Here is a 117791-nt window from a genome sequence, read left to right as displayed (position 1 = left end):
CCCAGAGATCAAACGAGGTCTCCTACACTGCAGGCAGATTCTTTATCATCTGAGCCACCGGGAAGCCCTCAAAACCAGAAGAGTAGTAGATTTTGCTAAAAGAACTAAAATGTGCTTCCTCTAATAATTCACAACTGCTTAAACAATCTTTACAAAGTTATCGAAAAGCACCACTTAGACAGTAGGTGCTTAACTCCTCGAAGCCATGAAATAGTAAGAGGAATAATAAGAAGTGCTGAGAGAAGAGCTACCTTCTGATTCTTTTAGAACAACTCAGTGTTTCCACAGGGCAGGACCCAGATCACTTGGTGGCATGTGATATGACTTTAGGCGATACACAACACAGAATTAAATAATGTTGAATCACAGTGTGAATGTCATTCCCTTTGTAATTTTCTTTTACATTTCTGATAATTCCACAGAGAGAGCCCATTTGGGGCTAGGTAACGTCTCTTACCTCAACAAGAAGGAGTAGGCTTCTTGGATTCAGAGCCTTGGCAGTCATCAGCATCCAGTTAGAATCTAACAACATCCTATTTTATTTTTAATTTATTCTGTAGTTCTCTTTTTTTTAATGGCAAACTGATGCTGATTTTTCACTTGGAGTAGAGATTAGTTTCTTTTTAAAATATTTTAAAATTTAAAAGATAAGTATTAAGTAAATAATAGCATATGTAATACTTAAGTGATAGAAGTTTGGCAAATAATGGCTATAGCCCAAATGACATATTTTTAAAAAGTGATTTCAAAAGAAGGTGTAAATGTGGTCTAGGAAAGAAACATGTTCACTGTGTTTTCAATACTTATGATGCTCCAGGGATGAGCTCACCACAGCCTTCTCCTACATCAGGTGATTTCCAGAGTTAACATTCAAGCAAAAATATAAAAGGAAAAAGAAACCATTCCACACCAATCTGGACTTCATAAACTCATGGTACAATGAATGTGCAAATGATCTAATATTTAGTAAGTCATTTGTTTTACACATAAGCTTTCCAATTCACTGCAGCATCTTTTATTTGGTCTATACTAATGCCTCACAAAGGCAAACTGGGGTTGTAGAGTTCCTGCTTGGTTCTCAGAGCAAGTCCCACACCTGCTTTTGGATTGAATTCTCCAGCCGTGATTCAGAGCTGTTGGCCCAGTCTTCCCATGGCATCTGACTGTTCTTCCACTGCCACTGCCCTGTAGAGAGGTGTCCTCATCTTCTGAATGATAATCATGGCCAACATTCTGCTGAGAGGAATTTGCCTACCAGGTATTGCATGCTCACAGGCATGCCACGCTGACTTAAAAAGGGCAGCTGGAGAGAAAGAAAGCAGAGCTTCTCATTTGTGGTGAGCAGTTTCTTCAGCACAGTGGTAGTGTCCTTCCTTTTCCTCTGTAAGGCAAGGCAGTATGTCTGAAGGATGGTGTCAGACATCATAATCAGGAGCTTTGCCCTGGGCTTGCCTTAGCCAGATCTGTAGTGTAACAAATGCTCCCACAGTCACGTGAAAAAAAAGCTGCCAGAGATTGCGCAGTTCATAGAGATACATGTTGCATAGACAGATTAAACCAAAAGTCAAAAAAGATTTGACATTCCGCCAGCTGGTATAGTAGACAAGTAAATAACACTGTTGAAAATACAAAAATGAATGATGATTAGGGTTATAGGAAGAAGAAATAGATGCTGCAACTATAAAACTTTAACAAGCCACAGGGTGAAATATGAAAGTGGAGTAAGGGGATTTTTCAACTACAGATAAGACAATGTAATATCTTTAAGACATTCAGCTATGAAAGCTCCAGCTTAAGAGGGAAATAGGTTTCTCCTTTTATGTTTTTCATTTTTCAAAAGGAAAAGCGTTTTGTATCATATTTAAAAGAGATAACTTCCATGCAAACAAGCTAAACAAATTCCTCAAGATGACAGGCAACTAAGAAGCAGTCTTAGGATCTTAAGGGTTCTTATCCCAGAAAAGTTAAAAAAACTCATACAAGTTATTCAGCAAAATGGGCTCATATAACCTGAATCTGTATATTAATGAAATCAGCAAATATTTACTTGAGTGCAAGGGGCTAAACTAGGACCTGAGAGAACACTTGAGGGAGAATTTATTCAATGGAAATTTATTTATCTGTTTAGCATTGTTCTTTGGTTTTAAGTAAACAAAGACCTCACTCAGATGGAGCTTACCTTCTACTAGAAGACAGATTATAAAGTTTATATATAAGTATATATATGTATTTATATATATACAATCAAGTAGTTATGTTCTAGAAAAGATTTTTAAAAATGGGACACAGGACGCAATGAGTGGTGATTTAGAAGATAAAGTATTCCCCTGCACCTAAACCCTGGCATTCACCTTTCTGCCTTTATTTTTCTCTATATTACATTTATTAACATACTTCAAAAATATGCTTATTTTATTTGTCATCTGTAGTCTTCCAATGAAATCCAAGTTTCATGAGGGAGAGGTTTTTAACTGCCTTATTCACTCACTTTTCTCCATTGCCCCAAACAGTGCCTGGTATGTATATAATAAGTGCACAATAAAAATCTGTTGAATCAATGAACTGCTTTCCAAGTCTGGGATATATAGGAATTACATATGATCCCAAAGTCTTAGGAAAGAGGTGCAGGTCTCTGTGTGACATTATATCCAGACTTCAGAACCAGAAGAACATTAGAGTGTTTGTGACAATACAGAAAGAATGTGATGTTCTGCTTAATGTGTTTAGTTCTTACACAAATCAGGACTGTGTTTGCTATCCAAGCAAAATTTAATTGGAAAAATTTATTTTATTGGAGTGTTTTGAATTTAAAAAGTTGAAAAACAAATATAAATTTTCTTTTGAAATAATTTTAAATGTCAGAAAAGTTGCAAAAGCTTTTTACCCCAACCAAATGTTATCGTCATATAACCACAGTATAATCATCAAAACAAGAAATTAACATTGGTTTTAATACTATTAAGTAACCTAAAGACTTCACTTGAGTTTTGCTAGCTGTCCCATAAGACCCTTTTCCTGGTCCAGAATCCAGCCCAGGACTCCATATTTCATTTAGTTGTCAGGTCTCCTTGAATCTTTAACAGCTCAAGTCTTTCTTTGTTTTCCATGACCTTAACAATTTAAAGAATACTGATAAGTTATTTTGTAAAATGGCCCTTAATTTTGGTTCACCTGATATTGTCTCAAAATTGAATAGAGGATATCCAATTTTGGAAAGAAGAATACCAAAGAGGTAATGTGTGATGTGTCAAATTACTTATTAACTCTGATCTTTTGGTAAGGTGGTATCCAACAGGTTTCTCCACTAGTTACTATTTTTCTCCTTGTAATCAGTATCCTGTAGGAGGATACTTTGAGATTATGTAGATTTCTATCCCATCATATTTTGCCCACTAATTTTAGTATCTATTGATGATTCCTGCCTGCCACAGGTGTTTGCCAAACAGTTGCTTTCAATTTCCATCATTCTCTACATTTATTAACTGGAAATTCTACTATGAAGAAGAGCTAGAGTACCTCGTATTTTTTTAAAATAAATATTTAATTTGTGGTTTTCAAAGGCTTTAAAGATAATGGTCTGTACCCCACAGATTACTTATTAATTACAAAGAGGAAAAAGATAATTTTGCAGTGGAGATATCTGTTAGGCATCACTTAATCAAATGATCAAATTTATTACATGCCTCTTGACTTATGAAATTAGAGGTATACAGAATACTATACTACATAGTATGGTCACCAAAATAACTAACCTGAATCTAATCACAAGAGACACATCTAGATTATGGGGCATTCTATAAGGTATTTGCCTGGACTGTTAAAAAATGTCAGGGTTATGAAAGACCAAAACAAAATAGAACAACAAAAAGGCCAGGAGATGGCATTGTAGGTTAAAAGATACACAACAACCAAACACACAATGCACAATTTGAAATCAGAGGAAAAGAGCTATAGAAAACATTTTGGAGACAACATAATCTGAATATGAATCCTATGTTAGGTAATATTGTATCAACGTTAAATTTCTTGGGTGTGATAAAGGTATCATGGCTATGTACAACAGAACGATGTCTCTGGTCTCAAAAGACACATGCTGAAGTTTCCAGAGGTGAAATATCTTGATGTTTGTAACTTACTTTAAAAAAAAAAAGCTGCAGGAACCTCTGCTTCTGGGAAGATGGAGTCGATGCACTTTCCTCTATTCTTTCCACTAGATATAACTAAAAACCCTGGACATGATATATCAAACAAGTATCAGATGACTCTGGATGATAAAGAGAAGAAGGAAGACAGGCTAAGGACCTTAAGTCTCAAGGAATGACACATTGGTAAATTACCTAAGTTTGTTTGTTTGTTTTGCCTCATATACCCCACACTTGGAGCTGAAGAAGCTGACAAGTAGAAAACCACTGGACGCACACCAACAAAACAAACAAAACTCAATAAAATTTTGCTTTCTCTAGCCAAAAGACCAAGAGTGACGCGATTTTCCACTACAGAAACTTGTACACAACAACTATTCTACTACAGCCAAATACCACCAGAACCAAACCAAAACAAACCAAAAAAGCCAAACATACACACACACAAACTGTGACCACCCACATTCACCCCATCAAAGCCTATGTGGGGAGCCTATCATGCTCTAAGGCTCTAATGCTAATGTTCTAATTCTCCAGGGCTTCAGAGAAGGCAAGTGGGAAGCCAGAACTTTGATTTCCACTGGATGGTAGGAGTCCCTCAACCCCACCCCATGGTGTATCACTAGAGACTAAGAAGGACTGCAGAAATTCACCTCCACTTGGCATTAAAAAGGCAATGGATTTCTCATCAGAAGCTATGAAGTTCAGATAAGAGTGGAACAACGTTTTTCAAGTGTTGAAAGAAAATTAGCTGTCAATCCAGAATCCTATATCCAACAAAAATATCCTTTAGGAATGAAGGAAAAATAAAGACATTCTCAGATGACAGAACCCACTCCAGTGTTCTTGTCTGGAGAATCCCAGGGATGGCGGAGCCTGGTGGGCTGCCGTCTATGGGGTCGCACAGAGTCGGACACAACTGAAGCAACTTAGCAGCAGCGGCAGCAGATGACAGAAGACGAAGAGAATTCATCACCTACAAATATACTCTAAAGGAATGGCTAAAGGAAGTTCTCTAGACAGAAAGGAAACCAAAAAAAAAGGAACCTTGGAACACTGGATAGAAAAGGAATACAGCAAAAATACATGTTAATGACTAGCTTTGCCTTTTTAAGAATTTTCTAAATTATGTTTGATGATTGAAGTAAAAATTGTAACAGGGTCTAATATGTTTCTAAATATATGTAGAGGAAATATTTAAGACAATTATAAATAGAGGAGGACAAAGAGATATAAAGAGTTACAATTTCTATGCTTCACCTGAACTAGTAAAATGATGACACCAGTAAACTGAGTAAGTAAAATGTAGTACCTTAGAGCAATATTTAAAAAGTCATCCAAAGAAATACATTCAAAAACATTATAGATAAAACAAAATGGAGTTCTAAAAAAAATGTTCAAGTAATCCACAGGAAGACACAAACAATAAAACATAAAAATGAAAAAGCTGAAAACAAAATATAAGAAGGCAGACAAAAGCCTTAACATGTCAATAGCTACATTGGATATAAATGGCTTAAATATAGCAATTAAAAGATCGAGATTGGCAGGATGTATTAAAAAAACATAACAAACTCTATGTTATCTACTAGAAACTCACTTCAAATGATACAGGCAAGTTTAAAGTAAAAGGATTGAAAAAGATGTAGCATGCAAACACTAACCAAAGGCAAGCATGAGTGGCTATCCTACTATTAGATAAATATAAAAATATTTTGGGACTTTCCGGGTGGTCCAGACTCCACGTTTCTACTGCAGGGTGCACAAGTTGCATCCCTGGTCGAGAAACTAAGAAACAGAAAGTGTGACCAAAAAATAAAAATGAATAAGCAAAAATATTTCAAAGAAAGCAAAAATAACCAGGGACAGAGAGGGATATAATGATAAACGGATCAATCAATTAAGAAGATGGAGCAATCCTAAATGTGTATGAACCAAACAACAGAGATGCAAAAACTGATAGAACTCAAATAAGAAATACACAAATACACAACTATAGTTGAAAATTTCAATACTCCTCTGAGTGTGCATGTATGCTAAGTCGCTTCAGGCATGTCCAGCTCTTTGTGACCCCATGGACCCCATGGATCCCATATAGCCCACCAGGCTCCTCTGTCCATGGGATTCTCTAGGCAAAGATACTGGAATGGGTTGCCATTTCCTCCTCCAGGGATCTTCTTGAACCAGGGATCAAATCCGCATCTCTTATGTCTCCTGCATTGGCAGGTGGATTCTTTACCACTGGTGCCACCTGGGAAGCCCAACAATTGATAGAACTAGCCAGAAAAATCAGCAAAGACATATAAAAACTGAGCAACACTATCAACCAACAGAAGCTAATCAACATTTACAGAACACTCACTTAACAACAACAGAATACACATTCTATTCAAGTGCCCATGAAATATATACCAAGACAAAACATATTCTGGGCCACAGAACAAACCTCAACAAATGTAAAATAACTGAAATCACACAGACTATGTTATCAAACTACAATGGAATCAAACTACAATAATGGAAAGAAAATGAAAATATCCAAACACTTGGAAACTAAGCAACACAATTCTAAATAATCCACAGGCCAAAGAGGAAACTGCAAGGAAAAAAATTTTAAATACACTGAATTAAATGAAAATACAACATCTCAAAGTATGGAATAGAACTAAAGAAGTACTAAGAGGGAAATCTGTAATATTAAATGTACACATTAAAAAAGAGAAAATTCTCAAATCAAATCATCTAAGCTCTCACCTCAAGAACCCTGGAAAAGAAGAGTCAAATAAACCCAGAGCAAACATGAGGAAAGAAACCACGGAGGTAGTGCAGAAATCAATAAAATAGAAAATAGGAAAAAAAACAATAAAACAAGGAACAGGCTCTGTGAGAAGATCAATGAAATTAATAAGAATGATCAAGAAAAGAGAAGATACAAATGATCAATATGAGGACTGAAATAAGAAATATCACTACATATCCTATAGATATCAAAAGGATAGTAAGGGAATACCACAACCATCCAACACACAAATTTGATAACTTAAGTGAAATGGACAATTTCCTCATAAAATGCAAACCATCCATTGTAAACAATTATGTGGATAGCTCTATAACTATTAAGAAAATTGTAAGACTTATTACGGTTTTCCTGGTGGTCCAGTGGTTAAGAATCCACCTTGCAATGCAGGGGACACTGGTTCAATCCCTGGCCCAGGAAGATCCCACATGCTCTGGAGCAACTAAGCCTGTGTGCCACGACTACTGAGCCCACATGCTACAGCTACTGAAGTCTGTACACCTAGAGCCTGTGCTCTGCAACAACAGAAGCCATCACAGTGAGAAGCCCACACACCAGTGAAGAGCAGCCCCTGCTCACGGTAACTAGAGAAAGCCCATGTGCAGCAACAAAGACCCACCACAGCCAAAAAATAAAAATAATCTTTTTTTTTTTTTAAAGACTTACTAATAGCAGAAGTAATCAAAACTGTATGGTACTGGCAGAGGAACAGACACATAGATCAACAGAACAGAATAGAGGCTCCAGAAACAGATCCACATAAACATGCCCAACAGATTTTTTCAATGCAAAAGCAATTCAGTAGAGGGAAAAAAAGGAAAAACTGATAAATTAAACTTCATAAAAATTTAAAATACTTGAACTACAAAAGACTCTTAAGAGGATAAAAAGATAAGCAAAGACTGGGAGAAGATATTTGCTACATATCTGACAAAGGACTAATATCTAAAATATATAAAGAACTCTCAAACTCAACAGTAAAAGACAAACAATCCCATTAGAAAATAGGCGAAAGACATGAACAGACATTTCACCCAAGATGATACACAGGTGGCAAACATGAAACTATTTTCAACATCATTAGCCCCTAGGAAAATGAAAATTAAAACCACAATGAGATTATCACTACATATTTATCAGAATGGCTTAAAAAAAAAAAATACAGACAACACCAAACGCTGACAAGGATGCAGAGAAACTAGGTCATTCACACAATGCCGAATGTAAAATGGTACACTACTCTGGAAAACTGTTTGTTTCTTAATAAGCATGCAACTACCACGGCCCAGTAATTGTCCTCCTGGGCACTGAGCTCAGAGAAATGAAGAATTTTTTCACACAAAATCCCAACCATGAAAGTTTATAGCACCTTTATTTATAATAGCCAAAAACTAGAAACAATTCAGATGTCCTTTAAATGAGTGAAAGATCAAACAAACTGTGGTACAGCCATACCATGGAATACAATTCAGCAATAAAAAGGAACAAACCACTGACACATGCATGGATAAGCCTTCAGAATATTATGCTGAATAAAAAATGCCAACCACAAAAGGTTATATATACTATGTGGGTCCATTCATATAACACATTCAAAATGAGAAAATTATATTAATGGAGAACACAGGAGTGGTTGCCAGAGATTAAAGAGGGGTTGGGGCTGGGGCAGGAGGGAACTATAAAGGGCAACATGAGGAGTCTTTATGGTAAGGACTGTTATATACTTGACAGCATCAATATGCACTGTGATGTTGTATTATAGCTTTCCAAGGTGGTTACATTGCGGGGAAATGGATAAATGTTACGTAAGCACGCTTTATGACTCCAGGTGAGTCTAATTATCTCAAAATAAAGAGTCTAATAAGAAAAACAACTTCACATATTCATTTTATCTGCAACTTACATTGTAAACAATGAGCATATACCCCATATACAAAAACATACAAAAAAAGAATGAGATTAAAGCAAATGTTGTGAAATGTTAACAACTGGTGATTCTAGGTGTACCAGCTTCTCAACTTTTCTATAAGTCTAAAGGTTTCCAAAATAAAACACAGAAGGAAAAGCACAATCTCTAGTTTCTTCTGATTTCCTACTTTATGTTTTTGGTCATGCAATGCAGCTTGCAGGATGTTAGTGCCCAGATCAGGAATTGAGTCCATGCCCTCTGCTGTGGAAGCATGGAGTTCTAACCACTGAACTGCCAGGGAATTCCCAGATTTCCTATTGTAAATGTTCCATATCAAGATGATCTCTATCTGACTGAACCCTGTGATTCTGTAAGTATCCAGAGCCTGGAGGAAAAGGCAACAAACCATGCAGTAGCAGTCTTTGAGGTCTGATCTAAAGGAGATTAAAAAATATCCTGAAATTGGAGATACAGCATATCACATGGTAAAAGCTACTTAATTCTTCCTATGGGGAAATTATAGGAATATGCTAATCATATTTGGAAAGCATTCAGTTTCAAGCCTGTCAATATGAAGGACATTGTTTTTTTAATTTTCTTTTTTAAAGTATTTATCTGTTTACTTCTCAAGTTAAAAGAAGACCTGGGTGACATTGCTCCATCATGAGGCTACTCTTAAAACTATCAATACTTTCATCTGTTCTGAGAAAGTTACAGAGGTATGCCTATCCTTGGCAAGAGCACTGGTTCTAAGATCACTTAGCTTCAAGTCACTGACTGACTGTAAGAACGGGTCTAGGCTGCTGTGAAAAATGGTGATAATAATAGGATTAGTGTGGGGCTTTCTTTGAGGATCAAATGGCGTAAGGAATGTAAAGGGCTTACCACAAAGGAAGAGCTCAACACATTTTTGCATTATTATTAGCATTTAAAATTATTTCATTAAGGTAAAACAGCTAAAAGTATATTTTATAAGGATAATCATTCATGAGACTATTTTAAAGTTAATATTTACCTCACATTGTTTTAGAATATGAAATAGTGCATATGTTATTAAGTTATACACTTACAGCATTATAAAAATTATGCAAATATAGGAATTTTGCTTAGAGATAGCATGATATAGTGGAATGAATATGACATTTAAAATCTGAAGACCCAGTTCAGTTCTGAATCTACCACTTGCTGGCTATGTGATCTCAGGATAGTATTGAAACTGCTTCAGATTTCTCTTTTTCAAAAAAGTGAGGATGATATACCCTCTGTGATAGCCTGTAGAGATTAAAGGACGAAATCTGCACAAGAATATTTCATAAAATTAAAATACGTGTGACATCAATGAAGACAAGCTTTCATATCTCCTGCATGAAATGTCATTCATTATAACTCAATCTGTCAAATTTGACAGAAAAACAATTTCTAAAGCTAATATAAATGATTAAGAAAAACTAGGGGAATTTAAAAAATGGGGCCACTGAAACTAAAATTTCTAATGTCTTCACATAAAAGTCAAATGCACATATTTAATATATTTCCCTAAAGATTTCTTCTGAGTTTTAGGTACCCTTTTATTTGCAGGACTGAATCTAACATTTTTCTATGCAAGACAGAGAAATGTGACACCTATAAGTGTTAAGTCAAAAGGCCTTGCTTGCTCTAACATGTTTCAACAAAAACACTTGAATCTGGGTAATCAGCATGGTTAAATCTCCCTTCTCTAACACATCTGTGCCTCCTCTGGTCTTGGAAATGAGAGTATGTATCTCCCTATGATTCAGGTACAAAACCTCCTCTCTCCTGAAGTCTCAGATCTACCTGGTCTTCGAATCTCAGGGAGTCTTCCTTCTCAGCGTCCTTTCTTTTCCTATCCCTACTGCCATTACCTAGAGAAGGGGTAGGCTACCCACTCCAGTATTCTGGCCTGGAGAATTCCATGGACTGTGCAGTCCATGTGGTTGCAAAGAGCTGGAAACAACTGAGCCACTTTCACTTTCACTGCCATTACCATAGTTTAGGCTTTCATTACCTTCTGCCTCAAAACTAGTATCATTACTTGTAGTCTCTCTGCTCTGACAATCTGCCCTATTCATCATTGCTAAATTAAATATCCTAAAATCCTGCTTTTGCTGTTCCCTCTTCACAGACCTCAAAAATACAAAATCCTCAACCTGGAGTAGAAGCAGAGGCTGCAAGTAGAATAATAAGTCACCAGAATATCTAGAAGTAGCCTTTACTGCCACAGGCTGATGACCTGCTGCCAATGAAGCCCCAGCACAGGAAGAGGGCTAACACTGAATTCACTGGGATCTATGTTCATTCAAAAGGGTCACAAAGCTAACAGAGGCTCAAACTGAAAAACGAGGCAAAGAACTCAGACATTATCTTATTTAAAGCGCCCAAGAAGTTAATTAGAAATGATACCTGAAATGAGCAATAACAGGAAGGTATTTCTTAAAAATGAGAGAGAACCTACCTGGTAAAGGCAGGCTGCTGTTCCAAGAAAAAATGCAACAATGTAATTTAAGTCCTCACCATCACTCTGCAAAAATAAAATAAAAAGTTATTCTTTCTGTGGAAGCCCATTTCCAAAAACAATCCATTGGGATAGGATATGACCTTTATGCACAAATGGTCAAAATTTTCAAAAGTGGAATATAAAAATACTCAAGAGTCCTAAAAGAGAAACATAAAACACATCATAAGAACCTGAGAGTGTGAGGTAGGGGAAGACTACCAGTGTTCTTCTAGGTCTGGGCTTCCCCATCAATTATATCTTACCCAAGAGAAGATGAAAGCCAATGGAAACAAGTTTCCGCGTAACGTTAAACGTGTCTCTACTTTCCACTAAAGAAACCATATGAAAATATACAATACCCCAGCAGCCTATAAAGCTAGGCCTGCTTATTGGGATTACTATTTGACTCAAATAAATACTGATAGTTTACATCTAGAACTAGCACATCACCAAACTGTCCAATGAAGTCATTTGACATGATTAAAATTTTTTAAAAAAGACAACTAAAATTGAAAAGCTACTGTCCACTAGAGTGTGCTAAATCCCAATGAGGAAATTCAGTGACATGTATTATGTTAAAATCACTCAGGAAAAACAGAGATAGATTATGCATAAGAGTATTTCTTTTAAAAGAAAACTAATAGAGACATGTAAAAACCCATTTTTTTCTACTCCTCTTTGGTTCCTTTTAAATATCTGTATTTCTCATGTCTTTTGATGGAGTAGAACATAAAGCCCACGCAGGAGCATCAAATTTCTTTTCTTCTAGGTAGAAACATTAAATTTGGCCCTTATTTTAGAAAAAAAAAAAAAAAATTCTCTCTATACAATAAAAATTTTCAGAAGACATGGGAGTGTCTCTCAGGACCATGAGTTCTTGAAATAACATAAAGCGAACAATTCCTTTTCCATTTGCTATTGGGCAACAGAAGTGCCTGTAAGGCAGAGAGAAAATGGCTTATCCTAGTGAGAGGATCTTAAAATAGAAACCATTAATCTGTCTGGGATGGTTAGACCAGTTCTATACCAGAGACAAGGAAGGTCAAGAAAAAGCCCTTCTACTTTAATAATTCTAAGACTTTTAAATAAGTTCTGCTTGATTGTTTTTTCTTCTGTCCTTTCAATGATCTTTTTTGATTATAAAAGTTCATGTTCATTGTAGAGAACCTGAAACAAAATGTTACAAAGAAGAAACTCACATAGTACATAATATCACAATTTTGGGAGAATTACTGCTAACCATTTACGTACTTCCTTCTAATCCTTTCTGTACAAAAATATATGTACTTTGAAAAAATGGAATCATACTTTTATGTATTTTTTAGTACTTCACACTATATCATAAAACATGTTCTTAAGATACTAAATATTTCTCAACCATTTAATTTGTAATGATTACATAACCTTTAACTGTTGGCCTATACAATAATTTCATTATTGTCTTAAAATCGAATATTATATTTTCCCTAAATTTACACTATCACTTTATAACTCTCTTAATTGCCTTTGGAACACTTAACAGCATGTTTCTGGAGTAGATCAGAACTGGGTTCAAATCTTTATTTGTTAGCTAGCTGTATGACCATGGACTATTATTAATATTTAACTCCAATTCCCTTTTTTGAAAATAAAAGTTGTACAGAGTCAATGAAATATCAATAATATTTGGAAACACAAAGAACAGTAACAGACACAGTAAGTATTCAAAAACATTCACTAATTTCTCCTTCTCAAAGGTTACTATATGCATCATTTATCAGATAATTAGGATTACCTTTCAATATTGTTTAAATCTCTAATGTGCTAGCCTTGTTTTCTCACTGAGATCCTAACCTTCCTTCAAGGAAGAAAATGAATCTTACTACTTGCAAGAAACTGTGCACAAAGTGGGAATTCAACAAATGAATGCCAAATTGAGTTGTGCTTTGGAAAATCTTTATTTCCACTTAGTAAAGAGAATATTTATAAACATATTCTTCTTTCAAAAAATAGTCATTCATTAAACACTGATGGCCCAAGTACTGTGTTATGCAACCAAGGACAGAAAACAAGTCAACACAAAATGAGGAAGCTCAACTCTAATCAGGAAGGCAGATATAGAAAGTAACAATTTACATCCAAAGTGGTAACTGATGGGATAGGTGTATGTATAGGGTACTAAGGGAGCCTACTGGAGACACATTTAATTCTGGAGAAAAAAAGGATCAGGGAAGGTTTGTCACAGAAAGTAAAGCTTAATTTGCATCTTGAAGGATAAACCAGTAGGCAAGGTAGGACAAGAATTCCAGGCAAACGGAGTAGCTTGTACAGTTTTAAGAGGATAGGATGACTCCAAGGTCTCCTATTTAGGCAACATTTGAATGATACCATACACTAAGTTGGCCTTTCCTGGTGGTTCAGGTGCTGCAGTGTGGGAGACCTGGGTTCGATTCCTGGGTTGGGAAGATCCCCTGGAGGAGGGCGTAGCAACCCACTCCAGTATTCTTGCCTGGAGAATCCCCATGGACAGAGGAGCCTGGCGGGCTACAGTCCATGGAGTCACAAAAAGTCGGACACGACTGAGAGACTAAGCATGCACAAACACTAAGTTGGGAATACAGGAGGAAAAATGGGCTTGAGGGAAGAAAAAATGAGTTCATTCTGGACTCAGGTATTTTGGAGTTGCTCATGAGATATTCAAAAAATAAGTTTAGTAGCCATTTAAGTCAGCTTCAGGGAAGAGTTTAACCTAGAGATCTAGTTTAGTAGTCAAATATTTAAATAGTAGTTAAATGAAATAAAGGAGTATGACAACGAAATGCAAAATATATTTTTGACTGGCTGATAGACTGTAGAGAGGAAAAAATATAAATATAAAGGATATTTGGGGTCAAATATGAATTGTGAAATCTAAAAATAGATTTTATTATTAGCTAATACTGCATTGGTCTTCTGGAGAAGGCAATGGCACCCCACTCCAGTACTCTGGCCTGGAAAATCCCATGGGCGGAGGAGACTGGTAGGCTGCAGTCCATGGGGTTGCGAAGAGTCAGACACGACTGAAGTGACTTAGCAGCAGCAGCAGCATTGGTCTTCAGTTTCTTTGGTTTAATAAAGGTATTGTGATTATGCAGGAGAATGTTCTAGTCCTAAAGACAGACATATTGAGTAATTTTGGAATACATCTGTCATAATACTGACAATTTTACTTTCCAATGATTCAGAAAAAAAGAAAATAAAGAGAGAAAGGAAGAAAGAGTGGCAGGTATGTAACAGTTCAGTTCAGTCACTCAGTCGTGTCTGAATCTTTGTAACCCCATGGACTGCAGCATGCCAGGCTTCCCTGTCCATCAACAACTTCCGGAGCTTACTCAAATTCATGTCCATCAAGTCGGTGATTCCATCCAACTACCTAATCCTCTGTCGTCCCCTTCTTCTCCCGCTTTCAATCTTTCACAGCATCAGGGACTTTTCCAACGAGTCAGTACTTCACATCAGGTAAAGTATTGGAGCCAAAGTGTTGGAGCTTCAGCTTTAGCACCAGTCCTTCCAATGAATATTCAGAACTGATTTCCTTTAGGATGGACTGGTTGGATCTGCTTGCTGTCCAAGGAAGGCTCAAGAGTCTTCAACACCACAGTTTAAAAGCATCAATTCTTCAGTGCTCAGCTTTCTATATAGTCCAACTCTCACATCCATACATGACTACTGGAAAAACCGTAGCTTTGACTAGATAGATCTTTGTTGGCAAAGTAATGTCTTTGCTTTTTAATATGCTGTCTAGGTTGATCATAGCTTTTCTTCCAAGGAGTAAGTGTCTTTTAATTTCATAGCTTTCCTTCCAAGGAGCAAGTGTCTTTTAATTTCATGACTGCAGTCACCATCTGCAGTGAGCCCCCCCAAATTTTTGGAGCCCCCAAAAATAAAGTCTCTCACTGTTTCAACTGTTTCCTCATCTATTTGCCATGAAGTGATGGGACCAGATGCCATGATCTTAGTTTTCTGAATGTTGAGCTTTAAGCCAACATTTTCACTCTCCTCTTTCACTTTCATCAAGAGGCTCTTTAGTTCTTCTTTGCTTTCTGCCATAAGGGTGGTGTCATCTGCATATCTGAGGTTATTGATATTTTTCACAGTAATCTTGATTCCAGCTTATGCTTCATCCAGCCTGGCATTTCTCATGATGTACTCTACATATAAGTTAAATAAGCAAGGTGACAATATGCAGCCTTGACATACTCCTTTCCTGATTTGGAACCAATCTGTTGTTCCATGTCCAGTTCTAACTGTTGCTTCTTGACTTGCATACAGATTTCTCAGGAGGCAGGTCAGGTGGTCTGATATTTCCATCCCTTTAAGAATTTTCCACAGTTTGTTGTGATCCACACAGTCAAAGGCTTTGGCAAAGTCAATAAAGCAGAAATAGATGTTTTTCTGGAACTCTCTGGCTTTTTCAATGATCCAACATATGTTGGCAATTACATCTCTGGTTCCTCTGCCTTTTCTAAAACCAGCTTGAACATCTGGAAGTTCATGGTTCACGTACTACTGAAGCCTGGCTTGGAGGATTTTGAGCATTACTTTGCTAGTGTGTGAGATGAGGGCAATTGTGGGGTAGCTTGAACATTCTTTGGCATTGCCTTTCTTTGGGATTGGAATGAAAACTGACCTTTTCCAGTCCTGGGGCCACTGCTGAGTTTTCCAAATTTGCTGGCATATTGAGTGCAGCACTTTCACAGCATCATCTTTTAGGATTTGAAATAGCTCAGCTGGAATTCCAACACCTCCACTAGCTTTGTTCGTAGTGATACTTCCTAAGGGCCACTTGACTTTGCATTCCAGGAAGTCTGGCTATAGGTGAGTGATCACACCATCGTGGTTATCTGGGTCATGAAGATCTTTTTTGTATAATTCTTCTGTGTATTCTTGCCACCTCTTCTTAATATCTTTTGCCTGTGTTAGGTCCGTAACATTTCTTTCCTTTATTGTGCCCTTCTTTGCATGAAAATTTTCCCTGGTATCTCTAATTTTCTTGAAGAAATCTCTAGTCTTTCCCATTCTATTGTTTTCCTCTATTTCTTTGCATTGATCACTTATCTCTCCTTGCTATTCATTGGAACTCCACATTCGAATGGGTATATCTTTCGTTTTCTCCTTTGCCTTTAGCTTCTCTTCTTTTCTCAGCTATTTGTAAGGCCTCCTCATGCAACCATTTTGCCTTTTTGCATTTCTTTTTCTTGGAGATGGTCTTGATCACTGCCTCTTGTACAATGTCATGAACCTCCGTCCATAGTTCTTCAGGCACTGTCTATCAGATCTAAACCCTTGAATCTATTTGTCACTTCCACTGTATAATTGTAAGGCATTTGATTTAGGTCATACCTGAATGGCCTAGTGGTTTTCCTTACTTTCTTCAATTTAAGTCTGAATTTGGCAATAAGAAGTTCATGATCTGAGCCACAGTCAGTTCCCGGTCTTGTTTTTGCTGACTGTATAGATTCTACATCTTTGGCTGAAAAGAATATAATCAATATGATTTCTATATTGACCATCTGCTGATGTCCATGGTAGTCTTCTCTTTCGCTGTTGGAAGAGGGTGTTTGCTATGACAAGTGCATTCTCTTGTCAAAACTCTGTTAGCCTTTGCCCTGCTTCATTCTGTATTCCAAGGCCAAATTTGCCTGTTACTCCAGGTGTTTCTTGACTTCCTACTTTTGCATTCCAGTCCCCTATAATGAAAAGGACATCTTTTCTGGGTGTTAGTTGTAGGTCTTTATAGAACCGTTCAACTCCAGCTTCGTCAGCATTACTGGTTGGGGCACAGACTTGGATTACTATGGCATTTAATGGTTTGGTAGCTGTTAATTGTATTGCTTTTTAAAACCTTTCTGTAAATCTGAATTCTTTCAAAATAAAATGGTGTGTGGTGGGGGAAACAGGGATACAAATGAAAAAAAAAATGCTTTTCAGTCACTAACAAGAATCTCTATATACTGCCATGAAATGATTTACATAGTTAGATGGAGAAAGATTCAAATCAATATGAATAATACACTGACATTTACAAAGGAATAATTTTAAAAGAATATATAAGTAAATCTATAAATACATACGTATTAACATATATGGGCTCCCCTGGTGGCTCACTGGTAAAGAATCCAGCTGCAATGCAGGAGACCTGGGTTCAATTCCTGGGTTGGGAAGATCCCCTGGAGAAGGGAACGGCTACCCACTCCAGTATTCTGGCCTAGAGAACTCCACGGACTGTATAGTCCATGGGGTTGCAAAGAGTCAGACACAACTGGGCAACTTTCACTTCATTTCACTAACATATGCACATAGTCTCTCTAGAAGGATACACCAGTGGTTGACTCTGGGGAGGAGAAATGGGAAGAGAATTGCCTATTATGAAAATTACAGGCTTTAAATTTACCATGTACATATTTTACTTGTGTATGCATGACTACTGATGTCTGTAGATATACACACATTAACTTTTTAAAAAGTCATTATGAAAATATCCAAGAAGATGTAGACTTAAAAGAATATAAAGCCAAGCACATGACACAAACCCTACAATTTAAAGGATAGGTGGAGGACAAAATTTACCAAATAAACTGAACAACAAGAAGAGAAAGGAAAAAAGATACAATAGGAAAAATTGTTTCATGGAAATGAAGGGATGAGATTATGTCAAGAATAAAGTAAACCATGAAACTATTAACAGTGATCTATTTTATTTGGTTCTAAGTTTTCTAAAATAAACATTATTTTTGAATTTAAACAATGAATTATTTTCAAAAGCAAGCACTGAACAACATGTGTGATAAGACAGGACACGTAAAACAAGACCTCTAGAGCGGCTGCAGTATCTGGTTACCCGAAGGACACAGGTGAACTTAATGGTCACTGAAAGAATTATAAGGGCAGAAAGGGATCATGGTCAACCAAGAGCACAGAGGTAAGGGAACAGGGGCACAGTGTAGTCTATGCTTTCAAAATATTAGAAGGGAACATACATCTAGAAGTTTTTTAGGGCTGTTTTGTTTGTTTTTTTTAAGATCAGCAGGCTATAACATACTTATGAGCTGAGAGAACAGAGCCAGTAGAGAGGAAGCATATGAAAAACAGATGAATAGCTACAGGCTGGGGAAACATGGGGCAGAGGTTTAGAGAGAGACAAAAGTGGGAATCAGTGGGGGCAGGGTGGACAGGAGATGGGATTAAGGGTGGGGCAGGGAAGAAAGGGCTGAAGTAAAGAGTTCAAATTTTTTAAAATCATATTCACCTTCAGAGGATGCTAGGATATCAATATACTGCTTGAGAAATAACTAATAAAAGGAAAGAATTTTTTAAAATGAGGATGTCAAGGTAAGCAGAAGCTTCCTATGATAGCCACAAAATGTATTAGAATGATACTATTTAAAGGTCTGTAATAATTGAGAAACATTCACTTTTTAAACTTCAGTGAAAAAAAGGACACAAAGTTACATAATGGTATGATATGTGTGTATATATATGGTAGATATGAATAAAATAAGAGAAAATTGGGAGATTTTTCTTTTCTTCTTTATACTTTTCCTTCCAACTCTTTATGCACAGAGCACATGAAAAATGCATTTATTTTTTTTAAGAAAGCAATCACTGCGTCTTAACATAGATATAATACTACTAAAGAAATAAAAACTTTCATTGAGCTTTAATAGGTACATAATTTGTTTAAAAGGTAGTAACAGATCTATGGGAAATAAAGAACTCCAGGAATAAAAGCAAGTTGACTTTTAGTTATAGTATCCATTACAAACAATTCGGGGTCGCAAAGAGTCGCACACGACTGAGCGACTGAACTGAACTGAACAAACAATTTTAGAATCAGAGCCGTAGTAATGAAGTGATCCTTGAGCCTATGTAGTCTAAAACTTTCCTCTAGCAAAATAGAAAAATGAGATCCAAGAAGGTAAAATAACCCATCCAAGGTCACAAAGTTTGCTATTGGCAAATGTGACCCAGGTATTCTGACTTCTAGGTCAGCATTTCCAATTCTGTATCAGAATACTCATTTTTTTTTCTAGTGCACCACATGTGAATTACTTCTGGTTGGCATCAGCCTAATTAAGATCATCGTTCCAAGGCTGATCCTTAAAAGCACACAGGAAAAGTAAGCCCAATGTGATAAAAGCTTATGCATTCGTGAGGTGTCAATTCACAATAACATGTCTAAACCCAGAACAAAGTATGGAAATGAGCGAAAATAATCTAATTTACACGTTACTGTGAACACCAAATCAAATTTACCAACTTGAAAAAGAGCTGTACTCATCCTAAACCTCCCCAGTCTGAACTTAGATACCAAAGAAAAACTTCAGTACTGGGCATTGTAATAAATCGCTTGTTATCACCCTAAGAATCAGTTATTAATCCAGAAGAAACAAACTTGTGCTGAACCTTCAAAGACATTAACTACACAGGAATGTTAATTCCTGTGGGTTCTCAAATTTAAATTGCCTCAGGCACCAAGTTACATACTAGAAGATAAATGTGGCAATCAGTTTTAATACTTAAGGAGAGTATTTAGAATTCACAGCCTTAAAAAATCAAATTTGAAATTAATATCAATATATTGTTCACACTCAGGACACACACTATACATTTTCAGCTAGATCTAAAAATATGGCCCCCAAATAAAACCTTTGCTTTTAAATCAAGTATTAAAGAAATGCTGAGGCCACTTAATCTAGGTACTGTCTTGGCACTTCCTCTGTTACTACTATGATCTGCTGCTGCTAAGTCGCTTCAGTCATGTCCAACTCTGTGCGACCCCATAGACGGCAGCCCACCAAGCTCCCTCGTCCTTGGGATTCTCCAGGCAAGAACACTGCAGTGGGTTGCCATTTCCTTCTCCAATGCATGAAAGTAAAAAGTGAAAGTGAAGTCACTCAGTTGTGTCCAACCCTCAGCGACCCCATGGACTGCAGCCTACCAGGCTCCTCTGTCCATGGGATTTCCCAGGCAAGAGTACTAGAGTGGGTTGCCATTTCCTTCTCCAACTAGCGTGTGAGATGAGTGCAATTGTGCTGTAGTTTGAGCATTCTCTGGCATTGCCTTTCTTAGGGATTGGAATGAAAACTATTTCCAGTTCTGTGATAGCTATGTCTTTTTTTTCTTTAGCATCCTTGCATTTTAACTGGGGGCATGGCTGCTGAGCTTCATGTCCAGCTTCTCTTACAGATAGGTGCGGCCATATGACTAAGTCTGTACCAGTGGGGTGTGATTAGATACAGGTAAGTTCAGAACAGATAAAGGTTTAAGACCCATGTTCGGGATTTTGCACTCAAGTCTACACAGTGGACCACCTCAAAAAGATCTACTTTATTGATCAAAAATAATCTACAGCAACTGTAGAGATTATTCTGAACACAAAGTACAGTGATGAAGGAGAAAAGGCTAAGAAGTATGTCTTAAGTTCAGTGGCTTTAATGAGAATAAAAAGAACATTTTAACCAACACAAGTCACAAACAATGATAAAAGAGATGCTGAGGGAAGAGTAAAAGAGAGAGAACTCAGGTCCCTAATTTTGTATATATTTTCTTTCAGGTTAATTCAAGCTATAAAGGATGTACTGTTGAAGTTAATCTAGTTTGCATGCCTAAACTCATCCTGCTAAGAGCTCTAAGTTTATCACAGTGCTCTCTGCAATCACATTTTTCTCCATTTGTTAGCCTATTGTCCATTCCATCTTTCAGGAATCCAACACTACATAGCACTCCTTCATTATTTTCATAACAAGACAAGGAAACATATCTCCAAGTTCCAGTCACTTACCAGAACATTCTCTCTATACAGATGTAAAAACCCCAATAATTGGAACAATGGGAATCTCTACTTTTGGTCCAGTGAATTTCCAAAAGCAGTAATTCTCATTTAGGTGAGAGGATCAAAATTTGCTGGAAAATACCTTAAAACTACCAACGAGTGACAAAGTACCTGTAGATTACATTCCCCCAACTTTGTACTCTTTTGTTTCCTCACTCCTCTCTTAAAGCATCACTGTTTTAGGAACCTCAACTGTTGATGAGTGTATTTGGGTTATGGCAGAACAAAGACTTAAAACAATGCTAAGAGAGTAACATAACCAGGTGTCCCTAGCCTCCAGATAGCTAAAAACCCTACATGGAACAATTTACAGTTCCCCGGGTCAAGTGAGAAAGCAATGTTGTTGGGGTGAATTTAGTCTAGGATGACAGTGAAAAAGAATTCCATATCAACCATCAGAAAGACACATCTTCAAAGATATAAGCATCCCAAACTATAAAAGACCACTGTAACTTCCCATTCATAATTCACCCCATGCTGCTTTCATACCCCACCACCACAGTTTTAAGGAACCGTTTAAAATAAAAAACCCTGAAGCTCCTAGGGAAACTGTAGACTCTAAGAGACAATAAGAAGCTTCAAAAATGTAGGGAAAATGCTCAGCTTCCTCTTACCCTCCATGAAAACATATACCTTTACTCTGCCTGAAATTTCTGTTTCTTGAAAATCTACCTATTAATTTGGATTAAGAAAAGTGTTTTCCAGATTACATAATAGGTGCTAATAAATATTAATTTTTAGCATTTAAAATCTAAATGTCATATATTTATATGGTTCAAAAAGTAAAAATTAAGAAGATACATGTTGTGAAGATTCCCAATCCTACTCTGCTTCCTATCTATCCAGTTCCCACTACATTTATTGGTTTCTTATCTTTCCAGACTTTCCTTGTGCAAATTAATGCAAATTACAGTTATTTCCCAGGACATCTTGATGAGGGGAGCTGGGGGCCAAGCTGAGAGAGACTGGTGGGTACAATTTCAGAGAACCTGCTCTGTCTCTCAGTGGCTTTCTCAAAATGGCCATAGTTCTCAGACAGCAAAAATTTGTATATCTGACTATGAAATACAAATCAGACTCCTGAACCCAGGCTCCATTCTGGCTAGGGCTCTGGTGTCCCTACCTGGCCCGTGTGAAGGGGAACACTCTGCCACTCTGTTAGAAAAGAAAGCCCCATCCACCATTTCTTAAGAGCTGGCCAAGTGTAACAAGCTGTACTTTAACTAAGTAGAGCCACACCTAATGAAATATCAAAGTTGGAGAATGTGCCTCCAGTCTTTGCTTTAATTTGGTGGTAGTGGGGAGGTGTGTGTACGGATGAACAGACTGCTATCTTTAGAGCAGTTTCAGGTTTACAGAAAATTTAAGCAGATGGTACAGCGAGTTCCCATATATCCACTCTTTCCCCTACTCACTTTCCTCTATCATTAACATCATGCACTAACATTGCAACTGATGAACCAATAGTGACATACTATTATTAACTGAAGTCCATGGTTTACATTAGGGCCCACTCTTTGTGTTGTACATTCTACTGGTTTTGACAAATGTATAATGACATTGGGCTTCCCTGGCGGCTCAGACAGTAAAGAATCTGCTTGCAATGCAGGAGACCCAGGTTCGATCCCAGGGTTGGGAAGATTCCCTGGAGAAAAGAATGGCTACCCACTCCAGTATTCTTGCCTGGAGAATTCCATGGACAGAGCAGCCTGGTGGGCTACAGTCCTTGGAGTCGCAAATGGGTCAGACACGACTGAGCAACTAACACTATATGTGCACTATAAGGACATAACCACCATTATAATAAGAACAGTTTCACTGCCCGAAAATCCTCATGCTCCCTTCCTCCATCCCTCCAAATCTTTTCACTTATTGTCTTTAGAGTTTTGCCTTTTTCAAAATGTCGTATAGTTAAAATCACTTAGTATATAGTTTTTTTTTTTTCAAACTGGCTTCTTTCATTAAGCAATATGAACTTAAGGTTTAGCCATGTCTTTTTGTAGCTTGATAGCTCACTTCTTTTTATTACTGAATAATATTCCACTGTATAGTTTGCTGAAATCTGTTTATCCATTCACCATTCACTTTTTTTTTTTTTAACATGATGGATTTATTTGGATGTATTTTGCCATTTTTTTTTTTTTTTGGTTGTGCTGCACACCATGTGGAAACCTTAATTCCCTTACTGGGGATTGAACCCATGTCCCCTGCATTGGAGAGGACAGGGGTTCAATCCCCGGTAAGGAGTCTTATTAACCACTGGACTACCAGGGAAGTCTCCTTCATTTTATAAGAAATGAAACTGAGGAACCAGAAAGTAAGGTGAACAATTCAAGGTCACAGAGCTAATCAGCTCAGCTGGAGTCAACTCTCTCTCTCACTCTTCCACAAACAAAAATCAGCTCTCACACTTCTATGTGACTGTTCTTTCCACTATATCAAGTTTTTTTTTTTTTTTTTAAAGGCAAGAGAAGATCTTATTTATTAGCTTTTTCCAGTCAGCAGTCTCCAAATTGCCTTTGTTTCTTTCTGGCAGGTTGTTTAAGTGGTTTGAAATTGATGCCTTACTAGAATAAAGCTAAACAGCTCAGCAACCAGGGCAGGAATGCCCAGAGACAGCAGCCAGCTGCCCTGTGCCTGAAAGGGAACAGGGGCTTTACCTACAGGCCCGGATGTTCAGGAGAGGAGCTGGGAAGTCATAAGAAGACCCCCAATCCCCCTGGAGGGATAGCTCTGCTGCCTGAAAGCTGTGATGTCCTCTGCTCTTGGCTTCATATGGCTGAGGACTTTCAGAGGGTACTCAAGATGCCACTCTCTTGCGTATTCCCCAAACTAACAGCAACTTTAAAACAGAATATAAAGTGCCTTGACTGGGTTCTTACAAATGATATTTTTAGCATAATACTGGCCAAAAAAAAAAAGAACTAATTTACAATGTGTAAGTGTCAAAAACTCTTCAGAGAATGTGAGTAAAAACAGGGAAAGGAAAAGGGGAGATGTGTGTAACTTCAAGAAAGGAAGTTTCAAAAGTTTACAAAAAGTAAGAGAAAAAGTATGTTCTGATAGCTATAGTCTCCAGAAGAAACTCCTCTGGAAAACAAAATAGTTGGCAATATCTGAAAAAATTAGCGATTTCAGAGGTAGCCATCAATAAAAAAGAAAAAAAGGAGATAACTAGGTAGGAAATCCAAAAGCAGGACGAAAACCTGCCTATGAGTGCTCTCCTCTTTCTTCTGCTTATCTCTGTCTACTCAGGTGCTTCCAGGTCCTGCTCACCACCCCCCTCAGAGCTTCCTGCTCGTATCCTGACTCCTCCTTCAAACTCTCTGTACTTGTCATTTATTTGTGGACTTCTCTGCCTCCCAATTCAATTCCAGGGCCTGAGACTGCAAGGCCCTTGTCACACATATCTTGGTTTCTCCAGAATACCTCTAAGCAGTGCCTCCTGCAGAGCAGATAATAAATAAATATTTGTTAGTTAAGTCGAAGAAGCCAACTAGAAAGTAGTGTTTTTAAGGGGAGAGGAAACTAGAGTAGTATAAAGGATACAAAATCTGAGCACATTAAGTTGTACTAATAACTAAATCTAAATCAATTGTGTAACAAGTGGAATCAAAAGGCACAGTCATCTGAAATTGCAAAAATAGCACAGTACCTGCAGGAGACTTTCTATGGCATGAAAGCCTCGAATTAAATTCAGAGCAGCACATAAAAGACTAAGGATAAATGCCACAATCCCTGAAAGAGTTGCTGGTTCCAGTCTCTGGTGAGCTGAAAAATAAAAAAAAAAGATCAGAAATGAACATCAATATCTCACATCAATACCTATACTTATATAAAATGAAATTCACTGCTTAATTTATATGGATCAAATATTGGTGAATCTTCAAAAAATTATTATGCCTTACAAATTACATATTTTTTAAATGCAAAATGTCTGACATGACAGCTTCATTCCCTTGAACTCAAGTTAACTTTTCTTCTACATTTTTAACAAAGACACCTAATTTGCATTTGAGGTACATAGCGCTAAGGAGTTCTCACATTCGCCAGTAAACCATATAGGAAAAAAATCTTATTGCCTAAATATGTCTACCATTTACAAGTAGCTGCAAATATGTATATTTTTTTAGCTGCAAATATTTGCGAAGGTGACTTTGCTCAGAAATTCACTGCATAATTCCTATTTTTTCTGAAAATGCTTAGGAAACATTTTAAAGGACAAACTTGGCTTGCTTTTAAGCAAAGCTCTTCCTTATTTGGGTCCCAGGGCTATAAATACCACAGGGTATATGCGAAAGCTCATCTATAACCACTGATTTGAACTCTGTAATAGAATGGACTCTTACAGTTATGAGGCTCCTGGTCTCTGAAGACCACTTGAAGATAAAACAACAGTTGATGAAGTGACCAGTTTATTTTACAGACACGTGCCCTATCCATCGGGACTTTACGGTATAACACATTTAGATATACAATAGCTTCCCTTCATCATTCTGCAGTTAACAAAATTAACTATAGAGTCTAAATGAAAACACAAAACTAAATACATAATCATCTAGACCTCAAAAGGGAGAGAGAGGGAAAAAGAGGACAACAGAACTATATTTAGATCATTTTATTTTAAATCACTGAAGTGTAAAAGCCCTAACAATGAAGTTAATGAGGTAGAACATTAATATAAAGGCTTAAATCTTTGCAACTTATATTCAACCATTACAGCAGAAAAACATCCCTAAATAATTCATAAAAACACAAAAACCCACATGTCACGAAAAAAAGTTATTCCTCAAATTCAGTAGGAATCCAAATATAGGATATATTTTCTTAAATTTCTTCTGTGCCAAAGCTAACTGCTTGTTCTCCCAGTTAATTTCCTTGAGATTAATATGAAAGCAAAAACTAAATGTCTTTGTAAAGTATTGGTACCAGATTTTCTATCACTAGAGAAAAAAATCGCACAACTTAAGAATCTATCCAATGGTCTAACAATTAGTCCTACTCTGCATCCCTCCTCCATCCTTCTCCACTCCCTCTGGGTAGTAAGGGGGAACTGACCTCCAAGTTAAAAAAAAATCCTTAGCAAGGACCTCAAGCACAAAGCTACTTGATAACTAAACAGGTTACAGAAATAACACTTCTAATGCCCATGGGATTTTCCAGGCAAGAGTACTGGAATGGTTGCCATTGCCTTCTCCGAAAGTATACAAGTTTATCTTACCAAAAAACCAAACAGTAATCTATACTGTAATTAAGAACCATAGCCTTTTGTGGTCAAGTAAGGAATGGCCGTGCTTGAATGAAAAAATATTACCATTTTAATGTGTTGATCAATACCTATTTAAGAAATAAATAATAATATTTACCAAGTTTCTAAGACTTGCCTCTTAGGCCCTTGGAACACTCTCTTTATAATGATAGTATATGACTTAAAAATTATTTCAAATAACCAGAAACATTTTTAAAGGCATTAAAGCAAATGACAAGCCTCCTTTAACAAGGACAAGGCACAAATTATGCTAAAGGACAGGCTGGAAAGGTGCCAAATCACAAGAAAGAATATTCTCAAGTGGAGATTCCCCCACTCCCACCCCATCCCCTTCCTAAGACCTGTGGGAATGCTTACTAAGAAAAACTCCACCTGCACAGAATGTGAGGCTGACACTTTGTAAGGATACTTTCTCATTTTAATGAATTGAACGAGATATTTAATCACATTTCAATGAATTATATTACATATTTTTTATTTTATAAAACAGATTTTAGATGAATTATTATCCACAAATGCTTACTTCACATTTTAATTTGGCACCATGATACGTACTATTAGGTATAAAGCAGGTTTAGAACAGTAAGAAACAAAGAAATGAGAGGTAATATAGAAAATAATAGTTTTGTTTAATTCAAAATAACACTACCAGGTCACTTTTTATTTGTTTAGCTATTATTGTCTTCTGCTATGATGCTTTTTTTTTAGTCTCCTTGAGCCCAATAACTGCATTTTCACATCAAAATTAAAATTTTAATGTACCAATGATTAAAGGAAAGTTTAAAAAAATTCCTAAAGAAGTAAGAGCAAATCCCTTGGAACAAAAGGGCTATTAGCAGACTCAGTGGAAGAAACCCAGGTTTGATTGAGAATGGAGACATTTTAAACATATCAAACTTGAAGTGATGGTGAGATATGAGATATGTTTAATAAGCAACTGAAGAATGCAAGAAAGGTGAGTTGGAAAAACAGATGAGGTCTGCATCTGATGGGAAGGGCTTGGATGAGATTATACTGAAGGAAGTGAGCCAACAGCAAACCCTTGGTAAACACTGCCTTCACAGAAAGGAAGAGGAGGCAGGGAAGACAGATGTAAAACAAACAGAAGAAGAGGGAGCAACAGAAGTTCAGGAAAGGGAGACCATCAAGAAGACATGGATTACAATGTCTGTAAACAGGCCAAAGACAATGTGAACTGAAAAAGAAAAAAGATTCGATTTACTGACTAAGATGGTTCTGACTCTTCAGAAAGTATTCAATGGTGAAGGCAAAATTCAGACTGCAAGAAGTTAAATAACTAGTAAAGGTAAGAGTCAGAAGCAGTAAGTGAACACTTCCGCAGTTACAGGAGAGGAAAACAGAACGACAGCCTGACAGATACAACAGGATTGAAAAATAATTATTTTTCCCCAGTAATGGGGTGGAAGAAAGAGACTTTAATAAATTTATAGGTGGAACAACAAATTCAGAGAAGAAGAAATAGAAGAATCAAGAGAAAAGAAAAATAATTGGTGAAACAGAGTACCAGAACAGTCATAGTGAGTATTCAAAAAGATGGTCCCATTCTAACCTCAAACCTCCTCATAATACTAGTGTCTATGCTGAGTCAAAGACAAAGTTCAGAAGTTGCAGTCATTCAATGATGTCCAAAACACCTGGAGACACAGGTTTTAAAATGCAGAGAAATTTCAAGTCAGTTCTATCTGAATAAGCATACCTTATTACTAAATTATGACTGAGACTAATTGTAAGGTACAAAAACACACTATTTTTTTCACTACAAGACCCTTTCTTATCATTACCACTTGTCAAAAATGTGCATGTCCTTCAAGTTCCCAAGGTCTAAAAGTGTTACTTCCTTTTTATCTTAGAGCATGTATCACATTCTACCTTGTATTTTATTTATTGACTTTTACTTGCTTTTCCCATCTTGAAACCAGACATGTGCTTATTGTCTTTATAAAATGCCCTACAATATTTAAGCATAATACTTTGGAGGGAAAAAAGCAATAAATATTTGTTAGATTATGAGGGTGAGGGTGTGTGTGTGTGTGTGTGTGTGTGTGTGTGTGTGTCTGTGTGTGTATCAGAAAGAGATTGGGAAATCTATATGCATTGTGGGACAACAGCCAAATACAGTCACATTTGTAGGCAACTAATAAATTGTCTAGAAAATTACATAGATTGACAAAATGCTGATTAACCAAGTATTTATGCTAAAAACAGAGGTATTAAAGAAACTGAGAAACGTGTATTAAATTTAGGGTTTCATATATTTGTTTTGAAGGATATAAAATTTAAAAGAATAACAACATTAAATGTTGGTGAGGATAGAGGGCAATCAAAACTCTCATACATTGCTTGTGGGAATGTAAAATGGCACAACTACTTCCAAAAACTGGCAGTTTCATAAAGAGTTAAACATGCACCTAACCCGTGACCTATCAACTTGACTCCTAACACTTACTTGAGAGAAATGAAAACACATAGCAACAAAAGATGAATGTTTATAACAGGTTTATCTACAATAACCAAAAACTGGAAACAAGCTAATGTCCAATGTTTACCCACCCTGGATAAACAAAGTGTGGTATGCCCACACAGTGACTGCTACTCAGCGATGGGAACAAACTACAGAGATGCAACATACACATATGACATTGGATTAAGCAAAAGAGGCTGAACACAAGAATTACACTACATAGTCTTGTTTATATAAAGCTCTAGAACAAATAAAACTAATTTAAAGCGAAAGAAATCTCAATAGTGGTTGTCTGGAGTGGGACAGAGATTGAGTGAGAAAGGTCATAAAGAAAACTTTCTAGGAAGATGGAAATGGTCCACACTGTGATAGGTGTATGTATTATCATGGTTTTTTACTCTGTATTTTTGATGCTTTGACATCTTGGGGCCTTGCAGACATCAAAGGACTGCCTCTCCCGGGACTATTTAATTCGTAGAGATGGCAAAAAACTCATCTGCAAGCACGTCTTCCATAAGCAAACCCCATATCCGGAGCCCACATTCCTAACTACAGGGTTCTCATACCGAAGGCCACTATTCCCCTGCCTGAAGCACCTCAGGGGCAGGTATCATACAAGTATTCAAACTAGCCAATCTTAAATGTACTTTCTGGGCCTCTCCCGTTCCTTCCTGGGGAAATCACAGCAAAGACTCTTAGCTCCTAATCTGTTGGCCGTGCCGTGCCATATGTAAATAAGAGTAAAGTCTATATTTTGAAACAGAGTGTGGTTTATACAACTGTATCCATTTGTTGAACCATACAACAAATATCTGTGCATTTTAGTATGTGCAAATTTCCCTTAAAAAAGAAAACTGTGGCAAACTATTGGGTATAAGATAGGCTCAGCAATGTGTTATACAACATGGGGAATATAGCCAATATTTTATAGTAACTGTAAATGGAAAATAACCTTTATAAATCGTATAAAAACTTAATTTAAAAAGAAAAAGAGAAAGAACTGTAGAAATTATCAAGTGGATAAGTGGGTAGTGAGGGGAGGTATAGATGAAACAAGAATGTCAAAATATTGATATAGTTGTAACAGTTGGATGATGGATACAAAAGTGTTAATTATAATATTCTATTTACTTGATATATGTTTAAATTTTTCTATAATAAAGTGTTTAAAAAAAAAAAAAGTAAAAGTAAGACATAGTATTTAACATATTGACCCCAGCAGAACATCTGTAGAAAAAAGATACCAAAAGCAAGAGAGACAAGGCCTGCAAAATAATGCTTATCAAATAACTATTAATCAGATTCTAAAATAAATTCATTTAGGAAAGACAACTGCAAAACAAGAAAGTATATTTAAACTGGGAGACTATACAGAAAATATTATGCAGGCCTGATCCAAATTAAAAACAAATTTAAAGTTAATATTATGATAATCTCCAACTGCCAATTACTTTAAAATTTTCTCTTTCTTATGATTTTTCTCTCCCTTTCTTAAAATAACAAATTCCAGATTTCTCCCTATTTTCCAAGTATCTCCTATTTGGTGATCCAAGATACCATTGCAATCTACACATCAGAGTAGAGACTTATGGAAGTCAAGTAATACAAGGAGTTTCTAATAAAGTCCTCCTCCTAGTAGGTCAAGTTGAACCCCTACCCCAAATTAAGGTAATTCTCCTGGATCCTGAGTGTATATTTTAATGAACATATATTCTTAGCAAGTGCCAGACCTATGGAATTAAAACTACTGGAGAAGGAAAGACCAATGGAAGTCTTAGAGCTCCCTCAATCCAAATATCATAAAAAAATTAATCCCTAGGCTAACGGCAAAGATTGGTGTGACCACCCGAGGCTTGCTTAAAAAGATGCATTGGTGATGATTCCTATTATACTCCTTTTTAACTTTCCAGTTTGTCTCCAAACTAGGTGCATCATAGAGGATAACAACAGATTACTGTAGGTTCCAACAGCACATGCTTTTCCAGATGCGGTCTCCATGTGGAACAAACCAATTAACTCCCTGGCACACAGGTACTAACTTTTGCATACTTTTTTTTATCTATCCTAAAACAGAAGACCAGAAGCATTTTGCTTTTACTTAATACAGATATCAGTAAATTTATCATATTGCCACTAGGTTTTATCAACTGTGTGCCACTGATTTGTCCATAGCAGGGGTTAGCAAACCATGACCCACGGACCAAATCCGGCCTAGCACCTATTTTTATAAATAAAGTTTCACTGCAAGACAGTGTCAGCTATTCTTTTACATACTGCATATAGCTGTTTTCATACTATACCAGCAGAGTTGAATAGTTAAGTTGAGTAGGTATAAGAGAGACCACATGGCCTGTAAAATATAAAATATTTACTACCTGGCCTTTTACAGAAAAAGTTTGCTAAATCTTGGCTTACAAGCACTTAACATCTTAACACCTCATAGAATATTATATTAATCTACTTCATTGAGGACCTCACGCTGACAGGACCTGAAGAACAGACAGTATATGCTTTGGGTTAGATACCTTGAGATGACATGTATGCCAGAGGGTAAAAAATAATCTCAAGATTAGGGGCGGGATAGTGGTAGGCAAATACAGGAGCTTCCGGCGACGAGTAGCCGTGATTGGTGAAAACCAATGGAGAGGGCGGGAAAAAATTTTTTAGAAAAAAAAAAAAAATCTCAAGATTTTAAAAGTCTACCACCTCAATCAAGTTTCTGGTGGTTAAAGGTCTAGAGAATATTGAAAGTAAAGACCAAATTACATCTTTCCACCCATACCACTAAGAAAACATATATTGCTTAATACGCCTTTCTAGATTTGTGTATGATGCTTCAACATGTTTACTAAATGACAATGGTTGAGGAGGGCCCAAAGCAACAGAAGGATCCAGACTTCAATACAGGACATTTTTCTACTCAGCACTTATGAGCCAGGGATCCAATGTTGCTAAAAATATCTCTGGGACTTCCCTAGTGGTACAGAGGATAAGAATCCTCCTGCTAATACAGGGGACACAGGTTCGACCTCTGGTCCAGGAAGATTCCATTTGCTGTGGAGTAACTAAGTCCACGTGCCACAACTATGGAAGCCCACGTGCTCTTGGGCTCTTGAGCCACAACAAGAGCCCCTGTGTCACAACTACTCAAGTCCACATGCCCTAGAGCCCCCATGTCATAAATGCTGAACCCCTGTGCTGAGCTACTGAAGTGTGTGTGCCTAGAGCCTGTGCTCTGCAACAATTTCAAGAAGCCAAAGCAATGAGAAGCCCATGCACCATGACTACAGAGTAGCCCCCACTCTCCACAACTAGAGAAAGCTCATGTGCAGCAGTGAAGATGCAGTGCAGCCAAAAATTAACTAATCAATTATGTAAAATCTGTGGATAAGAGGGATGATGTTTTGAGCCTGTAGTAAACCTGGAAAGAAAAATCATAAAAGAGGCTCCAGGTATTCTGAAGCAATGACACGCCCTTAGGCAAAAATTGTTTTCATTTTCAGAACTAGTTTTAGGCTTGCTTATTAGCTACCACAGGACCTAGTGTTCATACCACAAAATATCAGATATATATTAGTAATCTCTCTTCTCTTTTTTTGTCAAATAGGACAGTTAAGGCATGAGAAATTATATTTTCAATGACTGTCTTTTCTCAAGCAGAAGTTACCTTGTCAGCTTATCCATTGGAAAGAAAGACTATAAAACCCAAAAGAACCACAAAAACTGACAAATGAAATAAGGAGGTATAATAAGGCAACAAAGAATAGAAAATAGATCAAAAGTAATCAATACAAAAAGAGGCAGAAAAAGAGACGTGATCAAAATCCGAAAGAACAAAAACAAATAGCCAAGATGACAGGTTTAAACCCAAACATACCAATAAACACACTAAACATCAATGATCTGAATACATAGGTAAACAGGCAGATATTGTCAAATTGGATTTTTTTCCCAAAAGACCCAACTACATACCTAAAAAAAAAAAAAAACACTCTTTAAATATAAAAATACAACAGTCTCCCAAGGCAATATAAATAAAAGCAAAAATAAACAAATGGAATCTACTCAAACTTACAAGCTTTTGTACAGCAAAGGAAATAATAAACAAAACAAACAGCCTACAGAGGGAGAAAATATCTGCAAATGTTTTAACCGACAAAGGCTTAAACTCCAAAAATACACAAATAGTTCACACAACTTAATAATAAGAACAAGGAAAAAACCCAATCAAAAAATGAGCAGAAGATGTTCTCCAAAGAAGACACACAGATGGTCAACAGGCATGTGAAAAATGCTCAACATCATTAATTATTAGAGAAAAGCAAGTCAAAACTATAATGGGGTACCACCTCACACTGGTCAGAACAGCCATCATTAAAAAGTCTATAAATATCAAGTCCTGCAAAGGGTATGAAGAAAAGGGGACCCTTCTACACCTTGGTGGGAATGTAAGTTGGTACAGTCACTATGGAGAACAGTATAGAAGTTCCTCAGAAAACTAGAGTTGGCATATGGTCCAGCAATCCCACTTTGGGGCATATATCCGGACAAAACTATAATTCAAAAATGCTCATTGCAGCACTATTTACTAGACATGGAAGCAACATAAATGTCCATTGACAGATGAATGGATAAAGATGTGGCACATATATACAATGGCATACAACAGCATGGACTTTGAGATTATCATACTAGGTAAGTCAGAAAGAGAAAGACAAATACCATGCAATATCATTTATATGTGGAGTCTAAAATATGACATAAACATATCTATAAAACAGAAACAAACCCACAGACACAGAGAACAGACTTGTAGTGGCCAAGGCGCAAGCAGGGAGGGGAGATGGACTGGGAGCTTGGGATTAGCAGATGCAAACTATTGTATATAAAATGGAAAACAATGTCCTACTGTATAGCACATGGAACTACAGTCAACATCCTGTGATAAACCATAATGGAAAAGACCATGAAAGAGAATGTGTAATATAGATAGATATGTATAACTCAATCACTTTGCTGTAAATAGAAATTAACACAACATTGCAAATCAACTATATTTCATTTAAAAATATATAAGTAAATGTATATATTTTAAAATATATAAATGTATTTATTTAAATTAACTAATTTATTTAAATATTCAAATAAGTATTTTTAAAAATACATTTACCTATTTAAAAATATGTTAAAAACAAATGTTAAAAGAAAAAAGATGGTAAAATATACACTAATTTTAAAAAAGAAGATTATCATTGCTCTATTAATAAAGTAGACTGCAGAGCCAAGAATATTGCTGGATATAAAGAAAGTAATTTCAAAGGACAAAGGAGTACATAACACCAAGAGAACAATCCTAAATATTTAACAAGATTTAAAATACACAAGATAAAAACATAGACCTAAAAGGAAAAAAACATAAATTTGAAAATACAGTGAGAGATTTGAACACCCCTTTCTCAATAATTAACAGAAATAGACAGAAAACCAGAAAGGTATAAAAGACTTGAACACCATCAACTAGCTTGATCTAAATGATATTGATCACCAATATTGATATATTATCATCTAGCCAGTAACAGTAGAATACATATTCTTTTCAAATGAACACAGAAAAATTACTAAGATATACTATACTTGGAGAAAATAAAACAAGTTCAATAAATGTAAAAGGATTAAAATTATACAAAATTTGCTATCTGGCTACAATGAAATTAAATTTGAAATCAGTTACAGAAAGGCATCTGAAAAATCTCTATATTTTGAAACATGTAACATATTTCTAACAAATCCATGGATCATGAAAGAAATCAAAAGGGAAATTAAAAAGCATTCTGAGAATGAAAGCAAAAATGCAATAGATTATAATTTAAATTCACAAAATATAGCTAAAGCAATATTTAGTGGGAAATACACAGTACTAACTGTCTGTATTAAAAAAGAAAGTTCCGAAGTAAACTACCTCAACTTCTACCTTCAGATCAGACCTGATCAGATCAGTCGCTCAGTCGTGTCTGACTCTTTGCGACCCCATGAATCACAGCACGCCAGGCCTCCCTGTCCATCACCAACTCCTGGAGTTCACTCAGACTCACGTCCATCGAGTCAGTGATGTCATCCAGCCATCTCATCCTCTGTCGTCCCCTTCTCCTCTTGCCCCCAATCTCTCCCAGCACCAGAGTCTTTTCCAATGAGTCAACTCTTCACATGAGGTGGCCAAAGTACTGAAGTTTCAGCTTTAGCATCATTCCTTCCAAAGAAATCCCAGGGCTGATCTCCTTCAGAATGGACTGGTTGGATCTCCTTGCAGTCCAAGGGACTCTCAAGAGTCTTCTCCAACACCACAGTTCAAAAGCATCAATTCTTCAGCACTCAGCCTTCTTCACAGTCCAACTCTGACATCCATACATGACCACAGGAAAAACCATAGCCTTGACTAGATGAACCTTTGTTGGCAAAGTAATGTCTCTGCTCTTGAATATGCTATCTAGGTTGGTCATAACTTTCCTTCCAAGGAGTAAGCTTTTAATTTCATGGCTGCAGTCACCCAACTTCTACCTTAATAACCTACAAAAAGAAAACTCAACTAAACTCTGCTGCTGCTGCTGAGTCGCTTCAGTCGTGTCTGACCCTGTGCGACCCCATAGACGGCAGCCCACCAGGCTGCCCTGTCCCTGGGATTCTCAAGGCAAGAACACTGGAGTGGGCTGCCATTTCCTTCTCCAATGCATAAGAGTGAAAAGTGAAAGTGAAGTCGCTCAGTTGTGTCCGACTCTCAGCGACCCCATGGACTGTAACCCACCAGGCTCCTCCATCCATGGGATTTTCCAGGCAAGAGTACTGGAGTGGGGTGCCATTGCCTTCTCCGAACTAAACTCTAAGGAAGCAAAAGATAGGAAGTAATAAACACCAAAACATAAATCATGAAACAGAAAACAAAACAATAAAAAGTCAAAGTAAGCAAAAGCTAGTTTTTTAAGGAAATTGATAAAAATTATAAACTCTATGGGGGAGAATGGATACATGTATATGTGTGGTTGAGTCCCTTTGCTGTTCACCATGAAACAATCACAACATTGTTATCAGCTATACCCCAATACAAAATATATTCTTTTTTTAAAAAAAGAAAAATTATAAACTCTAAGAAGACTGATGTCAAACTTTATGCCCCAAAATTCAATAACTTAGGTGAAATGGACAGAATTCTTAAAAGGAACAAACTACTAAAACTCACTCAAGAAGATAACTCGAATAACTACATTCACTAAAGAAACTGATCTATAGATAAAAATCTTATCACAAAAACCAGAAGCTCGAAAGGCTTCACCTACTAAATGCTTAAAGAAATAACTTCTACAGAAACATTTCTCAAATTTTGAAGACGAGAGAATACCTTTCCATTTATTCTCTGAGGCCAGTTTTTTTGTGTTAGCAAAACCAGACAACCCCTCCCCCCCAAAAAAAAATCACAAAAGAGGAAAACTACAAACCAATTCCCTGATGAATACAAGTACAATATCTTAATAAAATTTTAGCAAATTGGATCTGAGTATATAAACAGGATAATACAGGATAAACCTCAGTGGGGTTTATCACAGAACCACCAGATTGATTTAACATTTGAAAAGCTACAATCATCTCAATAAATGCAGACAAAGCACTTGACAGAATACAACTTCAGTTCCTGATAAAAACTGGGAATATAAGGGAATTTTCTCAACCTGGTAAAAAGGCATAAAATATAAACCCTACGTTAATATCGTATTATAAGTATTTAACTGTTTAGACTGAGCTTTTCCTGGTAAGATCAAAATCAGGAACAAAGCTATTTTATTCTTTCAGGATATCTTTGGTAACCACAGAATTCTACATTTGCAGTTATCCTCTTTTTTAAAAGATATTATTAAGTTGCCTTCTGGCCTCCACGGTTTCTGTGAGAGGGACAGAGAGAGAGAGAGAGAGTGTGTGTGTGTGTGTCTAATGGTTTGCATTCACATAGTCTAGTCTCCTCAAGGAGTCTGGTTATTTTTGATTGCTTGCCAATCTATTTTCAAAATCGTATTGTAGACATTAAAACCTTGTGAGACTTTTTCTTAGGAAATTTGTTTGTTTCTGCCAGGATCTTTGGAGCAAAGCACAGTGTAATCAGCTCAATTCAGTTTTAGAGACCAATATGGTTCAAAACTAAGCTGCAGTCCTGATAAAGCCTATCTACTTCATACATAAAGCCTACCTACTTCATACTCCTTCCTGTCTATCCTTTTCTTAGAGTGCAGACATGCAAAATCCTAACCCAAAGCTGAAGAGTTGCTCATGAGGTTCACCACCTTGGTGGGTACTGCTCTCTAATCCCTGTCTCCCAAGTCTTGAGAGGTTATCAGTAGTTCCCTCCAGAACTGGAAAAAGCCTCCCCACCGAAAAAGTAGTTCCAAACATTGGGTTCATTTTCCTGAGCCTCCATTTTCCCCTGTAACCTAGTAATTCTTAGTAATCTTGTTGGGTCTCCAAAGACATCAGGAACATTATGTTTTAAAATAAATTCTATATTAAACCTATTATTCTATATAATATATACATTCCATTTAGCTTGTCCACATGTATTTCATGGGACTACTGGTCTGAATGTCTTCCCTGGGGGCTCAGATAGTAAAGAATCCACCAGCAATGCAGGAGACCCAGGTTCAATCCCTGGGTCAGGAAGATGCCCTGGAGAAGGAAATGGCAACCCACTCCATTATTCTTGCCTGGAGAATTCCATGGACAGAGGAGCCTGGCAGGCCATAGTTCATGGGGTCATAAAGAGCCAGACATGACTGAGCAACTCACACGATTGGTCTCAATTACCTATTCCATCATTACTGGAAGTCTTTAAAGTAATAACCCCTTCATTTATTACTGATTTTAATAATTGAATATAATCCAAATATAATAAAATTCATCATTTTAAAGTGTACAATTCAGAAATTTTAATATATTCACAGACTTGTATCATCATTATCAACTAATTCCACAACATTTTTATTACCTTAAAAAGAAACCTCATAACAATTAGTAGTTATTATGCCTATTTCCCTCCAGCTCCTATCAACGGCAAATATACTTTTCTATCTCTGTAGATCTGCCTACTCTGGACATATTGAATAAATGAATTATAAATATGTGACCTTTTGTACCTGGCTTCTCTCAATTATCATGTTTTAAAGTTCATATGGTACCATGTAACATCAATACTTCATTCTTTTTCTATTACTTAGTAATATTGCAGAAGCTCTATACAGTCAGCAAAAATAAGACCAGGAGCTGACTGTGGCTCAGATCATGAACTCCTTATTGCCAAATTCAGACTGAAATTGAAGAAAGTGGGGGAAAACCACCAGACCATTTAGATATGACCTAAATCAAATCCCTTATGATTATACAGTGGAAGTGAGAAATAGATTTAAGGGACTAGATCTGATAGAGTGACTGATGAACTATGGACGGAGGTTCATGACATTGTACAGGAGACAGGGATCAAGACCATCCCCAAGAAAAAGAAATGCAAAAAAGCAAAATGGCTGTCTGAGGAGGCCTTACAAATAGCTGTGAAAAGAAGAGAAGCGAAAAGCAAAGGAGAAAAGGAAAGATATACCCACTTGAATGCAGAGTTCCAAAGAATAGCAAGGAGAGATAAGAAAGCCTTCCTCAGCGATCAATGCAAAGAAATAGAGGAAAACAATAGAATAGGAAAGACTAGAGATCTCTTCAAGAAAATTAGAGATACCAAGGGAACATTTCATGCAAAGATGGGCTCGATAAAGGACAGAAATGCTATGGACCTAACAGAAGCAGAAGATATTAAGAAGAGGTGGCAAGAATACACAGAAAAACTATACAAAAAAGATCTTCATGACCCAGATAAACATGATGGTGTGATCACTCACCTAGAGCCAGATATCCTGGAATGCAAAGTCAAGTGGGCCTTAGGAAGTATCATTACGAACAAAGCTAGTGGAGATGATGGAATTCCAGTTGAACTATTTCAAATCCTAAAAGATGATGCTGTGAAAATGCTGCACTCGATATGTCAGCAAATTTGGAAAACTCAGCAGTGGCCCCAGGACTGGAAAAGGTCAGTTTTCATTCCAATCCCAAAGAAAGGCAATGCCAAAGAATGCTCAAACTACTACACGATTGCATTCATCTCACACGCTAGTCAAGTAATGTTCAAAATTCTTCAACCCAGGCTTCAGCAATATGAACAGTGAACCTCTAGATCTTCAAGCTGGTTTTAGAAAAGGCAGAGGAACCAGAGATCAAATTGCCAATATTCGCTGGATCATCAAAAAAGCAAGAGAGTTCCAGAAAAACAACTATTTTTGCTTTATTGATTATGCCAAAGCTTTTGTGTGGATCATAACAAACTGTGGAAAATTCTTAAAGAGATGGGAATACCAGACCACCTGATCTGCCTCTTGAGAAATCTGTATGCAGGTCAGGAAGCAACAGTTAGAACTGGACATGGAACAACAGACTGGTTCCAAATAGGAAAAGGAGTACGTCAAGGCTGTATATTGTCACCCTGCTTATTTAACTTATATGCAGAGTACATCATGAGAAACACTGGGCTGGAAGAAACACAAGCTGGAATCAAGATTGCTGGGAGAAAGATCAATAACCTCAGATATGCAGATGACACCACCTTTATGGCAGAAAGTGAAGAACTAAAGAGCCTCTTGATGAAAGTGAAAGAGGAGAGTGAAAAAGTTGGCTTAAAGCTCAACATTCAGAAAACGAAGATCATGGCATCCGGTCCCACCACTTCATGGGAAATAGATGGGGAAATAGTGGAAACAGTGGCTGACTTTATTTTTGGGGGGCTCCAAAATCACTGCAGATGGTGATTGCAGCCATGAAATTAAAAGACGCTTATTCCTTGGAAGCAAAGTTATGAGCAACCTAGACAGCATATTAAAAAGCAGAACCATTACTTTGTCAACAAAGGTCCATCTAGTCAAGGCTATGGTTTTTCCAGTAGTCATATATGGATGTGAGAGTTGGACTATAAAGAAAGCTGAACGCCGAAGAATTGATGCTTTTGAACAGTGGTGTTGGAGAAGACTTAAGAATCCCTTGGACTGCAAGGAGATCCAACCAGTCAATCCTAAAGGAAGTCAGTCCAGGGTGTTCATTGGAATGACTGATGTTGAGACTGAAACTCCAATATTTTGGCCACCTGATGTGAAGATCTGACTCATTTGAAAAGGCCCTAATGCTGGGAAAGATTGAAGGCAGGAGGAAAAGGGGACAACAGAGGATGAGAGGGTTAGATGGCATCACCAACTTAATGGACATGAGTTTGGGTAAACTCAGGGAGTTGGTGATGGACCGGGAGGCCTGGCATGCTACGGTTCATGGGGTCACAAAGAGTCGGACATGACTGAGAGACTGAACTGAACTGAATATTCTATTGCGTGAATATGCCATACTTTATTCATTCATTAATTGATGGACATTTGGGTTATTTCTACTTTTTAACTGGTATGCATATTCATGTACACATTTTTGTTTAGACATACACTTTCAATTTCTGCGGTTGTACCAAGAACTAGAATTGCTGGGTCATATGATAACTCTGTTTACTCTTCTGAGAACTTTCAAACTATTTTCCAAAGCAGCTGCACCATTTTACAATCCTATTAACAACATAAGAATGTTCCAAATTCTCCACATCCTTGCCAACACTTGTTATTGTCTATGTTGTTATAGTCATCCCAGTGGGTATGAAGTGGTATCTTAACACCTTGCTTTGCTTTTTTCTAATGACTAACAATGTAACAGTGAAAGAGGAGAGTGAAAAAGCTGGCTTGAAACTCAACATTCAAAAAACTAAGATCATGGCATCGGGCCCCATCAATTCATGGCAAATAGATGAGGAAACAATGGAATTTTCTTTAACAAACAATTTATTTTCTTGGGCTCCAAAATCACTGTAGATGGTGACTGCAGCCATGAAATCAAAAGATGCTTGCTCCTTGGAAGAAAAGCTATGACTAACCTGCTGCTGCTGCTAAGTTGCTTCAGTCATGTCCGACTCTGTGCGACCCCATAGATGGCAGCCCACCAGGCTCCCCTGTCCTTGGGATTCTCCAGGCAAGAATACTGGAGTGGGCTGCCATTTCCTTCTCCAGTCTAGACAGCATATTAAAAAGCAGAGACATTACTTTGTTGACAAAGGTTCATCCAGTCAAAGCTATGTTTCTTCCAGTAGTCATGTATGGATATGAGAGTTGGACCATAAAGAAAGTTGAGTGCTGAAGAATTGATGCTTTTGAACTGTGGTGTTGGAGAAGACTCTTGAGAGTCCCTTAGACTGCAAGATCAAACCAGTGAATCTTAAAGGAAATCAGTCCTAAATATTCATTGGAGGACTGATGCTGAAGTTCCAATACTTTGGCCACCTGATATGAAGAACTGACTCACTGGAAAAGATCCTGATGCTGGGAAAGCAGAAGGAGAAGGGGACCACAGAGGAGATGGTCGGATGGCATCACCAACTCGACAGACATGAGTTTGAGCAAGCTCCGGGAACTGGTGATGGACAAGGAAACCTGGAGTGCTGCAGTCCATGCGGTCACAAAGAGTTAGACATGACTGAGCAACTGAAGGATGTTCAGCACTTTTTTAAGTGCTAATTAGCCAGCTGCAGATTTTCTTTGTAGAACTGTAAGTTTTCTCCTAAGAATCTCACAGTTTTAGCTGTTAAATTTAGATCTTTGATTCATTCTGAGTCAGTTTCAACACATTTTATAAGGTAGAAGTCTAACTTCATTCTTTTGAAAGTTGGTATCCACTTGTCCCAGAATTATTTGTTGAAAAGACTATTCTTACACCATTGTCTTGGCATTTGTCTTAAAAATGAATTGACTATAAGGATTTCTTTCTGTACTCTCAATTCTAGTCTGTTGATCTGTACTTTACACCAGAACTACAGTCCTGACTATCTAGCCTGGTAGTAAGCTGGGAAGTGTGAGTCCCCCAACTTTATTCTTTTTCAAGATTATTTTGACTATTCTTAGTTCCTTGCATTTCCATACGAATTTTAGGATCAGTTTGTCAATTTCTGCACATACACACAAAAGCTGGAATTTTCATAGAGACTTCACTGAAGCTGTGTTTCAATTTAGGAGTATGAAATGAAAACGATACTGTCTTTGAATCCATGAATAAAGGACTACTTTATTTTCCATGAATTTAGGTCTTGTTTAATTTCTTCCTATGTTTGGTACTTTTCAGCATATGGGATTTTCTTTCTAACTGCAAACAGTAAAATACGTACGTGTCTGTCTTGTTTTGGCCAATAGTTGCTAGGATCTTCTTAATGTCCGTTTCAGACTGTCCATTGCTATTATTTAGAACACAAATGACTTTTCTATTTTGGTCTTGTACCCTACAACCTTGCTTGATGCATTAGTTTAACAGTTTTTTGGTGAATTCTTTAGGATTTTCTCTGTTGAGAAATGCATATGTATTTATAACTGTTATACCTTATATTGTTATAAGAATCAATAAAGTATATTGATTCTTTTATCATTATATAATGTCCTTTGTTTCTAGTAGCGGTTTCTATTTAAATTCCATTTTTATCAAAATAGCCATTCCAGCTCTCTTTTGGTTGTCGTTTGCAATATATTTTTTTTTCTTCCTTTTACTTTCAATCTACCTGTATCTTTGAATTTTGTTTTTTTAATTCAATTTTAAAATCTCTAACTTTTGAATGGAATGTTTCATCCATTCACATTAAAAAAAATGCATTCACATATGATGTGATTATTGAGACAGAAGATTTACACTTGCCATTTTTACTCATTTTGATATCCCTCATACTTTTTGCTCTGTTCCTTATTTACTGCTATACTTACAATAAGTGAATACTGCAGTGTTTTCTTCAATGATATTTCACTATTTGAGTTATTTGCTTAGTGTCTGCTCTAGAATTTACCATATACATCTTAATTTATCAGAAACAGCTTCAGATTTATACTAACCTAATTCAAATGAGCTACAGAAAACATTAGTCTTAATGGCATTATTCCCTTTCTCCTGTTTTTGTGGCATTGCTCTATGTGTATGTCTTTTAAAGACATTAAGAGGAAAAAGGACTGCAATTATATTTTTGCAGGTTTTTGTTAATATGAATTCTTATCATTTCTGGCTTTCTTCATTTACTCCTGTAGAATCAAATTACTACCTGGGGTATCAAATTATCATCTGGGGTCATTTCTTTAACCCAGTGGAGCTTTGCTACCATCTACCTTCTTTGTACTATAAAAACAGAAAATATATTACATTTCTATATGTCATAGGTAGCAAGATATATACATTGTTTTATTTTTTATTAATTTTTATTAGAGTACAGTTGATTTTCAAATTGAGGTACTGGAGAAGACTCTTGAAAGCCCCTTGGTCAGCAAGGAGATCAAACCAATCAATCCTAAAGGAAATTAACCCTGAATAATCATTGGAAAGACTGACACTGAAGCTGAAGCTCCAATACTTTGGCCACCCGATGCGAACAGCCAACTCATTGGAAAAGACCCTGATGCTTGGAAAGATTGAAGGCAAAAGGAGAACAGGGTGGCAGACAATAAGATGATTGGGCAGCATCACTGATTTGAAGGATATGAACCTGGGCAAACTCTACGAGATAGTGAGGGACAGGGAGGCCTGGGGTGCTGCAGTCCATGGGTTCGCAGAGTTTGACCCAGCTTAGCGACCGAGCAACAACTAGCTGCCTTACAATGTTGTGTTGGTTTCTTACTGTACAGCAAAGTTAATCAGCCATACATATACATATATCCACTCTTTTATAGATTTCCTTCCCATTTAAGTCACCACAGAGCACTGAGGAGAATTCCCTGTGCTCATTAACTATCTATTTTATATATAGTGGTGGTTTAGTGGCTAAGTCGTGTCCAACCCTTGCAAACCCATGGACTGTATGTAGCCTGCCAGGCTCTTCTGTCCATGGGATTATCCCGGCAAGAATACTAGAGTGGGTTGCCATTTCCTACTCCAGATTTTATACATAGTAGTGTACATACGTCAGTCCCAATCACCCAATTCTTCCCACTCTCTCTCTCTCCCATCCCTTGGTGGCCATACATTTGTTCTCTATGTCAGTGTCTTTATTTCTGTTTTGCAAACAGGTTCATCTCTACCATTTTTCTAAATCCACATATAAAGTGCTGGTTACTGCTCCTCTGTCCATGGAATTTTCCAGACAAGAATACTGGAGTGGGTTGCCATTTCCTTCTCCAGGAGATCTTCCCAACCTAGGGATCGAATCCAGGTCTCCTGCATTGCAGGCAGATTCTTTACCATCTGAACCACCAGGAAAGCTGCAATATTATACAATATCTTTTTCTGAGATACTTCACCTGTTATGATAATCTCTAGGTCCATCCACATCTCTGCAAATGGCATTGTTTCATTCCTTTTTATGACCAAGCAATATTCTACTGTGTATACGTACAGGAGCAAGAATAAAGAAGCTATTCTTTATCCGTTCCTCTGTCAATGGACATTTGCATTGCCCGCTGTGCTGCAATATGAACAATGGAGTACATGCATCCTTTAGAAATATGGTTTTCTCCAGATATACGCCCAGGAATGGGATTGCTAAGTCATATGATAGCTCTACTTTTAGTCTTTTAAGAAACCTCCATACTATTCTCCATAGTGGCTGTACCAATTTACACTCCTATCAACAGTGTAGGAAGGTTCCCTTTTCAGCATTTATTGTTTGTAGAATTTTTGATGATGGCCATGCTGACTGGTGTGAGGTGATACCTCATTGTAGTTTTAATTTGCATTTCTCTAATAATAATGTTGAGCATCCTTTTATGTGTCTGTTGGCCATCTGTATGTCTTCTTTGAAGAAATGTCTATTTAGGTCTTCCACACTTCTTTTGATTGGGTTGTTCATTTTCTTTCTATATTGATCTGCATGAGGTGTTTGTATATTTTGGAGAGTAATCCCTGCTGTTGCTTCATTGGCAAATATTTTCTCCCATGTGATGGTTGTCTTTTTGTTTTATGGTTTCCTTTGACGTGTAAAGCTTTTAAATTTAATTAGGTCCCATTTGTTTATTTTTGTCTTTTTTCCCATCACTCTAGGCAGCAGATCAAAAAATATCTTGCTGTGATTTATGTCAGAGAATATTCTGTCTAATTTTCCTCTAAGAGTTTTATGGTATCCAGCATTTAGGTCTTTAATCCATTTTGAGTTTTGTGTGTGTGTATGGTATTAGGGAATGTTCTAATTTCATTCTTTTACATGCAGTTGTTCAGTTTTACCAGCACCATTTATTGAAGAGACTGTCTTTTTTCCATTGTATATTCTTGCCTCCTTTTTCATAAACAGAAATATCTTGCTTTCCTATACACTAATAATGAAAGATCAGAAATAGAGATTAAGGAAATAATCCCATTTACCATTGCATCAAAAAGAATAAAATACCTAGGAATAAACTGATCTAAGAAAGTAAAAGACCTGTACTCAGAAAACTATAAGATACTGATGAAAGAAGTGCAAGATAACAAAAATAGATGGAAAGATATACTGTGTTCTTGGATTGGCCACAGGTGGCCACAGGTGCATGGGTTTACCTCTGGCCTTTCTATCCTGTTACACTGATCTATATTTCTGTTCTTGTGCCAGTACCATATTGTTTTGATTACTGCACATTTGTGGTATATTAGGAAGTCAGGGAGCCTGATTCCTCCAGCCCATTCTTCTTTCTCAAGATTGCTTTTGCTATTCAGAGTCTTTTTTGTTTCCATACAAATTGTAAAATTTTTTCTTTTAATTCTTTGAAAAATGCCCTTGAATAGCAATTGCACTAAATCTATAGATTGCTTTTGGGTAGTACAGTTATTTTGCCAATAGTGATTCTTCCAATCCAAGAACACGGTATATCTTTCCATCTATTTTTGTTTATCTTGAGTCTTTTCAAGTGAGTCAGTTCTTTGCATCAGGTGACCAAAGTATTGGAGTTTCAGCTTCAGCACCAGTCCTTCCAATGAATATTCAGGACTGATTTCCTTAAGGATGGACTGGTTGGATCTCCTTGATGGACTGGTTGGATCTCCTTGCAGTCCAAGGGACTCTCAAGAGTCTTCTCCAACACCACAGTTCAAAAGCATCAATTCTTCAGTGCTCAGCTGTCTTTACAGTCCAACTCTCACATCCATACATGACTACTGGAAAAACCATAGCCTTGACTAGATGGACCTTTATTGGCAAAGTAATGTCTCTGCTTTTTAATATGCTATCTAGGTTGGTCATAACTTTCCTTCCAAGGAGTAAGTGTCTTTTAATTTCATGGCTGCAATCACCATCTGCAATGATTTTGGAGCCCCAAAAAATAGTCTGTTGCTGTTTTCACAGTTTCCCCATCTATTTCCCATGAAGTGATGGGACCAGATGCCATGATCTTCATTTTCTGAATGTTGAGTTTTAAGCCAACTTTTTCACTCTCCTCTTTCACTTTCATCAAGAGGCTTTTTAGTTCCTCTTTGCTTTCTGCCATAAGGGTGGTGTCATCTGCATACCTGAGGTTATTGATATTTCTCCTGGCAATCTTGATGCCAGCTTGTGCTTCATCCAGCCCAGTGTTTCTCATGATGTACTCTGCATATAAGTTAAACAAGCAGGGGGACAATATACAGCCTTGACATATTCCTTTCCCTATTTGAAACCAGTCTGTTGTTCCATGTCCAGTTCTAACTGTTGCTTCCTGACCTGCATACAGATTTCTCAGGAGGCAGGTCAGGTGGTCTGGTATTCCTATCTCTTTAAGAATTTTCCACAGTTTGTTGTGATCCACACAGTCAAAGGCTTTGGCATCATCAATAAAGCAGAAATAGATGTTTTTCTGGAACTCTATTGCTTTTTCAATGAACCAACATATGTTGGCAATTTGATCTCTGGTTCCTCTGCCTCCAGTCCCAGGTTCGATGCACGATACTGAATGCTTGGGGCTGGTGCACTGGGATGACCCAGAGGGAGGGTATGGGGAGGGAGGAGTGAGGAGGGTTCAGGATGCGGAACACAGGTATACCTGTGGCGGATTCATTTCGATATTTGGCAAAACTAATACAATATTGTAAAGTTTAAAAATAAAATAAAATTAAAAAAAATAAATAAATAAAATAAAACCAGCTTGAACATCTAGAAGGTCACAGTTCAGGTACTACTGAAGCCTGGCTTGGAGAATTTTGAGCATTACTTTACTAGCGTGTGAGATGAATGCAATTGTGTGGTAGTGTGAGCATCCTTTGGCATTGCCTTTCTTTGGGATTGGAATGAAAACTGACGTTTTCCAGTCCTGTGGCCACTGCTGAGTTTTCCAAATTTGCTGACATATCGAGTGCAGCATTTTCACAGCATCATCTTTTAGGATTTGAAATAGTTCAACTGGAATTCCATCACCTCCACTAGCTTTGTTCGTAGTGATACTTCCTAAGGCCCACTTGACTTTGCATTCCAGGATGTCTGGCTCTAGGTGAGTGATCAAACCACTGTGATTATCTGGGTTGTGAAGATCTTTTTTGTACAGTTCTTTGGTGTATTCTTAACACCTCTTCTTACTATCTTCTGCTTGTGTTAGCTCCATACCATCTGTCCTTTATTGTGCCCATCTTTGCATGAATAAATGAAGAGATGGAGCCAAAGCAAAACCAACACCCAGTTGTGGATGTGACTGGCGATAGAAGCAAAGACTGATACTGTAAAGAGCAATATTGCGTAGGATCCTGGAATGTTAGTTCCATGAATCAAGGCAAATTGGAAGTGGTCAAACAGGAGACGGCAAGAGTGAATGTCGACATTTTAGGAATCAGTGAACTAAAATGGACTGGAATGGGTGAATTTAACTCAGATAACCATTTTATCTATTACTGTAGGCAAGAATCCCTTAGAAGAAATAGAGTAGCCATCATAGTCAACAAAAGATCCTGAAATGCAGTACTTGGATGCAATCTCAAAAACAACAGGATGATCTCTGTTCATTTCCAAGGCAAACCATTCAATATCACGGTAATCCAAGTCTATGCCCCAACCAGTAATGCTGAAGAAGCTGAAGTTGAATGGTTCTATGAAGACCTACAAGACCTTCTAGAACTAACACCCAAAAAAGATGTCCTTTTCATTATAGGGGCCTGGAATGCAAAAGTAGGAAGTCAAGAAACACCTGGAGTATCAGGCAAATTTGATCTTGGAGTACAGAATGAAGCAGGGCAAAGGCTAATGTAGTTTTGTCAAGAGAATGCACTTGTCATAGCAAACACCCTCTTCCAACAACACAAGAGGTTTGTCATATATGGTTTTTATTATGTTGAGGCAGGTTGCCTCTAAGCCTACTTTCTGGAGAGCTTTCATCACAAATGTTTGTTGAACTTTGTCAAAAGCTTTTTCCGCCATCTATTGAGATTATATATATATACATATATAGCTTTATAATATTGCTTTTAACTGACTTAGAAAGGAAGAAAATACATTTTATTGTCTAACTACCTTTATGATTGCTCTTTGCTTTTTTTTCTTTCAGTATGGATTCAAATTATTGTCTGGGTCTTGCTTTCAAATATGAAGAACTTGCATCAGTATTTCTTTAAGGTGAGTCCACCAGTAACAAATTCTCTCATCTTCTGCTTATCTGCAAATATCTTTATTTCACCTTCATTTTTGAAAGACAGCCTTGCTATATATAGGATTCTTGGTTGAGTTTTTGTTTCCCTTTGAGTTTTTTGAGCATATTATCCCATCACCTTCTTGTCCCCACTGTTTCTGTTGAGAAGGCAGTTGTTAATTTTGTTGTGGTTAACCCTGCAAATGACAAATTGTTTTTCTCTTGCTGTTTTAAAATTTTTTCCTTGTCTTTCAGCATTTTTAATGATTCATCTATTTGTGACTCTCTTGCATGTATCCTGTTTGGAATTCCTTGAGCTTCCTGGAGGAGCAGATTAACATATTTGACTAAGTGGAAACTTTTCAGCTTTTATTTCTTCAATGCTTCTTCTGCTCCCCTCTCCTTTCCTTCTGGTTCTCCCATCATGCATATGTTAGCGTGCTTAATAGGGCCCCATATTTTTCTGAAGTTCTGTTCATTTTTCTTCATTTTTCTCTCTGTTCTTTGGACTACATAATCTCTATTGATCTTTTTTCTGCCTGTTCAAATCTACTGTTGAGCCCAACTAGCAAGTTTTTTATTTCAGCTGTATTTGTCAATTCCAGAATTTCCACTTGGTTCCTTTACTTTAAAATTTCTTTCTTTTATTAATACTGTCTATTTGATGTGACATCACCATCATATTCTTTAATCATGGCCTCCTTTAGTTCTTTGAAGAAAATTATAATGGCTACTTTGAAGTCTTTGTCTGTTAAATCTGACATCAGATCATTCTCACAGGCAGTTTCTATTGCCTGCCTTCCCTACCATACCCCGTTTCCAGTGTATGAATTATACTTTCCTTTTCTTTTGAATGTCTTGTAATTGTTTTCATTGGAAACTAGGCATTTTAGAAACTATATTTTAACAACTCTGGGTACTGAGCCACCTCCTCTCCCCCAGGGTTTGTTACTATTATTTGTTTGTTTACTTGTTTTCTGACTAGCTGGATTATTTTAGTGAAATCTGCTTCCTCTCTCTCCCGTAATTTGTATTAATCAAACCAAACATGAAACGTTGTGTTCAACCTTGAATGCCACATCTGAAGAATACTAACAAACGTAAGCATATAAAGAGGAAGCTTCCAGGATGAGGAGGGTTTCAAAATACAATAGACAAAAAGGGTAAGGAAATTGGGGATATTTTACATGAAGTCAATCAGACTAACAGGATAAAAAGGACACAAAGCTGCTGATTTCAAAGTTGTGGTACAGCCGAAGCCAGGGAGGGAGAGGTCACAGAACTTAGACAAATGTAGGCATTATAGGAAACAGATTTTAGCTCAAAAATACAAGAAAGAATTTTTAAAATAAGCAATTCAACAGTGGCATATACTACCTTATAAAATAACAAGGGTTTTACTTTTAAGCAGAAATTTTCAACATGTCATAACTGTTGAGAATGACACTCCTTGTTTGAGAGGGACGTCTGAGTAGATGATCATATTTCCCATGACAGTCAAGAACCTTGACCTCAAATGTAGTCATTTTTACACAATGCAAAGCACTTTACATGCCTATAGGTATACATTGCAAATAAACATTTTCTTTTCAAGAAAAATGTGTAAAAAGAAACCTTCTTAAATGTTTCTCTAGCAAACAGTTCCTTTGAGATTGCTGTTTAAAAGTATTTTTCTGATCAGACATATATCTGAGAGATAACTATATAAAACATTGGGGGAAATGATTAATTACTTTGAGCTTCTACATTCTCTCATGTACTTGCTTTAAAATTTTAGAATAAATTAATTCATTTTTTAAGAGTCCCTCAGTTCTTAGAAAATACTTTTTTAATGAAGTAATTGAGATCCAGAACTCACCAGAAGAAATCTTACCAGCACCTTTATAGTCAACAGAAAATGCAGATGTGACTCCATTGGCTGACCCCAGCTCACCCATGGAAATTTGATAAGGGGGCCTCAGCTTGATTTCCATCTGCATGTCAGACAGATTTATCTTTGTTGAAAGAGACCTGGGATTATTATATCGCTGCTTGGTCCTCTGAATGAAGTTATCTATGTAAAATAAAAAATAAATTTCCTTGCAGTCATTTGTTAATTAAATCATTTGAAAGTGTGATGTTTACAGACAGTAAATTTGGTGATAAACAGTTTGTTAAATGTCCAACCTGTCATGGAATGCCCTAATATTATTTGTGTTTAATGGTTAATATATCCTGGCATCATCAGTTTTTCTCACTAGAAATTATACTCTAGAAACTAGTAATTATAAATAAACTAAGGATTTAATATCACATGGTTGTGAGAATACTTCTACAATTATATCCACTTCAAGGAATTACTCTGAACCTCTGAAAAAAAAAAAAAATGAAAACAGCTCCCTTTAAATTTAAACCAAAGCCTTAATTTGTACAGGGATTCAGATCTCATAAAGTATTGCCTGTAAGTATTACCAGTTGTAATTACATTAAAACATACACTGTAAATTGCATGTTCATATAAATCTATTTTCTTATTTATTGCTTATACCATTAGAACATATGCTTTAAAGAACACATTTAATGAAATCAATAAAAAACATTTCCTAAATTTCTCCCAATTTTATTTCCACTATTTGCATCTTGAATTTACCCTTTTTGCCCCTTCTGCACCAGGAGTCAAGCAAACTAATGTCCACAGGCCAAATCTAGCCTGTTGATTCTATTTGTGAATAAAATGTTACTGGAATATAAGTATACGCATTCATTTATGCATTGCCTATGGCTGTTTTCAAGCTATAATAGCAAGGGCTGAGACTGAGAAAATAATCCTTAAAGCCTAAATTTGTACTATCTGGTCCTTTACAATAAATGTTTGCCAACTTCTGTTCTACATTAAGCAGTCTAAAAATACTATCACATAAACACAAAGCTCTGAATCTCTAGCTTATAAATTTCTCACTGAGAAATTATCTTCTGGGATTAATTCTTTGAGCCAATAATCATGATCCTCTACAGGGTTCAAATAGAACCTTTACTAATTGGCATTCAAGTGAAGAAGTTGCCATAATTTATAGACTGTCAAACTATTCTGTCAAAAGCAAGTTAGTAGAATTTTCTGAGTTTTCTCTCTGTCCCTTAGTATTAGATGAAAAATCATTTATGACTGAATAGAGACAGGATAATGAAAAGGGAAAAAAAAAATCAGGCCCTTACCAAATTCAATGAAACAGTACGGTCTGACAGCAGTATTTGTCTTCATCATGTTATAAGTAGTAATGAACTCCTTCTGAAGCTCATCCAGGAAAGAGAAGGCCAGAACATTTGGGTAATTTTCAGTGCACAACATCATGTAGCTCACTCCCATAGAGCTAATAAAACTACAGTGTAAAAAACATCGGATTTAAAATTTCAAATTAAATCAAGGTAATTCGTTACTTCACAAGACTGGCTCTATATACCATACTCTGCTGCTACAGAGGCATTGATGTTACTAACACTTATTAAATATTTTAGCAAAAAATTAAAGGAATTGAAATATAATGCTAGTTTCAGTTGCGGTTTAAAAACAATAGACAAAAAAGTGAATGTATTCACTTTGCTGTATAGCAGAAACTAACACAACATTGTAAATCAACTATACTCAAATTAAGATTCATTTTTAAAAAGTGGAGAGGGACATATACTGTGATTCGAACACTTCAGTTACTTATCACTTGGGGTAGAAAGCAGGAAAGACTATGCAAATAAATAAGGGTCAAAGATAGTTTAACATTTCAATCGTTCAACCTAGAGGAATTTAACACTATTTGAATCAAGAACTTTTTAGAGGTTCTGATGAAAGTTATGGACACTCTTTGCAGAAACAACACAGAATTTGGCAGACAGTTTCAAGGTGATAACTGACCTCCTAAAGTTATCCACTGACTCCAAAATCAAATCCTCTACTTCACAAAATGAATTATGTATCAGTGGGGGAAAAAGAGAATTTATGAGTTCATAACAACAAATAAAAGGGAAAAAAGGAAGACTCTCGTTCACAGCAGAATGCTGAATACCACCTGGTACATGTGGAGATAGTGGTAGAACTGGAAAACTTAGCACTCTGCAGCCTACACAGTAAAGACTAAATCCATTTATAAACAGTGGATGCTAAATCTAGGTAGGTACTTTGGTAAGGAGAAGGAAATTGTGCATGGCTTTAAAATGTCTTCTCATGGATTGCTTATTGGCTGCAGGGGAATTCTATTGTATTTATAAAACAGTAGAAACTAGACAACACCTTAACCAAGTACTCTAATATGGCCTTGCCATGCCTCCAGATGTGATCCTCAGTCAGACATATCAGTTCTGGCTGAGAATGCATAATCTGAATCTAATCATGAAGGAACACCAGAATAATCAACATTCTATTTCCTTTAAAAGGGTGTGGGGTGGGGAGCTATATTCTTCAGAAAACTCAATGTTGTAAAAAAAAAAAAAGGAAAGAAAGAAAGGCTTTGGAAACGTTTCTGATCACAGGAGGTTAAAGAGACACAACTAAATGCAATACCTAACCCTAGTCTGGGAGGCCTGGCATGCTGCTATTCATGGGGTCGCAAAGTCGGACACGACTGAGCGACTGAACTGAACTGAACTGAACCCTAGTCTGGATCCTGTGTTACAGAAGGGGAAAAGTTCTACAGAGGACATTCCTTGGTCAACTGACAAAAACAGAAAACAGGCAGTACAGTAGTTTAGGTAAAACTATGGTATCCGTATTAAATATACTAGATCTGATAACTGTACTACAATTAAGTCTAGGAATATCTCTAACCTTAGAAAATACACTCTGAAGTAGTTAGGAATAAAAGGGTATGGTATTTTTGTTTCTCTCAAATGGTTTGGACAAAAATAAATCAGATAGATGAAACAATAAAGTAAATGGGGTAAAATGTTAACAAAATGTGACTCTGGGTTCAAGTATTATTTGTAATTTTCATACTTGTACAACTTTTCTGAAAGTTTGAAATTATTTCTAAATAAGTTAAAATTTAAAACAAAAATGTTTAAATTAACCATCTTCTATTGGAAAAAAAATTTCTGAAACAAAGTATACATTGCCCTATAACATGCATAGGATGGGACAGAAATTGATGGTTTTTAATGAGTCATTAAACGTTCTTGCATGGTATTGTCAACACAGTTCTGGTCTAGATCAAGGGAAGCAAACAGCGTAGAGGCTGTAACCTCACCACTCCCATGCCAGACACTGCTAATCTGTCACAGCAATTTTTACTACCGAACCCTGATCCACATCAGAGTTCCTCTCTCTCCCTTTTTCTCTACTATTATAGAAGCAGAATTTATTTATTAATATCATTTTAAATTTAACTTTTAAAATATTCACATGACTCAAATTTTAAAAGAATGAAAAATGAAAGGAAATATATACTTGAAGTATTTTATCCCCACCGCTGCTCTCAGATACTCAGTTCTCTGTCCCTCAAGCAACTCATGTTACTATTAATTTCATATGCATCCTTCCAGTGAGAGTTATGCATATGAAAACAAATATACATCTATCTTTTTTAAAAGACCACCCAAGGCAGCCAAATGATGTGGGGTTGGCACCTATTCATCATCTATTATTAACAGTGTGAGATATACTACTAGGGAAACTGTGCTGATCTTGTGCTTCTGGAATAACCTGAAATTCCTTTCTGAAGTTCCACTTAACATAAAGCCATTTGACGCAATGTTTTTCAAGCTGCAAGTTGGCACCCCTCCCCAGTAGACCATAAAATTAATGAATTACACACAGCATTTTCTTAAAAACTGAAATAGAATATTACAGAAAATGCTGGAATGCAATTGTTTCATAAAACTTTGGTTTATCCTATTTGTATGCTAAGTGACAGTCACAAAGTAAAATGTATCTCTTCTTACAGGTCACAGTCAAAAAAGTTTAACCATAATGTACTGTACTTTTCTACAAAATTGTCAAGTAAATTGAAAAATCAAAGTATGATTTTCCCAAACTCTTTTCCCTGTCCAAAAAAATCTTCACTGTCACTATCAAAATTCTTCAACATGTTGTTAGCATTCAAATATATCTCACAATAACTTGAATTGAGATAGAACAAAATTGGTGATTAGCTTCTAAACACTTGGAACTTTCAAGTAGCTGCTGAGGCGTTACTTCACTATCCTTCAATAATATGATGGAAGCTTTTACACTCCAGCTTTTGTGCTATAACAGGGTTTTACTATACTTCCATATTAATAACAGAGTGAACCATAGACACCTACATGTGTTTATCCCAAATGGTTTCTCTTGCTTGCACTCAATTTACCTGGCAAATTATTTGTGAAATAAAAAAAGTCCTGTTTTTAAGATGGTATATTAATGTTTTCAAGTCTTTATTACAAAGTCTTTATTTTATTATAAATGCTAGATATTCTCCAAAAATGCTATTGACTTTTCATAGTGAATTTACCCTTACAATGCTATATTTTTTTGAAATGCAAAGCTGGTTTTCCAAAATTAGATACAACTCTGTTATCAAAGGTTCTACTTTTTCATATCACTGGGACAAACTGAGACTCCTACCATGGCACTGAGGACAACTTGCAATGAAATAGTCTAAAGCCACTAGAGGCAAGCAAGTCTGTGCAGGCTTTAGCCTGTCCATCAAGCTCATTTGGCTCACTTGTTACAGACAATCTGGCTGTTGTTCTTCTGCCTTGATGAGGAGGAAGAAGAGAAGTAGTAGTAACAGTAATAGTACGGTTTAATAATAGTAATGGTAATAGCAGGTACGGTTTACTGATCACTTGGAATGAACCAGGCCCTTTGCTAAGTATTTTACATATTTTATCTAATTTAATTCTTACTTTATGTAAATAAAGCACATGTTATCTATCTTCACGTAATTAACCCAGTTTATACTTACCTATTTGTATGTTTGTTCTCATGTCTCTCTCACTAATATTTATGCTCCATGAGAGCAGAGATGATTCTTTACAGTTCACCACTGTATTCTTAATATCTAGAATATTATGTCCAGTACACAATAAGTGCTCAATAAATTTGTAAATAAATAAGTGCATAGATGGCATCATTCATTTATTCATTTATACCTAGTTGGTTTAGATACTATGCACAGATAATTGCACAGCTCAGTGGCATCTACACCAAGAAGCTAAATAAACACCTGACTAATGACAGAAGGGAATAGAACTTCACATACTCTCCCAGGTCATTGTTCCCAGAAGGCCTGAGTTCAAATCACTAAGTCTTCAACATCCCCCTATTTAAAAGACAGCTGTGCTCAGAGATCATGTAGAACTACTCACCTGTGCCCTGAGTACCCCCAGATGGTTATAAAGGGCTAACAAGCTTGTCGGCTTTCCTCTTATCACAGTCATTACTAATCCTCACAACAACAACAAAAAGTCCTCTTTTCTCCACCTTGAGCACAATTCTTAAATTGCCACTGTTTTTTTCCTACTTCACTTTAATTTCCTTTTCCTTTTTTATTTCCTTCCACTTCTGGACTTTGGGATCCATGGGATTTGATCTCTATAGCTATTGCCTTCCTTCTGACCCAGGAATTTATCTAACCTCATTACATCTTTGGTTCCTCTCCATGGCACATATACTAGAAACTTCTTTAGGGAATCCAAGGTCAAGAGTGTCTGGGACAAGTAAGGCTGGCTGAAGTTCCCACTACAGATAAGGAGGCTTTACCACTTTCAGTCATTTTGTTTAAAAGCTAATTTTAACATGTATCCAAGCAGGCCACACCTCAAGTGATTCCTAAAGTCCAACAAAATGAATAAGTGGTTTTAGACATTAAACTTTTCCTAGTACCTAATTTTATTTATTAAATGCCAAAAAATTTTTTTTAGACATCACCAATTAAACATCAACATTATTAGGACTTGCTGGCTTGTTGTACCAAACTAAAATGATAAGTGAAGACTATGATCTTTCTCACAGCAAATAATAAAGCACCCAGTGCATATCCAGCATTCTACTCTACAAGCTTTAATGTCAAAGACCAAATGCCTGCCCACCAGGAACCTGTAGTTAGGTACTGGGAATATACTTAAAATGATATACAAAACAAGATTAAAGAAACAAAACTGAACTTTTTAGCATGCTAAATGAAAAAGTAATTGAAATAGCAATAATATTTGTATTACATATAGTTTTCAGCCACAGGACTGGAGAAGGTCAGTTTTCATTCCAACCCTAAAGAAAGGCAATGCCAAAGAATGTTCAAACTACTGCACAATTGCACTCATCTCACACGCTAGCAAAGTAATGGTCAAAATTCTCCAAGCCAGGCTTCAACAGTACGTGAACCATGAACTTCCAGATGTTCAACATGGATTTAGAAAAGGCAAAGGATCAAATTGCCAACATCTGTTGGATCATAGAAAAAGCAACAGAATTCCAGAAAAATATCTACTTCTGCTTTATTGACTACACTAAAGCCTTTGACTGTGTAGATCACAAGAAACTGTGGAAAATTCTTAAAGAGATGGGAATACCAGACCACCTGACCTGTCTCTTGAGAAATCTGTATGCAGATCAGGAAGCAACAGTTAGAACAGGACATGGAACAACAGACTGGTTCCAAATCGGGAAAGGAGTACATCAAGGCTGTATTTTGTCATCCTGCTTATTTAACTTACGTGCAGAGTACATCATGCCAAATACCAGGCTGGATGAAGCACAAGCTGGAATCAAGATTGCCAGGAGAAATATCAATAACCTCAATACGCAGATGACACTACCCTAATGGTAGAAAGCAAAGAAGAACTAAAGAGCCTCTTGATCAAAGTGAAAGAGGAGAGTGAAAAAGTTGGCTTAAAACTCAACATTTAAAAAACTAAGATCATAGCATCTGGTCCAATTACTTCATGGTCAATAGATGGGGAAACAGTGGAAACAGTGACAGACTTTATTTTGAGGGGCTCCAAAATCACTGCAGATGGTGACTGCAGCCATGAAATTAAAAGACGCTTGCTCCTTGGAAGAAAAGCTATGACCAACCTAGACAGCATACTAAAAAGAAGAGACATTACTTTGCCAACAAAGGTTTGTTTAGTCAAAGCTATGGCTTTTTGAGTAGTCACGTATGGATGTTAGAGTTGGACCATAAAGAAAGCTGAATGCCAAAGAATTGATGCTTTTGAACTATGGTGTTGGAGAAGACTCTCAAGAGTCCCTTGGACTGCAAGGAGATCCAACCAGTCCATCCTAAAGGAAATCAGTCCTGAATATTCATTGGAAGGACTGATGCTGAGGCTGAAACTCCAATAATTTGGCTATCTGATACGAAGAACTGACTCATTGGAAAAGACCCTGACACTGGGAAAGATTGAAGGTAGGAGGAGAAGGGGAAGACAGAGGATGAGATGGTTGGATGGCATCACCAACTTGATGGACATGAGTTTGAGAAAGCTCCAGGAGCTGGTGAGGAACAGGAAAGCCTGGTGTGCTGCGGCCATGGGGTCGCAAAGAGTCATACAGGACTGAGCGACAGAACTGAACTGAACTGATAATTTTCATTCTGCAATTGTACCATTGCACATAGAAAATCTGCTCATCCTTTGTAGCCATGTTTACCAAGTAAACAGCTTTCCTGGGTGAAGAAAAGTTCTCCAGTTGGACATGAAATCTCTAATCTACTCCTAAGAAAAAAAACTTCAAACTGCATTCCATTTCCTAAAATAATGATTTTAAAGTTTTAAACATAAAAAATGGTTTGATGTTATGAAATTGAGTATACCTTATGAATTTGTTATCACCAAATATATATGGTAAGAAACAAAGTGAAAACAAGTCTTTACCACCAGAGGGACCGTACAGTGACAGTACGATGACAAGAACCAGAAAGAGAACTAAGTAACAATGAGCGTCTGCCATGCTCCACATTCTATCAGGAATTTCATATTTTCTCATTTATTCCTCTCTTACGTAGCCAACCTTTAATTATCCTCCAATGGTGAAGAGCTAAATCATAAATACATTATCCCATAAATAAAAGACCCATTTTCATTACTAACTTAAACCTCATTATATAAGAAAATATGTATTAATATGTAATATGTCAGGTGATAGCAACTTATAACAGTAAGCTAAAGAAGAAGTGGGCTTTCCTGGTGGCTCAGTGGTAAAGAATCCACCTGACAATGCGGGAGACAGGTTCAATCTCTGGGTCAGGAAGATCCCCTGGAGAAAGTAAGTGAAAGCATTAGACACTCAGTCGTGTCTGACTCTTTGTGATCCTATGGACTGTAAATTGCTAAGCTCCTCTATCCATGGAATTCCCCATGCAAAAATACTGGAGTGGGTTGCTATTCCCTTCTTGGATCTTGCTGATCCAGGGGGTCATCTTGCAAGTCTATGGGGTCACAGAAGAGTTGGACACGACTTAGCAACTAAACAAAAAGAAAAGGAGAATCAGATGATTTTAAGTGACTGAAGATGATTACACCATCAGAACCCTGGATACAAACTTTGCCTTTGACAGCCTTCATTTTCTTTTTCTGCAAAGTTAATCTATCTCCTGATTTACCTGTTCCCATTAACCCTATTCCTTTACACCTTCACATTCCAGGGAATAAAGATCCTAACTTCTTTTAGATAACCAACCATTGACAGCCTCTTATTTGCCTGTTAGCTGTATTTCAGAGGTTTACTACACCTACAAAAACTGCATTGTAAGAATAACTAGATTTCTAGATCAGTTCATAAGAGCCTATTTAACATACATGGAGCTGAAAAGCTGTGGATCTTACCATAATAAACAATAGAAAAGTAATACGATGCTAGTAATGAGACAAAACACAGGTTATCTTCTTCCCCCAAGTGGCCTGGTAACTACTGGTGGGTTGCATTACCCTGGTACATCCCCCGCCCCCACCAAACACCTCGTCTCCAGTGTTTTCTCATCAATTTTAGACTTCATATATACTCTATTCCTCATTGTTTTTCAACCAAAAAGAGGGAGGAGGGATAGTTTCACTTAACACTCTTCCCTAGTTAATTTCATAAAATGAAAAGAATTAGGAAGGCGCTTTGTCAGCAAAGAGGCTAAGGGTAAAGAGAGGTAACTCCCTCTTTTACCAGAGATTAACGTGAATAAAAAAAAGAAAAAGAAAGAAAGTGAAGTCGCTCCACTTGGAAAGTGGTGTCGCTCCACTTGGAAAGTAGTGTCCAACTCTTTGTGACTCCATGGACTGTAGCCTACCAGGCTTCTCCGTACATGGGATTTTCCAGGCAAGAGTACTGGAGTGGGTTGCCATTTCCTTCTCCAGGGGATCTTCTTGACCCAGGGATCAAACCTGGGTCTCCCGCATTGCAGGCAGACGCTTTACCCTCTGAACCACCCTACAGACTGTACGTCAGATATACGATTTATTAGCTCTGTGTCTTTGAATAAGTTTCTTTACACCCCTAAGTCTCAGTCCCCTCATCTGTACAATAGGAGTGGTAGTACTATAACAGCTATCTGCCCAGCATCCCTTCACCTCTTTCCTTTGGGGAACTACCTCCAGCCCCACTACCTATTCCATATGGCTTTGATAAAGCTCCCCACCAACTAGATGGGTATGTACCAGGTCAGGACAACTAAGAGTACCTCCAAGCACAAAGTTAGTCCAGAAATGGGCCATAACACAACAAGGCCAATTGAGGTCCTTTTCTTGAAACATGGAGGGGGCAGGGTTGCCCAGCTGTAATGAAGTAAGCCTGAAGCTACCATACAGTGTTTTCCAATATGTGCAGAACATCTATCTGCAAAAGAAAAGACTGAAGAAATGAGAGAAGAATTCCTGGTAACATCTAAGTCCCTGGCTCCACCCAACTAGGAATCTGGCCTATCCTTCAGAATACCCTTTTTTGCTTAAGCAAGTGTGAGTTGTGTTTTTGCCCTTGACAATGGGCAAAGTTCTATTTAATAGCCATTCACAGAGTAGCTGCAAAATTTAATGAAAAGCACAGTAAGTGCCCTACATACAAACCTTCAAGTTGCAAACTTTCAAAGATGCAAACGTGTTTGCATGTCTAATCACGTAAGTTAGTTCACACGTCTGGCACACAATGTCACGTGCATGCATCCTCTACAAGTGGGTCGGCTTCTGTGTAGTTTAGAGTACAGTATTATAGTATCTTTACGTCAAGCTGAGGATGTCCAGAAGCAAGCATAAAAGCAGTGGTATATAGCTGATTGTGTTAGCTGGGTACCTAGGCTAACTTTACTGGACTTACAAACATGCTCTCAGAATGCAACTCATTCACGTGTAGGGGAGCTACTGTAACTAACGCGCCTGGCAACTGCAGGTACTTACTAACTGGTTCATTGATGAAGTTGTTACTCCTATAATCAGAAAGTACAACCAAAGTATGAAAGGAATCCCGGAAATAAAAACAAAAAGGTAGATAAGTCTAAGACAGCATTCCTGGTTGGTAGCAGCAGTTTGGGGACAAATATGAAGAAAGTGACTCCACAGGTAAGGAGAGAACCTATGAAGTTCACAGCCAATATCAGACTTCAAATGAATTTGCTATGAAAGAACTAAGGAATTTCACTTCTTGCACTAAACTCACCTCAGAGTATGACTGACTTTCCAAAGGTTTGTCTTTTCATGAGATCAGTGTCTCAATGTTTAAAGAGATTTCAAAATGTACAACTATACTTTTTAAACACCTAAAGCCAATTTCAAAGTTTCGAGATTTCATAAAATACAACTTAATTTCCATATGGTTAATAATTATTGTGTGAGTCACTGTTGTTCCCTAAGTAGTAATATAAGTTTATCTATTAAACACTATAATTTAAGGAAGGTATCCTTCAATTAATAAAACAGATGAATTCCTTAAAATTTTATACAGAGAATTATACTATCACTATGCAATGGGAAAAGAAATCACAAAACTGGGTTATACACTCCCCACCCCACCCTGATCAGTCAAGTTGAAGAATTAAAAGAAAATGAAGACTTAACTCCACTGCACTCTGACTGCTGCCATACTGCACAACCACCCCTTATGTAGCAGCTACTATGATATGTGCATGGCACTGTGTCACCACAAGCCAGGCTCCACAGAACGTGCACCATTAGCTGAACTGCATTATTCATGTACTACAATCTGTTGAAATTTATCTTTTTTCCAATACATAGGGGGAGAAAATTAAAATAATTTTCTCATTTTAAATGTTACTCACCTACTTTTTTTCCTTAAAACTTTGAACTTCCTCTACCTATTCAACTAGAATCTAAGGTGAGGTACCATCTGATTTAGCACATTATTTGACACTTAGTTTGGCTTCTCAGGGGTATTCTGCAAAGAGCACTTCAATTTCTGTACAAATCTAAAAACCACAATGCTTAAAGTTGAGGAATCAAAAATAATACAAGCCAGGGCAGGTCAATTATCTCAGTGAGTTACAACCTAGTTTTAGAGAGTGGATATAGAAATTCTAAAAAATATTAATAAAAAAAAATGCTGAAAAGGTCAGTCAACAAGTTCTACAGGCAATCTGTGAAGGGAGTGAGGTTACTAGAGAAATCAAACGGTAGTAATGAGGCAGGTGACTCAAAAGACACAGGCTATAGGCGAAGCTTTGAAAGAAAGAGAAGTATTTAGAAATACGGCTAAGAAAGTGCAGAGTGTTGCCAGTTTCACGTTGTGCTGCAACTACTACTATAGATCTTTGGGTTTTACCTGGCAAACTCATGGAGGTTAGAAAAAGAGGTGTCATGTGAGAATTTTAAATATGTCGGGTAACACAGCAATTTCCAATTTTATGTATTTCAGGCTAAATTTGTTGTCATACTGTATAAAAACCTCAATGAACTAGAAACCAACTAACAAGACTTCTAATCAGTGAAAGAAAATATATGAAATCCAGGCTGTTAGGAACTAGAACTAAAAATTCTCTGTTATTAAAACCTTTCTTAAAACTTGGCTATAAAAATACACAAAGAGGTTTTTCTATATGTGGTTCTGGGGGCCATGTAACATATTTATTCCTTTAGACATTTCTAAATTATATTCTTAGATCAGGCTGATTAGACCTCTGCTGATTCACCTGACTCCTAAACTCGCTAATAAATTGCTTTTTGCATCAAGCTATTTGCTTACACTAAGGAATATTATAAGAAAAATCATAAAAAGCTCATGGTATGGCTGCTGGAAGAATACTACCCAAATTCTGTCTCTCTTTATGTACATCAGGTTTCAATAACATGAGAAGCAATGTTTTTATGCAATGGAACCTGTGAATCCCATAAATGACCCATTATCCCCCTTTGTTTTGGCCTCAAAGAAGTTCAGAACAATGTTTGTAGCCTTTTTCTAAAAAAATTAATGGACTATGTAGCTTGCATCTCTAGAAGGATACGTTACTTCAGTTTATTACTCTATCTTTATTTTTTCTTTCATATGATTCTTTTACCTGTACTCTTGAATTTTTTTTAATTGCCTCACATCCTTTGTGGAATAACATGGGTGCAAATAAATAATACAAAATCTAGAATTCACAACAATTAAACAGCATTGAGCACTGGAAGAATGCTAAAATTTCACCACATTCTACTCTCCTTTTAAGCCAACAAGGTAGAGGAACAAAAAACATTTGCAAACAAGCATTTGGTTTCTTTAGAGTCCAGGATATCTGCCAGAATTAATACATATTCAAACCAATCTGTCTTGGCAGTATACAACAACTGGAACTCAGGATGATAAACCCAGGGCACTAAAAGAGCCTATGAAATATTGTAAGGTTTCAGGCTTTTTCTTCAAAATATAGAAGTAGACTAAGATATCATTTTAGATATATTTTAACCACCATGACCACCACATTTTCTAGCTAAAACTCTAAGAAAGACCAAGTAAAGACAATGCTCATTATCCCAGGTAACCCAAGCAAATATGGACCTTCTTTAAGGTTCTCTTCTGGGCCTCTCTGAAACTCAGTGGGCATGTCTACCCTCACAGTTTCAGTTTCTATGTAAATAACAAAAAAATCTCTCTACCACTTCAACTGAATGCCTTGTTATAACCTCAAGTAAAATGATCAAAATGGAGCTTCACTGTCTCCCTCTTCTTCCTCACCACATAAACAACCCTTTTCAAAGATCTCATTTTGTCCTATTCCAAGTCAACTTCGTCCCTTTCTTCTCTTCCTCTCTGATATTCTATCTTATCAGGCTTAACCATTTCTTCTTCTGAAGTATCGTTCTGGTTGGCATTTTCTTTTTCATTTGCACTTTTATGTTACTAGTTCAGGCCCTAATTACAAGTTGACTTCTCTCCTCTGCTCAGACTTTCCATTTCACCCTATATTTCACTGTCTCAGCATTGTTTTTTATAAAGCCATTTTCCTCAAACTTGCAATAAGTTTCCTAAACTTATTACATCATCAAAGTGACATCCCTAGACCTGAACTTTCAGGGAAATCTAGGATATGGCCCCATACTAATTATCTCACATTTCCCATAACTATCCCTAAATCACCATTCACTACTCCAGGCCAGGTTAATGCACCTACCACACTTTGATCTTCATCCCCAGCATTCATAAGACTGTCGTCTTTCATGTCTTCTAGATCTCTGTTCAAATGTCACCCTCTCAGAGAGGCCCTTGACCACCAAAAAGTCACTATCCCTCTGCTCATTATTTATTGGGCACTACATCAATAAATAATAATGATGAGCACTATCTCCTATCACTAGGATATAAATCTTGTAAGTTCTTTGAGGGCTGCTATTGGGTATGATTTTTTTATATTTCCCATGAAAGTTTTCCTGGACATGTAAGAACACCAATAAATACCTAATGATCAGTTTACAAGACAGAATATCTGCAATCTGTAAAAATATAAAATTTACTAAAGCCAGACATAAACACAGAGAAACTACAAAAACGGTAATGACATAATAAATATTATTTAGTATAAGTTCAGAATCACATCATTTTTGACTTGAAAAGTTTTCCTAAACTAATCAAACACTAATTTCTATTTCAACAACTAAAATTTCATTAAAATGACAACCACTAAGCAAATGATTCTAAGGGAGCAAGCTGAAGTCTTACTTAATGTTATAACGTCCAGTTTTCAGTGTACATCTATCAGGAAGCTGAGCCAGTTTTCTTGAGAGCATTTTAAAATACTTTCTGCACTCCTGCATGCCTGTGCCTTGTTCATAGTCAGTAGAAGCAGAAAGTGGCAGTCCATCTCTGACACGAATGACTGAGGCAGATAAAATCATAGACATTTCCACCAGCAGAGAAGATCTGAAACAAATTAACAATTTGGGTTAGGTAAGAAATTAAGCCCAAGGCTGATAAACAGTGCAAAAATATGCAACTCACTAATAATCAAAGACATAATAATTAAAGCAATGACATATCATACTTTCTTTCACAAATTAGTTGTTAAAAAAAAACCACTTGCTTCCTTCTGGAATTTCTGTAAGTATACATGGAAATAAATATTGGAATAAACAGCATTGCGAAAACAATTTGGTGATGCTTAACAAGAGTTTAGAAAGACATGCCCTTTGACCACAATAAATATACATATATATATATATATATATATATATATATATCTCCTTATCCTAAAGAAAATAATCAGATTTAGAAAAAAATTTTAACAGAAAGACATTTTTCTCATAGAAAGAACTGAAAACAACCTAGACATTCAACAACAGGGGGATGGTTAAACAAATTACTGGTATACCCCATAATGGAATATAATGCAACTAAAAGTTATGTTTGTTAAGAACAGTTTAATGATATGGTAAAATGTTTATATGTTAGGTATTAAAACAGCAGGATCAAAACTGTATATGTTGTTTTCCATAAAGACAAAGAAAAGGAAGAAGGGAGGGATAAATGGCAAAACAGATACTGGAAGGAAACATGACAAAATCAGAATGCTCATTTCCAAGAAACAGTATTATGGGTAACAGTTACTTTATAATTTCCTAAGTCTCCGCAATATTCCACAATGGGAATATATTATTTTTATAATCAGATAAATGTTTTATAAAAATAAGTCTTAAAGCTAAAGGAATACTAATCAATGCTGTTCTCAATCTTTTTACCAGAAAGCAAATCACAATGTATGGATGTGAGAGTGATGTATGGATGTGAGAGTGGACTATAAAGAAAGCTGAGCACTGAAGAATTGATGCTTTTGAACTGTGGTGTTGGAGAAGACTCTTGAGAGTCCCTTGGACTGCAAGGAGATCCAACCAGTCCATCCTAAAGGAGATCAGTCCTGGGTGTTCATTGGAAGGACTGATGCTAAAGCTGAAACTCCAATATTTTCGCAATCTGATTCAAAGAACTGACTCATTTGAAAAGACCCTGATGCTGGGAAAGATGGAAGGCGGGAGAAGGGGATGACAGAGGATGAGATGGTTGGATGGCATCACCAACTCAATGGACATGAGTCTGAGTAAACTCCGGGAGTTGGTGATGGACAGGGAGGCCTGGTGTGCTGCAGTCCATGGGGTCACAAAGAGTCGGATACAACTGAGCGACTGAACTGACTAAATCATAATGACCTGTTTTATTATATTCTAATCATGCTTTACAAAAATAAATAAAAGACCATAGGTTTATACAAGTCTGAAAGAAATCAGGTAAACAGTCAAACTTTGATAAAATACACACATACACAGTGGTTCTCAAATTTTAGCCTGTATCAAAACCACTTGAATTTTTATTAGAAATGCAGATTTCTGGGTCCTCCCCTCAAAAAATTCTAATCCACTGACTATGGAGTGGAGCTTGAGCATTTTCTATTTTAAGCAAATTTCCCAAGTAATTACTATGCTTATCTAAGGACCATACTTTGAAAAAAAATTGAATTACAACATGTTCAGTTCAGTCGCTCAGTCATGTCTGACTCTTTGCGACCCCATGATCTGCAGCACATAGGCCTCCCTGTCCATCACCATCTCCCAGAGTTCACTCAAACTCACGTTCATCGAGTCGGTGATGCCATTCAACCATCTCATCCTCTGTCGTCCCCTTCTCCTCCTGCCCCCAATCCCTCCCAGCATCAGACTCTTTTCCAATGAGTCAACTCTTCGCATCAGGTGGCCAAAGTACGGGAGTTTCAGCTTTAGCATCATTCCTTCCAAAGAACACCCAGGGCTGATCTCCTTTAGAATGGACTGGTTGGATCTCCTTGCAGTCCAAGGGACTCTCAAGAGTCTTCTCCAACACCACAGTTCAAAAGCATCAATTCTTCGATGCTCAGCTTTCTTCACAGTCCAACTCTCACATCCTTACATATCCACTGGAAAAACCATAGCCTTGACTAGACAGACCTTTGTTGGCAAAGTAATGTCTCTGCTTTTCAATATGCTATCTAGGTTGGTCATAACTTTTCTTCCAAGGAGTAAGCGTCTTTTAATTTCATGGCTGCAGTCACCATCTGCAGTGATTTTGGAGCCCAGAAAACTAAAGTCTGACACTGTTTCCACTGTTTCCCCATCTATTTCCCATGAAGTGATGGGACCGGATGCCATGATCTTCGTTTTCTGAATGTTGAGCTTTAAGCCAACTTTTTCACTCTCCTCTTTCACTTTCATCAAGAGGCTTTTTAGTTCCTCTTCACTTTCTGCCATAAGGGTGGTGTCATCTGCATATCTGAGGTTATTGATATTTCTCCTGGCAATTTTGATTCCAGCTTGTGTTTCTTCCAGCCCAGCGTTTCTCATGATGTACTCTGCATAGAAGTTAAATAAGCAGGCTGACAATATACAGCCTTGACGTACTCCTTTTCCTATTTGGAACCAGTCTGTTAGCAGTCTAAAATTAAGTGATAACTCCTTCTTGCCAGGTCATAGAGCATAATGCCACTAAATATGTCTCCTTCACTAGCAGCAGTAAAATTGAAAAATTTGGTAACAATGTCATAGGCTTTTTTCAAGATAATGTATCTCAGAGACTAAATTAATCCTTCCCTAATCAACTTAGTTCAATATTATCTCACTCCAAAAATGAAAAACTGAGTTAGTAATATATCAAACAATGACAAAGAAAATCAATTGGTACCAAGTTTGGAAACCAGGGGCCCCTAATTTTTGTCACTATGTCAAGTCGAAATCTGAGTGCCCAATCATGATGATAATTGATAACAAAACTTAACCCAAATAATAAAGTTAATACATTAAATTTACTTCCCCCTTTACCTCTATTCATGAGGGAATGAGAGGAAAAGCTAGGTATTAATATGTCATTATCCTTTAATATTTTTCTTTTCCATTTATTTGAAAGGAAAAAAAAAAAAAAAACCCAGCAGGAATTAAATTAGTCTTTACCATAATGGAATCTTCAAACAAAAGTTCCAACATGACATATAAAATCATTTTTTGTCTTCCTATTCAACCAGCTCCTTTTTCCTTCTGAAGGCAGTAGCAAAAGAAAGCTGGGATCAAGGGATAATGTCTATACTATCAATCTCTTTTTAAAGTTGTTACATTTATTAAACCACAATTGTAACATTTAACCTAAGTGTAAGAAATTAGGAAAATGGCTTACTTTATACCCTTACAATTTATGATTTAAACAGAAAATTTCATCTTTCCAGAAGTATACTGAAACGCAAGGACCACTCTAGGAGTTAACATGAGGGCAGGATTGTGACTTACAGTTTCCAAACATCCATATTCTTAGTACTGTTTAAAAGAAACTGCATTCTTTATGTTTGCTCTTTCTAGATTCTCAACAGAAATATTAGGAATAAGCTTTACTATACAGTGCCAGGAGAAGGCAATAGCACCCCACTCCAGCACTCTTGCCTGGAAAATCCCATGGACAGAGGAGCCTGATGGGCTGCAGTCCATGGGGTCGCTGAGAGTCGGACACGACTGAGCGACTTCACTTTCACTTTTCACTTTCATGCACTGGAGAAGGAAATGGCAACCCACTCCAGTGTTCTTGCCTGGAGAATCCCAGGGATGGGGGAGCCTGGCGGGCTGCCGTCTCTGGGGTCACACAGAGTCGGACATGACTGAAGCGACTTAGCAGCAGCAGCATACAGTGCCAACTTTCACATAATCTTCAAAGCTACTCTTTTCTTTTTTATGACTTAAAAGACAAAAATGTATGATTCATACTTCCTAAAAGAATACCAACCTAGTTAAGTTCCATTCATTTAACAAACATTTATTATTTATGCCAGGGGCTATGTTAGACATTAGGAATAGATAGTTCCTACCATGGAGAAGCAGCAGTCCAGAATTAAAGAAATTCAGATGGAAAGAGCAAACATAACAAAAGCTATATTGCCAACTGCCTTACTAACTGGAAAACTACAGTTACACAAACTTGCCTTTCAGATATTCCTAATATACAGTTTTAGGCTTGTAACCAAAAGCACAACAGCCGTGACATTCCCTTTCTAAATTCTTGAAAGGTTTTCAGAGAACTACTTCAACAGATCTACTGATAAGATTTCTCTGAGGAGAAAAAATTAAACCTCTTCCTTAAATTCTTCAAGAGATGGCAATACCAGACAACCTGAGCTGCCTCTTGAGAAAACTATATGCAGATCAGGAAGCAACAGTTAGAACTGGACATGAAACAACAGACTGGTTCCAAACAGGAAAAGGAGTATGTCAAGACTACTTGACGTATTTGTCAATATTGTCAGCCTGCTTATTTGACTTCTATGCAGAGTACATCATGAGAAACGCTGGGCTGGAAGAAACACAAGCTGGAATCAAAATTGCCAGGAGAAATATCAATAACCTCAGATACGCAGATGACACCACCCTTATGGCAGAAAGTGAAGAGGAACTAAAAAGCCTCTTGATGAAAGTGAAAGAGGAGAGTGAAAAAGTTGGCTTAAAGCTCAACATTCAGAAAACGAAGATCATGGCATCCGGTCCCATCACTTCATGGGAAATAGATGGGGAAACAGTGTCAGACTTTAGTTTTCTGGGCTCCAAAATCACTGCAGATGGTGACTGCAGCCATGAAATTAAAAGACGCTTACTCCTTGGAAGAAAAGTTATGACCAACCTAGATAGCATATTGAAAAGCAGAGACATTACTTTGCCAACAAAGGTCTGTCTAGTCAAGGCTATGGTTTTTCCAGTGGATATGTAAGGATGTGAGAGTTGGACTGTGAAGAAAGCTGAGCATCGAAGAATTGATGCTTTTGAACTGTGGTGTTGGAGAAGACTCTTGAGAGTCCCTTGGACTGCAAGGAGATCCAACCAGTCCATTCTAAAGGAGATCAGCCCTGGGTGTTCTTTGGAAGGAATGATGCTAAAGCTGAAACTCCCGTACTTTGGCCACCTGATGCGAAGAGTTGACTCATTGGAAAAGAGTCTGATGCTGGGAGGGATTGAGGGCAGGAGGAAAAGGGGACGACAGAAGATGAGATGGCTGGATGGCATCACCGACTCAATGGACGTTGAGTTTGAGTGAACTCTGGGAGATGGTGATGGACAGGGAGGCCTGGCGTGCTGCGATTCATGGGGTCGCAAAAGTCAGACACGACTGAGCAACTGAACTGAACTGAACTGAACTTCAGAGTCATTTAACCTAGCATTCAAACCAGCAAACTAACAAAAGAAATTGGGATGACTGTCAGTGAACAATACGAGGCTTGACTAATTTGTAGAGACTTTAGTCACCTTCAGTTCAGTTCAGTCACGTCCAACTCTTTGGATTAGCAATCTTTCCTTTATTACCTCAATAAATACACCCCACCTTTTTTCTTTTTACCTTGAATTCTTAATACAGTTCCTTAAACATACACACACTCCAATCTTAAGCTGGATTGTAGCAGTAGAAAAAGGAATCTGTTGACATTAAGGCCAAGCTTGGGTTAGGATACCCTTAAAGTCTAGCAAAGTAGTGACTGGAGAAAACATGGAAAAGCTAGTGGGAACTGAGAAAAGGGAGAGGTTAAGACACTTGCATGGGAAGATTCAAGAGCAGTATTTTAATTGGGGTTATAGATACATTTTTAGGACACTGGTCCATTCTCCCTCACCTTTAACAGGAAAAAAACAAGTATCATATGCCTTTACACCGCATCAGAAAACTGATAGGAAATCTGAGTGCTGGCTTATATATTCTTTGCCCAATAGCAACTGCTAGAGGAAACATTTCCACAATACCAAACTCCTACAGCAGTGGTTAGCAAGCAGCCTTTTAGACCCAAGACAACAAGACACTGGCCTCTCTTCTTTAGAATGTTGTAGGGTAATGACTGTGGGTCCAAGGTTCCAGGAAGGCAATCTCTCAAAAGTAATAAACAAAACCCAACACGTAAGAACATTTTATATCTACTTTCCAGCAAGATGCTTTCAAAATGCCACTTTTAAGGAAAAAAAAATTTTCATAATAGATTAATCACTCATACTTTTAGTCTGTTATTTCCCAAACTTCTGCCATCCAAGTACCATTTTCAGAAGTCATATTACCATATCTGCATCCCACCTGTACTATTTTTTACCTAATACAGGTCTTTCAATTGATTTACTTTTTGCCCTATGCTTAGCAATAGCATCTATGAAATCAGTTTTGAGGTGTTAGGTTTTCCTCCTAATTTAAATTAAAATATATAAAGAACTTTTGTCTCATCAAACATATGTGGGAAAATTTTTACAGAATTTCTTTTATGTTTATCTGCTTATCATTCGAATTATCTTACCTATCTTAACTTACCAAAGTTTGGGAAACACTAATTTGGTACATACTGTTTTATTAAAAGTACTAGCTGAAGATCTGTCTCTCTCCTTTTGACTCCCCCTCTTCTCCTGGTCACCTCTATCTCCTTTGTCCCTCTTCTCTTCTCTATGTAACTCTGTGAACCTCTCTGGGTGTTCCAGGCTGTGGAGAGCACATAGGGAACTGATCACTGGCTAGCTTGCTCTCTCCCCTTTTGATTTCCCCTCTTCTCCTCCTGGTCACCTCTAGCTCCCTCCTCCCTCTTCTCTTCTCCATGTAATTCTGCGAACCTCTCTGGGTGTCCCTCACTGTGGAGAATCTTTTCTCCATTAACCTAGATGTTTTACCATCAGTGTGGTATGGATGGAGAAGTCTTGAGGCTACTGTAAGAATAAGACTGAAAAACCAGAGGCAGAAGGCTTGAATGCAAAACTTGAGAACACCAGAAAACTCCTGACTCCAGGGAACATTAATCGACAAGAGCTCATCCAAAAGCCTCCATGCCTACACTGAAACCAAGCTCCACCCAAGAGCCAACAAGCTTCAGAGCAAGACATACCATGCTAATTCTCCAGCAATGCAGGAACATAGCCCTGAGCATTAATATACAGGCTGCCCAAAGTCACACCAAACCATAGACACCTCAAAACTCACTACTGGACACTTTATTGCACTCCAGAGAGAAGAAATCCAGCTCCACCCACCAGAACACCGACCCAAGCTTTCCTAATCAGGAAACCTTGACAAGCCACTCGTCCAACCCCACCCACAGGGAGGAACCACAAACTTCCAGCATACAGAAAGGCCACCCCAAACACAGCAATCTAAACAAGACGAAAAGGCAGAGAAATATTCAGCAGGTAAAGGAACATGATAAATGCCCACCAACCCAAACAAAAGAGGAGGAAATAGGGAATCTACCTAAAATGAATTCAGAATAATGATCTGAATGATCAGTAAAAATGATCCAAAATCGTGAAAACAAAATGGAGTTACAGATAAATAGCCTGGAGACAAGGATTCAGATGATGCAAGAAATGTTTAACAAGGACCTAGAAGAAATAAAAAAGAGTCAATCAATAATGAATAATGCAATAACTGAGATCAAAAACACTCTGGAGAGAACCAACAGTAGAATAACTGAGGCAGAAGATAGGATAAGTGAGGTGGAAGATAGAATGGTAGAAATAAATGAAGCAGAGAGGAAAAAAGAATTTTAAAAAATGAGGACAACTTCAGAGACCTCTGGGACAATGTCAAATGCCCCAACATTTGAATTATAGGAATCCCAGAAGAAGAAGACAAAAAGAAAGGCCATGAGAAAGTAGTTGAGGAGATAATAGTTGAAAACTTCCCTAAAATGGGGAAGGAAATAGCCAACCAAGTCCAAGAAACCCAGAGAGTCCCAAACAGGATAAACCCAAGGTGAAACACCCCAAGACACATATTAATCAAATTAATGAAAATCAAACACAAAGAACAAATATTAAAAGTGGCAAGGGAAAAACAACAAATAACACACAAAGGGATTCCCATAAGGATAACAGCTGATCTTTCAATAGAAACTCTTCAGGCCAGAAGGGAATGGCAGGACATACTTAAAGTGATGAAAGAAAATAACCTACAACCCAGATTACTGTACCCAGCAAGGACCTCATTCAAATATGAAGGAAAAATCAAAAGTTTTACAGACAACCAAAAGCTGAGAGAATTCAGCACCACCAAACAAGCTCTTCAACAAATGCTAAAGGATCTTATCTAGACAGGAAACACAGAAAAAGTTTATAAACTCAAACCCCAAACAACAAAGTAAATAGCAATGGGATCATACTTATCAAGAATCACCTTAAATGTAAATGGGTTGAATCCCCCAACCAAAAGACAAAGACTGGCTGAATGGATACAAAAACAAGACCACTATATATGCTGTATACAAGAGACCCACCTCAAAACAAGGGACACATACAGACTGAAAGTGAAGGACTGGAAAAAGATATTTCACACAAATCAAGACCAAAAGAAAGTAGGAGTAGCAATACTCAAAGTAGGAGTAGCAATACTCAGATAAAATAGACTTTGAAATAAAGGCTGTGAAAAGAGACAAAGGACACTACATAATGATCAAAGGGTCAATCCAAGAAGAAGATATAACAATTATAAATATATATGCACCCAACATAGGAGCACTGCACTATGTAAGGAAAATGCTAACAAGTATGAAAGGGGAAATTAACAACAACACAATAATAGTGGGAGACTTTAATACCCCACTCACACCTATGGATAGATCAACTAAACAGAAAATGAGCAAGGAAACACAAACTTTAAATGATATAATAGGCCAGTTAGACCTAATTGATATCTATAGGACATTTCACCCCAAATCAATGAATTTCACCTTTTTCTCAAGTGCACATGAAACCTTCTCCAGGACAGACCACATCCTGGGCCATAAATCTAGCCTTGGTAAATTAAAAAAAAATGGAAATCATTCCAAGCATCTTTTCTGATCACAATGCAGTAAGATTAGATGTCAACTACAGGAAAAAAAACTATTAAAAATACAACATATGGAGGCTAAACAACACGCTTCTGAAAAAACAACAAATCACAGAAGAAATCAAATATGCAGAGAAACGATGAAAATGAAAACACAACAACCCAAAACCTATGGAACTCAGTAAAAGCAGTGCCAAGGGGAAGGTTCACAGCAATACAAGCCTACCACAAGAAATAAGAGAAAAGTCAAATAAATAACCTAACTCTATCTGGTAGTCATATATGGATGTGAGAGCTGGACTATAAAGAAAGCTGAGCACCAAAGAACTTATGTTTTTCAACTGTAGTGTTGGAGAAGACTCTTGAGAGTCCCTTGGACTGCAAGGAGATCCAACCAGTCCATCCTAAAGGAGATCAGTCTTGGGTGTTCATTGGAAGGACTGATGTTCAAGCTGAAACTCCAATACTTTGGCCATCTGATGCGAACAGCTGACTCATTTGAAAAGGCCCTGATGCTGGGAAAGATTGAGGGCAGGAGGAGAAGGGGATGACAGAGGATGAGATGGTTGGATGGCATCACTGACTTGATGGACATGAATTTGAGTGAACTCCAGGAGTTGGTGATGGACAGGGAGGCCTGGTGTGCTGCGATTCATGGGGTCGCAAAGAGTCAGACATGACTGAGCTGAGCTGAACACCTAAAGCAACTAGAAAAGGAGGAAATCTGCCTCTTGAGAAATCTGTATGCAGGTCAGGAAGCAACAGTTAGAACTGGACATGGAACAACAGATTAGTTCCAAATAGGAAAAGGAGTACATCAAGACTGTATATTGTCACCCTGTTTATTTAACCTATATGCAGAGTACATCCTGAGAAACGCTGGACTGGAAGAAACACAAGCTGGAATCAAGATTGCCGGGAGAAATATCAATAACCTCAGATATGCAGATGACACCACCCTTATGGCAGAAAGTGAAGAGGAACTAAAAAGCCTCTTGTTGAAGGTGAAAGTGGAGAGTGAAAAAGTTGGCTTAAAGCTCAACATTCAGAAAACAAAGATCATGGCATCTGGTCCCATCACTTCATGGGAAATAGATGGGGAAACAGTGGAAACAGTGTCAGACTTTAGTTTTCTGGGCTCCAAAATCACTGCAGATGGTGACTGCAGCCATGAAATTAAAAGACACTTACTCCTTGGGAGGAAAGTTATGACCAACCTAGATAGCATATTCAAAAGCAGAGACATTACTTTGCCAACAAAGGTTCGTCTAGTCAAGGCTATGGTTTTTCCTGTGGTCATGTATGGATGTGAGAGTTGGACTGTGAAGAAGGCTGAGCGCTGTAGAATTGATGCTTGTGAACTGTGGTGTTGGAGAAGACTCTTGAGAGTCCCTTGGTCTGCAAGGAGATCCAACCAGTCCATTCTGAAGGAGATCAGCCCTGGGATTTCTTTGGAAGGAATGATGCTAAAGCTGAAACTCCAGTACTTTGGCCACCTGATGCGAAGAGTTGACTCATTGGAAAAGACTCTGATGCTGGGAGGGATTGGGGGCAAGAGGAGAAGGGGACGGCAGAGGATGAGATGGCTGGATGGCATCATTGACTTGATGGACGTGAGTCTGAGTGAACTCCAGGAGTTGGTGATGGACAGGGAGGCCTGGCGTGCTGCGATTCATGGGGTTGCAAAGAGTCGGACATGACTGAGCGACTGATCTGATCCGATCTGATCTGAGTTAGTAAAAGGAAAGAAATCATAAAAATTAGGGCAGAAATAAATGAAAAAGAAACAAAGGCGACCATAGCAAAAATCAACAAAGCTAAAAGCTGGTTATTTGAGAGGATAAATGAAATAGACAAACCATTAGCCAGATTCATCAAGAAAAAAAGGGAGAAGAATCAAATCAATAAAATTAGAAATGAAAATAGAGAAATCACAACAGACAACACAGAAATACAAAGGATCATAAGAGACTATTATCAGCAACTATATACTAATAAAATGGACAACTTGGAAGAAATGGAAAAATTCTTAGAAAAGTATAACTTTCCAAAACTGAACCAGGAAGAAATAGAAAATTTTAAACAGGTCCATCTCAAGCATGGAAATCAAAAGTGTAATCATAAATCTTCAAGCAAACAAAAGCCCAGGACCAGACAGCTTCACAGCTGAATTCGAACAAAAATTTAAAGAAGTGCTAACACCTACCCTACTCAAACTCTTCCAGAAAATTGCAGAGGAAGGTAAACTTCCAAACTCATTCTATGAGGCCACCATCACCCTAATACCAAAACCAGACAAAGAATGCCACAAAAAAAGGAAACTACAGGCCAATATCACTGATGAACATAGATGCAAAAATCCTTAACAAAATTCTAGCAAACAGAATCTAACAACATATTAAAAAGATCATACATCATGACCAAGTGGGGTTTATCCCAGGGATGCAAGGATTCTTTAAAATCCACAAATCAATCAATGTAATACACCACATTAACAAATTGAAAGATAAAAACCATATGATTATCTCAATAGATGCAGAGAAAGCCTTTGACAAAATTCAACATCCATTTATGATAAAAACTCTCCAGAAAGCAGGAATAGAAGGAACATACCTCAAGATAATAAAAGCCATATATGATAAACCCACAGCAAACATTATCCTCAATGGTGAAAAATTGAAAGCATTTCCCCTAAAGTCAGGAACAAGACAAGGGTGCCCACTCTCACCACAGTTTTGGAAGTTTTAGCCACAACAATCAGAGAAGAAAAAGAAATAAAAGGAATCCAGATTGGAAAAGAAGAAGTAAAACTCTCACTGTTTGCAGATGACATGATCCTCTACATAGAAAACCCTAAAGACTCCATCAGAAAATTACTAGAGCTAATCAATGACTACAGTAAAGTTTCAGGATATAAAATTAACACAGAGAAATCCCTTGCATTCCTATACACTAACAATGAGAAAACAGAAAGAGGAATTAAGGAAACAATTCCATTCACCATTGTAACGAAAAGAATAAAATACTTAGGAATAAATCTACCTAAAGAAACAAAAGACCTGTGCATAGAAAACTATAAACACTGATGAAAGAAATCAAAGGTGACACAAATAGATGGAGAAATATACCATGTTCATGGATCAGAAGAATCAATATAGTGAAAATGAGTATACTACCCAAAGGAATCTATAGATGCAATGCAATACCTATCAAGCTACCAACGGTATTTTTCACAGAGCTAGAACAAATAATTTCACAATTTGTATGGAAATACAAAAACCCTCAAATAGCCAAAGCAATCTTGAGAAAGAAGAATGGAACTGGAGGAATCAACCTCCAGCGGAAGTAGACTTCAGGCTCTACTACAAAGCCACAGTCATCAAGACAGTATGGTACTGGCACAAAGACAGAAATATAGATAAATGGAACAAAATAGAAAGCCCAGAGATAAATCCATGCACCTATGGACACCTCATCTTTGACAAAGGAGGAAAGAATATACACTGGAGAAAAGACAATCTCTTTAACAAGTAGTGCTGGGAAAACTGGTCAACCACTTGTAAAAGAATGAAACTAGAACACTTTCTAATGCCAAACACAAAAATAAACTCAAAATGGATTAAAGAGCTAAACGTAAGACCAGAAACTATAAAACTTCTAGATGAAAACATACAAGAATATACAATGGAGAAAAGACAATCTCTTTAACAAGTGGTGCTGAGCACAAGCTGGAATCCAGATTGCCAGGAGAAATATCAATAATCTCAGATATGCAGATGATACCACCCTTATGGCAGAAAGTGAAGAAGAACTAAAGACCCTCTTGAGAAGAGTGAAAAAGTTGGTTTAAAGCTAAACATTCAGAAAACTAAGACCATGGCAGCCAGTCCCATCACTTCATGGCAAATAGCTGGGGAAATAGTGGAAACAGTGGCTGACTTTATTTTGGGGGGCTCCAAAATCACTGCAGATGGTGAATGCAGCCATGAAATTAAAAGACGCTTGCTCCTTGGAAGGAAAGTTGTGACCAACCTAGACAGCATATTAAAAAGCAGAGATATTACTTTGCCAACAAAGGTCCGTCTAGTCAAGGCTATGGTTTCTCCAGTAGTCATGTATGGATGTGAGAGTTGGACTATAAAGAAAGCTGAGCACCGAAGAATTGATGCTTTTGAACTGTGATGTTGGAGAAGACTCTTGAGAGTCCCTTGGACTGCAAGGAGATCCAACCAGTCCATCCTAAAGGAGATCAGTCCTGGGTGTTCATTGGAAGGACTGATGTTGAAGCTGAAATTCCAATACCTTGGCCACCTGATGTGAAGAGCTGACTCATTTGAAAAGAACCTGATTCTGGGAAAGATTGAGGGCAGAAGGAGAAGGGGATGACAGAGGATGAGATGGTTGGATGGCATCATCGGCTCAATGGACATGGGTTTGGGTAGACTCCAGGAGTTGGTGATGGATAGCGAGGCATGGCGTGCTGCGGTACATAGCGTTGCAGAGTCAGACACGACTGAGTGACTGAACTGAACTGAACTGAAGAGGAAGACATGGGCAAAACACTCTCTGACATAAATCACAGCAGATCCTTTATGACCCACCTCCCAGAGTAATGGAAATAAAAGCAAAAATAGACAAATGTGACCTAATTAAACTTAAAAGCTTTTGCACAATGAAGGAAACTATTAACAAGGTGAAAAGACAGCCTTAAGAATGGGAGAAAATAATAGCAAATGAAACAACTGACAAAGAATTAATCTCAAAAATATACAAGCAGTTCCTGCAGCTCAATTCCAGAAAAATAAACGACCCAATCAAAAAATGGGCCAAAGAACTAAACAGACATTTCTCCAAAGAAGACATACAGATGGCTAACAAATACATGAAAAGATGCTCAATATCACTCATTATCAGAGAAATGCAAATCAAATCCACTATGAGGTATCATCTCATGCCAGTCAGAATGGCTGTGATCCAAAAGCAATAAATGCTGGAGAGGGTGTGGAGAAAAGGGAACCCTCTTACACTGTTGGTGGGAATGCAAACTAGTACAGTCACTATGGAGAACCGTGTGGAGATTCCTTAAAAAACTGGAAATAGAACTGCCATACGACCCAGCAATCCCACTGCTGGGCATACACACCAAGGAAACCAGAATTGAAAGAGACACGTGTACCCTACTGTTCATCACAGCACTGTTTACAATAGCCAGGACATGGAAGCAATCTAGATGTCCATCGTCAGACAAATAGATAAGAAAGCTGTGGTACATATACACAATGGAATATTACTCAGCCATTAAAAAGAATACATTTGAATCCATTCTAATGAGATGGATGAAACTGGAGCCTATCATACAGAGTGAAGTAAGCCAGATAGAAAAACACCAATACAGTATACTACTGTATATATATGGAATTTAGAAAGGTGGTAACGACGACCCTATATGCGAGACAGCAAAAGAGACACAGATGTAAAGAGCAGTCTTTTGGACTCTGTGAGAGAAGGCGAGGGTGGGATGATTTGAGAGGGTAGCGCTGAAATGTGTATTATCATATGTGAAGCGGATCACCGGTCCAGGTTCAATGCATGAGACAGGGGGCTCAGAGCTGGTGCACTGGGATGACCCTGGGGGATGGGATGGGGAGGGAGGTGGGAAGGGGGTTCAGGATGGGGAATACATGTGCGCCCGTGGCTGATTCATGTTGATGTCTGGAAAAAACCACTACAATATTGTAAAGTAATTACCCTCCAATTAAAATAAATAAATTTTTTAAAAAGTACTAGCTGAGATCTGGGAACTGGGCTGTAGCTTTGGAGAAAGCTATACTAATTGTGATGCACTGAGTTGGGGGAAGATTGAGTGAAATGAGAAGGACTTCATGCAGCCATAGGTTAGCAGGAAGGCACTTGGGAGATAGAGCCTGAAAAGAGGTGGAAAGGGTACCAAAAACAACCAGAGTTTATTCTGCAACTTTACCTGTGCCCCCCACCTTATCAACAGCCTTTGGTATTTTTATTATAGGTACTTGTACTGCATAGTATGCATAGATCATACACACAGAGTATGCATAGATCATACACACATCTAGGAAGAAGGCCTTCAATACATACTCAATTGCATCAGTAATTTGTGTAACACCTCACAGTTAACAAAGAGTGAGGGAGGTATAACCTCCATTTTACAGATGAGGAAACCTTCCTCAGCGTCACACTGCTAATGCATGGCAGTATTTAAACCTAAGTCTCTTGTATATCTCTACATCACTGTGCTCCTCCTATAATCAACAAGGGGCAAGGAGCCAGTGATACTGGAATTAGCTACTCATTCTGAAATAACAATTTTTTAAAACCGCTTATATACTATATAGTATAGTATTATAGTTAATAGGGTGTACTATGGAACCAAATTGCCTGGATTCAAAAACTGGCTCTACCGTTTAGTAATTGTGTAAACTTGGGCAAACTTTGTCTTTTTATGCTCAATATCCTCATCCATCAATTTTGACTACCAACAGCACCCATCTCATAGGACTGTTTAAAGATACTAATAGTATCTATCACATAAGCACATGTCAAGGACCTTGCAGACTGAAAGTGTAATATTAAGTGCTTGTTATTATTATTGACTGTCCTCTATTTACCACTTTATACACATTACCTCATTTAAGCCTTCCAATAACCTGTGAGGTAGTTATTATCCGTTCCATTTTATCTCTGAGGAAATTCAAGCCCAGAAAAGTAATCTATTCAATCCTGAAACAAGCAAGTGACAGAATTAAACTCAAGCATAATTCTAACCACACTCTGAAATGTTGCCTCTCAACATATTTAAGCTTCTTACTCAACTACATTGGAGAAGGAAATGGCAACCCACTCCAGTGTTCTTGCCTGGAGAATCCCGGGGACGGGGGAGCCTGGTGGGTTGCAGTCTATGGGGTCGCACAGGGTTGGACACAGCTGAAGCGACTTAGCAGCAGCAGCAACTCGACTACATGGACAGGAAGGTCAAAAGTACCTGTTTGTTAAGACCTAGACTCATTGGAAAAGAGCCTGATGCTGGGAAAGATTGTAGGCAGGAGAAGAAAGGGACAACAGAGGATGAGATGGTTGGATGGCATCACTGACTCAATGGACATGAGTTTGATCAAGCTCTGGGAGTTGGTGATGGACAGGGAAGCCTGGTGTGCTGCAGTCCATGGAGTCGCAAAGAGTTGGACACAACTAAGCGGCTGAACTGAACTGCAGGCTCCATTAATACACCCAGTATAAAATAAACTAAAGATTTTTAAGAGTCAATTACGTACACACGGGCTTTCCTAGTGGCTCAGATGGTAAATAATCTGTCTGCAATACAGGAGACCCAAGTTTGATCCTTGGGTGGGGAAGATCCCCTGAAGGAGGAATTGGCAACCCACTCCAGTATTCTTGCCTGGAGAATCCTATGGAGAGAAGAGCCTGGTGGGCTACAATCTGTGGGATCACAAAGAGTTAGACACGACTAACACTTTATAATCACTTTATACACACACACACACACACACACACACACACAAGCAGTAAACCAATTATGGTTCTCAATACAGGAAATGCCTAGATGCCCCTTAAGTTAGGGTTGTGTTGTGTGCTTGGTCACTCAGTCCTGTCTGACTTTGCAACTCCATGGACTGCAGCCTGCCAGGCTCCTCTGCCTATGGAATTCTCCAGGCAAGAATACTGGAGTGGGTTGCCATTCCCATCTCCAGGGGATCTTCCTGACCCAGGGACCAAACCCAAGTCTCCCACGTTGCAGGCAGATTCGTTACCATCTGAGCCACCAGGGAAACCATTATCTTAGCACCTGAACAAATGCAGTAACCTGCACAGGGACTCAGAGAGTTTTAAGAAGTGGCTTTTCCACCTGTTAGCTGGGATCCCATCATCTCCCTCCTGGTGGCTGACACTTCACCCCTAGGCTTTGCCTTGGCTGAAGCAAAGCTTAGAAGGAACTGATTCTCAAGCTTTCCCACTGCCCCAGGATGATCCAGGAAAACTAAAAGGGGTGGGGCGGGGTGGGGGGCGGGCCAAAGCTGCTGTTTTCACTGTCAGAGAGATTAAAGGCAGCTGGGGCTCGGCCTCCTATTCCGGAACCCTCATCTACCTGTCGAGCCAATTGCTTAGGTCTCCCTTATGCCACATCGTTTCCTAAGTGCCATTAACAGGACCTTAGGTTTCTGTGAGCCAACGCGGGCAAATCTCTGGGTTCAATGGTTGAATTAGCACTGAGGTTGAATTACCTCACAAAAAAGCTAAATAACCCTGCCTAAAAGAAAATAGGAAGTGCCATGTCAAGCTCTCTGGGCCATCTAAACAGCCTAGGAGGGCCACCGTGTTTCTGACACCTGGGCGTCAGGGAATGCCGCTTAACCGCTGGCAGCTCAGAGCGACTGTCCCTCCCTCCTCGGCCCCCTGCCCAAGCTGCCCGATATCCCGGCAGGTCAGCCGAAGGGCAACCGCCGTTCGCGCGGCCCCAGTGATCCCTTAAGTTGAAGGGAACGAAGTCCCAGCAATCCCACCCCTCCAAATCTCCACGACTCCGACGACTCCCGCTCCCACGCCACGAACTTAGTTCCCGCCCGGGGTAGGTAGGTCTGTAGTCCCAACGGCGAGAGTCAGGACCGTGGCAGGAGACCAGGAGAGATAGGGGAGTGGCAGATCAGAGTTCGGGCGACCCCAAGAAGGGAGGAAGGAGGACTGGGAGGGGCCAGGTCGTACCTGTCGAGCCGAGACCCGCGGCTCCGAGTGACGCGCTTCGCAGTGCACTGTGGGGCCGGGGAGTGGCCTCTCCGCGGGGCAGCCCCGCGTGCAACGTGGCTGGCACCCAGCGGGATCAAGCCCCGCCCCCGTTCCTTACTCAGGCCAATCAGGTTCTGGGGGAAGGACACACTTACCCCCCCCCTCCCCCCGACCCCCGGCCCCGCTCCAGGGGAGATTGACAGCTTTTCACGCTTCTACGCCAAGAGAGTGGCAAGTCCTGGATTGACTGATTATACTGTCCCTGGCAAATTAGGCTGATCTCCCGTCTGCCGCCTGTACCTGCACGTAGTTTGTTTCTTAGCGGCCCTGCAGGAAACACTTATCGAAGGAACATGAAAGTACCCCTCTGAGTGAACAAGAAAAGGACCTGTCCCATTATTACCACGCCCGGGAAGGCATCCAACCTTGACAAAGAAATGCCAGATGCTGTTCCTGCAGTCCATCCCAGCTTTTGCATCGGTCATGCATTATTAAACAAGTACTACTGACTGCATACTATGTGCCAAGCACAGTGTTTGGCATTGGGTTATAGGAGTGAATATAACTTTCGGTGGATATAATGTGTGATAGGAGCAAGAGATGTTAAAGCATAAACATTACGTAATTATAAATTGTGATCAGTTCTATGAAGGAAAATTAGTGAGTGCAACGATAGATTAATCAGGACTATGGGGGAAGAATTCTTTGAGGAAGTGCCTTTGAAGCTCCAGGCACATGAAAGAGGCTTTAAGAATGTTGCAGGCATAGGGAATATTATGTTTGAGATTGTTGGGGCATGAAAGAATTTTATGTGTTCTAGGAACATGTCACTGAAAGGAAGTCAGTGGGGTTGAGGTGTAGGAGCAAACGAGTTGAAATGAATCAGAGGCCAGACTATGCAGGCTCTTCCTGGCCACATTGTAAATTTTAGACTGTATTTTGGAATGTATCTTAAGGTCAATGGGCAGCTAACAGAGTGTTAAGTAGGGTCAGATTTATGTATTTATTAATAAACTCTCACTTAGGTTGTTTGTGGGGAATAGTTTGAAAGAGGAGAGAAGGGCTTACTGGAAGTCCAGTTTGGAGGCAGTTACATTAATTAAGGCCAGAGATGACGGTGGCTTGAACTAGGGTAATGACACTAGAGACAGAAAGATTTGGATAATTTTGAAATACTTATTTATAAATTAGAGGTGGAATCCAAAGGATGTAATAAAGAATTGGTTTGCCTAGGATGATAAAGAAAAGTGGAGCATTAAGGATGACTTACTAGATGAATTAAGAACCCATTTACTGACTCAGGGAACCTAGAAGGAGGAGCAAATGGTCTTGGACATATTTAGTTGGACATGCTTGTATATGGAGATGTCAAACAGATTTGGAGATGTAAGTCTGAAGTCCAGAAGCAATGTCTGGACTAATTATATAAATTTGCTGGTTGTTGGAGTGGGTTGACCAAGCAATTCCATTCCTAGATATATATGCAACAGAAATGTATTCATATGTTTACCATAAACATATATAAGAATATACCACATATATAAGAATTCTCATAGGATAAATCAACTTTAGAATATTCACATAGTAGAACAGTATACAGGAAAGAGAATGAACAATCAACAACTACATACAAAACATGGATGATTCTCACAACTGTAAAACTGACTGATGTAAGCCAGACACAGAAACTGTATACTACTTGATTCTACTTATATAACATTCAAACAGAGACAAAAATAATATATTTGGTAATAGAAGTTAGACTGTTGGTTACCCTTAGGTGTCATTAAGTTTTGGAAAGTGCCCCTAGGGGGCTTTGGGGTTCTAGTAATGTTTGATCTGGATGTTAATTACACTAGTGTGTTTGATTAATGAAAATTCATGAGGTTGGGAATTCCATGGCAATCCAGTGGGAACTCTCCCTGCTTCTACTGCAGGGGGCACAGGTTCAATCCCTGATCAAGGAACTAAGATCCTGCATGCTACATGGAGCAGGCAAAAAAAAAAAGAAAAGAAAATTCATCAAATTGAGCACTTAAGATATACAATTTTTAGTACGCATCTTAGTATTCAGTAGAAATTTTATATTTTTAAAGTGTTATGGTGATCCAGCCATAAATAAGTGACTGGTACCAAACTAAACTAACTTTCCTACCACAAACAATAGAAAACTGAACCAAATCTATAAGACAAGTGTCTCTTCAGACATTGGGCAGTAGGCACAGTAGAACTGTGATCTTAGAAAGAAGGAAAGCAAATAAGATGAGCCCAAAGACGTCCCCAGATTTTCTTTCTGGTGGTATTTTCCAAAGCATAGGATTGAAGAAAGCTAAGCAGAATACAGTACTCTCTCTAACTGAGGAGAGTGAAATTTGAATTATGAGAGATGGAGGCAACTGAAATTTGCAGGGCAGAGAACCAGATTAAGAGTTTCAGAAATATACGTGAGTCTCCTTGAATCTTTGGCATAGCCTTAATGAGACTCCAGGAGGCTGGTTAAATAACAACTACTGTGGGAACTACAAGCTGAACAACTACTAGATCTTAAATAAGGTTTGGAAACATTGACATTCTGACTAACTGGAATGGAAAAACCTCATTAAACAAATAGGGCATTTGGTAAGAAAACCTCAGAAAGGTCACAGTTTAGAGATAAGGCTAAATTAGCCCAAAAGTAAAGGCTATTCTAGACTCACTGAAACAAAACAGAAAACTTACATGCAAGTAAATTAAGTGCTTCATTGAATGAAACTTAATAATCTTTAAGGACAACAAAATCCAGGCACTAAACAATGTAGCACCCATAATGTCCAGTATCCAAAAGTCAGTTTTCATTCCAATCCCAAAGAAAGGCAATGCCAAAGAATGCTCAAACTACTGCACAATTGCACTCATCTCACATGCTAGCAAAGTAATGCTCAAAATTCTCCCAGCCAGGCTTCAGCAATACATGATCCGTGAACTTCTAGATGTTCAAGCTGGTTTTAGAAAAGGCCGAGAAACCAGAGATCAAATTGTCAACATCCGCTGGATCATAGAAAAAGCAAGAGAGCTCCAGAAAAACATCTATTTCTGCTTTATTGACTATGCCAAAGCCTTTGACTGTGTGGATCACAACAAACTGTGGAAAATTCTTCAAGAGATGGGAATACCAGACCACCTGACCTGCCTCTTTAGAAATCTGTATGCAGTTCAGGAAGCAATAGTTAGAACTAGACATGGAACAACAGACTGGTTCCAAATAGGAAAAGGAGTGCATCAAGACTGTGTATTGTCACCCTGCTTATTTAACTTATATGCAGAGTACATTATGAGAAACGCCAGGCTGAATGAAGCTGGAATCAAGATTGCCAGAAGAAATATCAATAACCTCAGATATGCAGATGACATCACCCTTAGGACAGAAAGTGAAGAAGAACTAAAAAGCCTCTTGATGAAAGTAAAAGAGGAGAGTGAAAAAGTTGGCTTAAAGCTCAACATTCAGAAAACTAAGATCATGGCATCCAGTCCCATCACTTCATGGCAAATAGATGGGGAAACAGTGGCTGACTTTATTTTATTGGGCTCCAAAATCACTGCAGATGGTGACTGCAGCCATGAAATTAAAAGATGCTTGCTCCTTGGAAGCAAAGCTATGACCAACCTAGACAGCATATTAAAAAGCAGAGATATTACTTTGCCAATAAAGGTCCGTCTAGTCAAAGCTATGGTTTTTCCAGTAGTCATATATGGATGTGAGAGTTGGACTATAAAAAAATCTGAGCACCGAAGAAGTGATGCTTTTGAACTGTGGTGTTGGAGAAGACTCTTGAGAGTCCCTTGGACTGCAAGGAGATCCAACCAGTCCATCCTAAGGGAGATCAGTCCTGGGTGTTCATTGGAAGGACTGATGTTGAAGCTGAAACTCCGATACTTTGGCCACCTGATGCAAAGAACTGACTCATTTGAAAAGGCCCTGATGCTGGGAAAGATTGAAGCCATAAGGAGAAGGGGACGACAGAGGATGAGATGGTTGGATGGCATTATCCACTCAATGGACATCAGTTTGGGTAAACTCCGAGAGTTGGTGATGCATAGGGAAGCCTGACATGCTGCAGTCCATGGGGCGCAGAGTCGGACATGACTGAACTGAACTGAATTATATGAAGAAGCAAGAAAATGGGAGTCATGAACAGGAGAAAAATTAGTCAATGGACCCAGAAATGACAATGATAATGAATTTATCAGAGGACTTAAAACAGCTGTTAAAAATGTAGCCAGGAATTTAAAGGAAAACACAAGAAATGAAAACTATAAAAATAACCAAATAGAACTTTTAGGGCAGAAAAATACAGTATCCAAAATGAAAACTTTACTGGATGGCCTTAAAAACAGCTTAGTTATACAGAAAAAAAGATCTGTGAATGAGAAAATAGTACAAAAAGAATTATCTATACCAGAGCACAAAGAGAATAAAAGTTGAAAAGAAAATGAAAAGAGACTTAGTGACCTACAGGACAATACCAAGTTACCTAGCACATGTATTATCAGAGACCCAGAAAGAGAAGAGAGGTGATTTTAAAATATTTGAAGAAATAACAGCCAAAACTTTTCTAAATTTAATGAAAAATAGAAATCCACAGTATCAAGAAATCAAACCAACCCTAAAGAGGATAAACACAGAGAATCCTTATCAATGCACATTACACAAAACTGCTGAAAATAAATAATTAAAAGAAAATATTAGAAACAACCAGAGAAAAAGCCACCTTGTATACAGAGGAAAAGATAAGAATTACTACTAAGAATCAGAGAGACTGTAAGCCACAATTTTTTAAAATTTACTTATTTTTAATTGGAGGGTAATTGCTTTACAATGTTGTGTTGATATCTGCCATACATCAACATGGACCAGCCACAGGTATACATATGTCCCCTTCCTCTTGAACCTCCCTCCCACCTACCCCGTCATCCCACCCCTGTAGGTTGTCACAGAGCCCCAGATTGAGCTCCCTGTGTTATACATCAAATTCCTACTGTCTATCTATTTTACATATGGTGATGTATATGTTTCAGTGCTACGCTCTCAATTCACCCCATTCTCTCCTTGCTCGACTGTGTCCACACGTCTGTCCTCTATCGTCTGCATCTCTATTGCCGCCCTACAAATAGGTTCATCAGTACCATTTTTCTAGATTCCATACATATGTGTTAATATACAATATTTGTTTTTCTCTTTCTGACTTACTTCACTCTGTATAACAGGCTCTAGGTTCATCCACCTCACTAGAACTGACTCAGATTTGTTCCTTTTTATGGCTGGGTAATATCCCATTGTATATATATTATATATGTGTGTATGTGTATGTGTCTATCTTCTTTACCCATTCATCTGTTGATGGACATCTAGGTTGCTTCCATGTCCTGGCTATTGTAAATAGTGCTGCAATGAACACCGGGGTGCATGTGTATTTTAGAAGTGTGGTTTTCTCAGGGTCTATGCCCAGTAGTAGGATTTCTGGGTCATATGGTAGGTTTATTCTTAGCTTTTAAAGAAATCTCCGTACTGTTCTCCATAGTGGCTGTATTTACACTCCCGCCAACAGTGCAAGAGGGTTCCCTTTTTTCTACATCCTCTCCAGAATTTATTGTTTGTAGATTTTTTGATGATGGACATACTGACTGGTGTGAGGTGGTATCTCATTGTAGTTTTGAGTTGCATTTCTCTATTCATAATAAGTGATGTTGAGCACTTTGTAATGTTTATTAACCATCTGTATGTCTTCTTGGAGAAATGTCTGTTCAGGTCTTCTGCCCATTTTTTAATTGGGTTGTTTGTTTCTCTGATATTGAGTTGCCTGAGCTGCTTATAAATTTTGGAGATTAATCCTTTACCAGTTGTTTCATTTGTAATTATTTTCTTCCATTTTGAGGGTGGTCTTTTCATCTTGTTTATGGTTTCCTTTGCTGTGAAAAAACCTTTAAGTTTAATTAGATTCCCTTTGTTTTTATTTCCATTATTCTAGGAGGTGGGTTATAGAGGCTCTTGCTGTGATTTATGTCTAAGTGTGTTCTGCCTATATTTCCCTTTAAGAGTTTTAGAATTTCTGGTCTTACATTTAGGTCTTTAATCCATTTTGAGTTTATCTTTGTGTATGGTGTTAGGATGTGTACTAATTTCATTCTTTTACACATAACTGTCCAATTTTCCAAGCACAGCTTACTGAACAGACTACTTTTCCTCATATATTCTTGCCTCCTTCATCAAAGGTAAGATGTCCATAGGTGCTTGGGTTTAATTGCTGGTCTTTCTAACTTGTTACATTGGTCTATATTTCTGTTTTTGTGCCACTACCACCCTGTCTTGATGACTGTAGTGTAAGCCAGAATATAATGGAATAAAATCTGAAAGAAAAATCTCTGTTCATCTAGAACTTTATATCCAGCAAAAATTCTTTCAAAGTATGAAGGTGAAATAATGGCAAATAACAGCAGGATATACATTTTTTTGAGTGCACATGTACTATTCATTAAGCTACACCATACTCTGGGGCATAAAAATAAGTTTTAAAATATTAGTGGAGCAAAAGAAACCAAATACTAAAAAGTATATTCTGTATCTTTCCATTTAAATGAGGATCTAAACAAATAAAAATAATATATAGTGAAAAGAAAATCAGAAAAATGCTTGCCTCTAGTGGTTCGGTTGACTAGAAAGCAATAGGAGGGACATTTTAGGGTGGTGATAAGGTTCTGTTATCTTGATAGGGATTTGGTTTTCACAGGCATATGAATTATTCAGAACTCACTAAATGATACACTTAAGATTTTTGCATCTCATTGCATGTAAATTTACCTAAAAAGAAAAAAGTGGCATATAAATATTGAAGTCTAACTAGCAATCTGAAATTATTTTTGTCTTTTCTAGGCTTGAACAAAGAAATCAATACACTGAGAAGGATGGAAAGCAGGTTACTCAAGTCAAGAAAGGGAGTTAAAAATAAGGAGTTATCTAATGTTATTTTAAAATAATGGAATTACCTAAAAATAAGAGAACAAAATGCCATTTCCACTAAAAGAGATCAGAAGTCTTTGGGGAAAAGGTTGATCGCAGGCCTACAGCACAGAAAGAATAATAGGCGCCTGGATCATATTGTGCCAGAAAACAAAGAAGTGTCAAAGAACGACAGAGACATATCCAAGACGTAGGAGCCAGCTTGAAGGATTTCTTTTGATCCGATCTAGGACAATATCATAGTCTCAAGCTAAACAATAGCTGTCATTTTTATATAATTCCCCTTGAGTAGAATAAATATCAGTGAAGCAAATAATCTGTGAATCTATGTGCTTAGTCATGTCTGACTCTTAGCGACCCCATACACTGTAGCCCGCCAGGCTCCTCTGTCCATAGGGATTCTCCATACAAGAATACTGTAGTGGGTTGCCATGCCCTCCTCCAGGGGATCTTCCCAACCCAGGGATTGAACCAGGTCTCCAACACTGCAGATGGAGTCTTTACCAACTGAGCCACCAGGGGAGCTCAAGAATACTGGAGTGGGTAGCCTATCCCTCCTCCAAGGGATCTTCCTGACCCAGGAGTCAAACCAGGGTCTCCTGCATTGCAGGCAGATTCTTTACCAGCTGAACTACCAGGGATATCCGTGAGTCCATACTGATATAAATTTAAATCATAACTGGTTTTAGAAAAGGCAGAGGAACCAGAGATTAAATTACTAACATCCGCTGGATCATGGAAAAAGCAAGAGAGTTCCAGAAAAACATCTATTTCTGCTTTATTGACAATGCCAAAGCCTTTGACTGTGTGGATCACAAGAAACTGTGGAAAATTCTTCAAGAGATGGAAATACCAGACCACCTGATCTGCCTCTTGAGAAATTTGTATGCAGGTCAGGAAGCAACAGTTAGAACTGGACATGGAACAACAGACTGGTTCCAAATAGGAAAAGGAGTTCGTCAAGGCTGTATATTGTCACCTTGTTTATTTAACTTACATGCAGAGTACATCATGAGAAATGCTGGACTGGAAGAAACACAAGCTGGAATCAAGATTGCTGGGAGAAATATCAATAACCTCAGATATGCAGATGACACCACCCTTATGGCAGAAAGTGAAGAGGAACTAAAAAGCCTCTTGATGAAGGTGAAAGTGGAGAGTGAAAAAGTTGGCTTAAAGCTCAACATTCAGAAAACGAAGATCATGGCATCCGGTCCCATCACTTCATGGGAAATAGATGGGGAAACAGTGTCAGACTTTATGTTTCTGGGCTCCAAAATCACTGCAGATGGTGACTGCAGCCATGAAATTAAAAGACACTTACTCCTTGGAAGGAAAGTTATGACCAACCTAGACAGCATATTCAAAAGCAGAGACATTACTTTGCCAACAAAGGTCCATCTAGTCAAGGCTATGGTTTTTCCTGTGGTCATGTATGGATGTGAAAGTTGGACTGTGAAGAAGGCTGAGCGCTGTAGAATTGATGCTTTTGAACTGTGGTGTTGGAGAAGACTCTTGAGAGTCCCTTGGACTGCAAGGAGATCCAACCAGTCCATTCTGAAGGAGATCAGCCCTGGGATTTCTTTGGAGGGAATGATGCTAAAGCTGAAACTCCAGTACTTTGGCCACCTCATGTGAAGAGTTGACTCATTGGAAAAGACTCTGATGCTGGGAGGGATTGGGGGCAAGAGGAGAAGGAGACGACAGAGGATGAGATGGCTGGATGGCATCACTGACTCGATGGACGTGAGTCTGAGTGAACTCCGGGAGTTGGTGATGGACAGGGAGGCCTGGCGTGCTTCGATTCATGGGGTCACAAAGAGTCGGACACGACTGAGCGACTGATCTGATCTGATCTGATATGATAGACAAATGAGGAGGGAAAGCTTTTCCTTACAGTAGAATGCCAAGTAACAAATACAGAAAGAATGAGAGACTTAGAAAATTATTCATGGAAGCCTATCCCAATCTAAGTAGACAGAAGTATAATGAGGAACAAGATATTTAAAAATCTTAAAACACATCCCCAAATTGCCTACTAAACAAAGGGAAAACCAGGTATTTTATAATGGAGAAACCTGGCAGATGCCACCAAATCACCAAGTGACTTTATATGCTTGCTTCCTAATGTAATGCACTGAAAAGGACACTGTCAGAAAGTGGGTTCTTTGGAGCCAGAGTCTGAAGTGTAAGATGTGTATTAGCGATTAACACCTATGGAGGAAAACAGAGTGGAGACGGGATTAAGAGTTTACACTACAATTCAGACCTAAGAAAGCCTCTCTCGATCCAATGGGTAGCTCTGGAGTGAGTGTTGCTTATCAGAGTGCCCTATGTGGGCCAAAATGACCACTTTTATAGTCCCACCTCGTTCAGGGACCAGAGGCAGGCTGCCCTGGGAAGGGTGTGACCCCAGACGAGGCCGTACTCTTGTAGCTGATGTGGACGCTGAAGGGTCTTCACTCACCAAAGATGGGCAGCGTTTTCTTCTTTGGTCGGATGGGGAGAGGGGAGGTCTAGGCATCTTAGCTCTGTGTCTATCACAGTCAACACCTTGTTGTCAACCAACCCACTTCTCCAGGAACATGGTGGATCTCTTTCAGAGGGCAAACTTAGAGGAAGGAAGGGAGGGAGACAAGCTACAACTGATACATCACATCATCCCCCTCCACTTTGCATTCTAATTGTCCTCATCTTCCATTCCAACTCTGCTGGCCTCAGTGCCTTACCAGTAGCATAACCCAGATTTTCATCCCCTGGTCATCATGCCCTGCTCCAGCTGTGGTTTTACAGTCACAGTTGGGCAATGGAGTACTCTGAGGCTCCCAAGTGGGAAGCCTTAATTCCACACACATTCGTCCCTGCCTCAGTTGTGTAAAAAGCAGCCCAACCTCCTCCTGATGCTCTGTGATCCCTTACAAGACAGTGACCCTCTTCTTGCCTGGTCCCTGGACACAGGAGTTCAAAGTGCTCAGGGAGCAGCCATAGTTCATAATCCCCTAGGACTCTTGTATCACCTGCTAAATATGTGGAGACCAAGAACTCAAACCTCTCAGAGCCCAGGGTTATGGAGATAAGAAATATGAAGTCCCTTGATGAGTCATTAAGAGTCATAATAAGAGATGCCAATCTGCTTCTACCCCTTGGTAACCAGACTTGTGTATTTTCCCTACTAGGGATACAAGGAATCATGATATTCATGATCAGGAATCATGAGTTTTTTATGGGATGAGTACACTCAGCCTCTCAGTTTTCTACTAGTGAAAGCTGAGTAGTATTTAGTTGCTGCCCATCTATTTTGCCCCAATGAAGGCCACATTCTATTAACCATTTTTTATAATTCTTTGCCATCAGGCCAGCATACTGCCACTCTAACTTTGCAGACGATTATAGTCATCATATCAATAACTTCAGCTATGCAGATGACACCACCCTTATGGCAGAAAGTGAAGAGGAACTAAAAAGCCTCTTGATGAAAACAAAAGAGGAGAGTGAAAAAGTTGGCTTAAAGCTCAACATTCAGAAAACGAAGATCATGGCATCTGGTCCCATCACTTTATGGGAAATAGATGGGGAAACAGTGGAAACAGTGTCAGACTTTATTTTGGGGGGCTCCAAAATCACTGCAGATGGTGATTGCAGCCATGTAATTAAAAGATGCTTACTCCTTGGAAGGAAAGTTATGACCAACCTAGATAGCATATTGAAAAGAAGAGACATTAATTTGCCAACAAAGGTCTGTCTAGTCAAGGCTATGGTTTTTCCAGTGGTCATGTATGGATGTGAGAGTTGGACTGTGAAGAAAGCTGAGCGCCAAAGAATTGATGCTTTTGAACTGTGGTGTTGGAGAAGACTCTTGAGAGTCCCGTGGACTGCAAGGAGATCCAACCAGTCCATTCTAAAGGAGATCAGTCCTGGGTGTACTTTGGAAGGAATGATGCTAAAGCTGAAACTCCAGTACTTTGGCCACCTCATGTGAAGAGTTGACTCATTGGAAAAGACTCTGATGCTGGGAGGGATTGGGGGCAGGAGGAGAAGGGGACGGCAGAGGATGAGATGGCTGGATGGCATCACCGACTCAATGGATGTGAGTTTGAGTGAACTCCAGGAGTTGGTAATGGACAGGGAGGCCTGGTGTGCTGCAATTCATGGGGTCGCAAAGAGTCAGACACGACTGAGCGACTGAACTGAACTGATAGTCATCACAGTCTCACCCTGGCATTTGTCTATTAAACATCAACACTTCGCCTCTGTTTGCTCAGGGTCTTGTAATATCAGGGAACCAAATTCTATTATGACTTCTGCTGCCATCAACCCTGGCTGACAGAGAGAGACCTGCTGGACCTCTGAACAGTGCCCCACAGCTCATTCCTCTGGGCCTTTCCAAGAACATACCATCTGGCAATTCTTACAGTCACACCTAGTGTAACCATTCTAGCATGCTCACTTCCACTTTCCACCCCGTCCTCTCCTGCCATTCTGGTGTTTCAACTGCACTGTGTGAACCACACTTGAAGGAGCCATCCAAGGGCTAAATGCTCACCTCCTGGCATTCTGGGTTCTTGCTGTGTGTTAAATCCTGAATCTCAGGAAGGTACTCCCGAGTCTAACTCTTCTCTATCCAATTTTATACTCTGACCCCTTAGATTAAGCAGCCTTAGAACCCAGTCACACATGGACTACCCCACTCCTTCTGATAAATGTTGGCTGGATCTTGCAGCTCCCTTGGTGTATAGCTCCTTTCCTTCTTTCCTAGGCTCACCATGTCCTCAGCTGGGCTATACCTTCACTGAAGCCTCATCATAGGCCTGGTGACTGATAGGTTAGGCCCAGGAGCACATATTGCCTTTGAGGGTCAGGTACCAACTCATAATGTGGAGGGTGGTGCACAGCCACTTACACAGGCTCAGAAGGTTCAGAAGAGACAGGAGTGGGATAGGGCTGCAAAAACTTTGGGATCCTCTACATGTATGACGCCTTTCCCTGTGTCCTGTTTCCCAACCTGCGTTTCCTGACCAGGAATCTGACCTTGGCAAAGCAGTCCTGCCTTTATTGGCTTTTAACTTCTTAAATCCTTGGCTTTCTCCTGGGCTTTCTCTGTAGTCCTGCTAGAGATGAGATTTGTCTCTTTTTATATATGTAATCAAAGTGGTCCTCTAACTTTCACACCTGGTTTTCAATTGCCTGTTATTCAACTTTAGCTGTATATTATATTTCTATGTAGAGCCTCAATGGCAGTCAGCAAGAGCCATCCAATGCACTACCTTCATAGCTTTTCTTTCTCCATATATCTTGAATGTCTCATACATTGTACCTGCTTGTATATATTCCCTTCCACCTATATGCCTCTCAACTTAGCACTGCTAAAGACTTTAACAAGTGGTACTGTCAAATTTTCCATCTATTAATATCCCCAGACAGGTGGTAAATGATTTCATTTCAAATACTCTTTATTATTGCCTTTTTTTCATTATCCCATTTCTGTTACCATCGTGGGTTGGGTTCTTTGAAAGTAGGCACTAAGTAGAGTTTGGGGTATGAAATGTTTATTAAGGCCCAACACCTGTGAAGGTGTTATAGCCATGCATTCCGGGAAACAGACTCACTCAGAAGCACAATGCAGATAGTGGAGTGCAGTTTTTTACACCGGCAGGCCCAAGGCAGAGTCTCCTCTTAGCCAAGGACACCAACCAGTTTTTCTGAAAACCTTATATACCCTAAGTATACGTGCCCAAACCCACCTTCCCAAATTCCCTAAAACTAGTCTGAACAAAGGAAGAGAAAGATACAATCAAAGTTAACCCATGATTCATATGCCTTAAGCCTAGGTAGTTAACAGTGGACAATTATCAATAGGCCTGTGGTCGTACCCCAATAAACATGAAAGAATTTATGATTCTATTTGTTTACACAGATAATTAGGGTATTCTTTTAGGCAATGGAGAGTATAGGTACGACCCCGGGGGCTCTTCCATCCGGGGGCCCTGGTTTTCCAGTTGGTATGTCATTTCCATGGATAAGGGCATATAGCTCAAAGTCCACAGTCCGGCCCAAGATGGAGTCCTGCTTTCAAGATGGAGGCTGCTCTGTCTGTTTCCTCCCTCAAAGGGAAGAGAAAGAAACAGTATCGGCAGAGGAATAAGTTGAACTGTGATGCAGATCTAACAAAGGAGCGCTCAGTGAGTCTAGCAGGAGTTCTGGAACAAGTACCACCTATTATAGTGTCCTGTGTCAGATCAGATGGCCAGGCTTTGATATCCTTGCCTTACAAGTCACCATACATGGACTTCTCGAGATGGACATGACATCACACAAGATTTCTCTCTGAAACTGAGGCTGACGATAGAGCATCTATTGGCTAGAGCCTATCTTCTGACCATTCTCCCTGCAGGTACATGACGAGTCCTCTTGTCTTACTATATCCTCGTAGAGTAAGAGAGTGAGCTCTGGTGTCTATTTCTTTTCTTATAAGGATAATAATCCCACCATGTGAGCACCACTCTCATGACTTTAACTAAACCTAAATACATCATCTCCTAATACCATTACATGTGGGGTAGGTCTTCAACAAAGGGAGACAAACATTTAGTCCATAAATTCAACAAGTCCTCCCTTGAGGCAGATTCTGGCAGGGAGTCCCTGTGTCTACAGCAAACACACAGATTTTCTGTGGGATGCTTACCAAAAATGCAACACATGAAAATAATCATATGGAAACATCAAACCCAAATTTAAGGACATTCTTCGTAGCAACTGGCCCATGCACTTCAAAGATCTCAATGTCTGGAAAGGCTGAGATTATTTTCCAGTTTCAAAGAAACTAAAGAATCATAACAACTAAATGTAATATATAATTCTAAATTAGATTCTGGACTGTTGTAAGAAATAGCCATGAAGAACATTATTTGAACAACCAATAATATTTGAATATGGAGAATGGATTAGATAGTATCAATAGTACTGTATCAATACGAAATAGATAATATCAATAGCATTGTATCAATACTAAATGTACCAATTTTAACCTTTTTTATTTTACTTAACTTCAGTTAAATTTAAGTTTTTATTTTAAAATTGAAGCAATGTAGACCTTTAAAATCTATATGCACTGAAATCATAGTATGCTAATATGTGGGTTAAAATATGTTATCATAGTTAATTTTACATTTCTTTTTCTTAAAGATGGCTACTAAATATTTAAAATTACATGGCTTGCATTCTATTTCTATTGGATAGCACTGTTGGATTCCATTACTTTTTCATAGTATAGAAATCAAGATCATCTCTAGTACTGTCATCATCCCATATTTTTAAACATTCTACATGCCCTAGTTTGAGACTGCTCTGTTGCCTTATGAGCCAGTTCTATGGAAGGCCTGGGTTTTTAAAAAACTGTTAACAAGGGACAGATAAACAGTGCTGACCCTCTACGCAGCCAGCCACGTAAGGGAGCCCCTTATACCTCAAGGCTCCAGGTAGACCTGGTGGGGAAGGAAGTGCAGATTTGCATTTGGGGGTAGTGTGTCTGAGTCTTGCGTGGCAGCACTGCAGAACCAAGAATAAAGAGCTGCAGGACAGAGGGGCTAGGGAAGCCAGACGACAAGGATTGCCCAGCATTGCAGTTGTATCAGAAGCTTTGCCAGTATGACATCATTTCTTTGTCACTAACACTGCACATCAAAAGCCATCCTTAACACACATACATGTCATAGTTGTATGAAGTTATTTTTCTTTTAGGTTAGCGAAGTCTTTGATAGACCTATTTCTTAGAAACGGAGGAGGGGAAGCATATTATATCTTGGAAATTCTGAAATGACTTTTCCACCACTCTGCAAAGGTGGTTTCCATCACTTTTGCAAATTATTATCTGGTTTATTGTCCAAAACTGTATTTTCATTAGCCTTTCACACATTCAACAAATTGTGTGCCCTCTGTGTGCTGGCAGTCACGATGGTAAATACGATACAGTCCTCCCCTTTAAGGCCCTCACAGTCAGGATGGGGAGAGAAATATGTATAAAGACAATGGTAATTCAACAAGATAAATGTCAATAAAAATATGACCAAGAGGCTCTGGAGGATCCCAAAGGGGTGACTAAGTAAGCTGCAGTGAAACACAGAAAGAGGTGATAAAGAGGAAGAAGAGAAATTAATCAGGCAAGCTGTGGGAGGTCATGGAGAAGGGACTCCGTATTTGTAAAGGCATAGACACATGGAAGAGCATTAACAATTCAGGGAACTGCAAGTGGTCTTCTGTTGCTAGAATGTAGATGGGAAATAAAGCCAAAGGAAAGGCCAGATTCCAAAGAGCTGATATGCCAAGTTGCCAGGTTTGACTTTTATCCTGCAGGCACTGAATGATTTTAAGCAGAGGAATAGTAAAACAAATGCATCCTAAATTTTTTTTTAAATGATGCTTTAAAAAATAAGCATATTTTATAGCTTTAAAAAAATCAACTATTAAAGCAGCTATATGAAGATAAAGGTGGATCTGTCTTTGGGATAGAAAAGGATTTCTAAGCATGAAAACCATGAGGAAACCACAAAGAAAAAAGATTAAGAGACCAAATTAAATAAAAATATAAAATGTGTACCTGAAAGCAAGTAAAATTAAGAACCAGACAATAAACTGAGGAAAGTATATGCCAAGAGAATTAGGAACATTTTCATTGCAAATAGGCAATGAAAAGATCATTCACCAAAGAACTATTGTAAGTGGCAAACAAATATTTAAGGGATAATTAAAGGAAAAAAATGAAATATCTTACCTTTCTAGTGGTTGCATTTCAGAATAAACAAGTGGTCCCCGTTGATAAGAGAAAACTCTATTTAATAGAATAGTATTCCTCCGGTGCTCAAGGGCACCACACAGATTACTGTGCAGTTGCAAAAGGGAAATGGAAGGAGAAGGTTGCTGCTACTGTTATCAGGGGTCAACCTTAACAATCCTAATGACTGACCACAAGATGTTATTGGTCAGACTGCTAATATGATGCAGTAAGAAATATACAACACTTGTGATGTATTCTTTCCAAAAATGTTTAGCTCAAATCTCATGCCTTTAAATCCAGCTCCTCATTTACAGAAAATACAGGGAATAGAGGATCAAAGTGAACAGCACTGCAGGGAAATAAGACAAATATGGAAAAATAAAACATCCTCCAGACAACTGACCAAATCTCTTCAAAAGTCAGTACATGAAAAGAGAGAGCGAGAAAGGAAGGAAACAAGAGGGAAAAAGCAAGAGAAATAAAGGAACTGTAGCTTAAAGGAATCTTAAGAGATGTAATATTCAGGTTCAACGTCTGCTCTTGGGTTGGATTTTGTTTTAAACAAACCAGAAAAGACATTTTTAAGACAAATGGTGCAATTTAACTATTAAACAATATTGATATAATATTAAAAAATTATAATTTTATGGAGGGAAATGTTCTTTTTTAAACTACAAACTGAAGTAAAATTTTTTTTAAATTTTTCCAACTATAATAACAATCAAGTAAATACAAATTTTTAAAAGGAAAAAATTTTTGCCTGTTAAATCAATTCCTTCTTATTATTTTGGTTTCTTTTTATTTTCTATTTAAAGGAGAATTTAAGCTACTGGCCACAATGGGATGATTGAAGTTTTATCACAGGTGCTCAGTCAAGTTTGACTCTTTGTGACCTCATGGACTGTAGGCCACCAGGCTCCTCTGTCCATGGGATTTTCCCAGCAAGAGTACTGGAGTGGGTTGCCACCCTCCTCTAGGGGATCTTCCCAACTGAGGGGTCAAACCCACGTCCCATGCCTCTCCTGCATTGGAAGACAGATTCTTTACCACTGAGCTACCTGGGAAGCTCATTCATTTTGATCTCCTTCTGGTAAAAGTGCAAATGAATTCAGTATTTCCAGGAACCAACTTGGCAATATGTGTCGAGCCAAGATTGCACTCCTCCTCCTTTTAGAAATTTATCCTGAAGAAGCAATCAAGAGATATAATGAAACATATTTTATATGCATGTATACATATTCTTTACAATAGCAAAAAATAGAAACTATCAAATGTTCATTATGAAATAACTATTGGTATATCCATAATGTGGCATATTCTATAACTATTAAAGTTATGCCAAATAAATAGATAAGCGCTCATAATAAAACATTAAGTTAAAAATCAGTACATAAGGGATTTCCTTGGTGGTCCAGTGGCTAAGACTTCGTGTCTTAATGCAGGGGGCCCAGGCTGGACCCTTGGTCAAGGAACTAGATCCCATATGCTACAATAAAGATCGAAGATCATGTGTGCTGCACTTAAGGCGTGGAGCACTTAAATAAATTTAAAAACAATTTTTTAAAATCAGTACATAAATAGAAATCAGTGTATGATACCACATCTATAATTCTAATTTTTTAAGGATTTATTTTTAAAAGACTGCAATATAATACAGAAAAATATGTGTACCATTTATTTCTAGAGAGTGGGATTACCACTCACTGATATGGGCTCAGCAGTTGTGGCGCTCAGGCACAGCTGCCCTGTGGCATGTGGGATCTTCCCAGATCAGGGGTCAAACCAGTGTCTCTTGCATTGGCAGGTAGATTCTTTACCTCGGAGCCACCAAAGAAGTGCTCTACAACTTGTTTTTTATGACAGTATTTCATGCACAGTCCCTCTTCCTACCCCAGTCAGTATCTGTGGATTTATGTCATTCTTTTTCACAGTGGCATATGGTAATATGGATTACTGTAAGTGATTGAATCACTTTCTACTAATGGATGTTTATCTTCCCTTTTCAGGCCATTACAACCACTGATGTTGTAAAGACTGTCATATATGAATATTTAGGTAGGACAGATTCCTTGAAGTAGAATTTCCTGGCCAAAGGGCACACGGATTGAAAATTACTATCAGATTGCTCTCAAAATTCCTGTACTCAGTTATACTCTTGCCAATATTGTGTGCATTTTCCCAATCCTCCACAAAGCTGCACTTGTATCAACAGAGTGTTCAACTTCTTTCCAATTTTGAAAAGTGAAAAAAAGTTACATTATTGTTTAGCTTTCAATTCTTACACAATTATTAGTGAAGATGTTAATCGTTTTATGTGTTTCTTGCTCAAATGCGTTTTGTCTTCGGAGAGTTGCCCATTCATCTGTTTCTTTGGCTAAACAATGTGTGAGTACTATTACTCTGTTGATACCCTAGATTTAAAGCAGCATCTTCAAATATTACAAACTCTGTTCACCAAGGATAAAATATTTCAGGCTAAACAAGGATTCTAATTTCCCAGACCCTTGTTTTGAATGTTTGCCTGTTTGGATCCAAAAGCCCCCAAATATTTTTGATGTTCTCTCTTTTTAAAAAATAGACTCTTATGCTGTACTTTCCAGATAGTTATATTACCATAATTTTCCAGGTGGAGAATCAGAGCACGAAGTGTTGTATTTAGAGTTACAAAATGATTCAGACGTGCATCTCAAGTCCATCATTCCATCTTATTCTTCAATTATGTGCTCCACATTTTCCTTCTTCAATTCACTCCCCATCAGTCTCGTTTGTTGGAATAAAGAGCCAGTTAGTGTTCATAGGTTTTATTCAAATACATAAATATGTAAGTTCATGAAAGAATGAAACAATCACGCATAAGCTATAAATTACTTCTTGTTCCTGTTTATATATAGTGCTTTAATTACTGCATACTTCTTGGCTTAAGGAATAAATGACTTAGAAATAATTTTCACTCCACCCAAAATTCAGTAAGAAATATGGTTTAGTATAGTGGTGCTTGTTCAAAGAGAGACCTCAATGTGACATTGCTGCTGAGGTTTAAGAAAAAAAGTAAGGTAAGCTGCAAGGAAAGGACTTTAAACCTTTATTACAGGAGAGGGGTTTAGGTACAGGAAGTTCTTGAAATCCAAAATCGGTTTCCCTAACTGCTATAAATACATCCATCGTTTCTTCACCACCCCCATATGGCAGTGACCTTGTAGGAGAGATGGAGTGGAGAGAAAAGCCTATTTCAGGAATAAGGAGTTGCCTGTGGGCTGTAACAATCCCTCCTCTTTAACCATTTCCTGGGGACTAGGAAATGTTCTATTAACACTGATAAATATGATTAAAAATAACTATTCCCATTCCTTTATTTGGGGCTAATTACTTTGCACCTATCTCATCTGGTTTTTCTAGCAACCCTATGCCTTAAATATTATAATAATTATTATCTTATAGAACTAAGTCTCAGAAACTTGGCCAAGGTCCCACAGTGAGTAGATGTAAGAGCCAGGATTCAAATCCAAGCTTGCTAATTCCCACGCTGGCTCTTTTCACTGTGATCCTTTGCTGCCACTTGCAGCAGGTAGCTCTGAGGCCAGGAAGACAGACCAACTGCATTAGGCTTTTCATCTTAGGACACTCCGCATGTCTTAGGGATCCAGCCATGTCAGCGTGTGCCTCTCAACTTTGCAAGTTCAGAAAGCCAATGTTATGTATGTGTTGGCTCATCCTGGCATGAAGTAAACTGCTGGGCCACGTGCATACCGAGGGAGGAAATCTAAGATCACATGAGGGGAATGTGCATACAGACAAAATCTGCAGGTCTGTGAAGGGGGCAAAGACCCGGGAAGTCACTGAGACTGGAGACAGGGATATACAAGCAGGACAAGAGATGTCCAGTCAATGCCAGGGATTCTAGTGGTCTATTGAGAGCCATATAATGAAGTGGATAAGCTTTTCCAGTAGCCAGACAGATGGCAGCCGGGGGCAGAAAGGCCTATAGGAGTGTTGACATCTCTCACTTGGGGAGAAAACAGCCTATGCAAGTCTGGAGGACAGCTGGGAGGTAAAGGCAAGCTAAGCTGGGGATGCAGAAGCAGAAGGCAGGCACAGCTCTTTGAGGTGCATTGACTGACCAGCCAGGCAACTGTACTAGAGACTTGGCCACAGATGATTGGACCATGTGACAAAAGGAGCTGGCCAACGATCAATCAGACTCTCTGAATTTTACCTAAGAAACACAAAGAGTGGGCTGGTCAGATGCCACATGCATGTTACTATCTGAAAGGTTATTTAGCAGGTGGGTCAGAGAGTCTATAAGTGCCATGCTACTGCTGCTAAGTCACTTCCCCAATTTACAGGAGAGCAGATGTTTAGAATACAGCAAAGGAAGCCCAAAAGAAATGAACATGGCTCTATCTCCTCAGAGAGAGATGGGGCAGGTAACTCATATTATGATTCCCATTGAGGATAGGTTATATCTTGCAGTTAAGTCTCTATTACATTCCTCTCAGTTTTGATATCAAATCCACTTTTTATGAGCTTCTTAAAGTAGATTTCTTTCTTACTAGCAACTTCTGACTCAGGTACTGATTTTTGAATAAGAGTGCCATTGTATTCATGAACAATGGAACAATCCTTTCCAACAAGAATTCTTCTGTCCACATATTTGGAAAATGGACTTAGTAATCAGAATGTGGCTTTGCGATCAGGGTATCAGAGCCCAAGGTGTTGGTCATCTCACATTGGCTCAGGCTAAGGAAGCAGATGGAGAATGCTCCTTCCTCAGGAAACAGAGAAATGAACAATCTTTGAGCACCTACAAAGGGACTGTTAGTTGTTACATAGTATTACATCATTTAATTCTCACAATCCTATTATTTAGTTATAGAAAGAATCTGAAGCTCCAGGAGGTTAACTAAACTGCCCAAAGATCAAAAAGCTAAAAAGAAATTCAGCTGGGAATCAAAATCAGGACACTTTTCCTTTTGAGCACCTTATCTTCCAGGGACCAAAATACTATTAGCCGCTCGTGACGGCCCTGGACTCTTCAGGCAGGATGATGGCTAATGTTACGTGTCAGCTTAGCTGGACCAGTGTTTGATGGTTGAGCAAACATTATTTTGTGATGGTGTTTTTGCATGAGATTTGCATTTAAATCTGTGGACTTTAAGAAAAGCAGGTTGTCCTCCATGATGTGGGTAAGCCTTATCCAGTTAGTGGAAGGCTTAAATAGAATAAAGACTGATCTCTGAGCAAAAAAGGAATTCTTCCAGCAGATAACCTTCACACTTGAGCCACAGCATTGGCTCTTTCCTGGGTCTCCAGCTTGGCAGCTCACCCTGCAGATATAACTGTATATACATAGCTATAGTTAAACTATGGAGAAGGCAATGGCACCCCACTCCAGTACTCTTGCCTGGAAAATCCCATGAATGGAGGAGCCTGGTGGGCTGCAGTCCATGGGATTGCTAAGAGTCAGACACGACTGAGTGACTTCACTTTCACTTTTCACTTTCATGCATTGGAGAAGGAAATGGCAACCCACTCCAGTGTTCTTGCCTGGAGAATCCCAGGGATGGCGGAGCCTGGTGGGCTGCCATCTATGGGGTCGCACAGAGTTGGACACGACTGAAGTGACTTAGCATAGCATAGCATAGTTAAACTACAGATACAGATATCGATCTATCTCTCCTATTGGTTACATGTGTCCGCACAACATAACTACCATGGCAATGATGAATAACTACTGCTTAGATTCACTTTTTAGTCTGTATGAGTTCGGCCATTTCTTCTACCATTTTTGGGCTTACAGAAAAGAGCACTCCAAACCACAAAACAGGATATGTTACAAAAATGCCCTTGCCTTGTGTATTAAACCTCATTAGGTCCCATGTTAAAGAGTGACTTTCCTGACCTTGTCTTCAGATTCCAGCTTAGCTCAGTGTTTCGAATAGTGGGAATATATAAATTCTCCAGGATATTACTTGTCATACTTTAACACCAGCAATAATAAGTACTGATTCTGGACCCATATTCTTCAGCACCATCGCAAATCTCCATAACCTCTATCCACACACAAATGTCATTGATACCTGCAAGTGCCAGAGAGGAGATGCTAATTTGAAAACTTTTATTGGCCGTAATTTGTCTGAAGATGATGAGCTGAATTACAAATCAACCTAAAGGTGTGCTTCAGCTCTCGTAAGTATACAAAACTGTTGGAAAGATATGGGGAAGGTGAACTGATCTGAAATCTCAGATCAGTCAGTTATATATATTCTATTTTGAAACATTATTTTCAGTCAACCAGTAATGGTTTTGGAGGGAAGACTGAAGAGTATATGGAAAATATTTATTAAAATTATATTGTGAATCTCACAACAGTGATATGATTTTTGACAGTGATATTATTTAGACTACAAGAATGCCCATGTTTTAATAATGTAAAATTAGTATTAATAATAATAAAATAATAATTTCATATATTTCAAAATAAAAGGCAAGCTTACAAAAACTTGAGTGATATAGTCAAACAGAACTAGAAGAAATACTGTACTATATGATGGTTTACATTGGGAAAAAAGAGAGGTGGTAAAGAAATAACCAAAGTGTTTAAGAAGATAGAAAAAGGGTAATAGAATGAACACAAGAAAAGGGAAGGGAAAAAAATTAAAACAAAATCAGAAATTACTAAAAATAGAAAACATACAATAAAATGACCCACAAAACCAAAAGAGATTCTTTGAAAGGCTAATAAAAAGATAAACCTCTTGCAGTCTTAATCAAAGAAGTAAACAGAACAAGAAAAATCATCAATGAATATTACATCATAAATGAATATTATGTCATAAATGAATTAATGAAAAGGATGCGTGCGTGCGTGCTTAGTCACTCAGTGTGTCTGATGCTTTGTGACCTCAAGGACTGTAGCTCACCAGGCTTCTCTGTCCATGGGATTCTCCAGACATGAATGCTGGAGTGGGTTACCATTTCCTCTTCCAAGGGATCTTCCCAACCCAGGTATCAAACCCAGGTCTCCTGCATTGCAGATGTACTCTTTACCATTTGAGTCACTTGGAAAAGGGTGACCTAACTATAAATCCAATGTAGATTTCAAAACACATTGAGAAATAATATGAATGAGTATCATGCCAATAATCCTGAAAATACACTTGAAAGGGAAATTTTTTCCCAAAAAAAATGTCTAGAGAAAGATTATAAATCCTAAGTAGACTAATAACAAATTTTTAAAATTGTGTCAGTGATCAAAAATTGACCCCTCTAAAGGCATGAGGCCTAGATTTCTTTTAACTTTTACTTTGAAATAATCATGGATTGCAGAAAAGTTGTAAAAATTGACACAGTTCCTACATAATCTTCACTCAGCTTCCCCTACTGCTAACAATTTACATCACTACAGTATAATTATCAAAATCTAGAATTTAACATTAGTGCAATACCTAAAAAGGTATAGACTTATGGAGAACTTTATTAGTTTTCCCAGGAATATCTTTCTGTCTTGGGATTCAATCTAGTAGCCCATATTGCATTTCAGTTCAGTTCAGTTCAGTCATTCAGTCATGTTCAACTCTGCAACCCCATGGACTGCAGCATGCCAGGCCTCCCTGTCCATCACCAACTCCCAGAATTTACTCAAACTCATGAGTTGGTGATGCCATCCAACCATCTCATCCTCTGTCGTCCCTTTCTCCTCCTGTCTTCAGTCTTTCCCAGCATCAGGGTCTTTTCAAATGAATCAGTTCTTCACTTCAAATGGCCAAAGTATTGGCGTTTCAGCTTCAGCATCAGTCCTTCCAGTGAATATTCAGGACTGATTTCCTTTAGGATGGACTGGTTAGATCTCCTTGTAGTCCAAGGGACTCTCAAGAGTCTTCTCCAACACCACAGTTCAAAAGCATCAATTCTTCGGCACTCAGCTTTCTTCACAGTCCAACTCTCACATCCTTACATGTCCACTGGAAAAACCATAGCCTTGACTAGACGGACCTTTGTTGGCGAAGTAATGTCTCTGCTTTTCAATATGCTATCTAAGTTGGTCATAACTTTTCTTCCAAGGAGTAAGCGTCTTTTAATTTCATGGCTGCAGTCACCATCTGCAGTGATTTTGGAGCCCCCAAAAATAAAGTCTGACACTGTTTCCACTGTTTCCCCATCTATTTCCCATAAAGGTTGGGATCGGCTGCCATGATCTTAGTTTTCTGAATGTTGAGCTTTAAGCCAACTTTTTCACTCTCCTCTTTCACTTTCATCATGAGGCTCTTTAGTTCTTCTTTGCTTTCTGCCATAAGGGTGGTGTCATCTGCATATCTGAGGTTATTGATATTTCTCCCGGCAACTTTGATTCCAGCTTGTGCTTCATCCAGCCCAGTGTTTCTCATGATGTACTCTACATATAAGTTAAATAAGCAGGGTGACAATATACAGCCTTGACGTACTCCTTTCCCTATTTGGAACCAGTCTGTTGTTCCATGTCCAGTTCTAACTGTTGCTTCCTGACCTGCATACAGATTTCTCAAGAGGCAGGTCAGGTGGTCTGGTATTCCCATCTCTTTAAGAATTTTCCACATTTTGTTGTGATATATTGCATTTAGTAACCATATCTACTTAGTCTCCTCCATCTGTGACATTTTCTCTATCTTTTCTTGATTTTTATGACTTTGATATTCTTGAAAAGTACTGGTAAGCTATTTTGTAATATGTCCCTCAATTATAGTTTGACTTGTGTTTTCTTGATCAGATTGAGCTAATGCTTTGGGGGCAAGAATATCCCAGAAGTCATGTTGTGTCTTTCTCAGTCTACCATACACTGAGGGATGTGTAATATCAATACGTGTTATTGCTGGTGACTTATTACTTACTGTTGCTGGGACAGCTCTGGCCCTTGAAGCCTTCTTGATGGCTGCAGGATGTGGCATTCTGGTCCTGGCAGACTCTGAAAAAAGGCATTCTCACGATCACAGGATTTCCTTCTTCCCAGAACAAAGTGATAAATGCCACATCCTGCAGCCATCAAGAAGGCTTCAAGGGCCAGAGGTGTCCCAGTGGAGTAAGGGTGCACTCAGAGGGAGAGAGACGATGAATAGAAAGAGGTCAGTGCAGTGCCAAGATGCTGCTGATTGGCTGTGATTCAGGGGTCTTGTGCAAAAGGGCTGTCAACTGTTCTTCCAGAGGCTGCATCAAGAGCCTGGGTGCCAGAGTTAGAGATGGCAGTCAGAGGAACTGTGGCAGCCAAGGGGAACCAGAGAGAGTGTCACCTTCCATATGCTCAACCACCAACACAATGCCTGCCTTCATCAGGATACTTGTCCATGTGGCTGCAAGAGACAGAAGAGAGACCTGTACCAGAAACAGAGTGAGCAAGAAGTCCAAGCAGGCCTAAGGGAGGGGGCACCGGATGCTGTAATTCCTTCACTCCCAAGCATCAACTCTCACGGAATGTTCTTATGTATACACAAGAGGGCATGTTAAAGAATGTTCACATCAGTATCATTTGTCAGAGAAAAAATAAACTTTAGTCGTGTAATAAAAACAGATGGCACTGGTATTTGAATGAATTACAACTGCACATATTAACAAGAAAAAAAAAATCTCCAAAAAATTAAAATAAAAAGTAAGTTACAAAAGGATACTTAGAGTATGATGTTGATTATATAAAGTTTAAAATCTGCAAAATGATACTACTGTTTTGGATGCATATATGACGAGTAAAAGCATAAAGACTTTCCTGAGAATGATAGACATGAAATTCAGGATGATGGTGTTTTGGCAGAAGAGAAACAGAGGGGAATGGAGTCAGGAAGGTGCCAGCTGTTTGTAAGATTAAACCAAGAAATGGACATAGTGATGCTCTTCATATTCTTTTAATGCCTTTTTATATATATGAAATACATTATTTTTCAAAAAAGAAATTTAAAGGTTTATAGTTTATTATTCTCTCTACTTTTCTGGAATTTGGAGTTTCTTCAAATTAATAAAATACCATATTTTAATACATACTCTATATGCATCACTTCCCCTTTCATGTCATCTGTATTTTATTACTCATATGAATTGAAGGGAAAATGGAATTATTTCAAAAGTAGTGAACCAAGGCCTCCTCTGCTAAGAACCAGAACTTGAAATAAATTAGGTTTGGTTCAGTCTGGAGTATTAATTGAATTTAATTATTTATAAGCTAAGTGTCATATGGGTCCATGAACCTTAAAAGAACTAATCACATTTCAAAGGGCATTGAAAACCATATAAATGTAATAAAGTTGTACAGTCTAATTATCAGCACATTATCTGAGAGTCTGTGGAGAAAGTGGCCTATTTGACATTCTAGAAACTAGCCCAGACTTTTACATCAGACTTTGTGCAATGTCATTTAATACTCGTGGAGAAGAAACAAAGATTTTACACACACACACCACAACACATATTTCATAAGGATACATTCATACTTAAAGACAAATCAGATGCACTTGTGGATGATTATCTGGGGGTGAATAGAGATGAATGGGTAAAAATAAAATGATATAAATGATATAAAACTAGAAAGAGGCCTTATGTGGACTGGTAATAATTTGTTATGAATTGAGTAAAATTGATCCAGCTCTCAGCACTTGAGATAACTTTAAAAAACCCTAAAACACAACCAAAAAAAAAAAAAAAACCCACAAAGAAACCTGGACCTTAAGTTATTTAAAATATTAGAGAAAAAAAGATTTCATAATATAAATGTGATAGCTTGTAAGGTGCTAAACACTTCTGGATTCTCAAAGAAATAGTAATCGCTCATTACTATATGCTTCAATACTTTGGCCTCAGGTAGCGAAGGAAGCGGAGAAGGCAATGGCACCCCACTCCAGTACTCTTGCCTGGAAAATCCCATGGATGGAGGAGCCTGGCGGGCTACAGTCCATGGGGTCGCTAAGAGTCGGACACGACTGAACAACTTCACTTTCACTTTTCACTTTGATGCATTGGAGAAGGAAATGGCAACCCACTCCAGTGTTCTTGCCTGGAAAATCCCAGGGATGGAGGAGCCTGGTGGGCTGCAGTCCATGGGGTCGCTAAGAGTCGGACACGACTGAGCAACTTCACTTTCACTTTTCACTTTCCTGCATTGGAGAGGGAAATGGCAACCCACTCCAGTGTTCTTGCCTGGAGAATTCCAGGGACGGGGGAGCCTGGTGGGCTGCCGTCTATGGGGTCGCACAGAGTTGGACATGGCTGAAGCGACTTAGCAGCAGCAGCAGCAGCGAAGGAAGAGCTGATTCATTGGAAAAGACCTTGATGCTGGGAAAGATTGAGGGCAGGAGGAAAAGGGGTCAACAGAGGATGAGATGATTGGATGGCATCACTGACTCAATGGACATGAGTTTGAGTAAACACTGGAAGATAGTGAAGAACAGGGAAGCCTGGCGTGCTGCAGTCCATGGGGTCCATGGGGTTGCAAAGAGTCAGACATGACTTAGTGACTGAGCAGCAACAACAATTTCTCATTAATGCATTTGTTTACCCTAATGCATTTAGTAATTTGGTTACCAAACATTTTTTTTTCCAAAAAGGGGGAAAGACTATCATAACACATTCAGTGGAAGATATCTCATAGTTTATACCGTTCTTCATGCATTTATCTCTTTGGAATGTCACACTTGGCTCCAAGTGAAGAGCCAAGGCTCCCAGGTTAGACAGAAGCCATGGGGAGAAGAGTAAGCTTTGAGGAAGGGTGTTGCAGCCCTGGCATGAGTAAACAGGAACTCCTCTTTCATTTTGGGGTGAAAAGAATGTAAAGGTAAATATCCGAGTGATGCTACATGTGACATGTAAGGATACAGGTTGCATGAACACCTGATCCTAGTTATATTAATAAAACAATATTTAAACCAAACCATTTGGTTAATGTGATATGACACTGACCATCTTATGGGATACTTTGGGGATTTCTGTGTTAAAATGTAGGTTTGTTTTCGACAAGACAGAACAGGCTCAATACAGTGAAGTTTTATTCATCACTTATAACATGGTCCGGGGGCTCGGGCTGTCCCTTAGCAGTTTCTCTCCAAAGGGGGACCCAGAGATCTTAATTTCTTCACCTAGAACACATGGTATCCAAGGGAAGAGAGAGCTGGAGGATTTTTGGAGGACATTTTAGGACCAAAACTGAAGGTGGCTTCCATTGCACTCCCTGCATTTTACTGGATAGAAGCCAGTCATAGACCCCACAGCATAACTGCAAGGAAGGCTGCATCCAAGAAGAGCAAACAGAATGAGGAATGCCCTTGCTACCTCTGCCAGACAAGTGGTATCAGGAAAATCATTGAAGAACTCAGAAATCACTACCTTCGGATGCTTGTGACCGTATCCAATATGTGACCACTTATTTATAGACACCAATGCTAATCATTAAAACAATTAATCCTGATTTTTCAGGTTGATCTCGACAGCAAGTCTCAGTATAGAAAGAGCAAAAGTCCAGCCTAATTTCCCCTTAGTCGTGCAGAGGCTCAGGAAAATGGTAGAATTATTGGTGCTCCTAATGGGCCTGATCTGATAATAGTAAATAAACCTTATATTCCAGTAAGGTCCATTACTCTGTATCTCTCAAAGTGTAGTTTTGAACCCAACGAGGTAATCTCATTTAGCTGAAACAAATTCAAAATTCAACCATTTATTTTGATATGAATTTTAAAAAGAAGAAAGAAAAGGAGCAAAGTAATTTTATATAACAGCAAAACTGAAAAAAAATACTACTGCCTGGCCTCTCTTTGGCCTCCATAAACCTCAGAGAAAAAAATAATCAGTATATTAGGAATTCAAAATGGCCAGAAAACCAAAAGAACGTTTATTTCAACATTATCTGTAAAAGCCCTGTGAGTCAGGGAAGTGCCCTCACAGCCCTCCTCACTTAGAACAACTGACCAACCTAGAGTCAGAGAGCCTTGCCTTTGAGGGTGGTGGTTCTTAACCATTTTGGCTTCATGGGATCCCTTAGTATTACCACTGCTGGAACTAATATCACTATAATTATGACTCCTATTCCCAGCTTGCATTTATTGACTGAGTGCACTCTGCTCTGCACTTACACAAACTCTCTGTGTTAATGCTCAAAACAGCCTAGTATGAAGAGATATCATGATGTCCTTTTTTTTAAATTGAAGGATAATTGCCCTACAGAATTTTGTGGTTTTCTGTCATACATCAGCAAGAATCAGCCATAGGTACACCTATGTCCCCTCTGTCCTGAACCTCCCTCCCATCTCCCTCCCCATCCCACCCTTCTAGATTGTCACAGAGCCCCTGTTTGAGTTCCCTGAGTCATACAGCAAATTCCCGTTGGCTATCTATTTTACATAAACTTCCATGTTACTCTCTCCATACATCTCATCCTCTCCCTCCTCCCCTCCCCCCATGTCCATTGGTCTATTCTCTATGTCTGTTTTTCCATTGTTGCCCTGAAAATAAATTTGTCAGTACCATCTTTTTAGATTCCATATACAATATTTATCTTTCTCTTTCTGACTTGTTTCACTCTGTATAATAGGCTCTAGTTCCATCCATCTCATTAGAACTGACTCAAATGCGTTCCTTTTTATGGTTGAGTAGTATTCCATTATGGAGAAGGCAATGGCAACCCACTCCAGTACTCTTGCCTGGAAAATCCCATGGTCGGAGGAGCCTGGAAGGCTGCAGTCCATTGGGTCGCTGGGAGTTGGATACGACTGAACAACTTCACTTTCACTTTTCACTTTCATGCATTGGAGAAGGAAATGGCAACCCACTCCAGTATTCTTGCCTGGAGAATCCCAGGAATCGGGGAACCTGGTGGGCTGCCGTCTATGCGGTTGCACAGAGTCGGACACGACCGAAGCGACTTAGCAGCAGCAGTATTCCATTGTATGTATGTACCACAGCTTCTTTATCCATTCATCTGTCAATGGACAACTAGGTTGCTTTCATGTTTTAACTATTGTAAATAGTGTTGCAATGAACATTGGGGTACATGTGTCTTTTTCAATTTTGGTTTCCTCAGGGTATATGCCTAGGAGTGGGATTGCTGGGTCATATGGTGGTTTTATTCCTAGTTTTGGGTTTTTTTCTTTAAGATTTATTTTGATATTTTGGCTGTAGTGAGTCTTCATTGCTGCATGTGGCTTTCTCTAGTTGCAACAAAAGGGGGCTACTCCTCATTGCAGTATGTGGGCTTCTCATTGTGGTGGCTTCTCTTATTTCAGAGCAGGGACTCTAGCTGTGGGCTTCAGTAATTGCTGCATGTGGGTTCAACAGTTGCTGCTCAGGGGTGCTAAAGCACAGGCTCAACAGCTGTGGCTCAGGGACTTAGTTAATCCAAGGCATGTGGAATCTTCCCAGACAAGGGATTGAACCAGTGTCCCTTGAATTGCAAGGCAGACTCTTTAACCACTAGACCACCAGGAAAGCCCCTATTCCTAGTTTTTAAAGGAATCTCCATACTGTCTTCCATAGTGGCTGTATCAGTTTACATTCCCACCAGCAAAGCAAGAGGGTTCCACTTTCTCCACACCCTCTCCAACATTTATTGTGTGTAGACTTTTTTGATGATGGCCATTCTGACTGGTGTGAGGTGGTATCTCATTGTAGTTTTGGTTTGCATTTATCTAATAATGAGTGATGTTGAGCATCTTTTCATGTGTTTATTAGCCATCTGTATGTCTTCTTCATGATGTCCTTTGTGCAGAAGAAGAAACTAAGGCACAGAGAGGTCCAGGTGACTTGCCCAAGGTTGTACAACTAGTTATCAGCAGCCCGGAGCAAGGACTATGACCCAGGTCTGTCTGCTCCAGAGCTTGCTTAAGCTTTGCTCAGTAATGCCTCACTGGCCCTCTGATAGTACATAACACTAATTACTGATATACTTTATTAGGCAATGCTTTATTATGAATACTGTCTAACACCAAAAAATAGGAAAAAAGTAAAAATCACCTGTCATAGGTAATGGCTACTGATTTATTGCCATATTTCCTTCAATCATTTCTTTAAACACCTTTAAGTCAAAATAGAGGTGTCATTCTTTTTTTTTAACTGCTTAGTTAAAATATAACTCACATACCACATAACTCACCCATTTTAAAGCCTATGGATTCAGTGGTTTTAGTACCTGCACAGAGTTGTACAATCATTACTACTATCTCCATCCATGGGATTTTCTAGGCAAGAGTACTGGAGTGGGTTGCCATTTCCTTCTCCAGGGGATCTTCCCAACCCAGGGATCGAACCCAGGTCTCCCGCATTGTAGACAGACACTTTACCATCTGAGCCACCAGGGAAGTCCAATTTTTTAGATTATTTTTGTCTCTCCAAAAATGCTCCACAGGACTTACCTGGTAGTCCAGTGTTAAGAATCCACCTGCCAATGCTGGGGAAACAGGTACAATCCCTGGTCTGGGAAGATTCCACATACTAGGGCATCTGAGCCTGTGGGTTGCAACTGAGCCCTGACACCACAACCGCAGAAAGTCCACGCACAGCAACAAAGACCCAGCACAGCCAAAAATAATAAAATAAATTATAAATAAAAAAGCCAACCTTAAAAAATGCTCCACAACTCCCCCACCCTCCTATCTCCTGGCTATGGGCAACCGCTAATCTACTTTCTGTCCCTACAGATTTTCCTATTCTGGACATTTCATATAAATAGACTCATACAATATATGGTCCTTTGTGACTGGCTTCTTTCACTTGTCATGATGTTTCCAAGGTTCATCCATGCTGTAGAATGTATCAGAACCTCGTTTCTTTGAGTCACATTTCATGATGTGCATATACTGCATTTTGTTATCTAGACATCTGTTGATGGACATTTAAGTTGTTTGTACTTTTTGCTCTTAAATATAATGCTGTTTTAAACATCCACATATGGTATTCTGTGTGAACACACATTTTCATTTCTCCCAGGAGTGGAATTTTTGGCTTATAAGGTAAGTATGTAAGTAAGTGTTAGTCACTCAGTCGTGCCCGACTCTTTGCAACCCCATGGACTGCAGCCCACCAGGCTCCTCTGTCCATGAGATTTTCCAGGCAAGGATCCTGGAGTGGGTTGCCATTTCCTTCTCCAGGGGATCTTCCCAACCCAGGGATTGAACTCAGGTCTCCTGCACTGCAGGTAGATTCTTTACTGACTGAGCTACAAGGGAAGAGGCCGGCTTATAAGGTAACTCTATGCTTAATTTTTGAGGAAATTCTAAACTATCTTTCAAATCGAGTGTACCATTTTACACTCTCACCACAACGAATAAGAGTTCTAATTGCATCACATCCTCAGCAGTGCTAATTGTTGTCTGTCTTTTGATTATAGCTAACTGAATGTAGCTCACTGTGGTTTTGATTTGCATTTCTGAATAACCAGTAAAGTTGAGCATCTTTTCATATCTTATTTGCAGAAATCTATTTAAATCCTTTGTCTGTTTTTAAAATTGGATTATTTCTTTTTATTGCTGAGTTATGAGTTCCTTATATATTCTGGATACAGATCTTTTACCACATATCTGATTTGCAAATATTCTCTCTCATTTTATGCTTATTTTTTTCACTTTCTCAGTGGTATTTTTTAAAAAACAAAAGTTTTTCATTTCAGTGAAGTCCAATTTATCTTTTTTTTTCCTTTGGTTGCTTGTGCTCTTGTGCTTTTGATGTCATATATAAGAAGTTCTTGCCTTAATTTTTATAAAAATATTTTTAAACAAACCAGAATCATATTAGAGGAAGCATTTTATGTCCAGCTTTTTTTTCATATTATACTTTCTCATGTGTATTTTCACCTAAAATTTCCTCCCAAATTTACTTTCAGGTTATGCTATTAAGTTTTATCAAACCTTCAGAGATATTACGGGATTGGAGAAGATGCTGGAAAACATTCCAAAAAACACTTCAAACTAGCAAATCAAATCTCCAATACAAAAAGTTTAATAACATTTATTTTTAAAGTAATATAATTATGTTAAAAAATGTAGAAAGAAGAGAAAATAAAAATAGCCATATTCTTCTCACCCTAACAGCCCCATCATTATCATTTTAATGCATTTTATTCTGGTACTTTTAAAAAAGCATATCTCTGAAGAGTTACAATCATACAGTATACATACATTTGCATTCTACTGTTAAAATTTAACATACCATAAGATTTCCTCCATGTTTCTCCCTAGTTTTCATAACTGTCATTTTTACCAGCTGCAGAATATATCAAATGAATGTACTATACAATCCATGTAACTATTATTTTATTAGATATTTAGCATTTTTTCTGGGACATCTACTTCCTTTTTTCCCCTATTATGAGTGATGCCTAGATTAATGTTTTCTTGTTTATAGCTGCTTCCACACTTGGGATTATTTTCTTAGGATACAGTCCTAGAACTGGAATTGCTAAATTGAAAGTTATAATTTTTTGTGTCTCTTAATATTATATTGCCAGATTGCTTTCCAAGAGGTTTGAATCACTTTGAAATGCTATTGGTGATGATTGATGATGATGCTTTGGATACTACCAGCTTTAAAATACTTTGTTAATATAAGTTTTTAAAAAAGCTTCTTGTTAAGTTGCATTTCATTTTATTACTCCTTAAGTTAAACATCCCTCATAGATGGGACCTTCTAGTTTCATTTCCTTTGGAGTTAATTATTAATGTAAGGAACACAGTTAAGCCTATCATAAATTAAATGTGTAGCTATTTATATCAATAGATATATGAATATATATTTCAGGGGGCCCACTACTTTCAAGTTTTATTTCAATGGTAAATTTACATTTATAACTTTGTCATAGAGCTCTAACTCCAGTAAATTTCTTCTGTACCTGCTGAATCAGGGTCTATATATTAGTGAGATTTCACCCCCTCCCTCCTAAGCAGAAGAGCATGTAAGGTGAATAGATAAATAAGTAAAAATATATATATTCATTTAGATATGGCATTATTATGTCTTGATACTGCTCATGTTAAAATTTTATAACCAAGTGCCCATCATTTTGTAGACATTAGTATGTAATTATTTTAAAGATAGCCTATTATTTTAATTATCTTCAATTAAAACAGAGACATTACTTTGTCAACAAAGGTCCGTCTAGTCAAGGCCATGGTTTTTCCAGTGGTCATGTATGGATGTGAGAGTTGGACTATAAAGAAAGCTGAGAGCCAAAGAATTGATGCTTTTGAGCTGTGGTGTTGGAGAAGACTCTTGAGAGTCCCTTGGACTGCAAGGAGATCCAATCAGTCCATCCTAAAGGAGACTGGTCCTGGGTTTTCAATGGAAGGACTGATGTTGAAGCTGAAATTCCAATACTTTGGCCACTTGATGCAAAGAGCTGAGTCATTTGAAAAGACCCTGATGCTGGGAAAGATTGAGGGCAGGAGGAGAAAGGGACGACAGAGGATGAGATGGTTGGATGGCATTATTGACTCAATGGACATGGGTTTGAGCGGACTCCAGGAGTTGGTGATGGATAGGGAGGCCCGGTGTGCTGCGATTCATGGGGTCGCAAACAGTCGGACACGACTGAGCGACTGAACTGAACTGAACTGAAAAGAACTTTTACATATCAATATGTATTCTAGTAAGAAGGAGCTTTGAATTCTTTCCATTTTATAATACAGTCTCTATTTTGCTCTTTAAAGTAATTTTATATGTAGCCAGCAACTCTCAAGGAGTTCCTTTAGATAAGCTATGAATTTTAAAACTAATCCACATTTTTATTTTATTGTGCTACAAAAATACCTGTTAAAGGATTTTCACTGAGTGTTTTTGTGCCTTCACTAAGTACCCTTCTTTTATCTGATTATTCACATGCTGTTTTCAATGAATACCAACGACTTCTATTTGGCATTCTATTTCTTAGTGAGAAGGTGGATTCACCACATCCTAGTTATCATTATTATTCCATTAAACAAGTAGTCCTTGGAGACCACAAGGATTTGTCCAGTTACCTGCAGTTACGGTCAATCATCGCACCCAGAACTAATGCACAATTTAGTCATAAATATTCTAATTCAGATGTCTATCTTGAAAAACTGAAGTTAAGAAGGCATTTGGGGCAACTTCAGAATATATTTTTTCCTTCATTGCTTTTTAAAACAGCCCATCAAAAGTTTACAAAATGTTCTTCACTTACCACTTAATTTTGGGTTTTTTTAGAAATTTAGGACACTCTGAGGGGAGGCACTTATTTGAATCAAAATGAGGGCATTTCTCAGTTCCACTTCTCCTCTATTATATTCATCCACTGCTGTGGTGGGTTCCTCTTTCTCTCCCTGATACTCCTTTATTTTAATCTCATCCAGATCCCTATTTCTACTTTATTCCCTCCTTTTGGGTGCCCTTCCTTTTATCTTGCCCTGACCTTTCTCTGACCACCACCAAATGTCTAGCTACATCTCTAAGTTATCTTATTTTTCATATTAATATT

General features: G+C 38.2%; 1 protein-coding gene across 3 annotated transcripts; it reads right to left on the bottom strand.

Moving 5' to 3' along the window:
* Positions 1-992: 992 nt before the first annotated feature.
* Positions 993-82667, bottom strand: SEC22A (SEC22 homolog A, vesicle trafficking protein). 3 transcript variants are annotated; one of them, XM_061407806.1, is made up of 8 exons: positions 82581-82661; positions 80488-80582; positions 64713-64913; positions 51830-51993; positions 50496-50690; positions 24872-24987; positions 11322-11387; positions 993-1616 (listed from the first exon to the last, which is right to left on the bottom strand). In XM_061407806.1, the coding sequence occupies exons 2-8, from the start codon at positions 80490-80492 to the stop codon at positions 1416-1418; spliced, it is 948 nt and encodes a 315-aa protein (XP_061263790.1). In that variant the 5' UTR covers positions 80493-80582; positions 82581-82661; the 3' UTR covers positions 993-1415. The 3 variants fall into 3 exon arrangements, with proteins under 3 accessions (XP_061263790.1, XP_061263767.1, XP_061263863.1); XM_061407783.1 differs by having other exon boundaries at positions 82382-82654; XM_061407879.1 differs by lacking the exon at positions 80488-80582 and having other exon boundaries at positions 82581-82667.
* Between the last annotated feature and the right edge of the window lie 35124 nt (positions 82668-117791).

This window comes from Bos javanicus, chromosome 1 (genome assembly GCF_032452875.1).
Source record: "Bos javanicus breed banteng chromosome 1, ARS-OSU_banteng_1.0, whole genome shotgun sequence".
In the NCBI taxonomy this organism is placed as follows: Eukaryota; Metazoa; Chordata; class Mammalia; order Artiodactyla; family Bovidae; genus Bos; species Bos javanicus.
The sequence above is the reverse complement of the archived record's forward strand: the minus strand, read 5'-3'. Positions and strand labels throughout refer to the sequence as shown.

Excerpts from the sequence above, each read along its gene's own strand:
- SEC22A (XM_061407806.1), bottom strand. Across the intron at positions 50,691-51,829 it reads GTACTGTTTCATTGAATTTG|ATAACTTCATTCAGAGGACC; the intron begins GTAAGGGCCTGA and ends TATTTTACATAG. Across the intron at positions 24,988-50,495 it reads TGCTGGTAAGATTTCTTCTG|CTCACCAGAGACTGGAACCA; the intron begins GTGAGTTCTGGA and ends TTTATTTTTCAG.